At 31.7% G+C, this 109323-nt stretch overlaps 1 protein-coding gene across 1 annotated transcript; it reads left to right on the top strand.

Annotated features, from left to right (window-relative positions):
* Positions 1–12388: 12388 nt before the first annotated feature.
* Positions 12389–103156, top strand: LOC142325598 (L-asparaginase). Its single transcript, XM_075367542.1, has 13 exons — positions 12389–12656; positions 57514–57634; positions 72924–73035; positions 75208–75333; positions 80957–81167; positions 82779–82891; positions 84138–84323; positions 88792–88905; positions 90608–90814; positions 93450–93574; positions 97996–98118; positions 100309–100408; positions 102435–103156. Exons 1-13 carry the CDS (start codon positions 12455–12457, stop codon positions 102672–102674), a joined length of 1980 nt encoding a protein of 659 aa, XP_075223657.1. The 5' UTR covers positions 12389–12454; the 3' UTR covers positions 102675–103156.
* The last annotated feature ends 6167 nt before the right edge of the window (positions 103157–109323 follow it).

The raw sequence follows: 109323 nt of genomic DNA, 5'->3' as shown, positions 1-109323 counted from the left end.
GGAAGACAGTCATCTGATTTCTGATACAAAACTGAAGAATTGACAAAGCTGAATGTGCGAGCGCATCGTCTGGGTGATGGAACTACGAGTTGTCTCGCCACAACTGTGGTTTCTTTTTGCGGATTTTTTTCACGTAACCGTTGTAAAACGCCTTGATACTACGCACGGTTCTCTGTTTCAACTTGAAGCAAGAATTCAAAATGCATGATTCAATTAAAATCTAAAAAACATATAGCATCACTTTGACACTGAATCGAGACTGAAGTGCTTTCTTGGGGCGTGGAGATCCTTTGTCCATCCATTGTGGTGATTGAACTAATGTTTCGATATCGTCCAAACTCGGGTTTCGTCTTCCGTAATGATCCTTTGCATCAATGTTCCATCGTCATCGGCTCGTTCAAGAAATTACCGACAAACGTCCACTCGGTAATGATTTTCTTTCATCAAACGAGGAACAAACCTTGCTGCAAGTCGATGCGTGTTCAATTTTTCAGTCAAAATGTCACAGCACGATCGATTTGAGATCCTAACCTCTTCACCAAATTCTCTGACAGTCGATCGGCGATTTGCACGCAACCAGATCGTTGATTTTCTGAACTTTAGTGTCATCAATTGAAGTCGAAGGTCTTCTTGGTCGACGGTCATCTTCAATTGACTTACGACCACTTTAAAGTCGTGAAAACCATTCGTAACATTGCAAACGGCCCAGAACATCAACTCCAGTCGTTTATTTCAAAAGTTCAAACGTTTCTGTGAAAGTTTTCCTCCGTTTAACGCAAAATTTTAAGTTGTATTATCGCTCTCGAATTTCATACATTGTAAAAATCGCTACTAACACTTAAACACGTTGCAATCAGATAACAATAATACGAAAACTAAACTAGATATCAATAATCCAAGAACGTGTGATTACAAATGAAGTTATGCGAAACACGGTGTTGCTCACCGCACGTCACTATATTTCTCTGTTAGCACGTAATTAAAAATGTTCGTTTATTTTGTGAACAGATCTCACATTATCCCAACTCAGAACCAGACCAAGTACTACTTAAATAATCGACCGCAATATTTCTTATTAAAGTTTGTCATATTGTTTTCTTAAGCCATCACAAAATAAACACTTTTCTCACCAAAGAATGGAATGATTTTTTCAAAAACTAAAAAAAAAGCAATACTGGATCTTCAATTTTTCATATGTGGGAATGTATAGTGAGGGACACGTCAACTAAAATACAACAAATAGATGAGTGCAAAAGCATACAATTTAACGACACTGTTATTCACATAAAATGAACCATTTAACGTCTTTTTTTATTAGATATATTTTATTAAAAATAAAATAAAATGATTAAAAAACACAATTAAAATATTATATAATTATTACATATCATGATCTAGTACTGCTGTAGCCTTTCTCTTAAAGAAATTAATGCTTTCATTAAAAATATTAACACTGTCAATTTATTGATATGCAATATCTCATTTTTAAAATCGTATAACAAACACTACTTAAAAATAATGCACTTAAAGTCTTTTATTAATCTATACTGTAAGAAAAAACTTACTGAATTAGTGAAGGATACCGTTCGTTAAGTCGGTGTATTATATCAAGCTATGAACTAATTCATGATTATAATTATTATTTTTTTAATCAAAAGACGTCTTTACTTTACCAAGTAGGCACTTCAACTAACAGGCACCAAGTCAGTTCCTTCGGAATATTAAAGCCTAACTAGATAATAAATATGCGCTGACTCCATGTCACTATCATTATCATGGAATCATGTAGAGTCAGAAATTCACTCATAGAGCAGATAACGGGGAAGAAGGAAGTATAAGGAAAATGGAAAGATAGTGAGAGATAATATGGAGTGGATGCTGCAGAACACTCTATCCCATGTAGTTATGGTCAGGAGAAAATTGCTCTATGATAGACGAGAGAGTTTTCTGATATGAAGCCTGTGAGTCGTCTTAGGCGAGCTTCTCAACGTGAGGGTGACCCCATTGCTGTCGATTTGGGGCTCCCGCTGGTGGGGATGGCTGCGCTGCCGGGGTATGAAGGTACGTGCGACCTGGGGCGTACTTCCCTCTGCCGGTGGCGGTCCTGATCGTGACTTTGTAATGCCACGCGAGACACCATGATGGGATCGAGTGGTGGTGCGGGGTTTGTCCCCGGCTCCTGCGCGAAACCGAATGAGATTGCGTTCCTCTAGTTAGGTGACCTAAACTGGTCGACTTGGGTGTAGGTTTGAATTTCTATGTTGCGTAAAACACAATTTTGATTGGTATGAGTGTAGCTCTGATTTAACTTTAAACTCGTTCGTTTTCTGAGGCATTCACAGTCACGAACGGTATTGTCAAATCTGTACTAGGCGCGGGGTTCGCGCTTCCGCGGTTTCGGTCAGTTAGTTTGAGGGAATCATGTTAGGTTGGATGTGAAGATGTCCGTGTGAGGCCTACGTGAAGGCGAAGTTTTATATGTATTTACTGATGCAAATGTCTACCGTGGCATCCCGACCGAGGCCTGGCTGATGACTGTGAGATGTAATCAGAGGGTCTAAAGACGACCTCCGGTAAAGCCCCTCAGGGCTTGGAACGGAGGGGGTGGTGTGGCGACCGGTAACGTCACAAGGTGAGTGTCTTCCCCCTATGGTGTTGGGATGCTGTCTTAAGTTTGTTAACAGTGCAGTGCCATAATGCCTTGAAATTGTGTAAATGATGTGGATGCCTTTTGTTATGTATGCGGTGAGTTTACCGTAAAGTCAAATAGAAAAACATTAAACCTTTAATTAAAAAAGCATATCTGTACATTCAGTGTAAAATCGGTCATCAGGATAAGACATGGGGGCTCCTCATATAGTATGCACTAACTGTTCTGTTTATTTAACAGGATGGCTGAAAGGTACACGGAAGGCTTTGCCGTTTGGTGTACCTATGGTTTGTCGTGAACCAACGGATCATATAACCGATTGTTACTTTGTTTAAGAAGTGTGTCTGGAATTTCTAAAAAATTCCAAACATACTGTAAAATATCCTTCATTGCAATCTGCAATATAGGCCTGTATCTAACAGTGAAATTATTCCAGTTTCTGAGCCACCTATGAATGTATGTTTCAAAAGCACTTTCTCAGTACTTTATTAATGAAAATAATTTGATTTATTGCACAACTATTGATGAGATTATGTTACACTTAGGACAAGTTCATAAACCTGAGGACTGGCGCCTTTTCATAGACTCGTCCAAGTGTAGTTTAAAAGTGGTTCTACTACACAACGGTAACAAATATTCTTCGATACCAATCGCTTATGGTATTAATTTGAAAGAAACATAAAATGTGATGAAAGACGTTGAAAAAAGAAAAATTGTAAAAAACATAGCTGGAACATATGTAGTGATTTGAAAGTTATAGCTATTTTGTTCGGCGTGCAGGTTGTACTAAGTACACGTGTTTTCTTTGCAAATGGGACAACCGAGCTAGATATAAATACTATGTTACTAAAGAGTGGAAGAAACGAGGCAACTTAACTCCAAATAGGAAAAATATTTTTCATGAGCCGTTAGTTGAACCCAAAAAAATATTTTTACCTCCTTTCCATATCAAGCTAGCACTAATGAAAAATTTGTAAAAGCAATTTAGAAGGATACTCCTGGATTTTTGTACAACAGGCAGAAATTTCCGAACGTAAGAGAAGGAAAAATTATAGAAGGAATATTTGCTGGTCCTCAAATAAGAGAGTTGGTTTAAGATGATGTATTTAACTGAATGTTAAATAATGTAGAAAGGGCAGCTTGGGCTTCATTTAAAGACGTTTGCAAAACATTTATCGGCAAGCAAAAGTCCGACAATTACCATGTTGTTAGTCAACTTCTTGCTTCATACAGAGCTACGGGATGTAATACGACTTTGAAAATGCATTTCCTCCACTCACATCTTGATTTTTTTCCCTGACAACCTCGAAGACGTAAGTGACACAGTGAACATTTCCACCAAGACATTTCGGTGATAGAAAGCTGCTGTAAAGGGAAATGGAATATTAACATGCTAGACGATTGCTGTTGGAAATTAATTCAGGATGTGCCTGAGGCTTTTTATAAAACAAAAGCATCAGAGAAATGATTTTAACACATGCCATGTTATTTTATGGCCATGCAAAATTATAAATTTTACTGATTTTAAATATATTTTCCCTTAATTATTTTTGAAGCGTAATTTACTAAAAACTAAGGGCGATAGAAAAATTGTATTTACAGATCTGTAATGTACGCAAAAAAACAAGAAATGGTATCACACTTAAAGAAACATGAAAAAAACTTTTTTGTCTATCGGTGTAATCAATAAAAATTTTCCATTCAACAAAGATATGTTGAAATCGACTGTCGTTATTGATAGAATAATTATTAAAAAGTAAGTGTTAACTTAGAAATAATATTTTCCATTATTTTTAATACCTTAAAAGTTATTGCGGAGTATTATTATATTATATCATATAATTACTAGAATTAATGGATTTTATAAATAGATTAATGGATTTTTTGTATTAATACTCTTTGAATCTATAGTAGTCAGTAAAGTATCCAGAAATCAACATTTTATAAATAACTGAATGTACTTTTGTTGTTGGTGTTCAGTTAATGGTATGGTCAGGCAAAAAAATGAACAAGAGCATTATTCGAGCTGTAGCGGGGTTTATAAATTGCTGTAGCGCACTCATGAATTTCTTAATATAATTATTGAACCTTAAAGAATTTATTTTTAAATATATAGGCATGTTTTCCTATGAAGGACCTTCCAGAGGTAAGTGCAAATTCTTTAATAGAAATAAACTGTATTCCAGCATTTTTAAAATAAGTTGTTTTACAGTTAAAATTTTAAGTGTTATAATGTTTCATCATGCTGTTCAAAAAATCTAAAAAAGTAAATTTAAAAAAAATCTTATTTAAGTGGTTGATAAGCAATTTTGAATAAATCCTTCCTGAACTAAAATCAAACATTAAAATACACTATGCAAATATTAAATATAATACTATTTAAATATTATGCAATGACGTATTTATAATAAATAAATTTTAATATCGTTGGTTTTGGGATCAAGAATGACACGTCTTTAGCAAAAAGTCATAATGGCTTAAATTTGATTAAATCTTGCCCCTAATTAAAACAATTCTGTATAATTTGAAAAGATTTCTAATTAAATTTTGTTGAGTGAAAAATTAATATACGACCATTCACTGTTTGTAGAGTGTACACTTAATGCGAGTTAACATCATAACATTTGTTTACATACTTATCAACTGCCAAATCAATTTAATCCACATGTCATCTTAAAACCATGATTCATTTAATTCTGTACCAGGAACACACGCGTGTGCTGTGAATACACACATACACAAACTCATGTGCCACCTCGCATTAATATAATGTAAGACTGTGGTAATAAAAATAATTTTTGCTTACTTGTCTAAATTTTCAACAGAACCTTTTAGGAAAAATAAGCATATCAAATTTCAGCATTCTATTTATTCAGAAACCCAAAATTTATTTTCACACTAAGTAAGAATAAACTACCTGCAGTGAATTTCATCAAGGTTCTATTACAACATATTGAAAAGATGTATAACAATTAGGAGTGCAACTTTATTTGATTTAAATTATTTGAATATTGTACAGGTGTATTCAAATTTTCAGTGTTACATCTAATTGGAATGATATCCACTGGCTTTGAAAAATTAACTTACAGTTTTTTTCACTTTGGTAGTATTATTTAAAGAAAAATCTCACATTTATATATATAATATTTAGAAAATTAAATATGTTAATTTATCCTTGCATTTATATTTATGAATGTTCGATATTTGCTAAAAAGAAAATAGTCACTTATTTTAAAAAAAATACAACAATATCCACCTCTGTCAAACCAGAGAAAATAACTGTTTTCATTTAACTGAACACAGTTTTAGTTTATAAGAAAAGGTCTTTATATGCTTCCATTGCCACTTCTGATAAATTATTGTACCATTAAAAGATTTCCATAAAGTACATCTGCATAAAGATTTTCTTTTGACAGAAACTACATTACTTTGCTGATGAATTTTAAAAAAAATACTAATTAAAAAAAATCCAGAATTTTCTGCATCCCTTTCAATGTGTACATAAGTATGCTGAATAATTTTCATTAATTCTTTTTGAATTGTACATTATTTTCGACTATTTTTAATACTTAAGGCCACCAATGTCAACATGAATATTTATCATATTTTATAATTATATAATTTATATATTATATTAATTTATTATTATAGTGTATATATATATATATATATATATATATATATATATATATATAGTACATATTATAGTATATTAATAATTATGTAATTAATTATTATAGATGTTTATCATCATCATCTGGTGTCCTGCCTGGTACATGTTCCTTATTCCACCACTGTTTTCATCTGTTTCTGTCCCAAGCCTTCTCCTTCATCCCCTTGTAGTTTCCAATCTTCACCTCATATATTAACTTCATCCTTCTTATTTCTCACTTTCTTTTACTGACCCTTCCGGTGCAGCACTCCAGATTAAACATCCTTTAACAAGTTTTCTTTTCTTTCATACACTTCGCACATAAGCGAGAAGTTCATGAAAGAAGTCATGAAAAAAGTCCCACACAAGTGAGAAGTTCTCCTTTAATCCTGTTCATTATTTCCTCATACCTCACTTTATCAGTCCATCTTATTTTTTCAATCCTTCTCCATATCCATATCTCACAAGCCTCAATCCATCCCCTTTCCCTCCTCATCATCCACGCTTTACTTCCAACACTCCACATTTAGGATTTAACTAACTGTTCCTTAACTCTTAAATCCACACTTTTACTTCATAGTAATTTTTTTCTTTTCATTGAAGGCTTCCTTTGCCATCGCTGTCCTTTCTTTTACTTCCATTGGACTCTTCTAATCTCTATCATCATAGTCCCTCCATATATCTTTAATATTTTAATTTTCCTATTCTTCCTTCATTTTTTCTTACCGATAAATCCTCTTCATTGTTTACATCCATTTCTTTAATTTTCTTCTTTTTACTTTTATTCCATAATTTTATATTCCTTCCTCCTGGGCTGTTAAATCTTTCAATCACGTGTGAGCCATCTGCTAGAATTGTACGCCATCTGCTAGATTCTATCAAGCCATCAGCAAACCTTTTGAATCTTATTTTGTCCTTCTATAATTATTCCTTCTCTTTCTTCTATATATTCTTTATGATAACTTCAATGTAAATGTTGAATAGCGTCAATGATAAGGATTCTTGACTAACACCTCGACTTAGACCCACCAATCAGTCAAATTCTACTTACTTTTATTATTGCTCTTTGTCTCATGTATAATTCTTTAATTAACCTATAAGTACTTTTACATCTATTTTTTTATTTTATAATCAATTGTTTAATTGTGATGCCGCTCTGATTAATCTTTTACCTTGATTTCCCTTAATCTATCTGGGTAAATGTTTGGATAGTTCCTTTTTATTTTATCAGTTTAGTAGCACGTCTACCATTCCTTATGCGATCTAATAAATGTATTATTTATTGCTCAGAATCAATGATTTATTAATTTTATTTATAAGGATATGTTATTAATTGGAACTCAAAAGTAGAATTGCGACTCAAAACTAAACAATAACAGATCTAGCTGACCCTTAAACTGTTTATCTCTTACCTAAGAAGCAAACAATAATCTTCTGTGTGTACCATTTTTACACACGTTTTATTATTTTCCTAATGTGTACATTGCAATCTTTTTAACTAGTAAACAATAAACAACTCCTCCCTATGGACCAATTAGATGGGGATGATATGTAAATGAGGTTAGTCTTGTGTAGACTCAGACCAACCATTCCTAAGACATGCGGTTAAGTAAACCCCAACCACCAAAGTACACCGGTATCCAACACCTAGTATTCAAATCTATCTAAATGCAACTAGCTTTTACTAGGATTCAAACCTAAGTACAATTCAAGAATCAGCTGAAACTACTGACTGGTGACGAGTTAACCGTTTCGACACACTTGAAAACAATAATAAGTTAAAAAATATAAAATAAAAATTACAATTAACAAACAGCAAATTAAGGTAATTTACATATAAAAGGTAAAATAACATAACAGAAACTAAGTTTCAAATAAGATATTGTAAAGGTGATAACTACATTTCTTGAAAACCTGATAGTTCTAAAAAGTCTAGAACATCTCAGGGAGCAGCACGGTAGAAATCAAAACACAACTAAGGTAAACTGTCAGTGGTTAAAGTCGAGTAAAATAAACTGGTTTCCATAGATCACAAGTTTAAAACAGCGGATGCAGTTTTACTGTATGCTATTGGCTAGATCCATGAAAATTTATCACTACCTATTTGATATAAACATATTTACTTAAAAGCATTTAAAATAAACAATTTTTTATTTATTGATTTTTAAGAAAATTTTATTTCAAAAACTTTCTACATGATATATTAACCGAGAAACTTGTAAAAACTTTTTCTCATTTTTTGATTATCACAAACACTAAACCGATTTTTTTCATATCCTCAATAACAAATAATCAATATTAATATTATTAACACAATATAGAAAAAAAGGCTGGATAATATTTTTTTAAAGCGTTTTGCGATTAAATAAATGTAGGATGTGCAAATATCTTTGAGTAACATACTATAAAACCAAAAGTTAAAACAAAATAAGTACAAAAATCAATGTAAATAACACTAAAATTCGACCATTCGTATAACAGTTAAATGCAAACTATCTTGAATGAACAATCCAGTCTATTAATCCGGAAGAATTATATTTTTTTTATTAATATTTGTATGTTCTCGACATAACCTCTCAGAAATACAATCCTTTATCCGGTTAAACGCGTACAACTAATTCAACAATATTTCATACAAAAAGTTAGTAGATTTACATATATTTTGTCGAATCAATTTACAATTTTCAGAGGAAAATACAGACAAATTCATTCGTCTGTACCGTTCCTTAGCAACAGTAAAATGTAATCAATTCATTAGCGACCAATAACACAAAGCTGATCGACTTCTTTGTAAACTGTAAATTTAATAGTAGGAGCATTTTTAAAAATATTTCTATTTCCGTTTCCTCGGAACGGTTATAAATTATAGTAAGTCGGGTATAAATATGTAAAAAATTAACCGAGAGCGAGTAATGTCGATTAAAATCAACACGGAAAACCTTTGGCGAGAAATGAGAAAGAAAACTCTCTAGAAGAGGTAGAAATAAAGTAAATCGGAGGAAGAGGCTAAAATATACATCAATTTTTCTTTAAGTTTCTTTTGAAACAATCGTAAATTAATAAACAAATTACCCACGACCGCCCCAAAATCAAATAATTTTCAGAAAACGACTTGACCTACTTTAGCAGTTTAAATATTTTTCACTGAATGAATTATATCTACTTGAAATAAGCATGAAAGAACCGTTTCATTGGGCTTTACTATTAAGGAAAGACTTACTTAATAGACTTATTATTAAGGTAGACTTTTTATTTATAAGGTAGACTTTTTACTATTTGTAAGGATTGAATTCCCATTAATGACAGTATTTCTGTTGCCCACAAAGGTGAAATTCCTAGTTTTATTACAAGATAAATTCTCCTTGTCATAATCAGCTTTATTTCGTTTCATAAAAAAAAAAAAAATGCTGTTTTACTTTAAAACGTTTTAAGAAAACGCTCTCTCTTTTACCGTTTAACCTTCGGAACCACCGTAAGGTATTACTTCAGAAGATGAATTGTATGAATATAAATGAAGTGTACTCTTGTATAGTCTCAGTTTGACAATTCCTGAGATGTGTAGTTAATTGAATCCCGACCGCCAAAGAACACCGGTATCCACGTTCTAGTATTCAAATCCGTATAAGAGTAAATGCCTTTACTAGGATTTGAACCTTAGAACTCTCGACTTCGAAATCAGCCGATTTATGAAAACGAGTTCACCACTAGACCTACCCGGTAGGATTCTTAATAGAAGGCTAAGATTTTCTTTATTATTAAATATATATTACGATTACGTATATTCCATGTAATGTATAATTCATCTATCTCTTGAAGAGGGAGGTCTCAGAAGTCAGAACAAGTTTAAAAAAGAAAACAAATGGGTGTTAGATCGTTTTTTGGAGCTGTTAAATAAGAAATTCGAAGAAATATATTTAAAAAATAAAATTTAAATATTACACTATTAATAAATGCGCGAGCTTTTCTAAAAAGAATTATTCTTAAAAACTAATTTCAAACCGTATTATATATCTGTTTTCGTGTAACTCTACGTAACACTTCGGATTAAGAAAAGGGGTTTCCTTCCATTGCTATTTTTAATAAATTACTGAACTGTTAAATAAAAAATCTTAACAGTTTATTTAAAAAACAAAAGATTTTCTTTAACACAACACAATACTACTCTATCGATGAATTTTGAAATAATAATTAAATTATTTTAAGAAACCTTGAATTTTTTGCATCCCCCGATCAATGTGTCCCGATATGTGCTATGCTAAAATAATTTTCATTAATGCCTTTTGAATTGCAAATTTTTTATTTATTTAGTAAATCGATGTATTTACTTTAATATTATTTCATGTGTTTTTAATTCTAAATTTTAAATAACTATTATAAATCATGTATATCTTTTATTTTATAATCGATTAGTATTTTTTAAATGTCGCTCTAATCGAAGTTTTACTGTGTTGCTTTTTTTTATCCGTGAAGTAACGTATCTAGCTACTCCTGACGCGATCTATGTAATATACGGTACGGGTAGAAACAACATAGGGATCCTTTCTAGAAAAAAACTCACAGAAAAGCATAGCAGACACGGGCAAAGAAAATTATTAAGCTTGAACATTCAAAAGGACAGGTCGGGTACCGGTTCTGCAGGTCCAAGAGGTATAACAACAACGGATTGGTCTAGTGGTGAACGCGTCTTCGCAAATCAGCTGATTTCGAAGTCGAAAATTCCAGTGTTAAAATCGTATATAACTTTTATATACGGATTTGAATACTAGATCGTGGATACCGGTGTTCTTTGGTGGTTGGGTTTCAATTAACCACACATCTCAGAAACGGTCGAATTGTAAATGTACAAGACTACACTTCATTCACACTCATACATATCATCCTCTGAAGTATTATCTAAACGGTAGTTACCGGAGGCTAAACAGGAAAAAGAAAAAGTACTTCAAAATTTAACTGAAAGTCTCCGTACCGTGAATCTCACATAGTCCAAGAGCGAGTTAATACGAGTGGTAAAAAACATTTCTACTGCTTTCCGTAAAAATTTTTATATCGTATGTATTCTGTTTTCCACAAGTAGCATATTATAGCCCCGCGCTAGCTAGGCAGCCATCGCATCGCCTAGATCAGATTTGTGTTAATTCGGCTTGAACAAGCTACATACGTACGTACAGACGTCACGCCGAAACTAGTCAAAATGATTCAGGGATGGTCAAAATGATTATTTCAGTTGAAATCTGAAAACCGAAATTTTTCGCAATCACAATACTTCCTTTATTTCGTACAAGGAAGAAAAAACGAATAGAATTAATTGAAGTTTGTTAAAAAACAACGGATCGATGGTCCACAAGATTTATCGGCTTATTTTTAATAATAGCAACAATCTAAACGTATCAGGTGCATAAATATGCAATAGTATATTTAAATAAGTTTTTAATTCGTACGGCGGAATGTTAGAATTTAAGTTATAAAATATTTTTGTGATAAAAGCTTTTTTTATCGTTTATCTCGTAAATATATAAATATAAACGAAAGTACTAAATTTATTTATTTTTAAAATCCACAAAAGATATTTTGTGAAGTTAAAAATAAATAAATTAAAAAGAAGCGTACGATTTTGCGGTTGTTAGTTCAAACCGTTTTCTATTATTTTTCAACACTTTTAAATTGCAATTCGATAATAATAGAGGTCTAAAAACATTGTGAAATATTTTACAGAAATTCAAATAAAAATAACAATATATATATGCGTGTATCCAAAATACAAAATAACTTCGTCGGTGTACAATAGAAAAATAACATTATATTCTCACTGTTGCCATGACGATTATAAACAACGGCGTTTAAAATCGTTCACAAAATAACAAAATGATTTCGTTTAAATTTACAAAAAAAAAAAATTAAAAATTAAAGTAGATAAATTTATAAATTACATGTATAATTCTACTTGTACTACGAAGAAAAGAGATGTTATCTACTTTTATTTAAAAGATAATATTTGAAATGAAATTTTCGTTAAGAAAAATTATAAATAATAGGGATATTTTGAATAATTATGTTGGCAATACAAAACTTCATTCGAGATAATTTACCGCATTTGATATCCCATTCCGTTCATTTGATGTCAATTTCCGTCGTCTTCCGTTCACCGTAAAGATATGAACGGAACCGTTACACCGGTTAAAAATACTGAAACGGATACGTCAGAAGATATGCCAATTTTACAAGAACAATTATTATCGTGTAATATTAGCGATTCAGTATTATCGGGTACAGATGAACCAAATATTAGCAGCTGTAGTCGAGTTAATGTGTTCTACACTGGTGGAACTATAGGAATGGTTCGCAACAATCAAGGAGGTAAGCGAATAAAATCTTTTTAAATTGTATGATAAGGGTTGTTTTAATAATTCCTAAATATAATATCGTGAATATTTATAATTGTAATATAATATTATTTTAACCCATTCGTATATATATATACACACAACACACACACACACACACACACTCACGAAGTATCTTAGAGAGATGTATCTTAAGAAGTATCTCTAAGATGTATCTTAGAGAGACAGAGAGAGAGAGATAGAAGTGAGAGCGAGAGAGAGAGAGTGAGAATCGTCGACCGACTTCCGAGAGAATCCACGTGACAAGATTACTATAGCATTTCATTCGGAAGGTTCTAGCTTAATATCCCGGTAGAATTTAGTATTTTTCACGAGTAACAAAAAATCAATCTCTCATTATTAAAAATAATATCTATATAGAAATTTAGAGCAGTAAATATTATAATTCAATCTTATCGAGGGGGGAGTCCCTCAAAATGTCAGAATTAGTTTTTTTAACTCAAAAATGGGCTGTCTGTTGTTCGGTTCCCGTAAATGTTGATCCATGTAAACCGTTACTTAGTAAATTAGTATAATTTAACCGCGTTTATATTATAAATTTATAATTATTTTTTGAAAAAGATTGTTAAAAAATAAATAATATCCACCTATATCGAACAAGACAACTTTTATTAAGAAAGTAGCCAGTAATTATTAAAGGAGAAGGATATTAAACCTCAACAACAGACTTACTTTACTGTAACCAAACATAACAGGCTTAAGAGAAAGGGCAATATTAAATCTCAGTTGTCGTTTTTATGAATTAATCGAAACGTTTAAAAAATATTCCCATCGATAAATTAAAATCAAAATTATTATGTTTTTATAATGATCAATTTTTTTATTAAATTATTAAGAAATTAAAACGATTTGTGATTTTTTTTTTGTATTTTAACATCATAAATATATGCTAAAATAATTTTCATTAACGTCTTCTAAATCACTTATTTTTAACCGGTTATTTTCATTACATTATTTTTAATTTGCTGTTAATATTTCACGTGTTTATATGTTAAATAATTAATGTGGGCTTTAATCGCATTTATTTTTTGTTTTATAATTTATTTATTATAATTTTTTTTAATATTTCGATGTTGTACTGTTATTTAAGTAGTGATCACTTTTTAAAGTAGTTGTGAGAAAAAATCATAAGACTGTCATTTTGGTTAAAGCCTGAATTTGTTTTTGTCATAGCCTGAATTTTTACGTAAAACTTTGTTTTTTTTTCAATCCCTTTAAAATTATGTGACAACCTTACATTTTCCACTTAAAATTGTGATTACATACCGTAAAGTGATTCGGTTAACTTTCCCTATTACGCCGGTTAAGTTAAGAAAATAATCTACCGTAACGTCGGATAAGTACATATTATGACGGTGAAATACTTCATGAATCGATTAATTCCGCCTTAAGAAAACGGTTCTCAAATTTTTATCCAAATTGTAGTAGAAATGAAAAGCCAAACACAAAAATGAAAACCAAACCGATGCTAGACGATTGCAGATCCTTTGCTACGGTCTTTATGACGTCTATATGTTTTGCAAAACCCGCAAAAGGGAAGTTATGACGAATCAAAAATACGACGCCATTCATATAAAATATTAAACGGAAAAACGCTTTACGAATTTCCAAAAAGCTCAAAAATATAAACTTCAATGGCCTTGAGAAAGGAAAAATACAACGTACGAATGCGTTACAAAATATCAACCGCAAAACTTCAATTAGATTGTTACAGTTAAAAACTCGCATCGTAATAAATCTTAATATTATTGATTGAAATTTTTTTTTTTTTTATTAAATATAAAATGACTTGTTCGTTTGTATTTTAATTCTTTTAATTTTAATTTTTGAAGCTAACATGCTTACCAAAATAAAACAATAGCCAACATTTTTAGTATTAGTTCTAGGTGCAGGGCGTGACCATGGCACGCCTTCGCAGTTAGGCCCTCCTGGCGGGGGGGTGTCTCGGAATGGGATTATTAGGTGTCCAAAACTGATTACCTCTTGTCGAAAAATATTTTTTTTTTGATTGATGAGAACTGATATAACGAAAGTTATATCAATTACGATATAACTTAACCTGGTGATCACCAACCATGTTAATTTAAACCAATATCTGTTTCGGTTCCGCCTGGCGGCTGATGGGTTGTGCTTCTGCGGGGAGATCCGGTCAAATTAATACCTGATGTTTGATTTGGGGAGGGGGAGCTAGAGACCGGGCCATCGTGGAACTTAGAATTTAGACGTCAGGGGTAAAATTGGCCACTCACAAGCGGCGAGTCAATGTGGCGACAGTCGCATTGTCGGACCGTGTGGGAGTTCCTTGATGCGGTTGCTTTGTTCAAACGATATCAGTAGCTTACCTAAGGGAATAGACTCGTACCGCACTGCTGTAGGAAGCTAACCTAGAGATATACATGGCTGACCGCCAGCCAATTAAGGCTCCAAGCGCTTTAATATGGTAGACAGGTACTTGCTGGCATTCAACGACCTAAGTGTGGCATCGAATTGCTGTCTCGACCAAATAAATTTTAATTTATAGTTGTCATATATATTTTTAGTAGTTGACGGGGTGCGCCTACCCATTTTAGAAAATATATGACAAGTGAGCGGTTAGGGCACGTAAGCCGGTGTCGTATGGCACCGCGCTTAGTCCGCAGTGTAACGTAAGCTCTACGAGCTACTTAGGATAACGGTCGCTAAACTGTTCGAGGCTCAGTAGCCGTTTGTGGCACAGACGTCGTATGCTTTACTTTGACCGAATGGGGTGGTGACGGGAGAAATGCCAAGCAAACCGTTAACGAAAGTTAACGGTTCTAGAAATTGATAATAACGAATCGGGATTTTCCGTTAGCGATCGATACATTCTGGTGCCTACTTTTTGGTTATAGTTCATTATTTTATGAAGAAAAATAATCGCATAAATAAACAGAAAATATGTAAAAAATATTTGAAAAAATTTTTAATTTGAAGTTATGACTTTGACATAATCATACGTATCACCATCAAAGCTTGTTGTCAAATCCATTCTGAGATACCGTCCTAAAATTATTTTTTACCTTTTACTGCATTTAGTTTAATAGTGGTATTTTAAAACTTTTTATTTTGTACTTTTTGTGTGTTTAGTGTAACAGTGATTAAAATTTTTTTTTGTACATATTTTTTGTTCTCTACTTTTTCATAAATGTACTTTACAGCTGCGTATTTAGCGAAAGAGAGGATGGGTCTGTTTTACGGTGGGTGAGTACATCCCAACCCCCGTACGGGAAGACACCCGCCTTATGCCGATTCAGGTTGCCGCACTAACTCCCCCGTTCCTAACTCTGATGGGCTTTAACGGAGGTCGTCTCTTTGACCCTCTAACTTTTATCCCGTCTCTATCTCACAGTCATCAGCCAGGCCTCAATCGGGATGCCACCGATGTAAATGCCTTTGTTGACATTTACATCGGTGAATTTTTTTACTCGACCTGTAGGTCGAGTAAAAAAATTCACTAAAAAAGTCTCTCTTCTGTCGTACATCGTTGCCCTCTGAACCGGCTAATCGAGTTCGCGAAAGCACGAACCCTGCGCCTAGTTCACATTTATCTGACTATATGTGACTGACTGTAAATGTCTCATACTTCGGAACTAAATGAGTTTAAATGAGCGTGAAACTTACCGCAGAAAGTGTTGATCGCAACATCGGTTATTTGAACCTAATTCCCTTAGTCGACCGGGCCGATCGAATTTGAATCTCATAAATTTATTTCAACTACTACGGACTCCGGTCTGGTCCACCAGGGAGTCGAGGACAGACTCCTTCTCCCACTCGGCTCCAACACAGAGTCTCGCGTGACATTATTTACTTTATCGCATTCAGAGACCGCTCTCGGCAAGACAGTGCTACACCTCACGGCTGCATTAACTACCATACCCTCGGCAGTGCAGTCACCCTTTCGCCAACAACGTTTCTGCTACTCAGCGCCCTGGCGTAATTGAAAACATTATCATCCAACGGGTACCGCTGGGACCGGATGGGGTTTTGGTCGTAGGGGGTCGAAAAAATCTTTCGGAACGCTAGGACCGACCGTTTTCGAGATATTTGCGATTTTCGTCCGAAAATTCGGATTCGGTTAAAAAGTAAAAACTTTTCCCAAAATTTCGATATATATTTCGCATGTATATCGATATATAATAATATAACGCGTACACACCTGACCACCACGATACATGTACTAACGAATCGGGATTTTCCGCTAGTGATCGGTACATTCCGGAGCTAAACTAAGAGGGACGCACACACACATAAATGCCGTTTAGTAGGAGAGGATATTAGTGTTACAATTTTGAAAATATGTTTGCGACTTTTTGAAAATTCGGGGTTGATTCATCAGGAGGCTTTTTTAATAATTAAAATATTCATTAAAATTGATTTCAAGTAAATTAAAATCGAAATTAAACAAATTTTTTTTTTTTTAATTTGGAAGCTGTTCTATTAGGAAGGGGTATCAAGTTATTTTTACTTTATCGTTTAACAAAATACGTTTAGAGCATTACAAATTTTAAATATCGAAAAAAATTGTTTTTGAATTTTGGGGCCTCTCACACTCGATAGAAAATATGCGGGTAAAATTAATTTAAAAAAATATTTCCTTAGTGGTAATAATAAGTTAAAAAAAAAAAATAATCCCTAAATGGTAAATACAAAGATACAACCGTAATTCTAAATAAACAAAATTTTAATTTTCCACGAAGGGGGAGAAACGTTTGCGGCTTATTTTGAGGTTAAGTACCAAATGGTAAGGGTTATCAAAGAATTAAGATTTTTACATCTTAATGCAACGGGTAATTTGCGAGATGGATTTAAACATAAAATATATTTAAAAAAATAATTTTTTTATTACCACAGACCGTCGGAGTGAACGAACAAAATGTTTTTATAATGGTTTTCAAGGTCTAATGATGTAGAAAATATAAATTCAAAAACTCCCATTAACTCCTTTTCTAAGGCTAAATATATAGTCATTTATTGGGGAGGACGCGAATATTAAGTAAACATTTTGTTTACTTTATTTGTGATCTTGATTAAAAAAAAAAACTTAAAACTTTTGCTAAAATTCTTTTGTACATTTGAAATTTTATTTCGGCCAAAACATCCTCACCCCTTATTCTAATTACTTGCAAAAATTTAATATATTCTTCCCCTCCGAAGGTAGTATCTGTCCACAAAGTTTGAAGAAAATCGGTCAACAAGGTCCAGATTTATTGAACCAATAAAAGATAACATACACACGTACAAACCCGTAAACATTCGTCTGACAAAAATCACTTTTTTAGACTTTGAAGCAATAAAATTTTTTTTTCACACTAAACTTTATTAATTTCTCCTGAAGGTATAAAACTTGACCGAATAAAAAAAATGTTTACTTATACTTTCTTGTTTTGACTATAGCTGTTGCAGCTACGGTCGAGAAAGTAATACACTATGTACGGTAAAAATAGCGATGTAAATTATGCGTATATAAAATAACACGTAATTTTGATATTAAAAAAAATAAAGTATTCAGACTTAATTTATAGATGTTTTTCATAAAAACATAACAAAAATAATGTAATTTTGTTCTCGGAATTATTTTAATGGAATTTAAAATACGTTATGTATTTTAAAACATTTAAATGTTTTACATTATTATGTATTTTTATTAAAAGTTGCATCGTTCGGATAATAAGGTACTTTCTCGTAAATCGAGGAGTTGCGTAATGTATCTAATACGAAAATAGTTCTGGTTTGTAATTTTGTAAATTAATAATCATAAATACACAATGTTTCTAAAACGGTGGGCTGGCTGTACTTTTTCGGATTCTACTTGTAAAACTAAACAAGAAATATCCTTAGGAAAAATGACAATTTCTCCTTCGTTTTCCCACTGTTCGGCATCTTGTTATTTTTATACAAAAATTTACATCTCAAGTTCAGATAGAGGAATCACATTAATATTTGGCAAGCGTGTTGATAATAAAGTTTTACACTTATCAAAAAATCAGGAATTATCAGGAAAAAATCAGGAATTAATTTTGTGTCTGTTTTCGTGTCCTCCACCTTTACGTTCAATACGATTAAATAATAATTATTTTTATTTATTGCTTATTCTAGTATTGTAAATTAGTATCAAATTAAATAATAATTTTCTCACAATAATAAACCTAATAATTATGACACAATATTACATCAATTTTATGGCGTAACTCGGCTATTTGTTAATCGATTTAAAAAAAATAAATTGTCATTTTGTTTAAAACAAAAGGCTTAATATTTTAGCAAAACATACATTTTGATAAAACTACTATTTACGGAGATATAACGGGTTAAAAAATAAGCATGGCTGCCATTTTGTAATTACATGGCTGCAATAAGCATGGCTTCCCGAAGTGTTTGATCACCCGCCATACAGCCCGGACTTGGCTCCATTCGATTTTCACCTCTTTTCTCACATGAAACGCTGGCTAGGAGGACAACATTTTGGTACAGACATCGAGCTGCAGAACAGCGTAGAAACATGGCTGAAAACACAGGCGGCTCTGTTCTATGACAAGGGTATTGGAAGGTTGGTACCACGCTACGACAAATCCAAAATCGGAGTGGCGACTATGTAGAAAAATAGCGTAACTTTGTAAGTACTTGTTACAAATAAAAACATTTTTATATTCACTGTGGTTTTAATTCCGTGACCGATCGGACCTTGAAAAAAAAATAACCCTCGTATAAAAATAACAAAATGGCGGACAGCGGGAGAACGAAGGAGAAATTGCAATTTTTCCTAAGGATATTTTTTGTTTAATTTTACAAGCAGAATCGGAAAAGGTATAGTCGCCCACCATTTTAGAAACACTCTGTATATGTACAAACGCGTATATAGATTCCAAGAATAGTTCTTTTGTTAATCGTACTCTACCGTTATTATTTACAGCTTATAATTATTGAGTTTACATTTACCTCGTACGTTACAAATACCAAAATAGAATTGAACCGGATTTACTTATTTCGTTTCCTTTTCTTTATACCTTACGCTTAACATTTAAATTATCATTAATTATTTATATTATTTTAATAAAATAATGTACAGAATTATTAAAAAAAAATACATGAACCGTAAAAAACAACTTTACAACTACGGGTATAAATTTTCCTACGTCAAAACGATCTACTTTTCGGAGAGATTATTGCAGCTCCGAGTACGCATTAGAGAGAATTAAAAGATTTTAAAAGGAAAGGGTAGAATTGTTAGGAGAAACATCGAAAAGCAAATATTTTTTTATAAAAAATTTTTAAGTATGACAACCGTAATAAAACGGCTGTTTAATATTTTTCAGTTATTTTCAAAAGCGAGTCTTCATACCCGTTAAATAACTCCTCAACAGTGAGGTACATAAATGAAAAAAAATATTTTAAAATTTTAGCAGATATTCCTACCTCAAAACGATATATTTTTTATATTTGAACACTCTTTGGGTCGCAATGTAGGCAATTTATGAAACTAGGTGTGAACAAGAATAAGTTTTTCGGTTAGGATTTGTCGAATCCATGGTTTTTTCGTCAGATATTGTTTTTCATTGCCCTTCAAAATTATGTGTTGAAACAACTATATCGTTTCTATTCAAAATTTTTCAATCGCTTTCTCTTGGCCGTTTAGGGAGCGGTAGTCTCATACCGAAAAAGTAGATAATTTTAATGCAAGACCGTTTACAAAATTTCATTTTCTGTCTCTAACAGTCGACAAATTATTTAAAGGTTCCCGTACTTTTGGAACATTCTGTATATTATTTACACTATAAATATAATTTTTAATGTCGGCAACATTTAAAATATTATTTTGCAGAAGAAAAAATAAAACAACCGGTTACGATAAGTTCAATGAACTCTATAAAAAATAAAATCTGATGAAACGATATCTGTAACGCCGATATAATACGCCTCGTAATACGTTTAATGAATTTTTACGAAATAATACCGGATATAAAGACCTTGATTTAACATTTCTATAACAGGTTCAAATCGTGAAATTTGTTCAATTAACGTATTTCAGCCGCTAATTTTTAAAGAGTAATTCAATTTCTTAGTTTTTAAAAAAAAAACGTAAACGAGGAGATTAAAAATATGTAATAATGGTTCGTAAAGTAAAAAATCGGGAAAAAACTGCGTAATTTTCCCGGCTTTGCCGATGACAGATTTGTATCTCATATTTCACCGTAGGATTTTTAAATATTTATACGTTAATTATGCTATATTTAGAGTACAACTGCGAAAAATATCAAAATGTTCAGTAAAAAAATTTTGATAGGACTTCACTCCCTTGATCAAATGACGTCTTTACCTTAATTTTTTTTTTTTGTCTTCAGTCATTTGACTGGTGACTGGTTTGATGCAGCTCTCCAAGATTCCCTATCTAGTGCTAGTCGTTTCATTTCAGTATACCCACTACATCCTACATCCCCAACAATTTGTTTTACATATTCCAAACGTGGCCTGTCTACACAATTTTTCCCTTCTACCTGTCCTTCCAATATTAAAGCGACTATTCCATGATGCCTTAGTATGTGGCCTATAAGTCTGTCTCTTCTTTTAACTGTATTTTTCCAAATGCTTCTTTCTTCATCGATTTGCCGCAATACCTCTTCATTTGTCACTTTATCCACCCGTCTGATTTTTAACATTCTCCTATAGCACCATATTTCAAAAGCTTCTAATCTTTTCTTCTCAGATACTCCGATCGTCCAAGTTTCACTTCCATATAAAGCGACACTCCAATCATACACTTTCAAAAATCTTTTCCTGACATTTAAATTAATTTTTGATGTAAACAAATTATATTTCTTACTGAAGGCTCGTTTAGCTTGTGCTATTCGGCATTTTATATCGCTCCTGCTTCGTCCATCTTTACTTTACCTTAAAGTAATACGGTATTAAAAGTATTATTGACAAAAATGTAAATTCTTAGTAAAAAATTTTTACTCCCAGTTACCTTGATGGAATGAGGTTTTTATTATCAGAATTATACGGCATTTATAGTATGATTGTATATATATATATATATATATATATATATATATATATATATATAATTGTTAATAAAAGATTTTGGGGGTTTTATTTGACACCCTACTATGAAAGCTACATCATGCAACATTTTTAATAACACTTCATAATTGAAAAACAGATAAAATTATCAGAAATTAAAAAAAAAATTAAAAAAAAAGGTTTAATTATTAATTTGGGTCCATTGCGTCTTTCTTATTTAAAAAAAAAAAATGTTCCCATGCTGTCTACAGTAATTCTAGATACAATTGAATTTTACAAAATAAACAGGGACTTAAAAGTTTATTTGTTAGAATAGTTATTTATTTCAGTAAGTCTATCCGATTTTTTGCAATGCTGTTCAACAAGGGAATATTTTACAAAAAAGAATACGGTAATGCGATACCCTCTTGATCAGTAGAGTCGAAAATTAACCCGTAACTGGGATATGTAAACGTATAATCAATATTTTTATCAAATATTTACTTTTTTGTCGACGGGTTATCGAGATATAAAGAAAAAACTGTTTAGAAATAATGTTGAATATCCTCTACCCCTAATCTTATAAACTTAATTTTTTGGAATTTTAAAATGTATAATATTGAACGTCAATTTTCTACAACCGCTTTACAAAAAGCAATAAGTTCAAAATGGCGAAGATTACCTACTATTCGAAGGAAACTACGGTATTAATTTCGGTCGCACGGTGGGATCGGGGAATGAAATTGTATTTACTTCAATTTTTGAGGTATGAGGAGTACGAAAATACCATTCATTTAAAATTTAATTTTCTTATACTTAGGCTTATATAAAGAATGACACAAAAGTCCTCACCCTATTTCCGAAGTTTGTAACTATGTTTGAAAATGAAAAAAAATCGGTTTTTTTATCTGATTACATTTATTAAGACGTTGACACTTTGTGCCATTAAGACTAGAAGATAATACTGGCCGAGCGGCCACCGTCAGACTTGATGCACAATCGGGCTCGTTTCACAACATGTTGCGTTTTTTTCCTTAAAACGTCTGGCGATAAATTATCCACCTCTTGTAGGATGTTCTCCTTTAGAGCCGTCAAAGCCTGACGCTTGTTTCTGTAAACCCTTGACTTCAAAAACCCGCAAAGAAAGTATTCTGGAACTGTCGCATCAGGCGATCTTGCGGTCCGATACAAATCGCCAAAACAAACAAGAGATTAAATGGCCGGGAACCGTTGGCTTCAGAATGTCCGTTGTTGGAACACCGTCCTGCTGGAACTACATGTTTCTCAAACCCGATTCGTCATTTTTGGCAGCGATAGGTCATCGATCGTGTTTCCGTAACGCGCACTAGTGACGGTTACAATGTTGCCAACGTCGTTATCTGTTGCCGCTTTTTCTCTGTAAACACCGCACCAAACAGTGACTTTGAGAGGATTTAATGACTATTCGTGAATTACACGCGGATTCTCGGCGTCCAGAAACTAAAATTTTGCTATTCACATATCCGCATAGGTGAAAATAATACGCTTCGTCACTCATGATAATTTTGAGTGGAAAATTCTCATCTTCGCGGGCGAGATTTAAGAGGGCTTAGCTAAACTGCACATCTGCCTGGCAGTCTGCAGGCTAGAAATGGTTTGTTGTTTGCACTTTGTACGGTAAAACTTCTAAGCCTTGCACAAAAATTCACTGTAACGATCGTTTGTTGCTGCCCGATTGCGCGGCCTGTTGCCCGGTTGATGTTTGGTTGTCGTTTTGGACATCAGCCGCAGCAGCGATTTTCTCGGACGTGCCGACGCTACGGGGCCGGCCACTTCTCCAACTGTTCCACGTCGAGCCAGTTTCCTGAGGCGAGCGGCTAGACGTCACAGTGTTTGGCCAGTTGGAGCTGCAGACGTAGGAAATCGACGACGAAATTCACGCTGAGCCAAATTCACCGACCAATTTTTTCTCAAAAACATTGACGCAATTATTCCGCGGTCCTGGAGAGAAGAACGATCCACGGCCCATCCACGTGTATTTTGGATCTTTGAAGAACAAAAATAAATTGATTACTACGTTAAATAACAACTATTTGTCAAGATGAGAGCACCTTACAGTAGGGTGACGATTTTTGCGCCACCCGTTATATATGTAAACATTTTGTGGCCAAATTTCAATGAGTTTGATAAACTATCAAACTCATTGAAATTTGGGTATGCTCTAGTAGCGTATTTTAAGCTGTGCATGTGAAAATTTGGTTAAGATTGGTTCCTGAGTTACGCTCCATTTAATGTCGACAACAAACAACGTAACTTCAAATTGAGGTTATGTTGATTTTTTATTTGTGTATTTTTCATACGCGCTTATGCAGCGAGACACAGCGGTAAGCGAATTTAAACTCAATGCTTGTGTGTAAGGTCTAATCGTTATTTTTAATTATTTAATCCGATTACGGTTATAGTAATTTAATTTTCTTATATTCAGAAAAAAATATATTTTAATATTAAATTTAAAAAACTATACTTCCTTTAGTTTGGTGTATAATTTAATTTTTGCTCTGAATATTTGTTGCGCAAAAAGCGATACAAAATAACACAACGAAACATCGGTCTTCTTGTGCAGTTCTACGCAAGAAGGTTTTAATTTAATGCCTTTAATGCCCCGTATGTAGATATTTTTCGAGCCGTTTTTGAAAAATTTATGTCGAACGACCCCGGAGGTACCGGTCAAAGTACAGGCTGACACAGTTATGTACGTACATACATCTTCTGGAAATTTCTATAAATGTTTTTTAGACTGAGGGGGTTTTCAAAGATCGAAATTTGCTAAAACCCATATAACCAAAATGTTGGCTTTTTTTTTTTTTGTCTTCAGTCATTTGACTGGTTTGATGCAGCTCTCCAAGATTCCCTATCTAGTGCTAGTCGTTTCATTTCAGTATACCCTCTACATCCTACATCCCCAACAATTTGTTTTACATACTCCAAACGTGGCCTGCCTACACAATTTTTCCCTTCTACCTGTCCTTCCAATATTAAAGCGACTATTCCAGGATGCCTTAGTATGTGGCCTATAAGTCTGTCTCTTCTTTTAACTATATTTTTCCAAATGCTTCTTTCTTCATCTATTTGCCGCAATACCTCTTCATTTGCCACTTTATCCACCCATCTGATTTTTAACATTCTCCTATAGCACCACATTTCAAAAGCTTCTAATCTTTTCTTCTCAAGTACTCTGATCGTCCAAGTTTCACTTCCATATAAAGCTATGCTCCCAACATAAACTTTCAAAAATGTTTTCCTGATGTTTAAATTAATTTTTGATGTAAGCAAATTTTATTTCTGACTGAAAGCTCGTTTCGCCTGTGCTATTCGGCATTTTATATCGCCCCTGCTTCGTCCATCTTTAGTAATTTTACTTCCCAAATAACAAAATTCTTCTACCTCCATAATCTTTTCTCCTCCTATTTTCACATTCAGCGGTCCATCTTTGTTATTTCTACTACATTTCATTACTTTTGTTTTGTTCTTGTTTATTTTCACGCGATAGTTCTTGCGTAGGACTTCATCTATGCCGTTCATTGTTTCTTCTAAATCCTTTTTACTCTCGGCTAGAATTACTATATCATCGGCAAATCGTAGCATCTTTATCTTTTCACCTTGTACTGTTACTCCGAATCTAAATTGTTCTTTAACATCATTAACTGCTAGTTCCATGTAAAGATTAAAAAGTAACGGAGATAGGGGACATCCTTGTCGGACTCCCTTTCTTATTAGGGCTTCTTTCTTATGTTCTTCAATTGTTATTGTTGCTGTTTGGTTCCTGTACATGTTAGCAATTGTTCTTCTATCTCTGTATTTGAACCATAATTTTTTTTAAATGCTGAACATTTTATTCCAGTCTACGTTATCGAAAGCCTTTTCTAGGTCTATAAACGCTATAACGCTATGTTGGTATGTTTTTCTTTAATCTTCCTTCTACTATTAATCTGAGGCCTAAAATTGCTTCCCTTGTCCCTATACTTTTCTGAAACCAAATTGGTCTTCTCCTAACACTTCTTCCACTCTCCTCTCAATTCTTCTGTATAAAATTCTAGTTAAGATTTTTGATGCATGACTAGTTAAACTAATTGTTCTGTATTCTTCACATTTATCTGCCCCTGCTTTCTTTGGTATCATCCTTTGGTCGTCTTTGGTTATCATTCTTTGGTTGCCATTTATGTTCATAGTTTCTACAACAGCAATAGAGATAGTCGGGAAAGTAAAAATATGTAAATTAATAAGAATCTATTTAATGTATTCGCATAATACTTGCCGCGATTCTAAAATCCGACGCCCGCACTGGAATTTCATAAACTAGAAAAGGTACGAAGAATTTTTTTTTATACGGCGAAACTGATTTTTGAGTGCATTAAAAAAAATCATATGCTTGTTTAAAATCAACTCTATTTTTCCATTATCGCGGTTAATTTTATTTTTAATTTTTAAATGTAAACTCTAGTTTTATATTATTTTGGATACGATGCATACTTCTAAAATTTTTTAAAATATTTTCTTGTAAACACAACAGACGGGTGGATAAAGTGACAAATGAAATGGTATTGCGGCAAATAGATGAAGAAAGAAGCATTTGGAAAAATATAGTTAAAAGAAGAGACAGACTTATAGGCCACATACTAAGGCATCCTGGAATAGTCGCTTTAATATTGGAAGGACAGGTAGAAGGGAAAAATTGTGTAGGCAGGCCACGTTTGGAGTATGTAAAACAAATTGTTGGGGATGTAGGATGTAAAGGGTATACTGAAATGAAACGACTAGCACTAGATAGGGAATCTTGGAGAGCTGCATCAAACCAGTCAAATGACTGAAGACAAAAAAAAAAAACACAACAGCTTAGGGGCTTACACACTTCATCTTTAGTTGTACTTATCGACAATATTTTATCATATAAGATGAACTTAAGACTATATTGTTGTAATTTTACCATTTTTGTTATTATTCCGTTGCGATTAAGTTTTAATATTTCATAATTTTAGTTATTTTTTAAAAGTGTAAAATTTTTTGTTTTAACAGTTTCTTTCCTTAAAATAAAATTTAAAGACATTTCACTTTTCGAAATATGTGTTATACAATATTGTTGTCAGTAAGTTCAGCTGGAGATTGGAAGAAGACGTCCAAGGATAGAGATATTTTAGAAATATGTGTAAAATATTAACGAAATTGGGGTGGGGGGTTCTATTTAATAAAATGAAGTTGGCCGCATATTGGAAAATTTGGATTTATCAAATATGAGAATAAAATATTTTTAATACACGCAAAAAAAAAGGAAAAGTTTCCCGTTTAAAGTAATTTGTCTTGTTTACGAGATCCCAATGTTGGGAGACTTAAATTATAATATATAATTTCTACGCAATTTCATTTATTACGGTTTATTTTTTTAAAAAAGTACTGTTTTGATTTAAAAAAAACCGTAAGAAAGCTAAAAAAGCACCTATTAATTGGAATCATTTTTAATTTTCATAAACGAATTGATAGGCGTTTTTAGATCGACTATTCTATGTTTAGTGATATTACTTAAATGAATTAAGTTATATCCATTTCAGTTATGAATACAGTACAGACCCGTTATAACGCGGCTCGATATACCGCGGACCCGGATATAACGGGGATTATAACCTCTCCCTCAAAAAATATCTGAATATCTAAAAAAATAAAATAGGATGAAGAAATGCGTCACCCTACCGCTGTATTCGATATGGGTGTAAAACCCACCATAAATCCTTTGAAATTGTCAACAATACTCTTCTAATAACACCTGTCAATTAGTCACGACCAATTTTGAAGCCTTGGAATTCCCAAAAATATGATTCGATAAAACTAAACTTTGATTCTAATACAGTAATAGGAGAAATTCTTACGGTATACTGCACATAACTAATTTCCTGTAACAGCGATAAGACCAGCAATGTGCTGCGTGCACAAGGCACAGTATACGGTATCTGAATGTTATTACGTATTGTGATTTATTCCGAGCTGCTTTTACCGTGTTTATCTCTATCGCTAAATTTTATTACGTCAGTTAACCTATTAGATTTTGTAGCGTTTGTTTTCGTTCGTATTTGTCTAACGTGTTGTCTAAACGAAAGACGTATTCTATAAAGGAAAAATTAGAAATTATTGAAAAAGTTATGGCAGGTCGTTCGAAAGCCATCCCGGGAATTCGGTGTGCCTGAAGGTATTACAGGTGTCTGGGTGAAAGAAGAAGATTAATTGCGTTCTTTTATCGATTCGGTAAATGAAACAGTCTGACTTCATTGCAAAAAGGATAGACTAGGCGATGTTAATATTTTAGATGACTGTATGTAGCTTTGGTTTTTGCAAAAACGGAGTGAAGGAGTGCCGCTATCAGGGTCAATAGTTGAAGCTCAGGCACTAAATTTTCACGAACAAATTACAACGGAGAAGAATTCAGTGCTTCTAGCGGTTGCTTATCGCGATGGAAAATCCGTCTTGGCATAGGCCAAGTAAATATCGAAGGAGAATCTTATTCAGCAGATGCGACGGTAGCCGAACATTTTTCACAAACATTGTTACAATCGGTTATAGAAGAGAATAACTTCAGTGACAAACTGTTGTATAATTGTGATGAAACTGCTTTATATTATAAACTATTGCCGACAAAAACATTACGAAACGGGCACCAAATAAATTTGGTATGAAAATGAACAAAGAAAGGGTAACTTTTCTTTTGTGTGCCGATGCCAGGAAATCATAAATTGAAGCCGTTGCTCATCGACAAGTACGCCAGCCCACGCTGCTTCAAACACGTTAATACGAATTCATTACCTTATTTTTAAAAATATTAAAACGCTTGGATGACGTGTAATATATATTTTTTTAACGTATGTAACGAAGGAATTTGTGCCTTGTGTTAAAAATTATTTACGAGTTCGAAAATCGGAAGAAAAATCTTTTATTGCTTTTTGTCCTGTTCATCCGCCTACTGACACGCTGAAATCTAAAGAAGGGAAAATAATCGCAGTGTTTTTATCCAAGAACACCACATCTTGATCCAACCGTTAGACCGAGGAGTTATTCGGGCATTTAAAGCATTACTGACGAGAGCTACTGACCGTTATCGTTAACTCAGAATTACAAGTAACAGAATTTCTTAAAACTGTCATTAAAAAGTGTTGTATACAGCGCTGGAACCTCATGCAGTAACGTAAATTCTATTGCAGTTCTATTATAATTCTAAAAATTGTCGGTCGGTATTGTCGCAGAGTAACACAGAAGACACTGAAACAGGAAATGTTCATATTTTTATTCACAAACAACGTACTGGAATTGTCAAATTCAACCGGGCAAGAATTGTCTGTAAGTTATCTTAACGAGTAGTTTCAACAAGAAATCAATCACCCGTTGCCCGTTATCAAAGAGATATTTATTAGATTAGATTATTCTTTATATTTATTTTTAGTCTTAATAATATTATTAAGACGATATATTATTTAAATAATATATCGTCTTTAAAAAATTGTTTGTTCGTAAATTAAATTTTTATTATTACAGTGTATATGATATTTTAATTCGAAGTATTATAATATTCGTAAGAAATATCTAAGATGATTACGATTGTATTATAACCTTATTCTATTATATGTTTGCCAGAGTTTTCTGGTTTATTATTTTTAATGCTATTTTTATGCTCTTTAGCACGTGTGGAAAATTTGCGATCGGTCATATTCGCAGAGTCGTAATCATCACAAAAAAGGCAACGTACTTCATGATTATCAAATTTGTAATCATTATCATATGATTTTTTATTAAAATTATTATTAAATATTTAATTAATTTGTTATTAGTAGCATATGCAGATGTTAAGCGACTTTTTATATATATTTTTTGACTAAAAGATGTATTTTCATTTTTTATGTATATTTTATCCTATTTATCAGGTAATAATTTTGTATCGTTATATATATTAATTTTATTATATAATTTGTTTATAGTACCGACATAATAACCGTTAACAACAGCAATGTTTTTAATTATTTCTATTTCTTTATTTAAGGAAGTTTTATCATGTTTGAGGTATTTTAAGGCTCTACATAACAATGAATTAAAAACAGCCATTTTTTGGGACCGTGAATGAAAAGAATGGTAATTAATTATTGTGTTATTTAATGTATCTTTACGATGTATTTCTAATTTTATCTTATTATGTATTTTTATATTCAAAAAGTTCAAAAAATTATTATTTACAGTTTCCACGGTAAATTTTATGTATTTATCAATTTTATTAAATTCATTTAATATTATATTTGATTCGTTTTGAACATTTTCATTATATAAACGAGGTGCGTGAGAAAAGTAATGAGACTGACTTTTTACTAACCAAAGTTTTTATTTTTTCAAACAACAATATTATCCCCTTCAAAGTAGTTCCCTTGGGCACCGGCGGAGTCGTTGTTCCCACTGGATGGCTTCAACCGGTTGGGCTTTTAAACCGGTCGGTCACAGTCTTTTGAATGTTCTCCAGAGTTCCAAAATGACGTCCTTTTAAGACACGTTTCAATTTCGGGAAAAGGAAAAAGTCACAAGGACTCAAATCAGGTGAACAGGGGAGGGGGTTGAGGAACCGTAGGAATGCGTTTTGAGGTCAAAAGTTTCCTGATGGAAATGGCCGTGTAACACGGGGCATTGTTATTGATGAAGCATCCGCTTGTCTGTAATGTCTGGTCTCACGCGAATCACACATTTCCTGATGCTTTCAAGGACACCTTTGTAAAACGCTTTGTTAACAGTTTGTCCTGGAGGAACAAATTCTTTACGCACGACACCCCTACTGTCAAAAAAGCAAATCGGCACGGTTTTGATCTTAGATTTGCTCATTCGACATTTTTTCGGTCGAGGAGATGACGGAGTGTGCCACTCTTCGCTTTGTTTAAGGGATCGAACTCAAATATCCAGGATTCATCATCTGTGATCACACGATTGAAGAATTCTTGGTCACTGTCAATCCTCTCAAGAAGATCAACGCACACGTTTCTACGATTGAGCTTCTGTTCCGTTGTGAGGTTTTTCGGCCGCAATTTCGCACAAACCTTTCGCAAGTCCAAATCGTGTATCAAAATTTGATGTACGGTGACAGTGTTTAAGTTTAACTGATCATTCATCATCCTTATTGTTAAACGACGGTCTGCTCACAAGAACCCTCATACGCTCAACGTTTTCGTAAGATTTTGAAGTCGAAGGCCTCTCTGAGCGAGGTTGATCTTCAACGTGTACTCGGCCTTCCAAAAATGATTTGTGCCGTCGGAAAACTTGTACTGTTGATAAGCAATGATCCCCATAGGCCTGTTTCATATTTTCAAAGGTCACACTCGCGGATTCCCCAAGTTTAACGCAAAACTTGATCGCACAACTTCGCTTTAAATTCGTAACGCACAACAAAAACACAACTTCACTGATGGCGCTGTCAAAAATAACGTGGAGTTGAAACTCGTACTGAGCATGTGGAAGAGATGAACAAACCGGTCTAGCACAGACCGGTAGACACAGTGTTGCCAGATCGCTCGCAGTGTTACCAATCTTATTACTTTTCTCACACAGCTCGTATAATTATAGTGTCATCTACATAACGTTTATACAATAGTATATTATGTCGAGCAAGAATTTTATCGATACAAGTATCTTCTAAAAATTGCAAATATTGCTCTGGCAAAATTGCCGATAACGTTTCACCCATATCAAAGCCAAATGGTTGTTTATAATATTGATTATTGACACTAAAGTAACTGCATTCACAATACATTTTGATCATATTAATTAATTTGTTGGTGTAATGTTTATTTCACTATTGTTCAAATGATTTTTTTAATAACAGTTAAAGTTTTGTTTAAGGATATATTAGAATACATATTACAGATGTCTAAAGATATGCATTTTGTGTTATTGTTTATGTTAATAATATGTAAAATATCTATGATAAAACCATTTTTAAAATTGTACGTGTTATTTAATTTAATTGAATCCTTTAATATATTAGCTAAAAAATTTGCTTAAAAAATATGTCGATGAATTTGTAAAATCTATTAATGGTATTATCGGTGTTATTTTGATGTATTTTTGGTAAAGCCTTCAAATATGGTGCGTAATTATTAATGTTATTTTTAAATTTATTTTTTATTTTATCATACGGGGTAACATATTTAGACTTATTTATTACAGTTTTGACTTTATTTATATATGTATTTGTAGGATTTTTGATTTTAGAAAAATTATCATCTATAAATTTATTAGTTTTATCTATATAATTTTATGTATACATGATAACAGACCTATTTTATCAACTTTTAATGCACGTGCTTTAGGAATTAATTAATTTAATTTTAATATTTCTTGTGAATTTATATCGTTCTTTATGAATTTATTCTTTATTTTGTAATTATTATTATTTATAAAATTAGATTAAGGAGGTAGAAGAATTTTGTTATTTGGGAAGTAGAATTACTAAAGATAGACGAAGCAGGAGCGATATGAAATGCCGAATAGCACAGGGGAAACGAGCCTTCAGTCAGAAATATAATTTGTTTACATCAAAAACTAATTTAAACGTCAGGAAAAGATTTTTGAAAGTATATTTTTGGAGTGTCGCTTTATATAGAAGTGAAACTTGGACGGTCGGAGTATCTGAGAAGAAAAGATTAGACGCTTTTGAAATGCGGTGCTATAGGAGAATGTTAAAAATCAGATGGGTGGATAAAGTGACAAATGAAGAGGTGTTGCGGCAAATAGATGAAGAAAGAAGCATTTGGAAAAATATAGCTAAAAGAAGAGACAGACTTATAGGCCACATACTAAGGCATCCTGGAATAGTCGCTTTAATATTGTAGGGACAAGTAGAAGGAAAAAATTGTGCAGGCAGGCAACGTTTGGAATATGTAAAACAAATTGTTAGGGATGTAGGATGTAGGGGGTATACCGAAATGAAACGACTAGTACTAGATAGGGAACCTTGGAGAGCTGCATCAAACCAGTCAACTGACTGGTTTGACAACAAAAAAAACAAAATTAGATATATTGTTCTCGTATTTCTTTGTCGTAAATCTTATAAATACTATCTTCAGTAAGACTTATTGTTTCGTTATGTATCTTATTTTATCAGGTTAAATGTTATATTCATATGCATACGTTATCATATTATGTTCCTCTTTTCAATTTCCTTAACGAGACAATACGATATAAGAACGTATCTTTCAAAGACGCCGATTAATAATTTAACGTACACGATTTAAATAAATACCGTGATTCCTATTTGACGTCATAATTAAAATAAATAAAAAAGATTTTGAAAAATGACCGTAAACGGAAATTTAACATGATTGTTGTGATAATAATTAATTCTACAGGATAACGATTTGCCGGGTGTGTCATTTAACAATAAGAATAGCTAAAGCTGCAAAAAATAGAATATAAGCGAGCGTAAAATTGTTTTATAAAAACTTTCCGCGACCAAGATAAGAATCGCATCGAGGCATAACTAATTACATAAAACGCAAGTTCATTGATCTCGTTTAAAATAATGGTGTCAAAGATTTAAAAATATTTACAGATGTAAATTGAATTACTTTGGTTAATTACGTATTTTGACCGTAAAAAAAAACTAAAAGTATGACATTCATAGATATTACATCACAGGGCATTTTTCATACTCAACGTATTACCACTCCACAAGTTTCTAGCTTATGTGGTGAAATAATCTATTATATATTTAAATCTAGTGGTTTCTGTGGTCTGTTACTCTTTCACGCAAAAACGCGACTTGACCAGTAGAGCTGAAATGTTGCATGAAAATAGATTTTATACCTAAAGAACACAACAGGACTATTAACGTTACGAAACATTTGACCGTTTCAAGACGGTGGCCGTTTAGCCGCTTGTGATAACTACCGGATATTGTTCCTTGCCGATTTTCTACTTTACTGTAGCCAAACTGTCGGTCAAATCGAATTCAGAAACCGCTTGCAGTATTTGAAATTAAATTTTCTAAAAAAAAATTTATCTTTTTATATAATTCTTTCGGTAATCGATCAAGTTAGTTTCAAAGGTGCTACGGTGTACGGCGCACGACTACCCATTCAGCCAGTACTCCCGTTACAGAGTGTGCGACGCGACGCAGATGCGCGACTGGCTGCATCTGCCTCCAGTTGCTTGACTACTTTTTTTAAGATGGGAGCCGACTATGCTGAAACCCGTATACTAAGGATAACTCAACGATTCGAATCCTGCGTCTACCAAACTGTTGTTCTGAAGAAATTACAATACACCGATAGTTTTTATAAATTCATCAGGCTTTAGTCGTTATTTATCAGTATTATTTTTACACACATGAGGATAATGAACATAGTGGGGATCCACGGAGCGGAGCCCTCTGGTTAGACGAGAAGGACGACGAAGCGAACCCTGAGCGGCTAGTCAAAAAAAAGTTACTTTCTGAACTCATTCTACTAGCGGAAACAATGAAAAAGGTTTATATAAACATGAGTCCGGAAACGCTTCGTTAGCGAGTAACGGCTAGCGAAAGATTTCGCCCTATTTCCTGGGCGGTGAAATAAAATCATACTGAAATTATAGGGACCCAAATTAAAGGTGAAACTTGATGGTTCCTTATGGTTTTCACCTGAAAAATTGAATAAAACAGGCGCCAGGATCATATCTTTTGTAGTTTTCATAATATATGACGTAAAACAGAAATATTAGTTATATAAAAACGTACGTTTTTAACACCAAAACTTTGTTAAGTGATTAATACAATCGTAATAGCTTTTATCAAAACTCGTAGATAATTTAATTCGGAGAAAATTGTTGTAAAACCGCCTTTTTCTTTCTTTTTCCTGTTTATCCTCCGGTAACTACCGTTTAGATAATTCTTCAGAGGATGAATGAGGATGATATGTATGAGTGTAAATGAAGTGTAGTCTTGTACATTCTCAGTTCGACCGTACCTGAGATGTGTGGTTAATTGAAACCCAACCACCAAAGAACACCGGTATCCACGATCTAGTATTAAAATCCATGTAAAATTAAAAGTAATTAATCCGCCTAATTAAAAGTAAGTACAAGTTCAAGAAATGTGATTTTGTTATCGTAGAAAACTTTTAAATGTTATCGACTACAGAACTCTGAAGTTAACTTACAATTGAAACAATGAATTGAAAAAAAAAATGTAATCGATACATTTAATAAAGTTTAAATAAATTTTCAAACTTTTTTCTATTTCAATACGTTTGGCTGCACGGTTTCGGATTGGTAGTAGCTCTGCTCTCCGCAATTCTGCATGAATTTCTTTGATTTGTGCGGCGGCATTTATAATATGAGCAACCACTCTTTACGCCTATGAACTTGCCTTTTGTACACAATATTTTTTATCCGACCCCGCACGCAAAAATTTAACGGTGTTAGATAATGTGATCTTGATAGGCAGTAGTGTAGCTCGCTGCGGCCAATCCGTCGCTCTAGAAATTCATTGATCTCTTTTAAAATAATGGTGTCGATAAAGATTTAAAAATATTTACAGTTGTAAATTGTATTACTTTGATTAATTACGTATTTTTGCCGTAAAAACCGTTATAGGATAATGTTAATTTAAACATATGTTGCGCAGAAACTGTACAACTATTTAGTTGTACGTTAAAAATTCTAACTAAAATCCATACTGAGTCTTTCTTTTTTAAATTTTCACTTTCCTAGCTACATAAAGTGTTACGTAAGGAAAAAGATCCTAATCGGGTAAAATGTTACTTATCGGGGTTTTTGTAGATCTTGACGTTTCACGGCATTCCCCTGTAACAAAGAAATAATAAATTTTAGCATAGAAATTTCCGGAAGATGTACGCCCGTACGTACGTATATATTTTCCTTAATATATCGTTATACATTTTTCCTTAGTGTATCTAGACGGGTGGATCGGTTTGGATGAAATTTGGCACAATGATCTCTGTTTGTGAAGCATCGATGGCAACTAATTTTGGTCGCGATCAGCCAAGGAACAAAGAGATTAGGCCTTCACGATTCCCGTGTCTTTAAATTTTATTCAAAGAAAAGGTATTAAGGAATTTTAATACAATTTAACGCACCAAAGGTAACCGTGATACTTTCTGATGGTGTTTGCTCTTATTAAAATCCTCATAAATGGATGGGAGCATAAATACGTTTTTGTTTTTTGTCATTTCTGGACTCATAGCCGCGCTCTTGTACAAATTAGATGATTCCATTACACTAGCGTGTTACTTCGGTTATGAATTTACGCAATTTTATTCATTGGTGAAGTATAATAACCTTAATCGTTTTGTTTTTACTTTCCTGGCATCATAGCTCTACATTAATGCTGCAAGAATGAAATGGTAATCGTTCAAAAAATGGAGTAACGGGTTATTTGTATTTCTCGACGTTGCTTGATCCAAAATCCCCCAAAAAAGGAAAAAAGGGGGATAATGTTCGTATAATACGTACGTACGTACAAGCACGTATGTGTTTTGGTGTGTTTGAAGATCGAGTGGATAAAACTGGATAAACCGATTTTGATGAAATTTTGTACAGACTTGTGTATACAGGGCAACTTATCGGTAAAATTTTGGAGTCAAAATACCCCTGGGGATAGAAGTTTTTTGACAGATATCATTTTTCTTGTTATCATCAGTCTGGATGAACCGATTTTTTTTATAGCCGCTATGATTCTAGTATCTCAAATTATTTTTGCCTCTAATCCTAGTTCCTGTGTACCGGTTCGCTTGAAAATCAATCGGGCTCTATTCCCGATAAGTTTATCCTATCGGGAATAGATAGGATAAACCTATCTCGCCCCGCCAAGTTTCGTCAAAATCGGTTAAGATTTGGGTCCGGAAGAGCGGACGATAAACCTTGCGCGCACATACATACAAAGTACACTTAACGAGTGCAAAGTACACATAACGTGTACTTTGCATTCATTTACTTATCATTAATATTTTTTTATATAACGTCTTTCAAAATTTAAAAAAAAATCTATGTATGTAAATATAATTATTGTTAGGATGCGTTTATCAAAATTATCAAATATTTCAATATTCTAAAACATTATAAGAATTTTGAAGTAGCATAATTATTTTTATATTACTGTCAAGAGTAAAAGCAGTTACTTTTATACGGATTTGAATACTAGATCGTGGATATCGCTGTTCTTTGGTGGTTTTTTTTTATTATTTGTGTTGCGGAGAAATATAATTTACGTATCTCCCACAAGCGGTGGAGTGTCGGACTCGCACGGATTCGGCTAGATGTTATTAAGAGTCTACCCGCACCCTACCGACTAAAACTCCTACTTCACCGTTGCTCTCCACCCGGGGCCGATTTTGCAATTAAGTATAGCAAAACCCCGGGGTGCCAAAGCAGGGAGGCACAGAAGTTTCACAGCTTCACCACCGCCGCCCACCCGCGCAAGTACGGAGTGACGACAGCTCCAATGAGGGCTGTCAAGACTATCGATTACACTTCTGCATTACGATTTAGAACTGCAACTGTACTCACCTTGAAATTGATACTCACATACTTGTGTATCACTCGACACTTCAGTCGGGATACTGGTACTATTCGCCGCTTGCTCACAGGTTACCGGAGTCCCACCGACCATCTGTGTAAACACAGACGAATGATAGCTCCACGAAAGGCTGTCTTTCACCCCCTTGCATCTCCACCTTCCTATACAGCATACTTTACACGAAGCTGGACACCACGGAGAATTTATCACTGTCTACTATGACGTTGCATACGTCTATCTGACCAGTAATCATCAGACATCTTTTTTCTCTATCCCATCTAACGCGTTGGAAAAATACACGTTCAGCTGTGTCCCTCTGACCGCAATATTAACACTCCGGTTTATTTACCTTGTGTCTTCTGAACAGGTAGGTTCGTAATGAGCCGTGGCCTGTCAGAATTTGGGCGAGCCAATAATTCTGCTCACCAAATTTCCTCCCAATCCACGGCTCGATTTCACCTACTAAACCCCGCGTCCATATTCGCCTTTTCGTGAGGCGGCCCACCTTGTCGGCCACTCTTCTATTAACTCACGTTGCGCGTCTTCCTTATTCATCCCTTCATCGATTTTTACCCGAGTTCTTTGGCGGTCGGGTTTCAACTAACCACACTTCTCAGGAGCGGTCGGCCTTAGACTGTACAAGACTACACTTCATTTACATTCATACATATCATCCTCATTCATCGGCTGAAGTAATATCTTACGGGGTTCCGGAGACTAAACAGAAAAAGAGAGATGGAGAGATTACTATCAAGAAGGTCTTAGATAAATAAGTTTTTATCGTACGATAAAAACTGATATTTAATATAATAAACGTACACGTTTCAAATCATTCAGTATTGTTGTTGATAACTGAAATACAGTAGTTTAATGTTTTATCTAAAAAAAATTGTTTCACGCTCCACCACGCACTTTTACTGTTACAGTGGTATCATTAAAATTGATTAGACGATTAAAAAAAAAAACACGATTACTTAATTAAACTGCCACCTAAGGAACGATATTCAATTAAAAAAAAAAAAAAATGGCTTAAATTATATTGATGTATGATGTGTAAAAAAAAACAGAAACGTATTATACTTATTAGATTAATTTAATCTTTTTCCCATTAACATAATCGGTAATATTTTTTAAACTATTTTGTTCGTTACGTTATTTCGATTGTAACTAATTTTTGTATCGTAACGAATAGTGAAGCTTTTAAAAATGGAAAGTACGAGAAAATGAAGAAAGAAAATAAACAGAAAACCAAAGAAAAATAATAATAAAGAAAGAACAACGGAAAGATCTTTTAGAATAAAAAATAAAGTTTCAAATCAAAATAATTCTGCAAAATAAATTTATAGTTGAGAGTGTAGGTATTGCTTTGAAACTTTTATCCTTGAATCGACAAGAAAATAGAACGACTGCTACTACGTCATGATAACTCTTAATCCCTGGTGATAAAAATACTGCCACGGCACGGGCCAACAAGCGGGAACGTTTTTTTTTTATTTTTTCTCAAGTTTTTCAGATACTACTGTAACAACATCATCAACGATACCCTTTTTCATCTCGCGGTCCCAAATACCTTTCTAGAAAAAAAAATACGGCAGAAAAAAATACGACGAACTTTTTTGAGTATGTTGTTGAATAAATACGAATGAGTATTCTATCACCGTGACGTAATGAATACGCGCACGTTCCAGTACATTAATCTGTTTTCTCACGCTTGAAAACGGATAGATAAAAAGTAATGGAACTGAAGAAGGGCACCAGAAGAAAAACGACTAGTTAAAATCTATAACCGTAAGTCAACCTCTAGTTATACGAAGCTATAACAGATTTATGTTTCGTATAACTCCGTACAATTCTTAGGGTTAGAAGAAAGGGTCTTCGTATACCTTCGTCGGTAATAGTTCTACCTAGCATTGGATTTACCGTCATAAAACTACCCGTAAATAATTATAATCGACGATTCCACTTTATTCCCGTTCTTAATGTTGATTATCATTTTATTAATTATATTTTTTTTGTATATCTCAATTTTTAAATTCGGAATAGAATGAATGGCGCGGTCTACTACTTACAAAAATGTTTGCTTGCAACATATTATAAACATTATACAGAGGGTCCCATATAAAACGCAACCCTTCAATCACTCATCCATGAAATTTCAAAAGTCAAGCCTACTCCCCTACTCGTTACTGAAATGGACTCGTCCAACATCTGAACATTGCGGCGACGCAGTAGAACACTACCGATAGTAACAACAATGCTATCATAACGTTCAGCATATTGCTAGAGACAAGATGATGTTTTCGCTAGATGAACGTGTTTTCATTGTCGAGTCGTACTTCAGTACGAAATCAGCGGTTGCAGTGCAAGATTTGTTTCGCCATAAGTACCCAGAGAAACCGGCTCCTAACAAAATATCAGTATTAAGGTTAGTCGCAAAATTTAGAGAGAACGGTTCTGTTAATAACAAGGAACACAAAAGATCTGCGTCAGTGTTGAATACAGATACGGTCACTGAAATCGAAGACCGATTACTCGTCTCGCCAAATAAATCGATCAGACGTTTGTCTGCTGAATTAATTTGTCTAAATCGACTGTTCATCGGGCGACCAAACAATTACAATTACGACCTTATCGCATTCAAACGGTTCATCGACTTCTTGAGCCCGACAAAGAAAAACGGCTACAATATTGTCAACGGTTCCGTCGATTTCTGCGCGAGGGAATTAACGTTACGCATTCGTTATTTTTCACAGATGAAGCGCGGTTTCATTTGGACGGCTACGTAAACAGCCAAAACAGTAGAATTTGGAGCGCTGAAAATCCCCACGTTTATCACGAAAAACAATTACATCCGCAGAAATTGGGCGTGTGGTGCGCGATATCGCGGAAGAAAATAATCGTTCCTATTTTTTTCGAGTACACCATTAATGCAGAACGATATCAGGATATTTTATTTCAGTTCATCGCACTCTTGGTTGAGGAAGACTGCTGGCTACAACATGACGGTGCGATATCGCACTACGCAGGTTCAACTTTTGATTTCGTCGAGGAATTATTTGGTAATCGTGTTATCGGTCGAGGCTTGTGGCCACCAAGATCTCTAGATTTGACTGCGGCGGATTTTTTTCTACGGGGTTACCTCAAAGAAAAAGCCTAAAGCAACAAACCACGAACACTTGAACGATTGAAAGTCAATATTGAACAAGCTATATTAAATATCCAGCCACAAACTTTGAAAAAAGTTGCAAGAAACGCTGTAAAAAGAATTGAAGCTTGTATTCAAGAAGATGGCAGCCACTTCCAACATTTACTCTAAATGTAAGGTAATGGATGGTAATAATAAAAATTACATTTACATTTACACATGCCTTTTTATTATTTCAATACCTACCAATATAAGGTTGGGTTGCGTTTTATGTGGGACATCTGTATTACTATTAGGAGTTATTTATTTCAGGTATAAGAACGTAATTAGGCTTACTATTTTTATATTGCTATTCTAGACATAACAATTATCTCGCACCGGACAGAGTAACAAGTAATTTCTACGCTAATAATATGAAGGGTCTATTTTAATTATAGATTATCAGGTCATAACTTTGTTAGTCACAATAAATTGGTTGTTTAAACGAACGAATATATATTCATATATGTGAACGTACGTATAAACATATCAAAAGTCAATCGTGATATTAACGAAGATAAAAGAATGTATTTTATTATAAACAGTACAAACGTAATTCTAAATCGAGTGCCATAGGTCTCGTCAATTGTACTATATAAGAACCGTAAAACTTGGTACGTAGATTTGCCGTATTAATGTGGCGGATTTCTAATGCTTCGGCATTTCATCAGGTTATCCCGGATGAGAGCAGGAATTCCAGTCAAGTAAGGCATATTTCATACTTTACAATATTCTCACTCTTCAGGTTTCTACCTTATGAGGTGAATGTAACTATTTTGTATATATATTTCGATAGAGCTGAAATTTTGCATGGAAATAGATTTTATACCTGAAAGAACACAGGACTATTAACGTTACGAAATATTTCACCGTTTCAAGACGGTAGCCGTTTTAATGGCTTGTGATAAATACCGGATTATGTTCCTTGCCGATTTTCTACTTGACTATTGCCAAAAAGTCGGTCAAGTCGAATTTAAGAACCGCTTGCAGTATTTGAAATTAAATTTTATACAAAATAGTTCTCATTGTCTTTTAAATATTTCTTTCGATTACCGATAAAATTAACTTTACATCTGCGAATAATTTAATAATAAAAAAAAATGCAGCTACATAATGCACGGCGATTATACGGACTGACGTTTCACGCTGCCCTTTTTGTTTCGTAAAATATTTTCAAATCGATGTCTATCATGGGTCTACATCATTTTATTTGGATTTTAGGTTGTTGTAGTCGAATCGTCTGTCGCACTGAATATTACAAACATATCAAATTTATCGCAAAACTCCCCTAAGATCCTGGAATTAGCTTCTTTAGAAAAAAAGTCTTGCGATTTTTAAAGATTGATCTAACGCTTAGCATAATGATAAATAAGGGCTAGATGAACAACATATTACAATACCGTATTAAATTGTTTTTAAATTTTAATGTGTTTGACATTCCCTAGCAACAGTTGCATTTCCATCACGCAACTTCAACGTAAATACCATGTCGGCGTATTCCTCAGGGGGGGGGGGGGTACTGAAATCCGGGCAAAATTTTTCACTAGACGTAACTCGATAACAAGTCATTTTCGGATATATGTTTATATGAACTTTATTCCTTATTTCAAGCTCTAGAATCGCTTCCCAAATTATTTACCTTTCCTCCTGAATCGCTTGCATACGATAATCCACGGATTAAAAAAACGTGCCCCGGCATTTGACAGCATGGATCAATGGAAACTGAAGAACTGACAACTCAAGGGAAAACCTTGATCAGAGCGATATAAAAAAATTATAAAATTGAAAACAAATAATGCGATTAAAGTTCAAATTAATTATTTTAAATACAATTACTAAAATACGATAAATACACGAACGTCTTGTTTTTTTTTTTTTTTTTATATTTCCAAATTAAATAGACCTATTCGGATGAAATTTGGAATAATGATTTTCTTGTTACTGATGACATTTAATTTTGTTCACATCCGGCGAAAGGCCAGACCGACACAGACATTATGAATCCCGTATCTTAAAATTTTGTTAAAGAGTAGGTAAATTTTTTTTCACATAATTTAATGTCACTCTGTTACTTTTTTGATGGTGTTCGGTCTATTCAAATTTCCGTAAAGGTGTAGAGGAAAACCTTTTTTTTTCTGGATTTAATTCGTATTCTTAATCGATTCATTATACTAGTATGTTACTTTGGGTACGTATTTTGGCTATTTAATTCAGAGTCGGAAGGATAAGAAGCCTAATGTTTTTTGCTTTTATCGCCAGTTATAGTTTTTATTGGTACCTTCATGATGGATTAACCGATTTTTATGAAAATGTTATACGTTGACTTCTGAATATAGGCTGTCGATGCGATTTAACTACGGTTACAATCGGTCCATAGCGCAGTGAAATATGATGTCATATCTAAAAATTTTATTCGGAGAGTAGAATTTCTTTTTTTTACGCCACGTTTTTTTTTTTCTCTTAAATAGTAGTAGATCAAGAGCGAAAGTACTCTGCCCTCATACCAGAGTTACTTAATTTTCCCGGCAAACCGAGAAATTAAATTAAAATATTTATTTACTAAAAAATAAATAATAATTAATTTGATAATTACAGTAGGTTATTTACTTCGGAAAAAATAAAATGAAATACGAAATGAATAACTTAAATAAAAATAAAATTTGAACCGCGCCGAAAGAAATTAATTTTAGTTCTGTCTACAGTCGTATGAATCGTAAAATAATCATATGTGCGTTTTTGTTTCATTTTTATCCTATATCTTCATAAAAAAAAAAAAATCCGTATAAAATGCCATTATATAATAATAATTAACCGATTAATTAAACGCCCTGTATTAGAATTCAATGTAGTTCAATTTCTAACAACAAGGCTAGATTATAATACTGCCAGATTATGGAAGGAAAGATTATCAAATAAGGCCTGTCTAAACTTTCAAGAATTCCTAGAATTTCTTGATACCAGACGACACATCCTGGAAAATCTTAGTTTAAGTACTACACACTTACAATTCAGTGTAGGAAATGTTAAAGGACAGTATTACAACAATGCATTTAAATCTCATCGCAAACATCCTACTTCAAATGTTAACAAAATTCATAAACTACATGATGTTAGTTATTATTCAAGATCTAACTTTAAACACCGTTCATTTGTAATCTTAATCATCAATTACAAAAATTCAAAGAATTTTTAAATTTATCCAACGATGAACGAAGAGAATTTTTAGAATATAATAATTGTTGTCTCATGTTTTCACAAAGGTCATAGTAACATACTCGTTCATACTGATAAAATTAATGATTCTAAATTAAGTAATGATAAATTTAATTTAGTGATAATGACTATTGTTCGCAATTAAAAAAAATGTAATTTTTGTCTACTGCTATATGTAATTAGATGACGTTTTTGATCATTCTCATTTGTGTAGAATCTTGTTGGACTCGGTCGATTAAACTTTTGCACATATAAGTTTGCTCACAAATTGCGACTTCAACTCGATAAAAATTTACCTATTTCAGGCATAAATAATGCATTAGCCAAATCTGATTTTAGCGTAGTACTTACATCGCCTTCACGTTAGAAAAACTTTTCATTCAAGGCCCATTGTGCTGTTTTGTCAGACAACTAATAACCTAACCTTTCATTACATACATTTGAAACCTCTCATCTTAATCTACCTCAAAATCTATTCTTTGCAGATCCTAAATTTAACATTTAGCCCAATTTTATTTACATCTTATTTTACCTCGTAAATTTATTCGAGATTCATGATATCTTATCGTTCAAGACAGTAAGCTAGGATATATTCTTAGCGGTTGTCTTCCTACTCAATTTAAACATAAGAATATTGAACCCCTTTTTACAAGCAACAATAACTTAGATCTTTCAATTATACGAGGATAACATTTTGGCACAGACATCGATCTGCAGACCGGCGTAGAAACACGGCTGAAAACACAGGCGGCTCCGTTCTATGACTAGGGTCATAGTGGAAGTCACTACCACGCTACGACAAATGTCTAAATCGGAGTGGCGACTATGTAGAAAAATAGCGTAACTATGTAAGTACTTGTTACAAATAAAAATTTTTTTATTTTCACTGAGGTTTTAATTTCGTGACCGATCGGAACATGAAAAAAAAATAACCCTCGAAATTTGTACATTTATTTTTTGTTTCCGATTTATGGACAATCTTAAATTAAATTGGTCCGAAACCACTATATTTGTAAAATTATACTGGTCCGAATTATACTAGTCATTTAATTACAAGGGAATTAAATCAAACCCTTACCTTTTTCATAAAACAGTCTCAACATGTACATTTTAGTGATGATAATAAATAAACGTAAAAACAAATTATTTCTAATCAAAGTAAAATCATTTCACTCGACCCATTTCTGGACGACTTAAGACTATGAGTGGGAGGTAGATTACAATACTCTTTATTCTATTATCAAACTAAACATCCTATCATGCTACACTCAAAGGTAAATAAAACTAAATTAATTATTACTGCTGAGCAGTTATGTCTTTTACATTCTGGTATACAGTTGATGCATCATTCATTACGCCGGAAATACCGGATCTTAAATTCTAAAACAAGCATTTTATCAATCATTAATAAATGTTTGAATTGTTTTCGTATGCAACAACTGGGTCAGGAACACATTTCAAAGTAATACCTTCTCGTCCATTCCGTTTGTGCAATAGACAATGGAGGTCCACTCACCATTCATTATAGCAAGCAGCGGCCCAATGCCTTAAGTAAAAATTATATCGCACTTTTTATACGCCTCAGTAAGGCAATCCATTTAGAATTAGTCTCTTGATTTGACTACAGTCATTCATAGCAACACTCAATTTACTTTTACTCACTTTTTTCACAAAGAGGTATTCCTCCCAAAATCTTTTACGACAACGGTTCCAACTTCCGTTCTGCAAGGAATATTTTGTATGACTTATTTAAATTCTTAAATTCGGAAAATTTAAAATCAAACATTCAACTCTTTACATCCAAACAAAACATGTCACGGAAATTTATTCCATCTTCATCCCATTTTGGTGGCGTACACGAGAGAGCAATTAAAAGGGTAAAATATCACCTATATCGTGTAGTAGGACAAACAATCTTGAAGTTTGAAGAATTGTATATGGTTTTAATGCAGGTTGAAGCTTGTCTTAATTCTTGTCCCGTTTTTACTGTTTCTACAGATCATAGGGACCCAGAACCACTATCGCCTGGACATTTTCTTATCGGTTGTTCATTTATCTTTACCTGAACCCGATCGCAAAGAAATTGAAATTAATCATCTAGTTCATTGAAATATGCTCCAGAAATTCGTCCAATCCATCTGGAAACGACGGTCTAAAGACTATCTTCATTATCTCCAGCAGAGAAATAAATTGTGTTTTCCTTTGTGTAATCTGTCTATTGGAGACTTTAATATTAAGTCTCCTTTTTACCTGTAAGAACTGTTCACCAATTCTACGGAAATCAAAATTGTTACTACCAGTATCTGACAATTAGTTGAATATTGCTTATTTAAAAAAATAAGCAATGTTACTTTCGCATGTTACTAACCGAGAATATTTCTAAAATAATGATTTTATTGATTAATATTATATTTTATTATTGTGATTCATTTATTGTATTTTATTAATATACTTTCAATTGTGATTTATGTTATGTATTGTTATTACAATGTAATATTCTTTTTTTACATCAATATATTTATATCTTACTCTTATGCTCTTAAACTTCTAACACGCTGCTCTATAGACTAATTATTATACCACATTTACATATTAAACGTAGGCACATTTACACATTTATATTTATATAAACGTAGGCACATTTACATTTATATATTAAACGTAGGCACATACACAGACAACAAAAAAAACCACACGCATACATTCATTCAACACACAGTTATTATATATTAGATGCGATAGGTCACTATGTGCAATAAGTCATTATTGTTTACACTTTCTAGCCCGATGACACCATGGTAATTTGGGTCATTGACCACATCTTCTCACAATAGGTGTATCACAAACAAAATATTAAAAGAAATCCTAGTCGCTATAAGATTACAGGCAAAAGTTTGCAAGAATATATATATATATTTACTTATATTATTACAGTTATTAATATTATGAGCATTATGATTATTTATTATTCTTATATATTTAATTCTTATATCAAGATTATTCTTATTGTATTACTATTTTTATACATTGTCATTGATCTGAGATAACTGAAAAAAGAACATCTCTTTTGACGGGCAGTTTGTTAGATTCATTTGTTTTCATTGACCTCTTGCTTAATGTAAACATCTGTCATCTTCTTTCATCTCATTTGTTAACGAACCAGCTGATCTTAATTATTGTAAGAATTAATTATATGAACTTATTTTTTTTTTATGTATTAGCAACATCACTAAATTTTTATTGTTCTAGCTAGACATATTTAATATATATTTAAAATGTGAACGTAACTAAAAACATAAATTGTTATAACTCGTTGTAATATTTACTTAATGAAGTGTAAATTTTGAAAGTAAATAAAGGAAGTGATTATTAATAATTGGTTATCCGGCATTATTGTACATTAATTACAATTGTTGTACACTATCAATGTAGTACGAAGTTATCTGATTGTTTAAACGGTTATGTGAGGTGCGTGAGAAAAGTAATGAGACTGACTTTTTACTTACCAAAGTTTTTATTTTTGTCAAACAATAATATCCCCTTCAAAGTAGTTCCCTTGGGCAGCTATACACCGGCGTAGTCGTTCCCACTCCTGGAAGGCTTCAACTGGTAGGGCTTTTAACCGGTCGGTCACAGACTTTTGAATGTCCTCCAGAGTTCCATAATGACGTCCTTTTAAGACACGCTTCAATTTCGGGAAAAGGAAAAAGTCACAAGGACTCAAATCAGGTGAATAGGAAGGGGGTTTGAGGAACTGTAGAATGCTTTTTGTGGTCAAAAATTCTCTTTTTGACCTCAAAAAGAGGGGGACACGGGGCATTGTCATGATGAAGCATCCACTTGTTTGCAATGTCTGGTCTCACGCGAATCGCTCTTTTCCTGAGCCTTTCAAGGACACCTTTGTAAAACACTTGGTTGACAGTTTGCCCTGGAGGAACAAATTCTATACACGCACGATACCCCTACTGTCAAAAAAGGAAATCAGCTGGATTTTAATCTTTGATTTTCTCATTCGACATTTTTTCGGTCGAGGAGATGACGTAGTGTGCCGCTCTTCGCTTTGCCGCTTTGTTTCAGGATCGTACTCAAATATCCAGGATTCATCACCTGCGATCACACGATTGAAGAATTCTTGGTCGTTGTCAATTCTCTCGAGAAGATCAACCGCACACGTTTCCTCGATTGTCCTTCTGTTCTATTGTGAGGTTCTTCGGCACCGATTTCGCACAAACCTTTCGGATGTCCAAATCGTCTGTCAAAATTTGATTTACGGTGAAAGCGTTTAAATTGAAGTGTTCACTCATCATCCTTATTGTTAAATAACGGTATGATCTCACAAAAGAACCTTCACACGCTGAACGTTTTCGTCAGATTTTGAAGTCGAAGGTCTCCCTGAGCGAGGTTGATCTTCAACGTGATCTCGTTGAATTCGTTTGGATAAAAATGTATTTTGCCCGGTTCTTAGCGTTATCCGACGAACACCGCGTGGAAGCAACCTTACTTCGTTTCTCATTTTTAAAAAAAAATTATTTTAATTACTTTTTTCGTTTTTTAGTCAAGTAACCGGAGGCAGGTGTTGCCAGTCGCTTCGCACATACAGTAACAATGGCATGGCTATGTTGGTTGAGCCGCCTGCCCCTTAAAAAAACGAAATTTAAAAAAAAAACGGAAAATGATTTTTGGATATTTATCTGAAAAGCTCCAAAATAGTGAACATCTCGTTTAGAATAGTCGAAAAATGGGGGAAATTTGCGATCATCGTTCAAAATCTTTTTACCTTTCTTCATCCTTTCGAAAGGTCGAATTCCGAAAAATCTAGAATTCAGTTTATAGTTATTTACATGAAAATTAAACACAACAAACATCAAGTCGATACCTTCATTTGTTACCGAGAAATTAAAAAAAATATATATAAATATCATTGTTAGTCTATTTTAACCCTTTAAACTTGGAATTTCATAAAATCCTTTCATGGTGTGCACTTACACAATAAGAAGAACACATATACCAAATTTCATCAATTTATCTTCATTGGTTTTGCGTAAAACACGTCTTATCATAACTATTTCTATGTTTCATCTAATAATAATTAAAATAAAAACCGAGCAATGTTTTTATTTAAAGGCACATCTTATTATTAGTCTATAATACGCTTTTAATATCATCATTAACATGTTTTTTTGATATATTCATAACATAGGACAAATATTTTTAATATTAAGTGATTAAAGGAACTTAATCTGCCAACAAACATGTATTCTTTACTTTAAAAATATAATTAAATAAATATACAATTTTTATATTCATTTTTTTTTTTTAAACGTTCTAGTCTGAAAGATTTTATTTTAATGTACATTATACGAGTATACAGTATTACTTACTATACAACGGTTTCATAAAAGCTACCTCTTGTATTAATTAATATTTAATTGTATAGATTACGACAATTTGAAATTGAATAGAATTAAATAAAGAATGGAATGAATGTTACTTTCAGTTTCTACTCGTGGTAACGACAGATTGTATATTTCAAAAGTTAGAATGCCACCTACTGCAAAATTGTAACGCTACTATTTTCACGTGTTACAAGTAGTGACATCTCGTGCATCCGGCTTAGCAACTCATAGAGTGCCCAGGCCTTGCTTGACATTTGTAAATCTTGTAACAAGCTTGCAGGCCTGGTCAATTCTCCAACATACAGAGGAACACTGAGGGGTGAAGGGCAGACGGGTAAAAGTATGTTATAATTTTTGTTTTTCTGGTTTTTAATTATGCATGTTTATAAGATTTTGATATGTCTTTAATAATAAAAATAAGTAATAATATATTTTGTAATTGTTTTCCCTGCTATATTATATATATTGTAAATCAGCAGGTTTATTTTAAATTGTAACAGATTTCATTGCCATTAAATACACTTTTTCTAATTTTCCGTTCTCACGGTCTGAGAATTAAAAAAATGCATTTAGCGTTTTGAAATTTGTTACACGTGAAATAATGCGGATTAGGTGCAAAATAAGACTACCGCTGCCACCTAGCGAGCTAAGCTTGAACCAAGCAGTACGTGTCTGAACCTACCTTTTCCCCCCTGTCACAAACACCCTCAGCGTTCAATGGAATGGAATGGAATGCAAAGTTGGCAGGAGTCTATTACTCCCTACTTTATCGCAGAACCTGGACAGAGTCCCTTGCTGCTGGATCTTTCTAATCGGGCTTGTTTTTTTTTTAAAGGGTTAATTTTTAATCTCGGATCTAATTTTTCAATTTTTGTCTATTATTATTTTAGTGAATTTAAGACGGATTTAATTGCATTCCAATCCGTTGTAGAACCAGCGTTATCGAACCCATTTCATGGGCCGACCGCGGAAGGCTAGGCTTATAAAGCCTGTCCTCCCGACGTAATTCCCCTTCAGACCGTCCACTGAAGTCCTTTCGGTGCTAACTCTTTAATAGGCTAGCAGGAATACGCCACAACGGGGCACTAGCTATAAGGAGGGAGCAATGCGTCCCCTTTTCCGGAGGAGTCGCAATTGCTGGGTTATTTTGTCTTATTGTAAGTTTTGAAATAGGAGAGGTTGTGTAGAAGCTCTTCATCCGCTTCTGGTATGGCTGCCCTTCAGGACGCATCTCTGCTGGGCTCTGTTCCGTTGGTTGGTCTTCCTTCTTCTTCATCTTCTCCCTCTTCTTCTCCCGAAGACTTAGCGTTCAAGTGTATGTTGCGGTGTTTGCGATCTGTAGTTATTTGTGCGTACTTTTAACATTCGTGTCTCGTATTGCTACCGTTCATTGTGAAAATTAGTTGTTATTGTTTTACTAGTGCACGGATCCATCGTATTACTAGCAAGTATACGCTTTCTTAAAGATATTATTCGACATTCGTTTTTTCTCTATCATGTGTTAAATTGAAAGAGAAGAAAATTAAATGAAGAAAACAGAACGTTTAATGTAAAGTTGGAATTAGATTTTTTTCTTTCCTTCTGTGAAAGATAAAACGGTGTGTTTGTTGTGCAATTCAATTTTAATTACTTTGAAAAAAGGGTATACAAATAAACACTATTTGACTCGTAAAGAACATAAATATTTCAATTTAGAAAGTGAATTTCGATAAGCTGCGCTTCAAAAATTGAAAAATAAAAAAACATCATCTTTTAGTGCTTTTGTAAAGAAAAATACCGCTGTAGTTGATGTTTCTTACAAAATAACATATATACTTGGAAAAAGAGGCTAACCATTTAGTGTCGTAGAAATAATTAAAGAATGTATTGTTAAAGCGGCGAGTATTTTAGATCCAAAAAAAGTCGATAAATACAAACAATCGCCTCTTTTAAGAAGAATTATAACATATCGACTTAAATTGAATTAGCGATCTTTCGATTAAATTAGCTCAAAATGAAACAGAGCAACTTCGTACAATTATACAAAATGAAAATGTTTATTTATCGATCGCTTTAGATGAAAGCATCGATATAAAACTGACTCGGCGCAAGTTTTATATTTTATTCGTGCTGTAACTAAAGATCTTCAGTGTTACGAAGAAGTTCTTGCGCTGGGTACGCTAACTGGAAGAACTCGCGGAGTTGACATCTTCGAAAATTTCAGAAAAGTATGTCATCGATTACAATTAAATGTCGGTAATTTAATCAGCGTCTGCACCGATGGCGCACCATCAATGTTCGATGAATATGTAGGTATTTTTGATTCTTTAATAGTAAAATATACTAAAAGATTTTCAGATTTTGACGAGCACACTCCTGCTATAAATTTGTATTTGAACCGCATTTAGATATAACCGAGGCTCCTGCGGAACTGCAAATTGAGTTATTTGAGTCGGGGGAAAATAATATTCTCAAATCTCTTTTTGACGCTAAAAAGGATCCCGTGTAAATTTGTAAAAATGCTGTTGAATATCCACGCATACGAGAGCATGTACGCAGTTTACTTTCCTGCTTTGTAAGTGCTTACTGCTGGGAGTCAACATTTTCTCTCATGACGAAAATTAAAAATAGTTTAAGAACGCAAATTACAGATGCTCATTTAGAAGATCGATTAAGGATGCGCGTTACGAAGCTTGGTCCAAATATTTAATTACTTTCAAGCAAGAAATAAATGCAAATATCCAATAAATTAAATTTTCCATCGAATTTTAAAATTATTTTACGTATTGTTGCTAGTTAATTTTTTTAACTTAATATTATTTTTCTATTGTATTTCTTTGTAACGTAATAAATTTATTTAAAAATAGTTCTACTTTATTATTTTTATTTGAAGCGGTATTTAAATATGTAGTTGTTTATTAAAAAATAATAATAATTAAAGATTAATGTTATAACAATTTATTACCCTTAACGTGAATACAAAAATATTTTACAATGTAACTTTTTATGTTCCCTCTATGAATAATAATACCTTTCCGATGGTGAGGGGGGCTTGAGTGCTCAGTGATGCAGATTAGCTGGAAGAAAGGTGCAACCGTATCGGAGAGGTATCCGTTGAGAGTCAGACTAAGGAATGATTCCTGAAAGAGGGCAGCAGATCTTTTAATAGTTGTTAAGGGCGTAGGTCAGAAGATCTTAAACGGCCGTATCAACATCACTCAATCCTCTGAGTACTGCGCAGCTGAAAGCAATGGAAATCTACGCCTGTTTTTTTCCCAAAAAAAATGTAGCCGTTTGCATTTTCATGTAACAAAGATGAAGGCGCCTTCCTTTGTAAAATATTCCGGAGGCAAACTAGTTCCCCGTTCGGATCTCTGGGTGGGGACTGTTAATAAAGGATTAAATTAAATTATTAACCTCTCATTGTAAATAAAAAATTACGATGAATAATAATTTAATAACAAAAAAAAAAAATAATGAAAAAATATCATAAATTTTTAATGAAATAAAATTTTATGTACTTTTCATTTAAAAAAGTGGGTAAATGTAATTCAATAGGCGTATAACGAAGTCATGTGTTGTCCATATCAGATTGTTTTTTTAGTGCAAAATTACTTTTTTACATTTTAAGTAAAACATAAAAGATAAAGATGCTACGATTTGCTGATGATATAGTAATTCTAGCCGAGAGTAAAAAGGATTTAGAAGAAGCAATGAACGGCATAGATGAAGTCCTACGCAAGAACTATCGCATGAAAATAAACAAGAACAAAGCAAAAGTAATGAAATGTAGTAGAAATAACAAAGATGGACCACTGAATGTGAAAATAGGAGGAGAAAAGATTACGGAAGTAGAAGAATTTTGTTATTTGGGAAGTAAAATTACTAAAGATGGACGAAGCAGGAGCGATATAAAATGCCGAATAGCACAAGCTAAACTAGCCTTCAGTAAGAAATATAATTTGTTTACATCAAAAATTAATTTAAATTTCAGGAAAAGATTTTTGAAAGTATATGTTTGGAGCGTCGCTTTATATGGAAGTGAAAGTCGGGCGATCGGAGTATCTGAGAAGAAAAGATTAGAAGCTTTTGAAATGCGGTGCTATAGGAGAATGTTAAAAATCAGACGGGTGGATAAAGTGACAAATGAAGAGGTATTGCGGCAAATAGATGAAGAAAGAAGCGTTTGGAAAAATATAGTTAAAAGAAGAGACAGACTTATAGGCCACATACTAAGGCATCCTGGAATAGTCGCTTTAATATTGGAAGGACAAGTAGAAGGGAAAAATTGTGTAGGCAGGTCACGTTTGGAATATGTAAAACAAATTGTTAGGTATGTAGGATGTAGAGGGTATACTGAAATGAAACGAGTAGCACTAGATGGGGAATCTTGGAGAGCTGCATCAAACCAGTCAAATGACTGAAGACAAAAAAAAAAATCTTATTTAATTTTTTTTTACTTAAACGTCATCGTTTTCTGATATGAATAAAATTGTACGATTAAAAACCGGTTTTATAATAAAAATTTTCTAATTAGTCGGAGCACAACCCTAAATTATATAAACGGCTATAATTTTCTGACGTAAATAAAATTATTGAATTAAATTAATTATTCGACAAGAAAGAATTCATAATGAAAGTTCTGAAGAAAAATGAGCGAGACAAAAAAAAAACAAGAAATTAAAAGAGTACGTGAATCGAGTTAACGAGACGAGAGTAGATAAAAATATTCAAGACGATGTATATCAGAAACAGTAGCTTTAAATTCAAAACGGCATCGTAAATAGATTAGAATGCGATCGCTTGTATCGCTCACGGGTAACGACAGCAGAAATATCATAACGGCAAGCGAGTAACCGTTTGTATCGCTCGCAAGTAAGACTAATAGAAACGTCAAACGGCGAGAAAGCGATCTGGAACTTGATCGTTTATATCGTCTGCAAACTAAAGGATCAGAAACATCAAAACGAGAAAGTAAATTAGAACATGACCGTCTGTATCGCTTGCAAATATGACTAACAGAAACATTAGAACCACACGAAGCTAGAGACTGGAGTGTGATAATTTACATCGTTTGCAAACTGGAATGAATGTTCTGTAAAATTAAATCCGAACGGACCTGGAAAAGAATTTTTCAACAAAAGAAAGAACTTATCGACCTCAGGTGGAGGGTAAATTAATGGAACTTTTCCATGGAGTCGAGGAATCGAAAAAAATACATTTCAAAATAGTATCATATTAAGCATGTAGCAGTCAACACTCTCTCCCCCGCACTCCTTCTACCCTCCGACGACTCCAAGTATGTATGTTTGAAATCATATTTTTTAAACTACTAATTTTATACTGAAAACAATTTTATTCGTGGAAAATGTTCGCACCGCATTGAATCGTCGTTCCCGATGAATGCAAATTTTGAGCTCGCTAGCCGATCCGTAAGTCGGTTAAAAATTGACGGAAACGTTTTGACCTTCCTGCTGCCGACAGAACAACAGATGTGAAGATGACTTAAATAACAGAGTTAAAAATTGTTATCCGGGAGATAAAATGGAAGAAATTATAGAATTAAAATAATTTAATTCTCACCATCGAGCCTTGAATTGTTCTTCACAAGGAAATTCAAGCTTTTAATCTGTAATAAACTTACATAGACACAATTCTTGGTTAAAAATAACACAATCGTACATCGTAAACATATTTGGATAGCGAATAACCTATTACATTACTATTTTTTTTTTTAATAAAAAAAACCGCGTTATGATTATTAATAAATTACATATTAACTGAAATCGTGTCAGAATAAAAATTATTACATAAGAAGACAAACACTCAATAATAATGGACAATTATTTTTATCGTTTGTACTGAACTTTTGCAGGTCATGATTATATTAAATTTATCAGCGTATAATTTATTAAGCAAATTATCTTTAAATGAATTGAATAAAATTCAGCTTTTCTGTAGATGTTTGTTTCATCCGATGCGTATAAAAAAGATAATTGTTTCCGAATTTATTTACAAAAAATGAACGGTAGATTATATGTTAGGTAGATTTCATAAGAAAGCTCCTATTATAATGGGTACCATGATTCGACTTCCGGAAAATTTCGCCATATTTTCGCGTTTCACATCCCCCAGACAACAAAACCACCGTCAGATCAAAAGTATATATATATATATATATATATATTTCACTTTGTGGACATGATAACTGCCGTAATTTTGCGGCAATCACTTTCAAATTGTGTCTCGTCCAAATTTCTCGGTTGAGTTCGTTAACGGGCAAAATCAGACCAAGCGGGTGGAAATGGGGGTGGGGGGGCTTTTTCGAAAAAACAAAACATCGCTGTAATTTCTTATTAAGTAAAATATCTAATTCGTTTACCACCAATCACCAAACATTGGCCCAGGGGGTCCACCCCCTGGGCCAATGATATCAAAAATGATCGTCTTCAAAAATGGGGTTTTGAAGACCAAAAAAATCATATGACATTTAATAGGCACTGTATCGAATCGGTTTAAACTGATCGTAAGTCCTCTAAACAAATATCATCTAAGTATATGACCGATCTCTTTTGCTCAGAATCTGCATTTTTTCTCAGATACCTAAGAAAAAATGCACGTTTTACGATTACATCATCTCGTTCACATAAAATCAACTTCCTGACTTTTACGTTTCCTGAATTGAAAAACCATAAATTTTATAATTTTCCTTAGTTTTTCCCTACTAGCGGAAGTTCCTCGAGATAAAAGTGGTGTAATTTTCATTTAGTAAGAGGTATTTCCTTATAGAATTCGAAATATGTAAGAAATTCTCTTCTAATAATACAGCTGTTAACATTATCTATTTCTTAATTAATTACGAAGTGTGTACGAGGTTTGTAAATAAAGTAATGAGACTGGTTCAGAAAAACGTTTTATTTCCTACTATAAATGGACTCTTTCACCTTCAAAATATTGGGAAGCCACGTAACGCTTCAAACGGTTTTCCTACTCTTCATCGCAGTATTGGAACTCTGAAACCGGAATATCCTTCAGATGGTCTGTTACATTTTTAAAAATGTTTCTACTGTTCCAAAATGGTGTCCTTTGAGGTGTTTTTTTTAAAGTCGGGAACAGGAAAACGTCGTACGGACTCAAGTCAGGTGAATAAGGCGGTTGAGAAACTACAGAAATGTTTTTCTTTGCCAAAAACTCATTGATTGAGAGTGCAGTGTGACAAGGTGCATTGTCGTGAATTCTCTTTGATGGCTGGTCTCACACGGGCAACTTTTTCCCGCAGTCTTTCAAGAATTTCTCGGTAAATATATTTATTTACAGTCTGTCCTGTAGGCAAAAACCCCTTGTCGATAATGCCATTATTATCGAAGAAATAAATTAACAGGGTTTTGATTTTTAATTTGCTATTTTTTTCTTTTTTGGAACGTGGTGAGTTTGAAGTGTGCCACTCCTTGTTCTGGCGTTTTGTTTCTGGATCGTACTCAAATTTCCAAGATTCATCACCAGTAATTACATCTTTTTAGAAAGTCAGGATCAGTTTAAATTCGCCGTAGAAAATCGCAGCACATTTCCATCCTGTTTTTCTGTTCAACAGTGAAGTTTTTTGGGACCAATTTTACACAAACTTTTTTCACGTCTAATTTGTTTATCAAAATTTGATGGACTACGGTACGGTTCAAATTAATTGTTCCGCAATCATTCTGACAATTAATCGCCGGTCGTACCGTTTCAAATCTCCGATTTGCTCAACATTGTTGTCACTTTTTTGACGTTAACGGTCTTCTAGAGCGTGGATCGTTCGCAACTGATTCCCGGCCGTCTGAAAACGCTTTAAACCACCTAAAAACTTGGGCTCGTGAGAGAGCATCATCTCCATACGCCCTTTTCAATTTTGGAAAAGTTTCAGTAGCATTCTCACCGAGTTTAACCCAAAAGATGATCGCACAACTTAATAACGTTAAACCCGAAACGACGCTCTCGACTGCTAAGAGGTTTCCCGCGTTCACTTGACAACTTAATACGACTACTTTTAAGCAACAACTGTTGTAATTTTCGATGCAAAGAACAGATAATATTTGTTTTTATTAGTGTAAAACGTCTATTGATGCCGTACGGTACGGAGTCTTCGTGTTCTACAAATTCACTGGCCGTTAACAAGAGCTCGAAAAATTAGCTTTGAATATTGATTCTATATATTTAATTCGTTTATTTCTTTCTACCTTATCTATTGAATCGTGAAAATCACAGCTTTTGATTTTACAGGATATTTCAGGGTCAAATTAAACGTACAACGCGTCACGTACAGTATAGCTTTTACAAACTCATTTGTTAGGTCGATAATAATAATAATAATAAAAAGAAGAATAGAATTCCACATCTGAAAATATTTCATTTAAAATGCACAGATTTTTATAACTGTAATAAGATAACGGTTTAAATGTTTAATATATGTATTTTTTTTTTTCAGTTTTGAGCCCGGTTGCGAATGAATTTGAAAAACGTATACGTCAAAATCCTCAAATGCACGACGCAGAATTTGCTAAAAGCATATTTGGAGAATCGGCAGATATGGCTCCTTTAATATTACCGTAAGTTCGTGGTAAAAATCATTAGGAGGACTTAAAAAAGTAAAATACTATATTTATATACATTACAAAATCTATTATTTTAACAAATATTAATTATCAAAATATTTCTCGATAATCAGAGGATTATAATGATGTTAATTACTTCAGTTTATTCTGATAGTAATATAAAGGTATTATTTTGTGTATTCTGTTAATCGTTTCGCTTGTTGTGGCAAATAAATCTAAAAATATCTGGATATTTCTAATATCCGATTAGAAAATGAAAGAATTAATTTCACGGTTGCATAAATATAACTATACGATTAAATGTTAAAGCGTTTCGTTACTTTAAATCAGTAATAAATTTTAAAGCTGCGCCTAAATGTGTAAAGAAAGAATATGTAACAAAAATAATTATATTATAATTATAATCGTTCATAAAAGCAGTGAAGTATAATCTGAAGATTTATTCGGGTTTAATTATTAAAATAGTAAATAATTATCGCGTAGTACAATAATAGCTTTTTTGTCTATCGATCTAAAAAAAAATTATTTGAATTTCAGGGTTGCAAAAATACTGTTCCAAGGAAAACGTTTAACGCAATAAAATATTATTTATTACGAATTAAGTATAAAGCGAGTGTAAAATTAATAGCGCATTGCGAATTATGTTTTCGACGATAATAATGAGCTAATGGTTTTTTAATACGAATTACAGTAGAGCATATTTCTCTACAAAATCCGGCAAAGAGTCGCATAACTCTTTCCCGGCAATGCGACTTTCTTAACACAAAAAGTTTGAGGAAGCTTTAAGCGGAACAACGTTTCTACGAACGGAAGTAAAAAATTATGTGAAAGATTATTTTACTTTCTGAGTTTTTTAATTTTTAGGTACTGGACCGACGGCGACTATATCTCCCCGCCTCTTTGACTGACCGTAAGTAAAATTAAATGCGCCATCGACGACCCTTCTTAAAAATTTATTAATCCAATCTCAAGATTTTAAAATAAAAATGATAACTAACACAAAAGCAAAAAGAAAGCTTGTTATCGCCCACACCTCGATGAAATTCTCTGAATGTGTAACCAAAGTGGAACAATATAATTAAATCGTATAATTAGAATAAGAATATGATTTTTGAGACCAGAAACGACAAAAATGAAGTATCTTTTACCTCCACTCCTGTATGGAGGTTTGAATAAGACCGTTAGAAAGTAATTAAGCTACCTAAAACTTAGTTAAATTACTTGAAAAAGAATTGATTTATCCTTTGAGTTTAATTTAAATGAAAATTTAAGTGTCCCTTGACCAACCGTGACCGAAATTAAACGACTTCAATGTTCCGTATACAGAAATCATTACGCCAAATTTCATCCGAATCGGTCCGTCCCGTCCAAAGATATCAAACAAAATGCAGGCCGATGTACGTACGTGTACTAACTGCTACATCCTACTGGAACTTTTCCACGTTAAAATTGTCTTTTTTGGTTTGAGGGAGTCGTGAAATATCAAGAACTGCAAAAATCCTGACGTGTAAAATTTGACCGAATTATGAAAACTGTATACTGTAACTATATAAATGGGAAAGCAAGAGCGTTATTTTTTATCTTGATTACTTTTACTCTCGATTAAAAAACGGTATTTTACCCTATAACTATTCTGTAACATACGACCTTGACTTCTAATTAAATGTTTAATTAAAATGACCGTTTAAATCGCGAGAATTTACAACCGTTTTTAAATAATCGATATAAATCTCATTTCATCTTTTTGTAATCTTCGTAAGTTACTACAGTCAATTGAAATGTCCTTCTAATTCTAAGAGTGTCATAATGGTAAAATAAATAGATAGAAAATAAATTAAACATTATTTTCCGACGAAACGGTTAAATATGACCTGTCATAAACATATGTACATTACGCAATGCTAAAATTTTATAATTAATAACGATGTATGTATCAAACGAACAAAAATATTTAGGTTATCGCTGTGTTAAGTCAGTAATTTTATGGACCGATCGATTTATAATACATCGATTTAATAGTGTGTTTTATTAAAAACACCACCTAAATTAAATACATCTCGCATCATCGGTTTAGTAAATTGAAGAACAAACGATACAGATGTTTTAATTAATTTTCATTTAAATTTCATCGCTTGAATGTAATAATGACATAAACAGAAGGAATCTGTTGAGCAAAATTTATTTTTGTGATTTTACTATTGAAGATGCGATTAAGCTAAAAATTTCTAAATATAAAATCAAATTAAATAAAACTTTTAACGATTGTGCTTTTTAATAGTTTATAAACTTATGTCTTCAACCCCTTCAATAAAAATTATTTTTTAAATTTATTTACAGGGGATCAGAAAATTAGTGAAATTTTGGGAAAAAATAAAAATTGTAACAACTCGTGTAAAAAAAAAAATTTTTTAAAAGCGAATGAAAGATAAAAGCCGAACGACTGATAAATGTTTTACTTTGTAGCTATTAACTTTAAAAGGTATTAAATTTTTAATTTTAATTTTAATTCTACAATCGATTACATTTTATTTATTTAAGGATCTAAAAAATAACCGCCCAGTTATAGTTAGTATAAAAGATGAATGCATGTGAAAGATTCTAAGCCTGACTTGGACTCGAACCCAGAACCTTTTGAAAAAGGCAGAGATGCTATCACATTTAGATTAATAGCCTGCCGACATAGTTTACATCTTAAAATTGAGATGTATTGGAATGCTAATCGTATTCTTGGAGTGAATCATTACGTTATGATCTAATATTCAATTACTAATAAGAAATGTTTAGTAATTTTATTTTCCCAGCATATTGTTATGCGTACAGTTGTATAGTATTTTATATAAGGAAAAGTATGCTAATCGGATCAAACTTTGCACGTTGGGTTTTACCGGTGTTCTTTAGCGGTAGGGTTTCAATTAACCTCACGTCTCAGGAACGGTCCACCTCCGGAAAGGTGGTTCCGGAGGCTAAACAGAAAAAGAAAAATCTTGACTGTCAACGAATCTCTCCTCTAACAAAAAAGAAAAAAAAAACAGAATTTTAAAACTGAAAATTTTGATGTATAACGATGTATGCAGTACATCGTTCTGAAAACAGCACAAAGAAAATTTATGGGTCCCGTACATCAAAGTTTTACTCAAAGGATAGGTTCTTTTCATGTACGAGGTGTGTGAGAAAAGTAATGAGACTGACTTCCAAAGTTTTTATTTTTTTCAAATAACAATATTATCCCCTTCAAAGTAAAAGTAAAAGTCCCCCTTCAAGTAAAAGTCCCTTATCCCCTTCAAGTAAAAGTCCCTTGGGCAGCTATACACCGGCGGAGTCGTTGTTCCCACTCCTAGTTGCAGCGCTGGATGGCTTCAACTGGTAGGGCTTTTAACCGGTCGGTCACAGTCTTTTGAATGTTCTCCAGAGTTCCAAAATGACGTCCTTTTAAGACATGCTTCAATTTCGGAAAAAGGAAAAAGTCACAAGGAATCAAATCAGGTGAATAGGGGGGTTGAGGAACCGTAGGAATTCGTTTTGAGGTCAAACATTCTGTGATGGAAGTGGCCGTGTAACACGAGGCATTGTCATGATGAAGCATTCACTTGTCTGCAATGTCTGGTCTCACGCGAATCGCTCTTTTCTTGAGCCTTTGTGTTTTACAAAGATATTTGTAAAACACTTGGTTGACAGTTTGTCCTGGCGGAACAAATTCTTTATGCACGATACCCCTACTGTGAAAAAAACAAATCGGCTCGGCTTTGATCTTTGATTTACTCATTCGACATTTTTTCGGTCGAGGAGATTACGGATTGTGCCACTCTTTTCTTTGCCGCTTTGATTCCCCAAGTTTAACACAAATCTTCATTGCACAACGTCGCTCTAAATTCCGATGCTCCATTTTCGTAAGCACAACAAAAACACAACTTCACTGATGGCGCTGTCAAAAATAATGTGTTGGCTGAACGGAGTTGAAACTCGTACTGAGTATGTGGAAGGGATGAACAAACCGGTCTAGCACAGACCGGTAGACATAGCGTAGCCAGATCGGTCGCAGTGTTATCAATCTCATTACTTTTCTCACACACCTCGTAATTGAATATCCCTTGAGTAATAAAGATATTTTCTGATAGCATTTGGTTTTATTCAAACTCCCATAAAGAGAGAGAGATGTTAAAAAACTTTTCTTCTTTTTTGTCGTTTCTGGACTAAAAGTCAAATTCTTTAGATGATTTAATTACATTAGTAAGAAGTCTGATCAGAATATAACTGAACTTTTTTTTTTTTAACCTTTATTATTCATTTTATAGATTTTTGGTCCTTGTCCCCTTCAAAGTACTCTCCTCCCTTATTCATAAACTTTTCCCAGCGATGTTTCCATTTCGCGAAGCAGTCTTGAATAGCTTCATTCGAAATGCTCTTTAAGGTTCGTGACCAATTTGGCTTTGTCATCAATAGTATCAAAACGGCGTCCTTTCATCGCCGATTTTAATGTTGGAAGTAAGAAAAAATCGCAAGGAGCCAGGTTTGCCGAGTTGGGAGGCTGAGGAAGGACACTTATCTTATTTTTAGCACAAAACTGACTATATGACAGAGCTGAATCTGAGGGCGCATCGTCGTAGTGAAGGAACCGTGAGTTGTTCCCCACAACTCGTCTCATTTTGCGTATTTTTTCACATAACCGTTCCAAAACCCTTGAAAGTACTCACGGTTCACTGTTTCACCTCTTGCGGTAAGAATTTAAAATACACAAGTCCATTAACATCGAAAAAACAGATACCGTCGTACTTTGACGTTGAATCGGGACTGACGTGTTTTCTTGGCGCGTGGAGATCCTTTCCGATTCATTGTGTTTATATTGCGCTTTCGTTTCGATGTTGTAGCCGTAAACCCAGCTTTCCTCTCCCGTTATGAGTCTTTGCGTGAATGTTTCATCGTTATCGGCTTGTTCAAGAAGTTGACGATAAACAACACTCCTACTGTTCGGTCATCAAACGGGGAACAAACTTTGCCGCGACTTGATGATGCATATTCAGTTTTTCAGTCAAAATGTTATGGCACGATCCAATCGAGATGCTAACCTCTTCTGCAAGTTCTCTGACAGTCGACCGACGATCTGCATTCACCAGATCGTTAATTTTCCGAACGTGGGTGTTATCAGTAGAAGTCGAAGGCCTTCCCGCTCGAGAGTCATCTTCGACTGACTGACAATCATTTCCAAATTACATTGCATACCATTCGTAACCCAGAGCATCACCTCCGTAAGCTTGTTTCAAAAGTTGCAATGTTTCTCTAAAAGTTTTCCCCAGTTTCACGCAAAATTTTATTTGCATTGTCGCTTCCAAATATCGCTTCTAACATTTAAACAAGTTGCACCCAAATAACAATAACACGAAAACTAAACGAGATATCAACAATCCAAAAAAAATGCGGTTACAGAGGAAGTTATGCGGAACACAATGCTGTCAACCACACGTCACTAAATATTTCCGTTGGCGCGTAATGAAAAATGTTCGGTTATTTTCTGATCAGATCTTGTCTGTTCTTCGATTAAGTATTTGAGTGATTTCATTAAAGATAAACCTTATTGTTTAGCTTTTATTATTTTAGTTTTTTCATCAGATATTGTTGTTCTTGATATCTTCAGACTAGAATTTTTATAAAATGTTATACTCTTAAATACGGATCGTTGATGTCATTTAATTTTAGCTACAGTTGGTAATCCACCGGTTGATCTAATGGTGTACGCGTCTTCACAAATCAGTTGATTTGGAAGTCGAGAGTTTCACCGTTCAAGTCGTAGTAAAGGCAGTTACTTTTATAGGGATTTGAATACTAGATCGTGGATATATTAAATTTTCAGTGCGATCTAAATTTGTAACCTATTACTTTTCAATATAGCTCTCATTTTAACATCGGGCGGTTTCCAGAATTCAAGGAATTCTTTTGGTCCTTTCTAAAACTACTCTGTGCAGCTTTAATCGTCACATCATTATAGTTTAATTTTTTGGTTTCCTAAATTCTAAATATTTCCATCGTATTCTTACTTACTCTAATTCAAGACTAAAGAACATCATATTATCGATACATGTCGAAGTAGAGTTAAAAAGATCTGCCTTATTTTCTTTCAAAACTTTGAAATAGTTGAGTAACAAACAGGCATTTTATATAGTTTCTTTAATATATATTAATATATTTAATTAAATACTTTCTATAAATTAAATATATATATATATATTCTTTGTCTTGAAAATTTGTACAAGTAAATCCTAAAATAAAATTAAGCCTTATTTGTAAACTAGTACTCGTACTCGATTTAACCGAGCTCGGTAATTTCTACACTAGGTGCTGCAGCATCCAGGAAATACACCAAAATTATCAGAAACGTTCCAAAAACTAAACTTAAAAATTGTTTTATTAAACACGTATTGACTCGCCATCTGACGTAAATGCTAAATTACACAATTATAAATTTTACGTCCTCAGATCGCAATTTCTTCTTTTTTGTGTTTTATTTAAATTAATAATGCGAATTAGATGGAACGAATCGAGATGAATTACAAACGTGAACGCAGCACATTATAGCATCTACTCGCTAGTTCATTGAACAGTTGCTCTCTATTTCCTGAAACCCGTTACTAATTTTTAATCACAGCATCCACTACAGGTTCTCCTGTCTTATTTCTTTTTCCTGTTTAGCCTCCGGTAATTATCTTTCAGATAATACTTCAGTGCATGAATGAAGATGATATGTATGAGTGTACGTGAAGTGTAGTCTTGTACAGTCTCAGTTCGACCGTTCCTGAGATGTGTGGTTAATTATAAACTCAATCACCAAAGAACACCGGTATCCACGATCTAGTGGACAAATCCGTGTAAAAATAAATGGCTTTACTAGGACTCGAACGCTGGAACACTCGACTTCAAAATCAGCTGATTTGGGAAGACGTGTTCACCACTAGACCAACCCGGTGGGTTTAGGTTCTCCTGTCTAGACACCTCAATCTTTCTATAACGTTCTGGTTATTTCGTATCTTGAATTATTTTCCAAAACATTCAGGGATTTTGTATATAAAAAAATAAAACCGTGATCGACAAACCGTCAACATTCTTTTCTTTTTTTTTTCTTTTTTGTGTGTTTAGCCTCCGGGAATCACCGTCACGTATCACTTCAGAGGATGAATGAGGATGATATGTATGAGTGTAAGTGAAATACATTCTTGTACAGTCTAAGGTTGACCATTTCTGAGATGTGTGGTTAATTGAAACCAACCACCAAAGAAAACCGATATCCACGATCTAGTATTCCGTATAAAAGTAATCTAGTAAATCCGTATAAAAGTACGGTCTCTACTACGATTTGAATGTTGGAACTCTCGACTTCGAAATCAGCTGATTTGTAAAGACGCGTTCACCAGTATACCAACCCGGTGGCTTATCAACATTCAATTTGATAGAAACATTCGATGTAGTCTGTTTTTACATGCGCACCCTTTTATGTAAAACGCGTATAAGTAATAAATAATATATGTGCGTGTTGAAAATTTGGAGAAACAGTACCCTAGATTGTTACTAACGCTGCTACCGACACTGACTTGTAAGACCGGTAATATGCTTATGAAAAGATCGATTTAAAGTATAATTATTTTCTACTTTTACTATATTGATCGATCGTTTTCAGTGTTAAAATTAAAAGAGAAATATTAAATAATCCTGCAGTCCTCGGTGAAAATTGATATGAACATGTCGGAATAGAAGTCACAAGGGGAATGAAGTCACAAGTAGATGAAAAATAGATTTTTTTTTTATAAGAATTAAAATAAACTAATGTATTTTAATTTTTCAGTTTTCCTGTTATAATCTGTAGTAGGAAGAATAATTATAAGAAAAACATTTTTAAAACCAACAAAATGTAAATATTTTCAGAAAATTTGTTCGAATAATTGTTATTATTCAAATAAAATAATCGGTGTTGATGAATTCATTTTTTTTTTAGATTCTTATAAATATTGTTGTTATTATTATTTTAATGTATAATAAAAACACATTTTTCAAAAAATAATAATAAAGAATAAAATATTACAGATTAAGAGGGCAATGATATTTTCTTTAGCGAGTACAAAATCCAGTACTCAGTAATGAATACAAAATCCAGTAGCAAGTATAAAATCCATTAGTACAAAGATGATGTAATTATTATAATTATAAAAAAAAGATATTATATGAGAGTGCGATACAAAAATAACATTTATTTTGATTGATTTTTTCTTATTTAAAAAAAAAAATTAATAATTTAACCTCCAACTAATCAAAACATTAACTCATGTGATAATGTAATCCACATATGCAATTGAAAGCATAACCAATTGCACATGAATTCACACACACGCGCGCACACACACACACACACACACACACACACACACACACACACATTTAAAACTTATTTCACCATTTAAAATATCCACCAATCTCTAAATGAAAAGTAGTTTTCCTTTTATATTTATTTTTTTAAATATCTTTACAGATTTAAAAAATATCTTAGGCATTAATTAAGATACTTTCAAGTTAAACCTTTAAGATCGCTAATTATTAAAGCGATAACAATTTCTATTGTTATTGTTATGTTTATCACTTTATGAATAAAATCGTGGCACTGTGCTTCCAAAAGAGGAGTAACATGCTAACCGTGCAGATGGAATTCTTATTAAATTTCGGGATGTTTTTATTAGACGATAGATTTTTGTGGAATAATCAAATTTATTTTGTTTTGCGATAAAATCAAAACCGTACTGTTTTGTTTTGAAGCAGCTTATTAGCAAAAGGTCAAGCTTTTTGACATTATTAAATACTTATCGTACGTACTCCATCTGAAGTATAATGTCATCTCTTAGGGCTCCTCTCAAAAAGCGAGATCGTCTTCAAGGCGAAAGGTCTTCAAGGTACTGGTTATTAGATCGTTGTTCAGCGCCTCTAAACATGATTCGTGCAGGGTGATATTTATAAAATTAAAACCGTTAACTTACCCTTGCGTTTGTATTTATGACTATGGAAGCTTCCCTAAAAAGAACGGTTAATTATTCTTAAAAAAATAAACTCAATCTCTATTATTTCAAGCAACAGAACTGTTTTTGTGTAACTCAGTCTAATGATTTGGCTTATGCTCCATTGCGGTTTTTAATAAATTATCGATCGTTTTAAAAGATTTCCTTAAAAAAACAATTAAACAACATACGTACGTAAAGACGTACCTACGTATCGCGCATAACTTAAAAACGATTAGCCGCAGGATGTTGTAATTTTGGATTTAGGACTGTTGTAACATTTAGTTGTGCACCTTCCCTTTTGATTGCAATCGACTGAACCAAAAAATTGACAGATCCAAAAAAGCTCAAAATCCAAAAAGTTTGGATTTTGGACTTTTTATTAACTGCAGTAATAAGCCCTCATCGAGAGCTTTTCAACGATAAATCATAAGTGGTACTTATTTTCATCGGTTTCAGAGTAAAATCAAATAAAATTTTAATTCATGAAATAAGAGTATTTTGATCATACAAGGGAAGGCACATCGGTTCGAATCAGACTTCATCTCCCTTTTTTATAACATTTTTTATCTTTTAATGTAAATATATTGATTTATTAATAATTATGAATATTAACCTCTGACAGTAAAATAATTTTTACAATAAATAATAATTCAATAATAATAACAATAAACAATAAAACAATACACAACAAAACAATAAACAATAACAATAAAAAAACAAATGAAAACATATCAGAATTTATTAATGAAATAAAATTTTATGGACTTTTCATTAAAAAAAAAAAAAAAAAAAAATGTGCAATGTAATTTAATAGGCGTACAAGTAAGTCATATGGTATCCACATCAAGTTTTTACGATATATATATATATATATATATATATATATATATGTTCTCACGTAATTTTCATTAATACCTTCTGAATTGTGAATTATATCATTTTTTATTTATTTTTATATATTTAGTGGCTTCATTTATTTATAATTAGTCATCGGAAGAAGAAGGAAGACCCTCTACTCGCCCCAACATCACGGACTGGAGTCCGGAATAGAGCCCAGCAGAGATGCGTCCTGGAAGGCAGCGATAACAGAAGTGGATGAAGAACTTCTACACAACCTCTCCTTTAAAACTTACAAGTTAAATAAAATAAACCAGCAATTGCGACTCCTCCGGAGTAGGGATCGCATTGCTCCCTCCTTACAGTTAGTGCCCCGTTGTGGCGTATTCCTGCTAGCCTATGAAGCGTTAGCACCGAAAGGACTTCAGTGGACGGTCTGAAGGGGAATTACGTCGGGAGGACAGGCTTCATAAGCCTAGCCTTCCGCGGTCGGCCCATAAAATGGGTTTGATAACGCTGCTTCAACAACGGATTGGAATGCAACTAAATCCGTCTTAAATTCACTTGAAAAATTAGACCCGCCATTTAAAAATAAACCTTTTAAAAACACGCCCGATTAGAATCATCCAGCAGCAAGGGACTCTGTCCAGTTTCTGCGATAAATAGGGAGAAATAAACTCCCGCCAACTTTGCATCCCATTCCATTTACTTATAATTGAAATAATTAGTATGGAGACTTCAATCAAACTATTTTTTATTTTATAATTAATTGTATATTTTGCGATGCTTCTCAAATCAAGATTTTACTGCGGTTTCCCTTGTTGTATCTAGATAAACGGTAGGGTAATAACATTTTGTATTTGTGGAGTAGCGTATTCATTTCTGACATTATATGTATAATATATTATTAAGTACCGATCACAGTAAAAGATTTTTTAAAATTTATTTTCACCTACCTCACTTTAAGTATTATATACCTGTATAAATCATGAGTAAACATTACGGTTTCTACCAACGAGTTCATCCGTACGCATTAGTTAGTTATTTATATCGCAACTCGGTTTTCTTTTAACATAACCTGAATACTAAGTATAGGAAAATTTGTTCATTTCCTAAAAATTTTAATATGAAAGACATATTTGTCGTCGGTCAGCGTAAACCGCACCGATCAGAAAATTCGGTACCGATTGAATATTACGAGTATTATTTAATTTTTTTTATCTAAAACCGATCCGCTGAGTTAATCTAGCGGTAAAACTCATCGTAAATCAGCCGATTTCGAAATCAACAGTTCTCAGGTTTGAATCCTAACAAAGGCAGTGGCTTTTATTCGGATTTGAATAACAGATCGCGGATCCTAGAATTCTTGAAAGTTGGGTTACTTACTACACGACTATGTCATTCTGTGTCTGTACAAGACTACAACTCATTCCCGCATCACGAACAAGGGACGCGGGTGTCTATGGGCTTCGAATCCAGAAAGCTGCATGGCATATCTGGAGACTTCCAGAATATTCGTAAGAATAAATAAATGGAATCGCTCATTTAAGATCCATCCTGATTTTTTTGCCCCTAAGAGTAAATGCTACGACTGTAACTATACGAAGTATGTTTCAATTTCAAATGAAATTATTATATCGACTGAAAAAAATAATTTAAAATAGTTTTTAAAAGAATTTATAATCTGTCAAATGGAAAATTAGTTTTCTTTTATTAAAAAAAAAGAAAACCGATTTATTTTACAATTTTAATTATTATGTTAGAAATTTATTAAAGTTTGGTTATAAAAAATAAAAAAAATAAGCGTTAATTTTATAAAGAAATCTTGCTTATAAAAGAAACGATTAAATTGAAATTGAAAATTTCTGTTTATTATTGTATCATATCCTCTGCTTTGAATGAAAAAATACAAAGAAATGACGTTCAAAAATATCCGCTTATGTAATAGCAAATTTTTATAAAAACATTGTGGAGTTTCAGAACCGTTTATTTTTGGAAACATACATCCTGAATATTTTAAATAAATACTAAACGATTGAGAACCTTGCTCGAAAATCTTCAAAGCCGCTAGATCAATTTGACTGAAATATAAATACGCTCTGAAGTTGTGCATATGAAAATTTGGTGAAGATCGGTCGAGTCGTACTTGAGTTACGCTCAATTGAAGGTCGAAAAAATTTGGGCAAGTTAGAAGTGCGGTTCATTATGATGTTGCAAGTCGGAACGTTAGATAGATATGTGCGATATCTATAGTTAGAAATATCGATCGGCATATTTAGGCAGCATTACCTACTTTGAGGGTCATGATGACCGGGTTTGTATTTGTGCGGGGCAAACGGAAGCAAAATAAAATAATGAAAAGTCGGTCATTTGCCCAGAACTGCGCAAGACCTTTTTTTTATATTTTGCTACAATTCAATGCGGTTTTACTGTTGTTCCTCTAGAAACAGCTAGATAATAGCCTGGCTCTAATAATATGCGACAAAGTGTATCAAGTATACGACAGACCTGTCATTCTCGCTTTGAAGACTTCAGTACTCTCTACAACACTTTCTTTTTCCTGTTTAGCCTCCGGTAACTACCGTTTAGATAATTCTTCAAAGGATGAATGAGGATGATATGTATGAGTGTAAATGAAGTGTAGTCTTGTACATTCTCAGTTCGACCGTTCCTGAGATGTGTGGTTAATTGAAACCCAACCACCAAAGAACACCGGTATCCACGATCTAGTATTCAAATCCGTGTAAAAATAACTGGCTTTACTAGGACTTGAACGCTGTAACTCTCGACTCCCAAATCAGCTGATTTGGGAAGACGCGTTAACCACTAGACCAACCCGGTGGGTTACTCTCTACAACACTACACACAAATAGTGTAACCGTAGTATGAAGCTCCAAAGGTAAAATCTAAAAGCATTTCGTCCAGCAATCATCACGATCGACTCTTTCAGTAACACCTTCCTATTCACAATGTTGTGGAAATGTCATTTAAACATTGTTTCTATAGTGCAGAGCAGTAGTACCTCACTTAAATATGATATTTTCACGCATACAGAGCCATTACAATAATTTTGGCGCCCTTGGTAAATACCTTTTATGTCTTTTTTTTAAATAGCTTAATGGCAAAAACGAAATAATTTTATTTGAAAATTATTTATCGCAATAAAATTAAATTGTACAAAATAAACTTTTTTTAAAAACAATAAATATGTAAAAAGTAAATTTAAATAAAACATAATCTGGAGTACTATCTTGATTACTTGTAGATCTCAAATAAATTTTGATTATTCTTAATTTGTTAAAACTTCTTTCGGCCGTGGCTACTATCGCCGGCATTGTCAGAAACATGTGTATTACTTGTACGATATGATTCTTCAGTATGTTCAAAATAGCCATACGATGAATAGCGCTATTATTATTATTATTTTCCAATAAATCTTCTATTTGATATTTAAAACATTTCAGTTCATTTATGAACTTATTTTAGTCTATTTTTGGATATTGGACATACGTATCGAATAAACTGCAGAAATGAAAGTTATCGTTAAGGTTTATTATCTCCAGATTTATATTAAATAAAATATCACAGACTGTACTTTTTCTGTACAGTTGAACTTCTCGTAAATATCCATTCGATCAATTTATTTCATATACTTTATTTTATGTATATAAAAGTTTAAATTTACTGCTTTTGTGCGCATTCGAGTGAATGTTTGTTCCCCTTCCCTTTTTACCTTTCATTGCAGCGAGTGGAAGAGAGGCAGTCGCGCCTTGGCCGCGAACTGCTACAGTCTAAAAGCGATTTGACTCGTAAATGTTATACAGTGCAAAACTAAAGTAAACGAAAACCATTACTAAACGCAATTTAAAGGATTCTAAACCATTTTTGTATAAGCTATAAACATATTATTATTTAAGTGTTAAACTGTGTATTAATAAATAATAAACTTCTTGTATTGATTAAACGTGAATCTTATTTTCTTATTCACATTATCTAATATCTACCAGCTTTAATTTATTATTATTTTAACCATATTACACCGTAGCAAATCCTGAATACGCACACCTGTTTAAATGAAATGATTAATTTATACTACCAAGAATTTATTAAAAAAATATTTTGACTTGATTTTTTTTAAATTGTAATCGTGAGATTTGAATATTGTACCACGAAACCGTTGATACAAATTTTGTAGTGCACAACGTCGTATCTGAAAATGCAGTACTTTTTAAATAGTCCGCTAGATCGCACTACTAAACCAATTTTAGTTATAAGTAAAATTACATGGATTTATGAGTTTTTTTTTATTTTCGAAAGAGTTACAAGGTCCTATGTATAGGTGTGCACAATGCACAGTTAAAGCAATTTGACTTTTATATATTAATTAATTAGATATATTTATTTGTATTATTGATTTTATTGTTAAACGTAGTAACAATAATGACGGTTAAAAAAAATGACCCGCGTGAATGAGTACCGCTACGGTCCTTTTAAGTCTAAGCTTTGAACAAAACGCTGTATGATATTATGATATGACATTCTCGTAATAACAGTTTAGTTTATCGATACATTAAAGTGTTTTATTATTTATGACTTTGTGCTTCAAAATATTTCTTGAGATATAAATGTGAATTTATTTTTAGAATTTCTTTGTTTATTTCAACTTTATGATGCCTTTAAATCTAACCGGTACCTTGTTCTAGACGTTATTTTAAATTACTGTATTCCTTTGAGTTATACCCCTCTTGATATAAAAATATATTTTCGTTTAACGAAAATAATCAGAGAACGTAAATTTACAACGATAAAATTTGTTGTAATTTTTAACACAAACTACCCTGCATCGTATATAGTGTGGCTGATGTAGTTTAAATAATTTATATTCAACTCAAATTTTATACTCTGTCGACTCAGGACAATTTGTAAACTAAACAATTTGTTCAGTTATCGCTGGACAAATTAGACAAATACTCTTACATATTTGTAAAACTCATACAACAGAATTAACCTTTGCAAATCACCTTACAGAAATATGAAACATACAAAACACATATTAATTGCAACATATAATTAAATAAAAAGCATTTAAAACCTACAAACATACTGAAATTCGATCACATACTAAATGAGTTTCCTAACCACACGTAAATGAGTATTATTAGAAATAGCACGACCTAAAACACCACTGAAGAACAAGCTAATTAATAGCCTAAAAAGATGGTATGGAAGAACAATTCCATACATTCAGAAACTAGTTATTTTAATTTATTTTTTAACAAAACACTACTCATTACTTGTAATCGTAATCGACAAAAATTTTTTGAAGAATTATCTTTTAATTTTGTTTACTAATGACATTTATTAATAATTAGATTATTTCCTATTTATAGTGTTTCTTAATTAAAGTGTTATTGCAGAGAAGTACTCGGAATGAAACGGATTTTATATTCAATAACAGAATATGAAGATCTCCTTGATTCAAGTAATATGACAATGGATGACTGGGCAAAAATTGCAAGAGATATATACGTAAGTATACTAGTGAAATAAAAAGTTAAACGAAACATAATATATGATATTACTAAGGACTTGCAACTTAATATAGGTTGAAAGAATAAAAAAAATAACGGTTTATAGGTGAGATTATGTTGTTTAATTGTGTGATAAATAGAAATTAATAAAATATGAAAAACTGTTTAACCCCGAACTGCTAAAATTAATGGCAACCTAGGGTTTTATATAGTTCAGCAGATACATCTACTTTCAAGACGTTAGAAAAAATAGGTTAGGTTGCTCTTTTTAGGAGCCTAGTACTTCTTCTTGTGTGACTATTTTAATCCCTGTAAGAAAACTAATATTTTAGGAGCAAATTTTTAAATTAATCAATATATCAGCTTCAATACTAAAGTATTGATCAGAGACATACAGATTCCATTTGGGTGTTCCCAATCTCCTAAGGGATTATAATCGGGTTTGGCACTTGTTTGAAGTAACACTAAGTTTTCCTTTGGATGTAATTATTTGTTTAATACTAGAATTTTTCTGTGGAAAGATATCTTTTTCTCACCAGCCACTCCTTTTTCTCTTAGATAAATATTGTAATTAAAAAAACCAGCAAAGAGTAACATAACTTTTCCGTCAAAGCTGACTTTGTCTTGACAAACTGCTGCTTAGGAAAAAAATTAAGCGGAACATTTAAGTGTGTGAGTATGGAAGTAAAAAATTATCTAAAAAAAATGATTCCGCTCTGAGTAAAACTTTTGAGATACAGAACCCAAAGTGACTGTATCTCCCCACCCTGTGAACTAATTGTAACCAAAACTAAATGTCATAAATGATTCATATTCAGAAATTATTGTGCTAAATTTCATAAAAATTGTTTTATCTGGTTTGAAGACATCAAACAAATCATAGGAGATGCAAAAGAATTAGTCTTATTATCCTTCACTCTAAATTCTTTTGAGAACCATTTGCCTCTTCCTCAATAGTAACTTGTCTTTCTTTCAGAACAGTATCCTATACTCGTTCAATATTAGTTGTAACTTTAGACAAGTGTCTGGCTCCTTCTTGTTCTTTCCAGCCCTGGCAAGAGCAACTGTTAAGGGTGTATGGAACATAAGAGAACATGAGATATGCATCTCCTGCTCCCTTGACTGATTTTGAATAAAATTAAAAGGCATAAATCTCCCTGTATGCAGAAATAATTGTGCTTAATTTCAAATTTCATTCTAATTCATCCATCAAGTTTGGAGATGCCAAGAAGAAAGCAGGCCAGCCTACACCCACCCACACACACACACACACACACACACACACACGCACACACACACACACACACACATATATATATATATATATATATATATATATATATATATATATACATACATGCATCATTCTAGAATTGTTTAATGCTAAAATTATGGTATTTTGGTTTTTGAGTTCAAGAAATGTCAAAAACTGCAAAAAACTAATAAGCAAAATTTGACCAGTTAACATACTTTCCCTTGTGAAGAATAGTTACACAGTATAACTGTAAGCAGGATAGTTCTGTGGTGTAATAATTTCAAAATGGTTCCGGGATATAATAATAAATTTTATACCATGATAATTAAAAGAGACAAAGATAAAAAAAGGCCAACATGGATTGAAGTCACATGAAGGATTTTTACTGATATTTTGATACCTTAACTGCAAAAATTTTTCTTCTAGATATTACTTACTATTTTATGAATCGGCAAGTTTTTGAATATAGTTTCAAAAAACAACTGGTTACTGGCAAATTTATTAACTTTAAGTACACTCATAAGGAAACTAACAAAAAAAAAAAACCATCTGATAATTTAGATTCTTAAATTGTGACACTCTCACAATGTATCATTTAATAATTAAGATTCTCATTCAAAATTAGAGCTTTTGAGGCTTTATCTCAACAAAAAAATTAAATTAAAATTTTGTAATCAGCCGGAGGAAGTAAGTAACATTTAATTTATAGATCTTTTAGATACAAAATCAAATAACAGTTTTTAAAACTACTTGAAACAAATAAATTAAATCTCCAGCAAACTTTTCATAAAGTCAAAGGAAATCATAAGTGGTGTACACATATGCAGGAAAGCACATGGAGTTTAAAAAATGTACTTTCTTTCCTCTATCTCAAATTTACATGTTTTTTATAATTATAATGATTTTTTTTTCCAGCAAAGTTACGAACAGTTTGATGGTTTTGTCATTCTTCAAGGTACAGATACATTACCGTACACTGCATCAGCCCTTTCATTTATGTTGGAAAACCTTGGAAAAACCGTGGTGATCACAGGAGCACAGGTTAGAGAAGATTTACACTTAGGTAGAGAGAGAGTAATGGACAGCACCAATATTGTACCCTGACCTACTGTGTACTAAATAGCTAAGCATTTAGATATAATCGCAGTTATCATCTCCAGTGTGGGTCTAGGTGAATAGATTATACTTTGGTTGAGAACTTTATGTGGTAAACAATTCTGGAGATAGGCGAGGTTATTTATTTTAAGAAACAAATACTGTTCTCAGGCAGCTTTGTTATTTATCTTCAGAAAAACAGTTTTATGTCAGCCTATTTATATTTAAGCTGGTCAATAAAAAATTTCAGTTTCATGTTATGGTGCTCTCAGTTTGATAAATGGCATGATTTCCCCTGGAATTTTAGGTAAAATTGTCTGGAAGAGATTCATTGTCTGGAAGAGGTCTTTAAACTTTAATCCATGGAGGTATTGTTTGGTATTGCAATTCCTTCAAGGGTACTGCATCCTTTCTCACCATCCACCTCTTTTTCTTATACTTTATACCTCTCCTTCACTTGGGGTTCTGTGGTTAAGAGTAAAATCCTGCTAGGTCCAGTTTAAGAATACCGGGATCTGAAGAACCAATGCTTTAATAATTACAGAACTTAAATTGATCTGTGGAAACTGTCTTATGTCAAGAGCTGATAGACATTATTAACTGCATTCTCTTTGGGCAGTCAACCTTACTTCACATTCTTTTATATGCGGTGCAAAGTTCCTTGGTACATTCCACATGTTACTAAATAATAATTTTATTAATAAAAGACTCAATTATAAAAATATATCCTCCAAATTAAAATTGATTTACTCTTACTAAAGAGTAAATAATAATTAATAATAATAATAATTTGATTTAATAATGATAATAATTTGTAATATTAAACAGAAGAATTAAATAATATATTTGTTTTTAAATTTTAAAGAATTTTTTAGAAGTAGATTTAAATATTAAAAAACTAATATTTAACCTTAAATTATTTACAATTGAAAAAATATTTAAAAACAAAATTACCAAATTAAAATTTTTAATATATATACAATATAAATTCTTAAAAATAGAAATATCAGATCCCTTTTTTAATGTATAAACAATCAGAAAGGATATAATCACCCAAACATCAAAACTGCTAAAAAAATGTATAGTACATATAAATAATAAAAGTTAAAATAGGACTTCTGAAGGGAAACAAAATATTACCTCTTAAATACCAAATTTATAAATGTAAAAACCCCAATTAAAAATGTAAGTAACCCCAATAAAACTAACTATGAAAAAAGTGAATAAAATCATTATTTATCATAAATGAATTTAATAATTCATCAAAAGAAAACTAAGAAATGACATTCATTTAAGTTTTTATTTATATATGTTAGAAAAGTATGGGAATTCTTAAACAACTTTGCAACAGTTATATAGGAAAATGAAATTTAGAATTCTTATATACCTCGAAGCAATGTAATTTTGATATAAGACTATCACACCACACACATCTATGGGAAAGCAACTAAAAAAAATTTAAATGGAAAGATTGGATTTTTACATAATTTAAAAGGCATTAAAAATCTAAAATTTTGAGGTAAAATTTCAGGCTCTTAACAACTAACTAACCTTAGCCAGTGTAGCAGCCATTTAAACAATATACTTAGTCAGAAAAAAGTCTTATTGTATATATTTATTAATTTATTCAGCAACAGAAGACATCCAATAATATTTTAATTATTTTTATGAAGGAAAGGTAATTAAAGATAAAATGATAAAAAAGTCATACCCTTGCCAGGAATTTAATCTAACAATACCACCATATCCTTATTTGCAGGGATTCGTGCAGTGCTCTCCAAGCTTTAGAAGGTTTGTATTCTAAACATCTTCTCATTTCCAAGATCTATACTATACAATCACTCGAGTTGAACAATCACAACAGACAAGTGAGTGTCTGCTGGATCCCTAGCCACATTGGAATTCTGGGTAACGAAACATGTAGATTCCACTGTTAAAGATGCATGTAGTCAACTGTACTTCACCATTCGTATTACTACATCTGACTTTATTAATCATGTAACACATGCTACTCGTGATTAAAGTGGACAAGGTAACTGAACTGTACAGTCGATAATAAACTTCGATTTATCAAAGATACTGTGATGCCATGGGACTCCTCATGCAGTAAATTTCACCAAGACGAAGTGGTCTTCTACCGTTTGGAGCTGGGACATACGAGAGTTAGTCGCGGGTTTTTGATGTCAGGAGAAAATGCTCCAATATGCATACGATATGACAGCCACTTGACTATGCACCACATGTGGATTGCATAAGTTATGTGGCCTTGGGTCTTAAATATAAATTGCCCAGAAACATTTGATGAATTCTGGGCAACAATAAGGAAATTTTAGACCGGGTATTGTGTTTTCTTAAGGCCTTCCATTTATACTTGGGTATTAGCTTTACTGTAGTGCGTATTGGCTCTTCATGCTAGTTGCCATGTAGCAGTCAGAAGCTTTATTGTTCTGATTAAGAAATAAAATAAGATATCTGTTTGTTTTACTGCAAGAAATGTGTTGTCGGCGATGATAATGCCAAAGCATTTCTCACCCAGAAAACAACCAAAAAAAAGGAATTTAATCCAGGACCAGCTCAATAAATAAATAACTATTTTAATCAGATCATAACATAATAGATCATGTTAGGACTACATAATAGATCGTACATAATACATAAATTGATTGTAAATCATTATATAGATTACACCATGGATAAGAATAGATACTTTCCAAGTATCTACCTAAACAGATCAAAAGAAACCATAATAAAAACATGATCATAGCAGTATCACAAAATACATGATTAATTATAAATAAAATATACATGTGATTTAAGTCCATATTAATTATTTAAAGTAAAAACACATGAAATAATGTTAATAGTAAATATGAAAACACTAAGTATAAAAATAACTACAAAATAGTTTAGAATTCAGAAAGCATTAAGGAAAATTATTTGAGCATAACGTGTATATATATACAAGTACTTGTAGCTTGTACTTTTATTTGAGAATGTACTGAATTATGTTAAAAAGGATGTCAATTCAGGGGTTTTCCCCTGTTAATTTTTTAATTACTATTATTTAAAACTTCTTTGACAGAATAATAATATTGTTTCTGAAAAAGAAAGTCATTTTATTGTATTTGAAATAATTTGATGAGACAATTTTTTAAACGGTTCTGTAGTTTTTTTAAAAATGGCACTGAAAGCATAATAACACTGTTCTAATCTAAGTTGAAGTATTATGTTGAATTACATAAAAAGAATGTTGTCTGATTTGTTAAAACTTTTTAATGAGTAAGTAACTATTCTTTTAGCAAAGATTGCCCGATCGTAGATATAAAGTGAGATTACATTTTTAATTTTCTAAATACCAGTCTACATAATTCGTACTTATGGGTGCCAAATGGTGATCTGACATGCTATTTTTGTAACTTGAAACCTCATTCTGACTTTTTTGAGGGAATCGGGTTTCTGGATGGGAGTTAGCACGGTGATCTTTCCTTTTCCTGTTTAGCCTCTGGTAACTACCGTTTAGATAATTCTTCAGAGGATGATATTGTATGAGTGTAAATGAAGTGTAGTCTTGTACATTCTCAGTTCGACCGTACCTGAGATGTGTGGTTAATTGAAACCCAACCGCCAAAAAACACCGGTATCCACGATCTAGTATTCAAATCCATGTAAAAATAACTAGCACGGTGATCTACCCCATATCAGCGACCACAATAACAACTTGTCAAATTATTAAAAAATCAAAATTCTATTTTCTTTATTTTGAAATATCAAAATCAATCATCAACAAAAATTCAATAATAAGTTCAGATACTTAGGTAAAAAATATTAAAACACCTAATTTCATACAAATCATAGCAGTGGTTTTCAAATATTTTCATCAAAACTTAAAGAATGCAGCTTATGTAGAAAAATTGACATTACAAATCTGCTGTATGAGTAGAGGCAATTTACATAAAATGAATTGAATATTGAAAATTACTGTAATGAATTTCATTTTCAATTGAAATTGAATATTATCTTGCCTAGTCTTTTTTACGGCTGTTATATACACAAAGTACCTGAGATAAAAGTGATATTAGTTTTAGTGGTGTTCTAAAAGTAATATCCTTCACTGCACCAGCCCTACTGGTGATCAGAGTGAAAGTGTTAGTTGTATAGCTGAACATTACCTGCATTTTAGTGAACTTAGTATGCCGATGTGCAACAGTATGATTGACTCTGTAAATATGGTAACTGTTTTGTTTTTCACTTTTCTTACTAATCCTGGTATGAGATGTTTGTTATATTTAGAACAGCTATGCCGATTTCAAGAGCAATTTGTATCTCATTTCGGGTAAGTAAATAAAGCTTGATGATGGTTCCTAACATACAATGAATTAAATTTTTTGATAAATTTGATTGTAAATATATTCAGAATACATGTTTGACATGTACTACTATACCTACTTATACTACTTATACATGTTCTTCCTATACTACCAACTGCAATCAGATAATATACCTCTACCCTCTAATAATATATATCCAGATAATATACCCTGCTATAACTCGCTATTACTCTACATTCATTTATTACTTCCCTTATACAGCATCCCTTCTCTTTATGTCCCTAATTCCTTGGTTTCTCTGCATCTGTGTGCATTTACCTCCAACATTTCTGTCATTTTTTCTCTGTTTATTCCACTTCACAATTTCCAGCTTCAAAATCTTTCCTATCCTTGTAATTCTCATCCTAATGCTTCTTTTCTCCCTTTTCCACTAAGGAATTTCAGTTTTCCTGCGTGTAGTTTGCTTCAGTTTCTTTCTCTCATTCTCTATGTTTCTGCACTTTATTACGGGAAAGCTTCAAGAATCCAATAATTTAAATAATTAAGTATTTATTATTACTTAATAAGTTAAGAATAAGACAAATAAAACAATAACAATATGAATATTCCACCAGAAAAATGGGCATCGCATTACCTGTATAATAGTATATTATCAATAAGCTCTCATTTATTTATCTTATTATAAAATAAATAAATATAATTTTTACCTCATCATTATATACAGAACATTCAAAAAGTGACACAACCTTATGGGAAAATGAGTAAGTTGCAACAGTAGTTGTTGAAACCGGCCTCCATTATGCGATTCACATAATCAAATACAACGTTACATACTCTTACACGCATGTAACTTTTGTTGAGGAATTGCAGCGACACATTGTTCAATTTCGCTCTGCGATTCGAATGGTGTGAGGATGAGTTTTGTGAACGGCATCCTTAAGGTATCCCTGCAAGAATGAATCAGGAAGGGACACCATACTTTTCCATGAAAGCATTCTGGGTCTGGGCATAACTGGCACATCTAATGTGTTGGGAAATGATGAATATTCTCTGCTGCATTGTGTAACCAATTTTTCCTCAATTTGCTTCAATTAAACCTGCAACAAAAGAAGGAAACATTCTTTCATAAGGTTACTTTTTGAACACTATTTAATAAAAAAAACATAAATATTATCATTTATTCATGAAATTAACATTACTGGGTATTATTTTTATACACACTTATTATTCATTTTTTTTAGATTCCAATCTTTGAAATTCGAAGTGATGGAATCGAGAACTTGTTAACCTCTGTTATTTTTGCTGGAAATTATGTAATACCTGAAGTGACAGTATATTTTAATTATAAATTATTTAGAGGTAACAGAACAATCAAAATAAGTTCGGGAAGTTTCACAGCATTCGATTCACCAAACTTTCCTCCATTAGCAAGTGCTGGAATTAATTTTGTAGGTAATTAATAATATTAATTAAAAGATATTTTGAATAGTTACGTCATTCACATAGATTAAAATATCAACTGGAATAACCAGGATACAATTTATTTATACAATTTATAAATAATAATACAATTATTATTTATTAATTATATGCGTAATAGTGAGAAATAATATACATCTGGATAACTTTGGTCAACTTTTAAATTGAATTTAATTTAATCCAAATTCACTTCAATTTAAAAATTGATTAGATGAGTCAACCTCAAGTTACTTGATATGAAAACTTTACAGTGAATTTAATGAAATTTTGCTGCATAAGTATTCTTTTAAAAATTAAAGTTATTTATTTTAAGTATGACGTAAATCATTTCAGGGTTAGCTGAATGAATGGTAATTTTAATAACAAAAAGAAATATCCAACCTAATATCACATAATTATGTTTATTTAAATAAATGGAAAAAAGTGATTAATCGTGTAAAAGAATGAATGAAGAAAATATGCAAAATTTCAGCCAATTATATCTAGAGATATAAAATTTATATTGTGGACCAACATATATTTGTTGTTCTAAATATAACAAAAAAGAACTGCTTCATCATCAGTCTAGAATTATCAAGGCAAACTGGAAAAAGGTTGGTTATAACATTAAAAAGCATAAAATAAGTGAATAAAAAGAAAGAATGGTTATTGTTCATAAAATTAATAATTATATAAAGTAACAGTGATGCAAGTACAGATAGATACCAAATAAATAAAATTAGCACAGGATGAAAACAATTTTTAAGATATTAACTGAAAAATTATCTTACTGAAATTAATCTTGTTTAAGATTCATATTATTTATCAAATTATATCTTAAATTTTATTAAAATAAACCACCTAGTACAAAATATTGAGATAAGAGATATCTTGGCTTAACTTTACCATGAAGTACTTTCTTGGGATCCTGCATCCTCAGTCACGATTGAAATGTTTAATTAAACTGCATATTAAAAATTTAAGATATTAAAATAATAACATTTTTGAGGAGGTGGATCCCATGAAAGTACTTTCACAGTAAAATTAAGGAAAGATACGTCTTATCTCAATAATTTTTACTATGTGGTCTATTTTAATAAATTGAAAATTATCTGAGCAGGTTAACTAAAGGGTAAATAATTATGTAAATATTTAGATTATCTAAGTATTCCAAATTAAGTATAAAAGTAGTAAATATAGTAGTATTATAAAATTAGAAATTTAATTCCTACATTAAGTACAGTTAAATCTAACTTTTTAACCTGAAAAAACTTTAATGAACCTCCTCCATTTTATTTGAAGTTGTTAAAAAGTTAATTTTCCAGTAAGGAAATATTTTTATTATATTATTACTTAATTGTAATACTGAAATATATCTTAAAATCATGTGAATACCTTAATAGTCTTTACAATTTTAAAGAGAATTCTCTAAAGTATATACACACAACTAAAATCGTGTGATTAAAACTTCTACGTTCAAATATTTTGCTATATTTTAATGTGTTTCAAATTAGAAAGACTTCACAGTATACATATAAATATGATGAATTAAAAAATTGATAATATATGTTGTCTGAATGATCGTTTTTAATTGTGATGTTACAGTAAACTACAGAGAAGTATTTCGATCATGTAATATGGAAAAGTTTAAAGTCCATACAAAATTAAACAGAAATGTGGGACTATTAAGGATATTTCCCAGTATTTCAACTCAAACAGTAAGTAATTTATAATAATTTTAAAATATATTTTATTTTTTATAATCGGGAAAAATTATTTTGCGTTAATTGAATAAAATATAAAATTTTATTATAAACTTGCTACTTTCTTGTCAGTTCTAATATTTGTCATATCAACACGTCTGGAATAAATCTGTAAACTGATGTCAAGTACAACCCAAACGTCCCATAATATCTAAAACATCTCAGGAAGTAGTACACTAAAAAAATAAAATGATGCAACAATTGAACAAAATACAAGTAAATCAAAATATTGAACAAAATACAAGTAAATACAAGTAAATCGATGTAATGTAATAAATTAATTCCAATACATCACCTTCATGAAATAATATCGGACTGTATCCTTATAGAAAGAAAACTCAGCACGTATGGTTAACAACACAGGATTAATGCAATGTATAAAAAAATTATCCAACATTATTCATTTTTAATGACAAAAAAAATTACTACTAGTAAATGATGTTACCTAAAACTACAGTGCAAAACAACAGTTGTTAATGTCACTGTAGATGTTTGGCTCTAACCATGCAGAAATTGTGTTTAGGGGAAATACAGCTTGATTGAATTTCTGATGGTAGACAGACCCATGAAATCTGAATGGAGGGTCTAGAAACAGTGTAGATATCTCATTAATGTGTAGATATGTAATATTAAAATGTTCAGCTTCAGTCAATTCTAAATGATTAGTCGTTAAACTATCAGTTAAGACAATTAAATTTTGAGTTAGTGGGGGTAGTTGTGGTCATTGCTACTCAGAGTAGGAAGGAAGGTTGCACTTTCAAACCCATGATGCTCGCCTGGATCAGCCTTTTATTTCAACTTGATGGCCTCTGCTTTTCAACTCCTATGCCACACAGCAGATGGCCCTTGCCAAGTTAGGTTATATAGCCGGTCGGTTATTGATGGAGCAGTTCTGCTTGCATAGTCTGTTAACCAGATCCAGGCAATTACATCAAGATAGGGTTACTTTGCCTGCACCTAATGGTATTAGATTACTCTAGGATTTATCCTTGAATGCTCTCAACGGATCCCCAAATGGAAGCAGAGAGAATCGATTTGTATGTCTGGATAGCAGAAAAGCAGTTTGGCCAACTATGGTAATTAGCTGATACTGAGTTCACTACGATCGGTAGTGGTAAGGGGAATTGCAAGTGCAAGTGACCGCACTTTAAATGTTATAAAATAAGAAAAATAAATTATGAAATTTTATCTAAATTTTCAGGTAAGGTCATTTCTTCAACCTCCAATGCAAGGAGCTATCCTGCAAACCTTTGGAGCTGGTAACATACCAACAAAAAGAGATGATTTAATTGAAGTATTTAGAGAAGCGTCAAAAAAAGGTATTATTATAATTAATTGCACTCAATGTGTACAGGGAGCTGTCGCTACAATATATAACACTGGTAAAGTAAGTACTACAGTTTTCTTTTTCTTCTTGCTTCATACTGTAGATCACTGACCTATTCAGCTTCCCATTTTTCCTTGGTTTCTCTATTTTCCCCCATCCTTTACTTTCATAATTTAAATATTAAAATTACACATTTTGAGTTAAAATGTGTATTTTGATTAGACAATCAATTTTATTCAGATGACAAGATTAATTTCATACATAATTAATTTCTCTATATTGATTAAGAACTTTTAGCATTTTTACTACATACAGCAAATCACCTGATCAGAGCAGGTTAAAGTAACAAATACAGAAATAAATCTAATAACAATGTTGATGAACTTTATAGGCATTTGCTTAGAGAAATCTTTCCCAGTAATAAAAGTTATTATTATTATTATCTTTATAACATTATTATTTGTTATTTACTTATTTTCTTACAAAGGACAATAATAAAGTGTTCTAAAATAATTTGTAAAAAGTAATAAAAGTTAACAAAAATTGAATTCTTGTAAAGTAGTACACAATGGAATTAAAAACACCTTAAATCACAAAGAAATTAAAAAATTCTACACTCTACTGCAGTGATAAAGGATGGAAACTATTTCCACTTTGATACCATTACTTTTACTTATTGCAAACAGTTATTTAATAACGTACTTCTCAATAAAAATGTGCATAACTCGTTTTATACACAACTTCCCCAGTCCTTTTTTTAAGCGTGAGGTGTCCCTTATACACCAGACTTATAGGGAAAAATGAGGAATATATTGGTTTTTCATTGTTGTCTTTACACAGCCAAATATAAAGCTATAAATCATCAAACAAGATGAAAGAAATTTAACAGTCTATAGGAATTGTTCGTTTAGTGAAAATCATTACTTTCAGAGACATCAACTCTAAGAGGTGCCTTTTGCACCTAAGTGCAAAAGTGGCTGTGATTTATGTATATCACAGCCATACAAACATCAGAGACAAAGAATGTAAAACAAAAATTAACATATCTTTCCTGTTATGAAAAAATATGTTACGAACACTTCTTGGAGTGAATGCCTTAAGCGCTTAATAATATGTAAAAGGAGGTTTCTAATCGTTAAAAAAAAATCAAGTAAGACATATGCAATGAAGTATGATACTTTCAAAATCATATAACCTGATGTTATTATCAACAATTTAAATAGATAACATTTAACACAACTAAAAAAAAGTTAATACTTTACTAACAGGAAACTAATTTAATATGCCTCAGCAATAGCAATAAGAGGTAACAATGTCAAATCCCTTTTTAAAAATTGAATTTTTCAATTTGAAAAATTCAGCAATATGATTTTTGGTTTCAGGAGTTATAAAATTGTTTCAAATTTACTTGTGAATCCTCAAGCAACAGGTTGAAGGTTGTATGAGTTATGCAAATATTTTTAATTGTGTTCAATTGTTAAAAAAATGGGTAAATAATAGTTATTAATAACCAATTTTTTGGAATGATCTCCAACTGTAAATTGTAACATTATGAATGTATTTAAGGAGGCTGGTGATTACAGTAGAAAGGGTTGCCGAAACATAATATAAAGATTAGTAGTATATTTTACTCTATAAAATACTTTACATATACAGAGAATTCAAATTGAAAAAGATGTGTTTTTGGAAAGAATAGCCTTGTGATAAATTCTGGATCCACTACTATCATCTGGGATCCAAACAGTAAAACATGGAATAGCATCTTAGTTTTCCAGTCCAGGAAAGTTCAAGATCTGACTATCTTTGCTAAAGTGATGTCGCTGATATTTTTGATTCCTAAAAGTTTTTCTGATTTTTGGAAGGACACTGGAATAGCCACTGTTACTAAAGATAAAACTTTAAAAAATTTGAAACTTACCAAGATAATTCTAATCTCTATACTACATGATTTACTGCTGAAAAATTAGACTGGGAGGTTCTGGAGTACGTATGTCATATAGTCCATATCTGAATGAATTAGATAAACTTTTTGAACCCCTCAAGGAGTCATTTTATGCAGTCCCTTGACAATAAAGAAGTAAAAACTAATGTAATTCTGAGACTGTAAGACAAAGAATCCAATTAAAACAACGAAGCAGTAAATTTATTGTTGAATTTAGTTCAACAATCAACAATAACTCCTAACTGGAGTTTATATTGAAAAGGTAAATTTTAAATATAAGGTCATTATAAAAGATTGGTAGGGTTTTAATAGCTCAAGTCAAGACATGAGGAATATTTTGAGAAATTACATTGGTAACACCTCAAAGCTTCCACCCAAAACATTTGTATCATAGCCATTTTAACCACTGTATCAGTCTCTATGTTATTTCGTGGTGTATTTCATTGTTTACTCTGTTTTTTTATCAAGAAAAATACAATGTGCTTTGTAGCATACCAAACAGAGTTCAATAATTTTAATTCAATATCCAAATGAAAAAGAGCCGTCATATAAAAGCAACATACTGATGCTGATCCAGTTATTTCAAAGAAACAGGAACTATTTTGAAACTGAAATAACCTGGAATGCAAACAGTATCAAAAGAAATTATTGAATGAATTAGACAATCTGCATTCAGAATTCCTAATAAATCCAGCTCTTGTCAAAGTCTCTGCTTACAAATTCCAAAAATGATTGTTCATAAAGTTCTTTGTATACGAGTATGGTTGTACTTGTATTCATACAAATTCAGCTACTGCAAAAAATGAAACCATTTGATACATAAAAATGTTTCCAGTTTCTTGTTGAAATTTTACACAAAAACTGAAATTTAGACAAGATCGTGGACCCTCACACTCTATTGTGTTCTTTGGTCAGGTAGGAAAACTTACACATAGATGGATAGGCTTACATGCTACATGAGAAGGTCTTGTACCCAAGCTTCTAAGAAGTCAGGAACTGTTTTTACTGTAAGTTTTCCTTGTATTTGTTAAGAGAACTGTTTACTATAAAAAATTATATGACCTGAATCACTTAAAGGAAAGGATTAGGAAGTAATTATAACTATTGCAGAGAGATATGTTATATCTTAACAGGCAGAAACTAAATCTGTTTGACATTTCCTGAGCGACAAAGGGTGTGCAAATTGAAATTTATTATTACATAACAATACTATTTGAGAGAGAAAATTAAAAAATTAATCAATACAACTGTAAGTATTTGCTTTATACTTTAAACCTGATTATTCTTTTATGATAACTCTGTGAATATTGAATATAAACTCTATTAAAACATCAATTGTTTCTTTACTTATAGGATAGCCTAAATACAAGGATTGTTCAATAATTAAATATACCAATGGCTTTAAAAATAGTTATTTATTCAATGACCATGAAACTAATGCTACATTTCAATAAAATCCCCGGTTACATTTAGGCACTTGTCTCGCTATTCTGTCAGCTTTTTTATTCTAGTAGTAAAGGATTGTTCACCTTGATGTTTTAACAACTCTTGTAATGAATTGTTAACCCATTCATTGTTGCTGAACTTGGTGATATGTAAAAACTCTGTGAGAAGACCAAACAAAAAACTGATGGTGTGGAATTGAGATTGTAAGGTAGATGTAGAAAAACTCCCAGTCCAACTTCTGAATAGTTGCCCATGTCTTTTAAGTGGTTATCATGAGGGCAGGCATTATCATGCAGAAGGATTATAGAGAGAACCAGGACATTTTACAATGTACTACTGATTGTACATTGTACTTTAAAATAATCACAATATACACAGCCTGTATACTTCCAAAACACTGTTATCATCACTTTTGGCTGATGCATAGCTTTTTAATTTTTTCCAGGAGGTACTTATTTGTTTCTATTCAATACTCTGAAGTTCAGATTCTGTCTCAAAATGATGAATTTAAGTTTCATTAAAAGTGATGCAATCTAAAACAGTATTATCTTCCGCTAAAAATCAAAGTTTAAGTTCCTTATAAATCTAAACAAAATGCTGACATTTGTTTCTGCCCAGTTTCAGTTTATTCTATTAAATAGTTTTTCTGCTGTTGGCAATAGTGTCTTTAATTATCAAACAACCCTCATACTTAATATTTGAGTTATGTTCGGTCAACACCAAATAATATGACAATAAAAATACTTTTGCTTTCAACAGGAAATTTCAGAAATAAAATAAGCATTCTCACTAAAGAAAATTTGTTATTAAATATGTATAATTTGTCACAATCATCCTGATCATTGATTACATGGATTAACCTGATAATTAGGTTTTGGCCCACCAGCATGAAGTAGTTTACTATATATATAAAGATAATGAATTAAAATTTCTAAAGTAACATCATGTATTTTCTATCTGCATTTAAGTGTGATAATTTTTATTCTCTTGTATTGCAGTACAACGATATATTTCCTTAATTTTATTTGACAACAATTAATAAAAAATGATCCTCTCAATTTTCTTCTATAAAGAACTGCCAAATGTTTTAAACGTTGATTTAATCTACTCAATAAATAATTAGGAATCATTTCATTTCAGATTTTATTTGATGCAGGAGTGATCCCTGGGGGTGATATGACACCAGAAGCTGCATTGACAAAACTGTCTTACGTTTTATCAAAAGATGACTGGGACATTAATACCAAAAGAAATGTAAGTAAAATTTAATTTAACGTAGAAATAGTATTAATAATTAAATAACTGTAATTGAAAAAAGTGAGAAACAAAAAACTGCAACATTTTGAAAAGGGTTGGTAAAATAATTTTTGCAAAATTGGAAATCAAGATTGATCTACGGGTGTTTTTGTATTAAAAAAACTATATTTACAATCTAATCTTTATTTTAATTAATCATCTATAGAATTCTATTAATTAAAATAAAGAACACTTCTTTATAAATTTGCTAAAAGTATAATCTATCGATACCTTTAACACATTTTCAGTGTCTTAGGTGTATAATTTCAAAATTATTATAAATGATAGTAGTCATTTATTAAAATATCACAGAAATTTTGCAGAGTGGAATTTTAAGTGAATATGAATTTGTTCATATTTTAAATTGAATAATTTTTTTTTTCTGAATTCTTATATTTACAATCAGCTTCTATATTGAAGCTATAAATAAGTTGTATGACAGACTATCAATTGAAATAAGATCATCCACTAACAATCCTAAAGTACAAAAACAATTAATATGATAAATACTAGTAACTATGAAATAGCATAATATTTGATAGTGCTTTTGAATACAGTTAAATGTCTTCACACATTAATCAAGACGGGTAAGTAAGTAGAACAAAATTCAGCATGTACTTTAAATAAAACAATAAAAGAAACAATAACTGTAGAGAAATAATAAACGTAAGCATCTATAAAACCGAATAACTGAAAGTAAAACAAAAATAATTATAAGAAGTGTTACCTTCAACAAGCCAGATCATCATAATAGTCCATCAACCAGGTCAAGTACATAGTCTTTTCAGCCTCCTAACGTCCTCCCTGTTGTCAAGTAAATTCAAAGCTCTCTCGAAACTAGGCGTATTCAACTTCTCAGATTTATGGAATGCCTACGTAATTGTGAATCTGAGTATTCCTCATGAACCACAGTGCTTGGGTTATGTACCATAGTATTTTACTCTTCACACTGCAGTTACAGGTTGTATCCCACAGTTCAATTTCGTAACTTCATACCGGCTTCAAGAAAGCCTTGTAAAGTAAAATTTTGTTGGATAAAGAAAGTTATGATTCCTTAGAGATATTTAAATTGAATAATTTAAAAATGAAAAATAACTAAATATTTTTTTGCTTAAATCCAACTGCTTTATTTTGAAATGAATTTTCCTGTTAAGAGGTACTTTCATGTTTTCCTCATTAATTAAGAAGCTTAATTTATAGTGAACGCTACCTCTGACAGAGGTAAAGTTTGTATAATCAAGAATGCTTGCTGAATATTCAGTTGAGTTGCATGAAAACAGTTCTATTGTCTGGTTTGTAGAATTTGGATATTGTTTTTATTTTTAAGAATAAGTTACTATTATTCTTAGCAAAGACTGAGGACATAAAAAACAAGATCTGCAATATAATAACAATATATAGTTTATACAACATATTGAACAAATATAGCATAGATTTCAATTGATAATTAATATTTGATTACATGCTAAATAGATTTTCTACCTTTTTTAAGATGATCATATTAATAATATTACCATCAGAAGCTGTATGAAAAGACTTGGGAAAAGTAATTTCATACATCTTAAAGTTAATCATTTATAATTTATAACTTGAAAGTTTAAAATTCTAATACAAATATAATGCGATTTTAATTAATGAACAAAAAATTCTTCATTAACAGGTCATGCAAAGTAATGTAAGAGGAGAATTAACGGGTGTAAAGCCTTCACATGTACAAGATGTAGATTTTGTAGATGCAGTTGCAAGATCTATGTATATGTCAATTCACAATGAATCAACCCATGTAGATAAAATATTATTTCCAGCTATGATGTGTGCAGCAGTAGAAGAAGGAGATATAAACAAACTGGCTCAACTTAAGGGTTATGTAAGTAAAAAAATATAATTTTTTTCTTCTTTTTTTTAACAACAGAAGTATTTGAATGACTCTACTGGGTTACTTAAAATACGACTCTACTACAGTCACAATGAAAAAAGAAAAATTTAATAAATGGAAATAGTAAAGACTAATAGATCATGTAATGAGAATTATCTAATAACAGCATTAAATAATTATCTAAGTATTAAAAATAATTTTGCATGGAATAAGTATGTAGAATAAATAAAAATGTAGTATACAAGAATAAAGATATCAGGAATCTAAAGAGAAATATTAATTACAAAAATTCAAGATAAATCACAATATTAGGATATTTTACAAAAAATAGACTATTTTTTCTGATTTACAAGAATTAAATAGTTTTAACAATAACAGTGTAGTCAAATTGTTGACAATACTACTGCTGTCTCTTTGTAGTCCAAAATGAAGTAAGCTCTGTTTCAGTTTTATGTCATTATTTTTAATTATAATATGATCTAGTTGTTCACATTTTCAAGTAATTACTGTTTTGCAATTTTTTTTCAGAATTTTCCAGTTAGATCAAATGAATAAGTAAAAATAGCACAAATATCATAATGTTAAATAATTCGGTATGTAGTATGTGTACCTGCAGTATGTAGAGACCTAAAATAAGTTTTTTAATGTTCATAACATTCAACAACCAGAAATTATACCTTTAAGAGACTGATCTCACAGGCCTGAAAATATTCATAAAAATTCTCTAATGATAGTTAATAACCAACCTGATCTTATTCTTTCCGACAGTGGATGGTATTGTAAATTTGGGAAGCCTAAACCTTTTATCAAGTGACTTAATTTCTAAAGAAAAGCAATTTTTTTTGTTAAGCTGGTCAATGTAGAATCGCATCTCCATCCTGAAAAAATGTAATACATCTCCATGTAAAAAAAATGTATATGCATCTCCATCCTGAAAAAGATTCCCTTATCTCATAAGGGATTATGGACAAGATGGCTGCCTAGAAACAGCCTTGAAATGTACGGATGAAAATATTTTTTTAATATTATTGTTACTTACAGATAATCATCCTTACTCACATTCCATCTTTTTTCTGTATCTCTGGTCTCTTCTTTACCCCGCTTTGGGTTTTGCAGGGGTAAATTTGAACTCATCATGTTCACGCTGAGGTTCAGAGGTCTACAGAACCAAATCACTCTTCATCTGGCTAAGGGAGGTTGCCTATGTGCCTACTCCAAGTCTGTCTCCTATTCAGTGGCAGAAGCAACTATGCAATACAGCCAACCATTACCAAAAATTACCTAATTCACATAAATTATATTTTATTTTGTTATATTCTCCTATGAGGAATAAGGTGGCTAAAAAGAATGTTCACTACTAAATGTACAGAAATAAGAAGCTTTCTTAATGAACTTTTATTCAGATTAAGCTATTGATTAAATCTAAATTTAATTGATTAAAAGTTAGCACAAATGTCACCTACAAAAATCTTTTTAGACTTAATTGTTGGTTGTGCATTACTTTGAAATTACACATTTCTACGATAAACCAAATGGAAAATATTTTGAAAATGTTAAACTATATTGTTCTTAAGACGGGTAGGGTAGGTAATCTTAATATAATGCAAAAATATCATTGAATTACAGGTTTGAGGCCTCATAAATTGTTTTGTGTGTAATGTATACGCAATACTTTTAAAAAAACTTACATCAAACTCTACGGTTATTCTTTCTCACGTGAATAAGGATAAGCAAATATACAGCATAAGGATGAGCAAAAGATACTCTAGTCACGGTATCTTTTTCAAAGATTTTAAAAAAACGCTTGTTAGTTTTAAGTCTGATCAGGATTTATTTTTTGAATCCTCAAAGTAAAAATCATAAAAACAGATTATACTTTAAATTATACATTACTTAATAATAATGGTACATCCTTTCAAGCGAATGAAAAGATTGAATTTAATTTGAATATTCATTAATAAATATTTCATTTGTAAAGTACAGTTAACAAAATATTATCGGCTTTCATTTATAAATGAAATTATAAGTAAATTAACAACTAACTAAAATGTACAGTAAAACTTAATCGGGTCATGGATAGATTGTTAACTGCTTAAATTACAACCTTATGGTACTGGAACAACTTTGAAGGCAGCAATTTTGAATTAAAATGGATGCAGAAGAATCATACAATTATATTTTGAAAAAAACAATCCTTCTGGTACCTCATCTGCACCATTTCTGCAATGGATGCAGTTAATCAAGCATTTTCAGTAAGATTTGGTTATTTAAAAAAAAACTGATGTTTATTTGATCTCTTTGTTCACCACTAAATTTACAACTGTTTAAAATATAATGCTTTGTATCGGAAAAATAATAACAGAAGGAAAATATAAAACAAAAATAATACAGATTTTTGATAAGTGTAATAAAAACAGGAAGAGATTAAAGATTAGAAAGGGACTGATAAAATTCAAAATAAGTAAGTTTTAAGATCAATAAATGAGAAAATTTGTTTCATTGTTCTTTATTTTAAAAAACTTATATAGTTTTTTAAAATAAAGAAGGTTAAAATATTAACCTACAACTGATAATAATAATAATAATAATATATAGACTGAAAGAAAATTTTCTTTATCTATTTCAGGGTGCAAATATATCATCAACAAACAGTGATTTACGAACACCTTTACATATAGCTTCTGCTATTGGCAACTTATCAGTGGTTCAATATCTTTTACTGCAAGGTGCCAGTGTCCATATGCGTGACAGGTTATATATTAAAAATAAATTTAGTAAAGGAAATAATATTAAAAAGAGCTAATTTAAAATTAACACTTCATTTTAATGTAATTTACAATTAATATTTGGAAATATGCCATATTTTCATCTAAAAATGAGAAACTTCAAAAAAATAATTTGAAGGAAATTTCTGTGAATATAAAAAATGTTTCTGTTTAATTTAATTCATTAACCTTTAACTGTATCTTTTCATGATGATCAACAAATATTATTAAAAAAAAATAAGTATATTAATACTAATTCACTGTTAATATATAGTGAGAGTTTGGTATTGAATTTAATTTAATGTAAATTTTCATTGTTGGCTCAGAAAAATTTTAAAAGTTCATCGCTATTCAATGACAACTTGAACAACTACCCTGATCAGCAATTACCCTTACTGATATGAAAAAACCACAGTTTCTCTTTGAAATTTGAATAAACTATCATTTCCAAAATATACTAGATCTTTGACTACCATAAATTTGCCATACTGAATTGCATTAGTCAATCGGTTGCATTAGCCATATCTGACATTTGTTGTAACAGTGCAGCAAGCAGATTATACCAGGCCTACTGTGTTTCAAGTTGATGGACCATGTATTTATGAGATTATAAATAATTTTTACTGAATTCAACTTGTTTAGATAAATATATAAATATACAGTTTTCATAAAAAAGGGCAACCTTTAAATAATTTTTCAACTGTTAAACAGAAAAAAGAAATTTAGCAAATGCTTCTAACTTGAAAGTATCTATATTTTCAGTATAAGATCACCCACCTCATCACCAAGCCCATTGGGAATGGGATAACTAAAAATTTTTAGGTGTAAAGTGTAGGGTTGTGAATACATTATTTTGAAGGGCATTAAAAAACTTTAAAGGAAGAAACAGGATTATGACAACTCTAATCAAAATGGTAGCTATTTAATATTTTATGCACTAGTTTCAAAAGAGGCTTACAGTCTACTGTAGGCCACTTGTGGCATATAATAGGCAAGCGATTGACCACATCTAGATTTCTTTTGAAAACTAGCAGTGAAAACATTATATTGTTGTCATAGCCTGACGTTTTTTTAAATCAAAATCGTTGCTTTTTTAAATTCCATTTAAAATTAAGAGTCACAACTCTACCTTTATAATAGACATTTTTGAGTTGTCCTTATAACAAATATTTTGTTAATAATTACTGATATATATATATATATATATATATAATAATTAATCAATTTTTTAAATCATAAAAAAAATATTAACATCTGATGAAATAATGCACACTGTGAACCACTAATTTTATGTACTATAAAAACAAGCAGTAAGTGGATTTTTCCATTTTATTATTATTGATCATATATATATATATATATATAGTGGTACTAAAAACTAGATTCATGAAACATTTTTAGAAGTTATAAAAAAGGTAAACTGGGTTTTGTGAATGTATTAGATCATTTGATTAAAAATAAAGATGCAATATCAGATATTCAGACAAACTTAAAAATATTGGAAATTAAAAAATGAGATATGGATAAGAATAATATGGGTTTTGAGATTTTAGAAAGGTATTACTTATACAAACATAAGAATAAATTTAATATGGTCAACCTTCAGACAGTATACGTACTATAAAGGCTGCAGTAGATAGTACCACTATCTGATTTGATGATAGTGGTGAGAAATTGATCTTTCAATATGGCTGGAATATGATTTTGCTTTGCTTAAGTTTTTGTTTTTATTTTAAAAGTTTTAATTTTTATCTTGTTTTAATTATATTTTTACATTTTAATTTTAACTTAATCGATTAATCTTTATAATTTTAAACAATTTTTTATATTTGATGTTTTTTATCTCTTGTTTGTTTATGATTTTTAAAAAAATTTAATTTAAATAAAAGTTTTAAACATTTTTTATATAAGATTTTAAAGTACGATGGGTTAAATTTAATTTATAGATTTTCAATAAAATTTAATTGGTTTAAAAATATTTATAACATAAAATTATAAGCGAATAAGTGGTATTTTATCATGGTTTGCAAGATGTTTTTTTGTAATATACATATAAATGTATGCAGTTGATGGTGCGAATCAAGTTTACAAAAGCGCTTCCTGTTTGTGTAATGAAATAAGGTAGGTCATCCTATTTCAATTATTCTGTACTTAGGGTTGATCTATTAAATATAAATTAATTTAGATTGGTACAGAGGAGTATTGTTAGTAAAACCTTTCTTCCCAGAAAACGTTGATATATGGACAAGTCCCTACATAGACAGTTTTTATGGAACTGAGGAAAAGTTTCCACATTTTCGTTATTTTTCCCTCATACATGTGGTTATATTCTTACTTGGGAACAGACACTAAAGATTATGAAATTTTGTCTCTATAATCTTCCCTGTCCAGACAATAAAAAACTAAATTGCTGAATTACTGAATTAATGTTAAAAGCATCTATGTTACCGAAGTGTCTCAATTTACATACAGTTTAATAATTGTAGTTGAGTAGGCGTAGTATCTGGACAACACACAAGCACATTCTTTTAAATTAGTTTCAGTCAGTGCTTTAGCTATAAGTATAATGATGCACTTTATAAATTCAAACATTCAGTTACAAGATAAATTTTGGAAATTCCTAAAACGTATACATTTTCTAATGTAACACAAATGATGTTTTAATAGATGAATATAATTATTGTCTCTATACAGCTACTGTATAGAGGCAATAATTATTTATTTCCAAGAAATAGCCTATTTTGTATGACAAAAAAATTTTTACAGGTCTGACCAAAAATACCAAAGCTATTTTTATAATATAATAAGGGCTTTACTTAAACAAACAAATCAAATTCATTACAGCAGACTTATACTTTTAGTGTGCCGCTAAAATACAGTTATGATTAACCAAATGTTGTGTGACGTTATTAACAAACTGTTATTACAGTAATATAATTAGTATGCATTCAAAAGTTATGATTAGAGTTCAGTATCACGTAGATAAATGTAATAACAAATATATACATAAAACAAGATTTAGTCTAAATTATTTTATACTAAATCTTGTTTTAACAGTGATTAAATTATTTTCGTTATTTTTACTTAGGCTGCATTTGATTTCATCCAGACCATCCATCTGGATGACAGAGGTTTTACTGAAAATAAAGAGTCCTATGAGATGTTAGCCAAACTTATGGGACAGATTCCAGACATTAAAATAAACAAAAACATTCATATGGACAAATACCATATTTCATTTCATTTTTCCTCCGCCTGCAATTTTGTGTTTTTCAATTAAGAATGAATTACATTCTTAATTTTCAATTAAGAATTTAAGAATGAATTAGATATTTTTTAATAAATTTCGGTGTACATACCCGACAACAACTACTACAAAATAATTAAGTTTAAAAATCTTAACTTGAAAATTCCAAAATGACTGCCATTAAAATTTTTAATCATTAATACAAATATTAGTAAATATTAATTTTATAGAATTATGTTTTATTGGATAAAATGTTAAGCATTTTATTATAACACCTCACAGTTTAATGAATTTCTCCATTCTTCCTGATATATTATAATCTTTTGGAGTAATCATATTTGGGGTAATCTTAACCTAAATGTAATCACTATATCCTAAAGCCTCATTTATTTGTTTTATATATTCTACTCTTTGTTTTTGTGTAACATCCCTCTATTTCCAGATTAACTAAACCCAGAACCTTTTAATTTATTTCCTACTGATCAATCAAAGTTCACCTCTACAAGATTCTGTAAACAGAATTTTCTCCTCGCTTTTTTTACTTAAAACCTCATAATTTTGTATTTTATCGATCTAACAATCAATATCCAGTAAATGTGGTATTCCGGTAATACCACATTTCAAGTGTTACTATTCCATTTTATTACCATCTTCAATTTCATAAATGTAAGGAAATAAGCATCTAATAATGAATAAAAATTTTCCAACTTCTTTTTCAGTGAATCTAGATATCTACACCGATGGGTTTAAGCTAGGTGACTCATTGGTAATTGCTTTTGGTTAATTATAAGGTATATATGTTTGATCTGCCTTAGTATATTGATTTTGGGTGTATTGATTTTCTTCATAACAAAAGTTTCAATTTTTTTTATTATATATTGTTACTAATTATTCAATTAATTGTACAATTACAATAATCCACAATTTATAATTCAACATTCTAATTTTAAATTACAGAAACATATTTTGTGTAGTCTAGAATAATAGCAATAATAAAATGTTTTAATATAACTTATATAATTAAAAATTAGATTTCTAATTCCAGTAATTTTAATTAAAAAATCTAGTAGAATGCTATTTACTAGATTATTAGTGTATTCTCAAACAGTACAATTTTAAAATTTTTGTTGTATATTACTTTTTAAAAATAAATTTTACAGGTTTGATCTAACACCATTAATGCAAGCAATTGAAAATGAACATGAAGATGTAGTTAAACTGTTAAGACAGTGTGGAGCGCATTTAACTCTAAGTCCTCTACAAATTGCTGATCGAATTTGCTTGTAAGTCAATCCACATTATTGACATGAAATGTATCTAAAATATAGCACTAATCTAAAGTGTACATATTGTGAAATGAAAATTCTATTAATCAATCAAGGTCTATAAATATCACACCTGAGAAAATAAAAAAATTTCATTTTAAATGAAATATCTTTTAAGTTATATTTTAAATAATACTTTTACACCATAAAATACCATTTATACATACTACTGTTTTTCTTTTTGAGAAAGCAATGTTTGCAATATAACTTTTAAAACAAATGACAAACTGAAATAAATTTTACAACGAAACCTTTTTTGAAAAAAATTACTTCAGTCATCCTTACGACCACCTTCAGTAACCCGCTTCATAAAAATGACTGCAGAGATTTTGAAATAAGTTTTTATAAAATTATTATTATACATTATTATTATTAATGTTGTAAACATTTATAATTTTTTAATCAATATTATTGTTGACTATTATGGACAGAACAGTAAAAGATAAAATTTTATTAACAATATGCCACCCAATTTTCATATTTATTGAATGCCCCTTTACGAACTTATTTTCAGTCGTTTACTTACACATAATTGTAAAATGAAATCGGTTGTCATCATTAATTTGAGTGTTATTATGGCAAGATTAAAAAACACTGTTCATTCTGGTTTTTATATTGAGGTTTCTGGTCATTGTTCATAGATTGTTGTACTTCACATATCTGTGTAGAGTATTTTTACTATATTCAAGATTGAAGATTTATCTTGTACCGAGGGGAGATGGCATTCAACTTTTCTAAGTTTACATATAATTTTATAAGGTTTTAAATCTTTTTTACTACATAATTACAATATTATGCAAAGCAGCTGAAATTAAAGAAATATACTAAAATCGTATGCATGTATTTAGTGCTTACATCAACTTGTTACTTCCTGTGTATAAGGAAGTGTTGTAATCGCAAAAAATTTCAGATTTCATCTCTGAATCCATTTTGACTAGTTTCAGTATGATGTCTGTACGTATGTATGTATGTACGCATAACTCAAAAAATGATTAGCCGTAGAATGTTAGAATGTTGAAATTTTGGATGTAGGACTGCTGTAACATCTAATTGTGCAAAAAATTATCAAAAGATAAGTATCACAAAAATAAATAAAATAATTAAATCGAATAATAAGATAAACGCCAGAAGTTGCTAAAGTAGAAGAATGAACCTAAAAATTGCAAAAACATTTGATTGCAATCGACTGAACCAAAAGTGTATTAAAGAGCCCAAAATCAAAAAAAAATCTGGATTTTGGACTTTTTCTTAACTGCAGTAATAAGCGCTCATCGAGTGCTTTTTAACGATATATCATAAGTGGTATTTATTTTCATTTGTTCCAGAGTTATAGCCAAATAAAGTTTTAATTAATAAAATATCTGGAAGGTACATCAGTTGAAACCACTTCATTTCCTTTCTTTAACTTTTCTTTTCTTAATTTAAATATATTGATTTATTAATAATTATTAACCTCTGATTGTAAAAAAAATTTTACAATAAATAATTCAATAATAAAAATAAAAATAAAAAATGTGAAAAAATCAGAAGTTAGTGAAATAAAATTTTATGTACTTTTAAAAATGTGTGTATGTAATTTAATAGGGGCACAAGGAAGTCTTGTGGTGTCCACATCAGCTTTTTTTTTGTTTGATATCTCCAAATTGGATGAACCAATTTGAATGAAATTTAGCACAATAATTTGCATAAAGGGGCGTTGATAGTATTTAATTTTGGACTCGATCAGTTAAGGAGATGGGAAGTTACAGGCATTATAGGTCCCATATCTGCAAATTTTTTTTAAAGCTAAGTAAATCTTTTCAAATAATTTAATGCACTTTAGGTAGCTAATACACTTTTCACAAGTTTATTCAAACCCCCAAAGAGATGTAACTAAAAAACCTTTTTTCTTTTTTTTTCTAGATTCTAGAACTGTTTCTTAATTTCACAAATGTATTTTTTTAATTTTTTCTGAATTTTAAACCCAAATACTTATCAACATACACACACCCATACATACAAAATTTTGAAAACAAGAATACTTGAACTCATGGTAAAATTTTTACCCGTAGTAAAATCCACTGAAAAAAGTAAAAACCAATTTTATGTTTTTTTTCTTTAATCTACAATTTTTGTCAATTAAGTAATGAAACAAATATTTTGTTACAGAGCAGCTAGCTATGGCCAATTAAACAAGATACGTTGTTATAAGATATCAGGTGCTAATTTATCACACCCAGATATGTCTGGAAGAACACCTTTGCATTCGGTAAGTGTGTTTTGCATTTTTATTTATAAGGAAATTTAAGCAAAAATTCTTTTAAATTTATTTAAAAGAAATTAAGCAAAATATGATGATTAGGAACTTCATCCTGCAATTTTATTAAATTATTCAAAATTGATTTATTACTTAAATACAACTGATATCAACTGCTATCTAATCTGTAAATGTATATGAAATGATAACGGTATAATGATAAATGTCTACCGTATTTTATGAAACTTGCATATTACGATAAAGTTGAAAACTCTACAGGTATTCTTGGAAATAGAAACTGCTTTCTGTCATTTGGTAAAAGATGATTACAAAAAATTAGATCAAAGTGTAATAAGAGTATTAAATAATACTAACACATCCTTATGATGATAAACCGCATCTCTTAGAATGTTTTGCAGCACCTAGAGCGTGTTAGAGGTCACATCCTGGAAATTAAAAAATGTGAAGGAAAACTTCCTATACCTATGTATGTTTGATAAACTGTTTTTAAGTATATAACTGAAATTGAACAACATTAAATGCGATTTTACTACGTGCTGTTGATATATGTAAGTAGATTGGTATATATAACTATTGACTACAGCAGTAGATTTCACTTAAAATGTATTAAATAAAAAAAGAGAAAACCAATTGAAAATTTATGAAAAAATTGAAAAAGGATTAAATCAAATCTGTTGAACACCTTGAAGCACGAGCTCGTAGCATTTTAAAATTATTAAAAATTATAAACAACTTGTTTTCAAACTACATGGAGGTTGTTCTTCCGAAGAACCTTTCAGAGTTAAAATGATGAAGCTCAATGAAATTATTAGTATAAAACGCTATGTTGGATAGACTGAAAGCAAATTCACACCACACACAAATACAATGATTGTATACAGGCGCTACACAAAAGAACAAAATCAATCTTTCTAAATTGTCAAATAAAAATAGAACAGATATACAAAACCACTAATATCAAAGGAGATTTTACACATACACAAATAAAACAAAATTTATCATGCTTCAACAATATGAAATATACAAATGCTATAACATATTAAACAAACATTCAGTGTAATTCAATATATATAATATATATATTGAACTACACTGAATGTTTTTAATATGTTATTTTAGTAGATTGTATGTATTTAGTAGATAGGTATGCAGGAATAATTTATATTCCAAAAATTTGATGCAGCCTGATATGTCCTTTGTAGTGATGATTATCATAAAAAATCTTCTGAAAAAAGATTCTCATCAAAGCAAATTATAAAGATCTGACCAAGTAAGTCACAGCACTTACTAAAGCAGTTGACAGCAGTTATATCTAGAATTGCAATAAACAGTAACAATCCTTTCATTTCATAATTGCACGAAGTACATCTCCAAAGAGGAGACACGTCAAGGTTGAGAGGTTGAAATGCGGATATTAATAAGGATGAAGAAAGTAAGATGGTCGGACAAAGTGTGAAATTTGCAAATAATGAGCAGGATTAAGTACCGTGCTGGAAGTACGCAGAAGAAAAGTTAACCGATTAGGATGTAGTTAGAGAAAGTAAGGTCTTGAGAACCGCATCAGAAGAGTCAGTAGAAAGAGAAAGGAAGTAAGGATGAAGTTAATAAATGACATAAGAACTGGAAACTACAAGGGGACAAAGGAGAAGACTTGGGACGAGAATGAATGTAGACAGCAGTGATATAAGAGAGCTGCTGCCAGGAAGAACACCAAGTGACGGTGATGAATTTACTTTAAAAGTTAGACTTGTAGACTAGGTTATAATTATTTTTTTAAAAACAGATGGGGTTATCAGCTACAGATTGTCTGCCTTTTAACAGCTATTAATCTTGTTCCCACACAGCATTCCAAGCAGATATTTTGCTGGTATATTTTGGTTTTACTTTCTTTTTAATAGTGTCTATTGTTTTTCATTTTTATTGTGTGTGTGCGTGCGTGTGTATGTTGTTATTTCATTTGTTGTCAATACATATAATTCCTAAACAACTAATTTATGTATTGTTTGTTTTATTTCAGGCTGTAGTATCTAAACAAGTAAAAACAGTGAGATATTTACTGCACTCAAAGGTAGATAGAGAAATAACAGATCCGATGGGATTAACTGCACAGGAATTAGCCGTGAAACTTAATCTAGACTCAATAGTACAACTTTTTTCTATTGAATTTATATCCATAGAGTCAGTCCCTGTATTACCTAAATTAAAATCTAGTTCACATGTCTGTGCGAATGGTGTAAGCAGTAAAAAAAAAGAATAACAAAAATTTATAATTAGAATGAGAAAACATAAAATATTTTACGCTAAAACAAATCGACAAAAAAATACAATATTACAATACAGCAGTGTTTTTTATATGTAGTTTTTCTGATATAACCCACAAAAACTGATTTTTTTCAAATAATCATAATAATCCAGTTTTATGTAACTACATGGTTATTTAGATTTTATTCTGTTACTGCTTCCACATGAATTCATCTAAAGGCAGGTGGATACCCTTTTTAGGAGAAACAGAATTTACAAACAGCAGCCAAAAGATTAATATAATCGGATAATTGAGAGGAATTAATAGTGCTTCCGGCCCAGATACTGTATTGTCTCCTGTTGAATCTACCCTTGCATATATGTAATGATAACATGTATGTTTAACTAAAATCAAAAATTAAAGTAACTGTAATCAAAAAATAAAATAAAAATTAATTATATTAAACAAACAATTTTTACTATATAACTCATGATTTGTTTCTTTTTTTTTATACAATGTTTATAAAGAAATCTTAAGAGATTGTTTATAGTGCCATAAATGCCAATTTAAAATGAAATTGTTTTTTTTCTCTTTTTAACAAGCAACAAAAATAATAGGAGTTTAAGCAAGAGGAATTGCATTAAACCAGGACTCGGTTCATTTAATAACCAGCCCGGAGGGCCTAGCTGCGGAGGGCATTCATACGGGGCACGCCTCTGCAGCTATGTATATATATATATTATAAGAAGATTAATTATAATCGTAATCAAGTTCAAACTCACTTGCTGCTGTGACTTGCTGCAGAAGCGAGTTTGAAAACACACAAAGTTTACCTAAATTTTAGGTTATGTACGTTTACAACCTTAAATTGAGCGTAACTGAAGAACGACTCGGCCAATCTTCATCAAATTTCACATGCACAACTTGGAGATCCACTACTACAGCGTAACAAAATTTTAATGAAATCAATCCAGTAGTTTTGGAGATTTTCGAGCCAGATATTTTTAAATTTTTTGGAACAGTTGAGAGTAACTCAAGAGCGATTCAATCGATATTATTCAATTAACACTATTATAGCGCATTTAAATTTCAATAAAATTAATCAAATAATTTTTGAAATTTTCGAGTCACAAAATGTTATACGTGAATATTATTTTTGACATTTTCGCATAAGATTTTATTCACAAATGGTATTTTTGTAATTCTCATACCTCAAAATTTAAAGAGAATTAATTTTCATCCCCGATCCCATTATGCCACCGCGAAATAATACCTCAAATTGAGGTTATCTTGTCTGTTGTCGCCCTTAAATTAGCGTAACTCAGAAACGCCACAAATTTTATACCCCTGAATGTAAAAAGAAATTACATTTGAGTGAATGGTATTTTTTTTTTTTTTTTTTTTTTTTTTTTTTAGTACTCCTGATACCTTCTCAAAACGTCATCACCAATCCCCAAATTTTTTAAATCGTGCGATCGAAAGAAATAATACCGTACTTTTCTTCGAAAAGTCTACATACATATGAAATTACATCCTTCCGAAATTTTTCAACGCTAAAATTATGTTTTTTGATTAAGAGGAGGGTCAGGTAACGTCAAGATTAGTAATTTTGCTAAATTTGATCCGATTATCATACTTTAACTTATTTACTGTACCTTGTAAATGTCATTACGGTCTTTGTAGTTATCCGAAAAGCAAAAAGAAAAAAAAATTACTTTGTTGTAAAATAAATCTCGCTTTTTCCGTCATTGTATGCAGGGTAGGATCATTTGTAATAGCAAAAGGTATAAAAAAATTTATTTTTACACTTCAATAATTTCCTCCATAATAACGTCAACTATTATCGATGTTTTATTTTATTTTTTGAATTTTCTTAACCTAATTTTGTCGTCCTTAGTGAAGGAATTGTTCATAGAACTGTTTATAGAAGAACCGAACGAACTTTCTTATAACCAAATAAAAAGTGCTAAACTAAAACCAGCATTTCCTTAAACAATTCAGTATATAAAATTTACCTCCTTTTACTTATAACTCATTCCCGTAATAAGAATTTATCACTTGTATACTCGAGAAATTATAGTAAATTTAAAACATGTAACAAAGTTAAATAGAAAAGGAAAATATATATATATATATATATATACATACACACACACACAATGTAGTCCTATCCTAATACTTTTTTCCTTCAATATATTATATTTTTGTGAATAATGAATATAAGAGTTCATATAAAGGGAGGGGGTTGGAAGTAAAGGGAATGTAGCTTAGGGAATAAAGAAAGGCGAAGCGACACCCTACCTGGACGTGTCGAGGGAGACATGAAATGAAAGAATTATGAAGACTGAAGGGTGGAAAAACAAAGGCCACTAACAAGAACTCTGTTTTATACTGGGGCGCGAAATATCCAATTTACTGATATACAGAGTACAAGACGAATTCGGAGTAGCAAATTTCAAACTGCGACATAGTAATGAATTAGGCTTTGTAATCTTTTGTTACTATGACGTACGAGTACGTACAATATGTAAAATAAGTTAAGTTAGAATGCAAACAAGATAAATAAAGAACGCTTTAATTTACCGTCAGGCATTTTTTTTTTTTAATATATATTAAAATTGGTAATACGATATATTATTAATGTTAAATATTTAAATATATTATTATATTAAGCGTAATAAAAATAAATTATAGAAATTCAAGATTTATTAGCGAAGGGCAGCTCTAACATATACACAGATCCTGAAAAGTGGATAAAATGTCAAATTAATTATAGTGGAGCGCCGATTGTTCAAACTACTGTTTTCCGGATGTCCAACTATCCGGACTGTTTACATCGCCATTAGGAAACTAAAAAAAAAAAAATACACTACATAATAATTTTTAAATACTATTAAAGTAAAAGCTTTACTTTAACAAAAAATTTATTTTTACGACTTTTTTTGTATTAGGTTAATTTAGACCTGTGTGTAAACCACATATAAAATTAAATTCTGAAAAAATTGATGGAAAAATACATTGATCGGTCAAGCGTATTATTATGATCGATTTTATTCTGCTGTCATAATCTTATGCGGTAGGTCAAAAAATGACATAAATACTGTATTCGCCTAATATAAAATTCATAACTGTACGTAGGATAGATTGGATAATTTACACGACTTCTTGATAAAATCACACGGTTTTAGATACGCTGAAAATGAAAATGAACATGAAAAATAAAAATTGTAAAACGGTGAACAGGTAAATCGTTAGTAGTTAAATACAGCGTAGGAACAATTACTATGAATTACGTGTTGCAACTCGAAAAAAAAACGAAGTTTTTCTAGGAAGACGATGAAGAAAACAACTTTACGGGCACTTTTTTGGTTGTTTGTTCAAAAGCGATCCCTTGGTGAGCCAATTTCTGGACCGATTATTGTAGAAACGTACATTATTTTTAATGAGAAACTAAATTGAAATGAACATTTTTAACGACGTACAAGACGGCTTCGAGATTTTAAACGACATCTTAGAATTCGGCAACTTGAAATTCAAGGAGAAATATTATCACATATTGTTAAATAAATTCATTTGCTGCTGCAAATGAATTTATTTAACAATATGATGATTTTTTGAAAGGTTACAACGAATACTTTATTTATAACGTCGACGAAACGTGCCTTGAATGGAAATATCTCTCCTTAAAAAAACTACAGTTTCCCCCGAAGAAGAATCAGAATTTTATAGGCCTAGAAAATGTTTAAAGAACGTGTGATATTGTCGGTCGGTGGTAACGCGACTGGAGATCACCGATTAAATCTTATCCTGTTTTCCAAATAAAAAAGACCACGTGTTTTTAAAGGTGTCTGCAATCTTCTCTTTATTTACATTCTGACCTCCGTAGAGGAAGACATCCGCCTTGTGACGGTCCCGGTCACCACACCACCGTCTGCGTTCGTACCCCTGATGTGTGTTACCGGAAGTCGTCTTTTAGACCTTCTAAACCTGATAACATATCACAGTCATCGATTTAGTCTATGTCAGGTTACCACCGATGCTGATTTAGATCTCGAGAAGAATAGAAATCGGGAATGCAGTTACGAGAATGGAAACACCCCGAAACGCTACAACTACGTATGTTAAGAGTATGCGAAGTTGCTTCCTACGAAAATTTTAGAAAAAAAAAAATTTGTTATCCTTTTGTAATAATAATACATACGAAGGGAAAGAAAAATGTGTCTAGTAATAATAATATAATAATTCACAGTTTGCTGTGAATTAAGCTATCGTAGCGGCAGACCAAAACTATACGCCGTTGAACCTAGCCAACAGGACTAACAACGTAGAACACAAGAAAGAGAGCGATGCAGATAAAATTCTAGATCGGGGAAGAAAAGATCTGCGTGGGAGATATAGTCACCGTCTAGACCAGGAAGGAGTCGACAAAGCAGCTACAGATAATCGGCTTGTGCAGGGAAAGTTACATTCTAAGACGGAGGGGTTTATATGTAGCATACAGGATCAAGCGGTAGCAACGAGAAATTTTAAGAGATTTATTCTTAAAGAAAATATCAACAAAGTGTAGACTATGTATGCAACACAATGAAACAATAGACCGTATAAACACTGGTTTGTCCGATTCTAGCTCCGACGGAGTACACCAGGAGGCACAACAACGTGGCAAAAATTGTACACATAGAACTCCGCAGTAGATACAAGATAGTTTCAAAAATGGCCCTACTATACTATGATCCGTCCTCCTTTTTGAAGAACAACAGCGCAAAAATTTCTAGAACCAGGGAATTGTAACAGCAAAACCCATCGACTGTAATAAACCGGATATAGTAGTAGTTGATAAAATGGAAAAAGTAACTTACCTAATAGACGGAGACATCCCATCAAGTAACAACATCAACACTAAACGCAATGAGAAGCTGCAGAAATATACAATGTTGCTTTTTAAATTAAAGAAATGTGGAATCAAAAAGAAGTTTATATAATCCCGATAATTGTATCTGCGAAGGGAATAATACCATCTACTTTGCACAACAGTCTTCAATAAACAATCGACACTACCTACTGTCTTCCGGCAAATATTTCAGTGTGTTCTCACCAAGATGAACCCAGAGGCGGTGGTATACACTGATGGATCGAAACAAAACGATACCGTTGGTTGTGCTTTTGTTGTTAATGAAAGAACTTATATGTTTGGCCTACCCGGTATTACGAGTGTGTTCACCGCTGAAAACTAGTCGCTATAAATAAGGCTCTAAATATCATTAACCCTAAATATAGAAACATGCTTATTTTCAGTGACTCGTGTAGTGCTCTCCAAGCCTTAAAAAGCTTTTATTCCAAACATCCTATCGTCATTGAAATTTACAACGCAATCGCTAAGTTGAATAATCGCAACACAGAAGTAAGTTTTTGCAAGTAAGTAAGCCGCGTAGGAATTCCAGGTAATGAATAAGCAGATTATGCTGCCAAAGAAGCACGTATTCAGCCTCCTTTCACCACCCGAGTTCCTACCTCTGATTTTATTAATCGTGTAAAACAATCGCTGAGAGTAAGGTGGCAAGATGACTGGACGACTACCGTCGATAATAAATTCCGGTAGATTAAATATTCTGTGTTGCCATTGGACTCCTCATGCAGAAAAGCTCGAAGTGAAGTAGTCCTCTGCCGATTGCGGATATGACATACGAGGGTCACACAGGAGTACCTAATGTCAGGAGGACACGCACCCCTATGCACACGATGCAACTACCGCATGACTGTGCACCACATACTCATAGACTGCATATGTTATGCGGCGTAAATTTAATCTACCCAAAAACATGATAATTGGTATCTTGTACAATGATAATGAAATTTTGAACCGGATGTTTCTGTTTTTGCGTAGTACTCGGTTACTGCAACAAATTTAATATTGTCATATATATTTTTTATGTAAGAAGAGTTTTTGATAATTTTTTTCCCCTTACTTTCGATTTTGATTTTTTTGGTTCTATGTCTTTAATTTTATTATCCGATTAGGGAGCCTTTTGCACAACCTATCGGAATTAGTTAAATTTTATATCGTTTCCTTTTCTATTATTTTAGCTTTTATTTTAAAGACTCCATCTGTGATATTAATTTTGAGTTTTATTTCACTTTTTTAACTTTGGTTTTTACTTAGTTTTAAATTTTTATTATATAATTTATATTAGTTTTAAGCGTTATTTAGTTTTATTATTTTAGTGTTATTTTACCTTTTTATAAAAAAAAATTCCGTGCGATGATAACCCACAGACGTTTTTGGTCCACAAAAAAAAAAAAGTCTTGAAAAACTGAAGATCCAGTGGAAAACCCACGCGCTAATGGAACGTGAAAATTGACACCTGCCATGTTGCCCGGAAGGCACTTAGTCAACAATAGCAAGCCTAACTCGTCGGTATAAATTACTCCGAGTTTAAGGAATGTCACCGGCAAAAGTAAAAGCTGTGAAAGTGTGGGATAATAATAATAATAATAATAATAATAATTCACAGTTTGCTGTGATAAACAGTTTAAGGAGTATGTATGTAATTATGGTGACATGAAAACAGTTTATGTATTTGGAAAAAAATCTGAACTCAATATACGGTTTTTGTTTTTTTGAAGGAAAAAAAATACATATATATTTTTTATTTTTGTACCGAAA

Source organism: Lycorma delicatula, chromosome 5, assembly GCF_047948215.1.
Source record: "Lycorma delicatula isolate Av1 chromosome 5, ASM4794821v1, whole genome shotgun sequence".
In the NCBI taxonomy this organism is placed as follows: Eukaryota; Metazoa; Arthropoda; class Insecta; order Hemiptera; family Fulgoridae; genus Lycorma; species Lycorma delicatula.
The sequence above is the reverse complement of the archived record's forward strand: the minus strand, read 5'-3'. Positions and strand labels throughout refer to the sequence as shown.

Excerpts from the sequence above, each read along its gene's own strand:
- LOC142325598 (XM_075367542.1), top strand. The coding sequence starts at position 12,455 with ATGAACGGAACCGTTACACCGGTTAAAAATACTGAAACGGATACGTCA. Across the intron at positions 82,892-84,137 it reads CCAGTATTTCAACTCAAACA|GTAAGGTCATTTCTTCAACC; the intron begins GTAAGTAATTTA and ends CTAAATTTTCAG. Across the intron at positions 93,575-97,995 it reads AGTGTCCATATGCGTGACAG|GTTTGATCTAACACCATTAA; the intron begins GTTATATATTAA and ends TAAATTTTACAG.